We start from the raw sequence: 115300 nt of genomic DNA, 5'->3' as shown, positions 1-115300 counted from the left end.
GTAATGATTCCAAATAAATAAACTTTTCCCGTCAAATAAACTTGATATTTATTTAGTTGTACTTGAGAAAACATGTTCAATAAGCTTAAAATATTAAGTTGAAACAAAAACTCAGTCACATTGGGACTCACATTACAAACAAATGAATTATTTCCTTTCACATTTTCTCAGTTTGACCAGTTCTTCATTTCTTATCTTAATGTGTGTTTGAACTAGGGGCTGCAGTCGCTCCTGTTGGAGACACGTTGTCCCAGCACTGGGCTAAAGACAACATATGAAACTGCTGTGGTGAGTTCTGTAAATTCTAGTCTAAGTCTAAGAGAGTAAAGACTGGATTCAATACCAACCTTCATCATAGTTCACAGTGAATTTTTCATTATTGTGAAGACAAGCAACCATGACTTATCTTAAAATGTATTAGAGACACAGGTTTTCATCACAGTTTCTTTAAACTGTAGCCCCTCTTACACTAAAAAAAACAGTAACACCCACTAACATCTGGCTTTTGTCTTCAGTGGGGAAGGATACAATTGGGTCAAATGACTCTGCAGTAGTCACTGGTATTTATTGGCTCCAGCTACGATTGACAGTGATGGAAATATGACACCCGCATGGATGCTATTTTTGGTCTTTTACGGTGGAGGCAATAATTTTGTCACCTCTTTTCCATACACATGTGCTGTCTGGCTTGCCAGTGGAGTCAGCACCCACTTGAAGGATTATTTTGCTATCTAAAAATTTTTATTATGAAGCAAAACCATCAGAAAAAGGTGCGTTTTCATTAGCAGTATCATAACACGATTCTTATTAGCCGAAAGGGAACATGAGACAGTAAAAAAAAGCAGAAATCTGAAAGTGCAAATCGTGAAGCGGGATAGAAACTAAACTTCAAACCACAGGGATTCAGTTCGAAACTACGAAAATCCCGAGAGCTGAACACACAGAGACTTTTAAATACATCTTTCTCTCTGCTGTCCTACTCAGACATGAGTCGAGTCACGGCTGCAGTGAACATCAGAAAATAAACAGAAAGCCAAACCCATCTACTGGCAGGGGAAAAAGGATAATTCGCCTATTTTTAGCAGGTTTTTCCATGTTAAAAACCTGCATACTCAGTTTGGTATGAAAATGGCGTAAAGCAAGAAAAGGGTCTCAGGACAATTATGATCATAAGTTGTGAAGTGTTCCGAAAAGAAATAGTATAAGTTTTAAGTTAAATTAACCTGAATAAATAAAACTTGCTTATTTTCATTAAATTAAAGACAAAATATTAGTTGATTCTGTGGAATTCCTGTATTTTTATTTATTTATTTTTGTTTTTTTGCAGTGCACAAGCAGCGTGTATCAATGACTTACACCAGGCATAGATTATCACAATGAGGGGAGGAGGTGATGTTATTGTCTACACACTGTTCTTTCTCTGTCACACACACACACACACACACACACGTATACACACACATATATGCAAACATGAACTTGAAAACAAGTTTAGACATATATGCACATGCACACACAGACATGTATCACGTGCACATCCAGATAAACCCAGTACTTTTCACACTCACCTCTCTCTCTCTCTCTCACACACACACACGCACACACACACGCACACACACACACACACACACACACACACACACACACACACTCTCTCTCTCTCTCTCTCTCTCTCTCTCTCTCTCCCTCTCTCTCTCTCTCTCTCTCATACACTTCATAGGTATGTGTAACACCCTCCCTGCTCCTCTCCTGGCTGCACGCTCCACCCTCAGCCCTAGAGGACAGGCGGGTTTGACCCAGGAGGAGGAGGGGACAGTGGGGGAGGGAAGGGGAGGTTAGGAGCAGACGGAGCTCAGATTCATTTCTGCTGGTGGTACTGGAGGGAGGCACAGCACATTACAGGAGCATAACGTGACGCACAAAGAGCCGGGGACTCGCACATGGCTATCAAATGGATTACACTTGACATATTGTGAAGTCCAACGCAGCAGAAACAACACAGTCTGCACACACACACAGGACTTGAAAAGAACCTCCAGAACTCTGCCGTCACATTATTAAAAGAAAAACTAGGTGACATTTTTTTGTGCGTCCTCTCTGATTCATTTAGGAGTCAGCTGATACTACACTAAGTGGAGGAACTTGGATTGACAGGAGAGAAGATGTGAATGTTTTTGGCTTGAATTCTGGCAGCTTCTTATCACACACTGCAGTGGATCATATAGTAGGTAAGAGCATTTTATTTACTCTGTGGTGAATATTTGACTTATTTACTGATAGTGATATTTACACTGATATTAACATAAATACTTCTACTTCTAAATATTCTATAATTCTCCTCTAATCACTGAAAACACCTTACAGAACAGTGGTCTGTTGGAACTCAAACTTGCTCATATCATGAATGGATTTGTTTACTGACCAATCTAGGTCATCTCTGTCTGTGCATTTACAGGATATCATGTACACATGAGACACACGTATGTAACTCAAACTCTGCAATATTTAACTATTTATTTTAATGTCATTTTACATTAATGGTTTAATGGTTACAGTTTATTCTCACACAAATTAATGTTGTCATCACCAGTATAATAATTTTTTTTTTCACTCCTCTATGACAGTCAACTGAATATTTCTGGGTTGTGGACAAAACAAGACATTTGAAGACATCATCTTGGGCTTTGGGAAACACTGATCAACATTTTTTGGCATTTTATAGACCAAACAAGTAATTAATTTGTCAAGAAAATATTCAACAGATCAATTGACGATTTTCATTTTTCATTTCAAGTTTCATTTATTTAAGTTTGACAAGGCAGTACAACAGCACAAAACATAGTTTTAAGCAATAAATCCTGAAATGCGTCAAACATTCAATAACATCATCGCAGAAGCATAACATCAAGTCTAAAATAAGTACATATAAAATCGAGCATATAAACCTTAAAATAAGTGACACAAGTAAAAAAGTTTTTAAGAGCATGAGAATTAAGAAGACATGACGAATAAGACTTACCACTGTTAATATAAGTGAGGTCTTGTTTTTCCTAAAAGAAAATCATAGAAAAACAGGGAAAATCTGTGTCATTTGATATTAATAATATTGAATAAGAGGGAAATCTTTTGTTACTGTGCATATGTTTTGGAAAAAAAGCATAACTTAAGGGCATTAATGTATTGATTACACATCAGATATATTTGACAATAATGTCTCATTCTTTATTAAACAATTATTGATATGAAAAGAAGCTTATATAACATATACATTTATTTTTACACACAAATTCTCTGAATGTTTATTCATGTTCCATCTGTTTATTTCAAATGATTGATTATCACGTTTGACAAAAAAGACACATTATACATAAAGCTTCTGATAAAGTAATGACGTTTACAGTATGTATTTACCATGCCTGCCAGTCCTGACTTCAACACACGTTTATAATAAGCCGATATGTTAACATGTACAGTATGTTCAGTATGCCAGATTGAAATATTTTATGGCAGAGCCTAATTAAAAAATGCATGCAGTCTTCTAAGTTTTTTTTTCGTGGATTAAAAAAGCTCAAGGGAGCTGTCAGCTTGTTAAATGTGATCTGCTCTTGCATGCAATGTTAATGGAGTGTAATGGTGACAGGTCTTAATGCTTTGTCCCAGAGTCACCGAGACGGGAGAGAAAAGCACACCAAGAGAAAAGGACACGCGTGAGAAAGCTTACCATGCACTGACAACAAGGTGAGAGACGACAAAAGGCAGATATACACTCACCTTGGGGTGCTCTTCTTTTATGTGCTCTTTTGCATGTTCTTCTTTTACGTTTGTGTGTCTTTGTCAGTGTATTTGTGAGTGTGTGCATGTGTGCGTGCGTGTGTGTGTGTCTGAGTCCTGCCCGTATTTTATAAGGCAAATCAAAGGTCTTTACAAGTAGATGAAAAAGGATATTTGTGGCTGTGTGTTTATGGTGCAAACACATCTTCAAAGTTGATTGATTTATGACAGATATTTGTACAACAGAGAAAGTAATTAATTGAAAGGTGTGTCCAGTTTTCTTTGTTTTTTGGAGGTTTTTATTTCATTCTGTGGTTTTCCAGTAGCGTTCCTTTGGTGCTGAAACGGAACATTGAAATCAAAATACATGTGTTGCGCCAAAAGCCTGTTTTCCAGAGCCTTTCTAAGAGCATATACAACATGACCTGATGTAGCTTTCTGCAAATAAAACTAAATAGGTTAGAGTCTAAAGGTCCAGTGTGTAAGATGTAGTGGGATTTATTGGCAGAAAATTGCAGAAATGGAATATAATTATCATTAGAAGTAGATGATGTGTTAATTTTTGGACATGGTTTGTTATGTTGAACCATGAGTATTAAATCAACTCATGAAGGACTATTCTGTATTTTATAAGAAAAAATGGACAGAAGGACGCGAAAAGTCACAGTTCCAAACCCATCTGTTACTTCTTATCAAATACACAGCACATTTCTGGGCCATATTCTAACATGCACAAACCTCTGTTATATAAAGGATCAATGAGTCAGGTGGAATCAGCTAATATGTTAAATTGAACAACCCCTCTGCCCCTGCAGAAAATAAGAATGTTCTTGTTACCTTAGAATGAGCCCTTTATATCTACAGAGGACACATGTCCTCTTCCATAGACTCTGTCATGTTGAACCGTCCTGTTTCTGCAGTAGTCCAGAATGGATCTACAGAGTTCTCCTACACGGTTTGACGGCGAGTGTGAGATGAGATTGTTGCATCTGCAAGCTCACCGCTTGATGCCACTAAATCCTACACACTGGTCTTTGAAGGAGGAGAGGGGAAGGCGTCAGCGCTCTAACCAACGTCACCGCTTTCTGATAACAGCTGAGTGAGTGTTTCCATTCAGAAAACCTAGAAAGGAATCCAGATGGATTCAAGTTTCTCTTCACAGTGAAGAAACAATCACAGCAAAATCACAAACTTTCATTCTCAGTGAAACCCTGTATCTCCACCATCACTGCAGTTTGTCTTGTTAGTTTCCACTACACTCTTAGAAACAAAGAACTGGAACTAGAACCATAAGGGGTTTTTCAGCTTGTCTCCATAATAGGACCTTTTATAAAAGTTTGACTTGGAATACTTTCAGAGTTCTACCTAGAACCCAACATAGAGGGTTATACATAGAACCATCTGTAAAGGGTTTCACCCATTACCAAAGATGTTCTAAAGAAGAACCCTTCTATGGTGCAATGGTTCCACCCAGAACCATGTCTAGGGTTTTTATTCAGAATCGTTCCACCTTCTAAACATGCTGACAAGAACCTTCCCAGGGGGTTCCACCAAGAACCCTTTAATATTCCAAGTGTTTTATCTAGAACCCAACCAGGGTTTTTTTTTATTGAGAACCCCTTTATATTATGGTACAAAGAACCATTGATGAATGATTTCTTTAAGGAAATCACCAACACTTCCTGGGATTCTGTCCAGAATCTTTCCACCTTCTGAGGGTGCCCAAAAGAACACATCCAGGAGGTTCTACTGAGAAGTATTTTAGCTACAACCCACACAACGAGAGAACCTTCTTATATTCCAAGGGTTTTAACTAGTACCCACCCAGGAGGTTCTACTGAGAAACCTTTTATATTCCAAGAGTTTTATCTAGAAACTACACAGGGGGTTCTATGGAGAACATTTTTACACTCCATGAGTTTTAGCTAGAACCTAGCCAGGAAGTTCTCCTAAGAAGCCTTTTATATTCCAAGTTTTTGATGAAAAACCACACAGGAGGTTCTACTAAGAACTCTTTCAGATTATGGAACCCTTAGCAAAAGTGTTTCATCCAAAAAGGGTTCTTTGGATGAAAAGCTTTCTTAGTGAAACCATTAGTCTTGGAACCTTGAATGATGAATTATTTATTCAAAAAATAGGGGGTCCTTCAGAAGCAAACGTTAAGAACCTTGGCCCTTCAAGAGGAACCCTTTGGAACCCGTATTTCTAAGAGTGTAGCGTAATCTCAATTAAACTATTGTATCGGTTGGATCAATGAATCACTGCTTGGTAGGATCATTGTTTTTAGATTTAGGGTTTTTCCAGTAATCACACACTTTCCTTCTTTTTTTTTTAAACACGTGTGTGTGTTTGGCACAATCTGTAATATGCACAAAATGACTTCTTTGATTGTAAGACACCATCAGGAAAAATCATCATCATCACCAATGCTATTATTTTCATGGTCAATTTGGTTTGGTCTGTAACAGGGAATCATTTCATCGTGTTCATTTCATCATATGGCACAGATCTGTTCATATCAAATACGAACCTCCAGGCCAGTTTTAGCTGATGCGGTAACACTGCGGCCCACTTTCCACTCTTCAGATGGAATACTCAGAATTTTATTTTGAGTTGTGTGACATTTTGTTTAGGGCACATGCATGTTGGCAGTACACTGGTTAATGATACATAACAAGAAAAACAGTCAGTGGTCTTATGAACGGGTTTTATCAGTGCTGATAAGGGGACTTGGACCTTCTTCAACACCAAACCAAGTATGTTCTGTCCGCTGGCTGGTCTATTATGGAAATAAACTCATTGTGATGTTTGTGAATACAAAACTCAAGGAGTGCGACACCACACACACACACACAAATGAAATGTGGGCGAGTAATGACTGTATCAGTGTATTCAATGAGGTGTGGTCCCACATGATTAACATTTAATGGGTTGTTTGGGCATGAGAGTAAAACATAAGTGTTTGCTTTACAGCTCACATGGGCTGCAGTCTGCGGCGGAGACTTGCACCTGAGTGGCATGAAAGAGTGGAATACATCACGGCTACAGAGATCTGGTTTTTAATAAGGACGGCAGGTGCCTCAACGAACTGAAATGCATAAATATATGCAGAATATCCATCTGTCATATGAATCAACTCATTCACATGGGTAATTCATGCCACGTGAGAGGTCCACTTGGGACTAATTTATGATATGTGGGGTTTAAAGCAGAAAGCGTGGTCATACCTGCTTTATCATGCAGATGAAGTGCTGCACAGCCCGAGTGTGGCACCTCATGACTCATCCAAACCTTTATTGTGTAAGAATCTATTGATCGGTATGTAAATAAAGTCTCTCGCTATACTGAGAAAAGCAGCATAGAATACCAAAGCTAAAGTATATCACATGGTGTGATCTAAGGCTTGATTATTTACAGCAGAGATGGGCAGTATTTCAATAAAATGTGCTGAAGGTTTATATTTAGTTACTTTTGAGTATTTTGTCATTTGTATTTTGCTGGGCAGAAAAAAAGATGTAATTCATAGCAAAATACTTCAAATACTTACTTACTTTTTTCTTACTTTTGATACTTGAAATACTTAAAATGCTCACATTCTTTGGCTGAACGCAAGTGAATCACATGACATATCCTGTCAGGTCCAACAACACACTTATTGTGAACTACTGTGTAGTTTGAGAACAGAAGCTGCTTTGATGTTTGGTGCAAATTTCCTCACAGATAAAGGTATGTTATAAAAAAAAAAAATATGATCAGATATTGCATGCTGAGGCGAGTTTCCTGAATGACACTAAAATACAACAGAAGAAAAGCAAACACATTTGCTCTTGAACTGGAAAATATATTGACGAGCTGGAAACCACCAAAATCAAAAACACATATTTTCCTCCTGGCCCATAGCGCCGTTTATCCATCTAGATAGTTCTGGTGTGAGTTGTAGCGCTTTGGAGATATCAGCCATAGAAATGTCTGCCTTCTCTTCAATATAAATGGGACTCTGCTGCATGCTTGTGATGCTCAATGTAGGGGATTAAAGGTGAGACCCATACAGAGGCTACCTAAAATGTGATTATATAAGTTTGTATTTAAATACATTTGATGAGAAAGTATTTGTAATTTGTAACAGGATACTTTTTGATGCATTTGCGCCCATCTCTGCTTTTCAGTCAGTTTAGATGCCAATGGGGTGACACCATTTTACTCCTGTTTCCTGCTGTCATAATCTATTGATGAGGATGATAATTCAAACCAAACAAAAATAACAGGCGTGTCAGACAGAGTTTCCTCTGCAGTTTTGATCCTTAACAACAGCAGATGGTGGATTGGTCAGGGTGGAAGGACAGATATAGACTGGATGGATGAATGAAAAAATAGAGCAAAAACAGGTGACGGGAATAAACAGAGGAGGAAGAAGAACAAATTAGCAACAGGTTGTTTGAGTCTACACTGAGCTGCCTAATGAGGAGGAAGAGGTCCTCATTAATGAGACTGGGTCAACCATGGTCAAAGGGAACTAATCAAGGGACTGATATGCACACACAAGACAGGCGGGGAGGTGATGGATCTTTCATTATGTCTGGATTATTGCGCCTTCACCTAAGTACCTGTCTGTCTGCCACCACTGCCACCATCGTTTCTTGTTAGCTACTGATTAGCTTTAAATCCACCAACCAGGTTCATCCACGCTCTTTAAATGCAAATAAGAGGCTCTGTCTGTGCATGAAAGAGTGAGAGACGAGCATTTACCTGACATGCAAGAAGAAGAGCTTGAGGCAGACAATGTTATGATGTCAAAAAGTCGAAAGTAAGGAAGGTCCACTGTCCACATCATGTTTTCCACTAGTATTCAAATTTCAGTTTCTTAAAAAGTAGTGTCTTATTTGACTCAGAGGACCATAACAGTGGATTTACATGTGGGACACGAGGCCCATGTACTAAATTTGAATGTTTTCCACTCCAGATGTCCACTGTATTCCATTAATTTCAACACAATATTTAACTCTATTAGCAGCTCTAAGAACTTGAGTTATGTAAACCTTTACAGGCCAGATTAAGTTCACACTGATTTGTCACATTACCTAAGTCGTCATTATTGTGAAGTGCAGACCTCAAATCGATCTGTGCTCAGACTGCATTAGCAGTCAGCAATAATGCAACGCGGACAAATATTAAATCAGGTTTGATTTTTACACATGGCAGGTTATGCCAGTGATTTTCAAACTGGGGTCCGGGGTCCAAGAGGGGTCTTTGAGTATGTTGTTGGGGGTCCCTAGACTAGAATAATTAAACTTTTATTGCATTTTTTGAAAGTTGGTATAACAAGGGAAGAAATAATGCTGGCCATTGTGTTTTATCGTAATTTATAGTGATCCTAGTTTGATCATTGAATGTTTTCGCAGACCTTATTATCCTCAAATAAATAAATAAAAATTAGGGGATTCCTGAAGACAAAATCCTGTTAAATGTGGGGGTCTGTGGTCTAATGTGCATCTATTGTAGGGGTGCTTGACAGGAAAGAGTTTGGGAACCCCTGGATTATGCAACGCAGGATTTACTTATTACCATATGGAAGAGATACAGATTAATTTTACTAAATGTTTATATCTGTTTATCTGAAACTTCTAAGTAATATATATGACAGTCAAATAAGATACAAGAGCCTTACTAAATGTGTATAATATAAAACTTGATTTGTGAACTTTTAAAGTGTTATATGTGACAGTCAGTCCACATGTGTCATATCAATGACTTGTGTAATCATTTCTTAATCCGGAAACTTTTGCTAGAATATTGAAAAATGTAATGTCACATATGAGACATATGAGCAAAAAATAAAACAAAAAATGCACTCACCTGGTAGGGCGTGCACACCATGTACCAAGGGTTCTTACCACTTAATTCTTATAATCATATCATAAGTCCTCTGTGCTGAAACCTCCTACACAGAGGAGACTTGTCATTACAGAGAGCAAGATTTAGCATTCACTGTATCAGACACTGCCAGTTACAAGCTATCAAGCTAAGAAACGTCAGATAAAATATGCTAACTACAATTACCATTCAGACACATCGCTAGTCACCAGTTTTGGTGCCCAACAGACTCCTCGTCTGAGTCTGAGTCTGCCTGAAGCTCAAACATGTATGGCTGAATCTCTCTGATGGTTTCTTTAATGCTAGCCATCCTGATGCTCGCTGATCTGTCACCAGTCAACCCGTGGAAGTAGGAATGGTAACTGGATACAGCATCATCCCTTTGGCGGAGTGGCTAAATTCAGATTTTGCTCTCGGCTAACTTGAATAAGATAACATTATTTAACCATGCGGCTTTTGTAGACTTTCCAAATTTTTTTGCATCGAATGGATCATATTCTGATAATGACCAGAGCCATTTCCCGGGGGGTTGTGATGCTCAAAAAATGTATCCACCGTCTTAAAGTCACTTCTGTCACAATGTAAGTCTGTGTGAAGTCTTTTGGGGCTGCAGTGCATCATGTGGCATTGTCAGTACACAGTTAAGCCACTATGTTGAATTAGCTTCAAAGCCTGGCACTCTTCCTGGGGGCTTGGGTCAATTTAGCAGAAGCAGAGATGGTTGGTGAGGTGCGAGGCTCGATCTTGACTTTCTAAGTGAGGGAGGAAGAGTATGCTTCCAGCCCATTCTCAGAGTTTTTAAAAAACTTTTAATGTGAGAAAAATGTTAAACAAAATATTAATCATAGCAAAATATTTCTACTAGAATTTAGAACTTTAAATCTAGTCCAAAGGAATCTCATTATACTGTATGTGCTTATATCACATCAGATTTATGAACAAATTAACCTCTAAGATTGGATTATTTAGAATATTTGTTATTTTGACAAAATAACACAGTAGTGATCTCATGCATAAAATGTGTCTCTTGAAGACATCTGGTACTTAACATACGTTAAGATGGTTTATGAGAACTTTGACACAAACAGATCTGAAAATAGCTGAAACATGACGTAGTTTGTCAAATGAAATGACCAAATAATGTGTGAACAGCCTGAACACAGGCAGAGATGTTGAAAGCTATGAATGGTTAGTAGCTAAAATGTTTTCTTGCATGCTTTAACTACCTGTTTCTGTCCTCCCTGAGGCACCGTAGACCTGAGTGCTGAGAAAGTGGTAGAGGATGGGGAGGACATGAAAATGGATGGTTGCACACCCGTTTGCATCGAGGGAGGAAAGCAGGAGAGGAATCGACTCCACCATTAATCATGGTGAAAGCTTCAAAGTAAAGAGAGGAAGCAATGTACTGCACTAACTACTAAAAGCAGTGTCTACAGTCCATCCAGAGATGGAATAATTTGTGCTTAACATTAAGTCGATCAGACAGACGGGAATGCCGCGCTGTGCTTGTGTTATTAAAGAGAGAGCAAATCAGAATACATTTTCAGAGACAGCAGGGTATGTAAAGGAATACGTTAAACTGCGGAGTTATGCAGACACTATTCACTTTCTCTGTGTACCCTCTGCTGAAGGACTTTCCTCTGAGGACAGGAGATATCGGTGCCAAAAGTTTTAAGCAATGCGTGGGTCTCCTGCAGTTCAGCCATTGAGCAATTTTAAGACAATCCATCTTGATTTCTTGGATGCACAAGTCATGCAAATGAGAAATGAGCAGATCTGGAGAAAATACTTTGAGTCCTTCAGGATTTCAGAAAAACAGGGGCTATTTCAGAATTAATAAGAGATGGAGCAACCGTTTGTTTAGAAGGAAATGCCTCACACACTTTCAGAAGACTCTACCAACCAGTTATTATTTCTTTTATTGAATACTTAAAATGGAGATATTAGTTTGGCTTCAATACCGTGGATTAATTTCATATAGGCCACACCGGTATTATAGCACCCTCCTAAGTCATTACACCTTATCTTCACAGAGGCATACTTGAAAAGGGGTCAGAAATTAGTCACTTGGGCAAATATACATAATGAGATTATATGAGGGTACAAAGGAGTGCAGCGGCACAAAGAATCCTCTTATGAGTTATGCTGTAATTATAGAGAGGAGCACGAGGCTCCTCACATCCTGACAACGAGAGGCCAGGAGGTTCCTTGATGAAAAAAGACCTCGTTGTCTAGACCCCTAATTAAAAAAAAAACTTGAAAGGGAGAAAAATAGTAAACAGATAATATGACAGAATATTACATTCTTTGATCGAAAGGACCTTTGACAGGGCCTTTGTTTGAAGACATTTCTAAAAACTCACTAAACCAATGCAGATTTAGAGGAATGTGCAACTGTAAACCCCAATTCACTCACTCGGCTTACAAATTTATTGGAAACAGCTTTCACACACACAAAACTTTTAATGTACCCTGTGGGCAATTTTGAGCGTTTTCATCTTTATTAGTTAACTGAACTGAACTGAATAATTAGTATTATTTAAGTTTTGTAATACCAATTGAGTTAAGTCAACAAGATAATTTAATTGAACCAACAACTCTTCCATTACACTGACACACAGTGCAAACAAATTTGGTAAATTTGATTTCCTCAGTTTCAAAAGCTCTTTTTTTTTTTATCTCACAAAGAACTTACTTTGTTTGAGTGTTGGCACAGAGATGTGAAACGGCTCCCAGTGAATTTATTAAATTTTAAGTGTAACTGGGTAAGGACTGAACTCAGTAAAACCTTAGACATGGTTCACAGTGTTGTCATTACTGGGAAAACAAACAACAGTGCCTTAAAAAATTATTACAGACACAGCAAGTTTTTCATCATGTATGGTTTCATCAAAGTGTAAAAAAGAAGGGCTGAGCGCACAATGCATGCTGGCAAGTCTGCTAATATGCTGCAAATAAATGTTGCTTTGACTCGTTCTTACTTGTCTCCTGCTTGTCTCCTGCTAATAATGTCTTTTTGTTTTGTTGAGCAAGAAATTGGCTGTATGTCATATGAACATACAAACATTTTTTTTTTTTTTTTACAACCATTCCTTTTAGGACTTTCAAATATTGAAATATATGCAAAGTGCATAATGCATGCCTTGTTAACTGGTCTTGAAGTAATTAGGTTATATCCAAGGGCACAGATCTCATTACAATTTGTGAGGAGGACAATGCTGAAATTCCATCCTGGACTTATGTCTTCGGAGCAGATGGGTGGAGCAGAGTGCAGAGCAGACCTGAACTGCTGTCTCTATGTTGATTGCAGTTCATGCATATTATGTGATCTTTAATTACAAGTAAAGAGGCAGGGAGAGAGAGAGAGAGAGAGAGAGAGAGAGAGAGAGAGAGAGAGAGAGAACAGGTTGTTTTAGTACCATTTCCTACGATACTGTATCCTGTTTACAAGGTTCATTATTAGAACACTGGTCAGCTCAATTTACAAGAATTATTCACATGAAAATACAATGTGTTCCCAGCAGTCGTTCAAGCGGACAGACTGTTAAACCAAACTCCAGTCTAAAAGTTGGTGAACCAAAAAGGTTCAAAGCTCACTGTGACCAATTATTGAAATCCATTTTTTTTTTGAGTTTCTTAAACTTTCAAGTTTATCTAAAAAAAAAAGAAAAGTAAATTATCTCAACTAAAGACAATAGAGCAGCAAAACCTTTTCCTGTTTGTTTGTTTTAGCTTATTTCAAAACTTAAGAGTTTGATTCAGAACTCAGAAATCTAGTGAAGGCGGTTGCCTTGAAATTATGAGTTATCTCAACTTTTTTTTTCAACAGTGAATGCAGATTTAGAGGAACATATACACTGTCATTCAACTTTTATTGGAAACAGCTTGCCCCACCCTTCTGAAATGAACTCAAAGCTCAAAACTTCTTGATATTACGTTACGGGGCGGCACGGTGGTGCAGTGGTTAGCACTGCCGCCTCACAGCAAGAAGGTCCTGAGTTTGATCCCTGGCTTGCTCGGGCAGAGCCTTTCTGTGCGGAGTTTGCATGTTCTCCCCGTGTCTGCGTGGGTTCTCTCTGGGTTCTCCGGCTTCCTCCCACAGTCCAAAGACATGCATGCTAGGTTAATTGGTGACTCTAAATTGCCCGTAGGTGTGAATGTGAGTGTGAGTGGTTGTCTGTCTATGTGTCAGCCCTGCGATGAACTGGTGACTTGTCCAGGGTGAACCCCGCCTCTTGCCCAGTGTCAGCTGGGATAGGCTCCAGCAGTCTGCGACCCTTACAGAATAAGCGGTTACAAAAATTGAATGAATGAATGAAATTACATTACGCTCACAAGAGATGAGTGTTTGCATCAAGTCATTTTGACAGTCCTGAATGTTTGTGTGGACTTTACAATAAAATGTTGTGTCATGAGTGGACTGGGATTTAAGGCGTAATAAAATGCCATTTATGGCAGTGTTGTGGTCGCCTGTTGTGGCAGCAGGGATTCACTCTAATCAAAAAGTCGCTGTCTGACTTACGAGGACTGGTTCCGCTCAGATTCTCCTGTCACCCATGGCTCTACCTTCACGCTGGGCTTAAAGGTTCAGCTGGCCTGGCCTGTCATGGGTTCATCTTATACATTCCTTTGGCAAAGCCAGCATGTAAACGCCTGACAATATGTTCAGCTGTGTTGTCTCACACATCCAGCAGTGAGTATGCAATTACGAGCAAGTTGGCCATTAGGTCTCAGTGGAGTAGTGAAAACAGCCTTGTAATGTCTTGTTAGTCACATGTAATTGCACAATACTCACACTGTAGTATTTTTAGAAGTGGAAAATTTCCAAGCACCTATTCAGTATGTATACCAAACCACGCCTTGCACATTAGTCAAAATAAGACATCACTATGGTGTCAATCAACTCACACTGATAAGTAACAGCACATAGCCCTCTTTAGAGTTATACCTGTCTTTCTCTTTCCTCATCTTATCATGAAGTAAGGAGGCTTACTTTAAAAATGTATTCCAACAGTCACTTATTACCTGCTACTAAATGTAGTCAGTAACCTAATTCAAGTATCAAAAACTGCAAAGTGATTATTTCCATCACTTATGGATAACCAAAAACTAAAGTAAATATAGCGAAATTTTACATCTTTCGTCAGGTTTATAAATTCTTTGTTCAGCTATTCCCTCTTTTGTTACGTGTGAATTCACATTTAGATTGACAGCGGCAATTATAAACATTTTAAATGTACTTTTTTAAGGAACTGGCAGAAACTTGGGTTTATGTTTTTACCCGGTCACCAGCATCACCACCTACAGTCCAAAAGCTTTTTCAGTACTAGAAACAGCAGGAGTACTTGTAATAGTAGTAGGGTTGACATGTTAGCTAATGAGCTGCATTTCTGTGTAGATAACATAAGTTGTTGTTGTAATTTTATCGGTTGTTCTGTCTAACTGACCTTACTGGTTGGTCTGTGTGGCTAACATTAGCAGTTGGTGTGTGCAGCTAATATTAGCAGTCGGTGTGTGTAGCTAACATTAGCAGTTGGTGTGTGTAGCTAATGTTGGTAGTTGGTCTGTGTAGTTAACATTAGCAGTTGGTGTGTGTTGCTAACATTAGCAGATGGGCTGTACAGCTAATATTAGCGGTTGGTGTGTGTAGCTAATGTTAGCCGCTGGTCTGTATAGTTGACATTAAAAGTTGGTGTGTGTAGCTAACATTAGCCATAAACAGCCATGAGCAATGACGCTGTGTCCGTGCTGCCGCTGCAAGAGGACAGAGAGCTTGGTGGTTCACTTCCAGCACTTAAGCAGAGCAGTTGTACTGCTGTGTTAGGCTGTGTTAGGAGATATACTTGCTTTTAACTATGCATTTGCATATGCACCCCTTTATGCATCATGGTTGCCTTGCATATGCTGCGTCCATTTTGAGCAGTGGCTGTGTACATCCTCAGAAATTAAAGCTACATGCAGATGAATGCAAACGTGGTAAAACAGCAAGTTTGCGGGACTCTTGTGAGATTGTACATGTTTTCAGTCAGAGGTCCCTATCTTATGCTGATCTAAAGCGTGAGGTGTAATGGATTTAATTTATTCAAGGTGTGTCCAAATTCACCTTTGCCGTCTTGCGCCAGGGGTGCAGGGGTATCCTGCCCTCTCCCGCCTCTTGCATTAGCAGTGCACAGTGGGATACACCTATCAGCTGCACCCATGTACCTTCATTAATTCACAGGTGAGTTTAGGCCAAGCATGCAATAAAACACTCAGAAGTTGATTCTTATCACCTTTAAGAACCGGTGTGCCAGGAGCACAAGTGATGGCAGCATGACAATGAATTTACAAGGAGGGAACAAAGAGAAAATATTTTTAAAGTGACGAGACAAATCTCCTGGTTGAAGAAGTTAAGGCGCGAGAGTGCACAGCAGCTTCATTTTACATGAACACCTGCTAAAAGTAATACAATAAATGAACCATTACAGCCATGGGAATATGTAATTGGTTATGTTTTAGACTAAAGCACCTTGAAATTATATTCTATAATTCATTATTATCATAATCATTATTATGCAGATCTGCTGGCTGAAGTACCTGAAGAAGGAGCCAATGGGCAGGTGTGGGGGAGATGAGTGAGGAGCAGGGGAGAGGAGAGTCTGACCGCGAAGCTGCACCTCAACATGGCTGAACACCCACCTGAGCCGGACTGAGGTGCAGCTTCAACCTGTGCACAAAATTCCACATAGATTATTCACCCAGCATCAGGCTCTGACAGAAGAGCACATACCATTTTCTCCCTGGGTCGGACTGGTCTCGTGGTCAGATATAATGACATAATAATATAATTGTTCAAACCTTGTTTTTCTGGATCCCAAAATACATGCAGACACAAATACCACAGCTGTTCCAGCTGTCTTTTAACTGATCTGTTGATGATCTGATAGCTGTGATCCCATGCTGTGTGGAGATTTATTGGGCTTTATGATTATAATAATGATTCCTGATTCCTTATTAGTCAAAATTATTTTACACACTTGCACGCACATGCTGTTTAACATTAATGAAAGGTGTTTTCTGATTGTGGGGACGTGTGTGCGTCCCTCTGCCAAGTTCGAGACACACACACCTGCACACTTTTAACTTATATATTATTTACACTTTATTGCTGACATAAAATGTGTTCAAAGGACACTTTACTAACCCACACTGTGTGGGGAAAAAATTTACATAAATGAAGGTATTTTGTTATTGTGGAGACCCGCCTTTGTTTTGCCTTCATTTTTAGATCCCCTGCCCATGGCTGCGCAGACCAGGCGCAAGTACATTTGCTATCTTGCAGATGTGGTAAAAATGGCAGTTCCACTGGTGTAAGACATTAAAGCCACCTGCGCCACCAGCGCAACAGCTGTGCGCCAGTTGTAAGGCAGAGCACAATGTGTTCACTCTCGCAAGATCTTGTGGGTCTGGGGTTCCCTTCTTGACACTGCTAATCCTGCTAATAATCCCCATTTTTACGAAATCTGTCTGTAATATGATTGATTGATTATCATGGAATACAGTTACTTTTTTGTGTCCTAATTACATAATCATGTTCATGTAATCTGCCTGCTTATCATCCTCTTTCTATGACTCTATTCTTTTACCTTTTCTGGGCTGTTTTTTTTCTTCTCCCGCCCTCCATCACCCTTCTTTCATCCTCCTTCATTTTCCCTCCCAGACTCTACGTGCAGTTTATTTGTCCAAGGATGCCCCCTGCATCCCACGACTCTTGTTTCTGAAACTGTCATCTCATTCCTTTCCACTTTATGTTCTTTTGAGTCATTTATGTATAAGCAAAGAAAAATAAACGTATAAATTAATTGAGATAAAGAGAGAGCGAGACTGGGGGATGAGTGAAGAATGCCTGGCTTTATGAGAGAAAGTTATAGAGAGGAGGGGGAGGAACAAAAACAGGGGAAAACAGGAATGTATGGGGGTAAGCATGGGATGAGAGCGATTATGAGAGCAGAAGGTGAAGGAATAAGAGTGGTGGTGGTGGGATAGAGGGGAATGCTGTCAAATCAATCTTGAGAAAATATGAGAAAGAAAATAAACCATGTTGGACTTGCGTCAAACAGAACTTGAAGCTTTGAGGGATGGATAAACAGAAACACTGAAGAGATATTAAAAAAAACTGGAGACAGCACCAAAAACAGAACAATATTGACATGACAGCAGGATCGGCACATTGCCTGGCTTATATTATTCTTAGGCAGATTTTATGAAATTGCATGAAAGAAGCTATTTATAGTGTGAGATGCACCAAAAACAAAGAATGTGATTAATCTCTGCATCAACATCTTAAGCAAAAGGCCTGAGGGTTTTTATTTGGAATTACTGCCGTAAGATGAGGGAAAGTACAAAATATCTCAGCTGACAAATTTGTGGGTAGTTTGAGAAAATCTAGTAAAGAGGCCAGGCATTTTGAGAAAAAACAACAAGTAAATTGTTTGTTGATCAAATCTGCTGTTAAATCTTGTGACCCTGCACAAGTTTAGCTCCTGATGACTATCCTGGTGCAGAGGGCATTATTAAAATCTGATAATAAAACAACCAAAAACAACAACAGAAGTGATAAATTTTTCTACATTAATGCGTTGTTTGTCTTTCAGGAATGGAAAGCATCAGTGTGGAAACTAACTGGGATGGGTTAGCCCCCTCCTCTCTGGTCACCACAGGAAGGAACAACTTCTCTTCCTCGTCTTCCTCGTTTGTCTCCGAACTGAACTCCTTAAATAGCTCTCACAGCGGGGGCTCCTTCTTCGGGATCTTCCCTGAGAATGGCTCCACCACCACGCCGTACACTCTGCCCCAGCCCCGGGTGAGGGACCTGGGCCTGGCCCGGGCAGAGATCACGGTGCTCGCGTTGGTGCTGGCTCTCACCACCCTGGGGAATAGCTTTGTGCTGTGGGTGCTGCTGAGGAGGAGGAAGCACAATGCGCCGATGCACGTGTTCATGGTCAACCTGTGTGTGGCTGACCTGGTGGTGGCACTCTTTCAGGTCAGTTCACGAGTTATTCGAGACTGTGACAGGAATGTGAACAGTGAGAGAGTGAACAGACAAACTTCTAGTTTGCCTTGTCAGTTTGTTTATGTGGTCAGATTCTTCTTTTATTCACATTTGTTTTATAACAATGGAATAATATATGGATAGTGTGGCAAAAACACAACTCATAAAAAATGTGTTGTGGTGTTGAATGTGTCTTCTATCTCACTGGTGGGGAAAGGGTCCAACTGAGCATGTGCAGCACGATTGTCATCACACTAGCATGCTGCTGACAGGAGAAATAAGTCTTGTTGCAACTGTTCACTGATGCAACAAAAACAGATGTCCCACTCAAGGAACTATGCCACATCTCCTGATGAAATGTTCATTCCAATGTTCATTCATTCCCTCATCTCATGTACACAGACTGGCAATAAGTACATGACATCTATGTACATTTAGAAACCATGCTTGAAAAGAGAGGGAGTGTCTAGTTAGTCTTTTTTGAAGGATTCATCTTATGAAAAATGTCAGGGACTCCTCTGGTGCTTTCAGAAATGTCTGTTTAAGATGACACGTGTTTCAAAGTGTTCTTTAATTTATAGTTGGACTTTGTAGCTGCCTTTATAAATGTGATTTAAAGAATTCATGTTGGTGGTATACTGCCTGCATTGCTTAATTACGTGCTACTGTACTGGACTATTCCACTCACACCTGTATGTGACAGATCGTGTCCATTCTAAAAAATATAAAATTACATTTTTCTATTTCTATCTATATTTTTCTTATGGTCAGCCAGTGAAGAGACCAAAACCAACAACGTGTTAGTCCATCTCTCAATACTTTGTAGTCTCATGATACAAGATGATCAGAGATCTCACTGTCTACTGATCATGTGGGGATTTCTAAATGAAAAAGAATAGTTGCTGAAACGGCAGTGAGAAAAGCCGCTAACAAACCTACGCCCCTTACATTCTTTCAAGGTCATGATGCTTTCGCCCCATTCTCCTCAGTGATAGGCACACACCTAATATGAAGGGTCACCCTGAAGACTTTGGATAGGTTCTGCGGTGCAGGATTTTTTTAACTCTCTGTGGAGCTCTGCTGTGTCATTTTAAAAATAATTGTGGTTGCTATTGCTACCTCGTTTGTGCAGGACATCCTGTGTCATGCAACCAATCAGTGGTCTGCAGTGTTTTCATGTCACTGTTAAGTATTGGCTCAGCTTGCCTGGAACCTCGGCAATACAAAAAAAGTACCAGGCACCATCCATAATGGAAAGTAAAAAAAGAGAGTAGGTTGAGTCAAGTCAAGCCATACCATCCAGTGGAAATGCATCTTAATTATCTCAGTTTTAGCAATGCAAGCTGGGAGTTTTTACTCAGCAAAGCATTTAGAGATTGACTTGTGAGTCTAAATACTGTGTGACTCTTTCCGACCCACGCCCACTAGTTGCTGGTGAAGATGTAAATATTTACTAACACCTCACAAACATGTAGTTTCATTCTTTTTTTCAAGGGCTCTGTCATTTCCTAAAACAGCTGTGCACCCAATTTTCAGCAGTTTTCAGTGCATTTGTTGGGGACTATTTTCATCTGTGGATTAACACACCATTGGTGGTCTAGAAAGTCTTTATAGCAGCAGCAGCAGCAGCTGTTGTATGCAGGCCTGAGTCAAAATAAACAGTGCTCATGTTCATGGTAATTAAGAAGCAGGTCACTCAGTGCAACAGTGTGGCTCATTGATGTTTTTTTTTTTTAAGATTTTCTGGACAGCGATGAAGGAAAGATAAGCTGTATCAGACTTGAAGTAATAAACTGATAATTCATTGTTGGTTTTAGTCTTTTCATGGGATCTGTTGATAAAAAGAACAAAGATAAGACACAATTAGATATGACAAAACAAGACACGACAAAGTACAGTATGCTGTGCTACAGTACAATATGGTACAGTACAATACAACATAGAGAGTAAAGTAAGGTGAGGTACTTTATTGATATGATACAATATGATACAATACGATACGATACGATAAGATAAGATAAGATAAGATATACAACAAGACGGCTTGGCAAGAGATGGGCAGGGACAAAACAAGACACAACAAGATATGGTATGATATCATACAAGACAATAAAACAAGTTAAGATATAAGATACAGTAAGATAGGTAAGATATGATGTGATGCATTGTGTTGTGTTATGATAAGCTATGATACGATACGATACGATACGATACGATACGATACGATATGATACAAAACAATATGAATGATATACAACAAGACGGGATAAGGTAGTAAGGGACAAGAAGGGATGGAACAGGACAAGACAAAGGTACGATATCATACAATGTGATAAAATAATGTAAGTTAAGCCGCAAAGTGAAGTGAAGCGTTCCATTGCGTTACATTACACTATGATAAAATAAGATAAGGTCATAAGAAATATAGAATATCACTTGTCCTTTAGTCCTCATCTACATTTCCCTGAGCTGAACTAGAAAAAACACTCTAATATGCAAGGAGACAGTTTTATTTAAATAAAAATGAATAATCTTTCTTTAATCTGTGTGTCCAGGTTCTTCCCCAGCTGATATGGGACATCACAGAGAGGTTTCAGGGGCCTGACCTGCTCTGCCGGTCCATCAAGTACTTGCAGATTGTGGGCATGTTTGCCTCCTCTTACATGATCGTTGCCATGACAGTAGACCGGCATCATGCCATCTGCTGCCCATTGCAGGCCTACCGTGGTGGAGCAATGTCCCGCTGGAACACCCCTGTCATGATGGCGTGGGGCTTGGCGTTAGTCCTCAGCATACCACAGGTAGGGAGGGGCAAACACACTGCAAACAATGTCTCACGCACACTTACAGTACACAAACACACACAAAAACACATGGTGAAATGGGAAATGAGAGCTCAGCAGGCGTTCACACCCTGATTTCTACAGTAGAACTCAAGATGTTGGTCTATTTTTGGCTCGATGAGGTCACTTCAGTCCAGCTAATGGAAGAGGAAACTGACAGTATGTCTGTGGGAGTGCTGACCACCTGCTTGTGTCCGGTCTGTCAGGTGTTCATCTTCTCCCGCTCAGAAGTGGCTCCTGGAGAGTTCGAGTGCTGGGGCCACTTCACTGAGCCGTGGGGGCTGAAGGCCTACGTCACCTGGATGACCGTGGCAGTCTTCCTCCTGCCGGCCCTCATCATAACCATCTGTCAGGTAATACTGGTTGTACTGGCTGGACTCACTACAACCACTGTACTGTCCACAGTTCACAAGGATTACATGCTTGAGGCAACATTATCCAATAATGAAGCGTGTGGCATGAATGAAATTCTGTTTTGTTTGCACGGAGGGCGCATTTGGCAGGCATTGTTTGATAACCCACAGGGGACTGTTGGTGTTCTCTCGCATCCCACAGCAGATTGGCATTCTGGGCTGCCTCACATCAGCCCCGCTGCTCTATTTAGGGAAAGATATTTCCAGGGTCCAGCTATTTTCCCTAATTAACACAGCACTTGAAGGACCACTGCTGAGACGGCTGCTCAGAAAATCTGCCCACTCTGAGAACCTCCTGCCAGAAAGTGGAATGTACCAGATCTCAGCCAAACATAGAATCACTGACCTTTTTTCACTATCAGATTTCAGATTGAGAGAGAGGCAGTTTTAGACACTTTTTCAGAAGTATGATGTAATTTCTGCAGAAAGATGCACAGTAATTCTGAAAGTTTCAATGACTCAGCTCATTAAGGCGATAGATCAGGTTATTTGAAGTGGGGCTGTATTGATAGTCCTGCTATAGGAAGTTAAGCAGCGTACTGCAGTGGAGAAAGTCCGCAGCAAAACATTTTAGCCATCTAAAAAAATCAATAGCACTTTAGCACAATACATATTTTAACATGACATTTACACTGCTTTACGCTGCCATCAGACAGCCTTTTCCAACTGAAAACAGCAGCCCTCGCTCAACCAAACTTGCACTCATTAGCGAAATCTGTAATTTTATGTTTGCTGTTCGAGTTGCTGCTCGACTGCTGCATTCATCTGTCAGTTTGTTTATGCTGTTGTGCAACTTCTGTTAAATTCACCAGAGTCACACAATAATACAAACTAACGAACAGGTTGAAGCAGTTGAAGACCAGCATCTCCTGTGTTCTGTTTTCACTGGAGTCTGGTTGAGCTGGAGAGAGTGATATTTAGCTTATATAACAGCGATTTCCCTTCAGAAAAAGTTGTCTGATGGCGAGGTAAAATGTTCAAAATTATAAAGAAATATAGCGTACGCTTAAACTGATATAGGACTTTTAGTATGCCTATTTTTAAGTAGCTATAATGCATTTTGCTGCTGACCCTGCCCAAAGCAGGATATTGCTTAGTACTTAGTACTTGTTGTTGTTGTCTGCTGTTGTCTCTGCCTTTGCCTGGGGTGTTTCGACTGGCATCCACTGTAGGTAATATAATGAATATGGACAAGTACCTTTTACAGCCTCAAATAATTCAAACTGCTCCTTTAAATACATGTTATATATGGGATGTACACTATATTCGAGTGCAGTATCTAAAACCATGCCCTCATAAAGCTGTTTGTAAAAGTAAAAGGGTTCAGAGGAGCAACAGTTGGCAGTAAAAAGTAAAAATAAAGCAAAAATAGCAACAGGTATGAATCACTTATTATTACTTTATTTCAAAAGACTGTTTTGGTTTCTCGGCAGAGCATGAAGAATCATTTTGCTGCAGTAAAATTTTATGGTAGCTTTTCTGATTCTAATAGAGTGCAAGAATAGCAGCACTGAATAAAAATGTCTGAAAGTGGTTTACGGCTGATGGTGAAGGCCAACACACACTCAGTTTCTTTTCAAATTTCCTGTCACTGTTGCAGTAGAAATGCAAACAAGATAAGCATCTGAATCTGGCACGTGCCAGTCATAAAACTTAATCCTCAGGCTCTTTAGGCCTTTGATGGAATGTGAATATCCTCTTTCCCTCATATAAAACTCTTCCAACTCTTGAAAAATGTCCCTACTTTACAGATAAGAATCTTCAGAGAGATTCACAATAACATCTACCTGAAGTCAGAAAGGATGGTGATGGCAGAGCTGAAGAAGAATCAAATCCTCTTTAGCTTCCACAGCTTCAAGAAAGAAGATGAGCGGGCCAGGGAGAGGGGGAGACGGGCGTCGGCAGGAGGGGGCAGGGACATGAGAGGAGGACATCTCTTAAATTGTGTGAATAACAACCATCACCATAACAGCCAAGTACCATCCGTTATTCAGTACAGTAGTTGTCGTGGCGAACACGTGACAACAACAACGTTGCCTGCACAGCAGCAAACACTGACCAGCTCAGATTGTCAGTCCTACGAGCTGGGTTCAGGCTCACCCCGCTGCTCCCTTGACTATGCCCCCCCTCCCCGACCAGCCACTCCACCTCCAAGCATCACTAAAGCCATGTCCAAGACGGTGAGGATGACTCTGGTCATCGTGCTGGTGTATACGATCTGTTGGTCACCCTTCTTCATCGTCCAGCTGTGGGCAGCCTGGGACCCCAACCCGCCAAGCCAAGGTCAGTCACATATATGCTTTATAGAGATGAATATTCACTGGCAGTGTTGTTGTTGTTGTTGTTGTGCAGTTGTCGTGCCTTCAAGGCATCACGTTGATTTAATATTGGCATTTAATTTATTATGTAATATATTTGTGCATCCTCAAACCGCACTTTCTCTCCATTTCTCTATTTTTATTTATTTATTTTTTTAATTCCAACTAAGTTTTATGAACTGTCTGAACCCCACTACCCCCACTCCTTTAACTGTGGGGCATTGAACAATAAGAAACTGAAAAAAATGTTGTATAAATGGAAATACTCAGTTTTGCTTGGAAATAGAAACTTTTTACAGTAAAGGTATATAGAAAAATATACTTAGGTTGAAGGGAATAATCCTTTAATTGCAGTGAATTACAAAGATGTTGCATTTATGTTTCTTGATGTGTTAATCTTATTGTAGTTTACTATTACGTATTATTAATATTAAAATTAAGTTAAAAAAAAGTGAAAAGTAGTACTCTTAATGTTACATTATACTTTGGAAAAATAATTTCCACTCTTGTGTAGTAATGCTGCATCACCACACAACACCAACTAAAATGGCAGCTAGTTATCTCCCGCCTAACAAACTATTTACAAATCAGAGGTTTTAGCAGTGCCTTAACAACAAGGTTGTTTTAAATAGAAATCTAATACAGATGATTTTGGAGTGAAGCTGCTAAATGATAATATTGTGTTCAATATCGACCACAATAAGCATTCATTGTTTTTTTCCAGACAACCGTATTCTGGTGTGGAATTAATGACTACTCTTCAAGATTTTACACTTTGCGAAGTCGTCCAGTGGGACGGATTTGACCCCTCAGCAGGCTAGTTCAGCTGCACGGGCCGTATGTTTTACACTCCTTGTTTACAGGCTTTTAGGCACTGCTTAACCATCATACCGGCCTGTTTTCAACATTCATGTGTGTGCAATTCACCCTAAAAAAAGCAACAAAAACAAACATCTGGGTTGTAACCATTAACAGTGAATCACTTAAGTTGTTTTTTTCTCAGCTGGATTGATACTTCTTTAGCCCAGTTTATCCATTTAATTGCCCTAAATGCTCAAAGGCTATCTGTTTTGCATTATAGGCAGCCAAAACAAAAGCAAAACAATCAGGCCTGGCTCTTAACAGCAACATCTGATCAATGCTGTTGTTCGTCTCAGTGAGTGTAAACACAATCTCTTACTCATTACTCCAAGGACACCTCACTACAGCTCAGATGTGGTAACAGTGAGTGAAATATGAGGTCAAAAACAATGTTTGTTTTGACCCACAACCAGAAACCCCTGGATTACAGCTCTGGCCTCTATGCATTCTGGCTCAGAAACAGCATCTGTTGATGTCTTTACTGGCAGCCAGTGATGGAGCAAGCAGGGCCAGTATCACCTTAACTTGTGGTTAATGGTATAGTGTGGTATAAGTGTGTGTCCTCAGATGATCTGAAGCTGAAGACTAACATCAGAGGCCAGTAAATAACCTGTTTATTTCCCCTGCTGATTTGGCCACACCACCAGATGTTAGCATTTCATCTACAACTTTAACCTGCCAGCAGCTCACACACAGTCTAAATCACAAGCAGATACACACAGCAAGACACATAAGCTGCACGAATACACACACGAGCACACATGCATATTAAAGCGTACTCACATGCAGAGTAGGTGTGCATGCACATGAATGAGTCCTTACTGGCAGCCAGCTCCTATCCCCACCATACACAAACACACACATGCACACACAACTGACTATTTATCAGATTTGTGTTCTAAAATCAGTTTGTCATCATCATTGTCCTCAGCTGGCCACAGTGAAATAAACACGTTTTACTTATTACATAAAGACTTATTATTAGCAGTGAAAAAAAAAACTGAAAAAGGACGCACGTAGGACTTTGTTCCTCTGGGATATTTACAGTCCTGCCACTATTCCTGAGGGAAATGAAATGAGAAACAATCATCATGAACAGTTTATAGTCAAACTGAATAGCTTTGTATATGTTTGTTTGTTTCTGTGGAGACAAGCGAACAATGTGATTTACAGTGTGATCCCCAGTTAGAAGAATGGTCTAACTGACAGACTGTACATGAGAAAATGTCACTTTTATGCCTGTATATGTAATTGTCCCTAGGGGTGGAAATAACTAATTACAATTACTCAGATTACTGTATTTAAGTCTTTTGGGGGGCGGTATTTGTACTTTTATGAGTATTCTTTCAAGTCTGCAATTTAACTTTTACTTGAGTATGCATTACACTCATAGTTTGAAATACGGGAGGTGTCCAAAACCCCTTGACTAATACTTGAGACCTCTTAAAAGCCTCAACAGCAAAATCTGGGGGGTCTCTGTAAAAATCTTCAAAAAATTATTTGTCTCTGAAAATGTGTTGCTATGTACAGCATTAACTATTCAAATTGCAAAACAATTATTCAAAAATATGAATGCAGAAAAATATGGTGCTTCCCCTTACATTGTCATTGAATATTCGGTTGTTTGTGGGGACTAAGGACTTCTTCTTCCATGGCAGTTGCACTGTTGCAAATGGTCTGCAATCCACATGTCAAGTCAGGAAAATATGTCAAAGAGAAAGCAAAGTTCATTTCTAGCTAACTTTGGATTAACACCTAAAAAAGCTGAATCCGAATAATAATGAAAACATAGAGGAGACACACAAAGCTAATGCTGCTGCCTCTGCAGCTACGAGCACATGCACAAGTGAGTTGAGGGCTCCTCTCTTGCCAGTCACTCCTCAGAACAAGTTCAAGTTATACTATAGCTGAGCTGAGGGCCTTGGCTTGCATCCATGAAACCTTGTTGCATGTTGAGTTCGTGTACGACATCAGCGTAACACTAGAGCAGTCATTCCCAGACACTGGGCCATGACCTGCAGGTGGGTCACAGGAAAGTTGATTTGAGTTACCAAGTAAATAAAAGTTGTTTGTTTGTTTACTTCTCATTCATAAACTATTTAACATGTCTATACGTTTTCAGTAACATGCGTCAAGATTATGTAAAGTGATGTGGAAATGGCAGTAAAAATGGTCAGGAAAGTTTATACACAAATGAACTCTTCTCAAGATTTTGCACACTGTTTGTAATGTGTGTTTACGTGTGTGTGTTTCCTCTGCAGGTGTGGCCTTCACTATCCTGATGCTGCTGGCCAGTCTGAACTCGTGCACCAACCCGTGGATCTACACGGCGTTCTCCAGCAGCGTGTCCAGAGAGCTGCAGAACCTGCTGCAGTGTCGGTCAGGACTTGGACGCCGGGGCTCTCTGCACGACGACTCCACCGCCACCCACACCTCCACCACCAAGGACAGCCTGTACTGACTGAGACAGATAAGACGGAAACAGACGCACAGAGACACGTTTGAAGAGACATGCGTGAGCGCACACACACCACACTACAAGGACATGCTGTTGCACACAACTCCGGCACAACCACCACCTCCTGCGGCGCAGCCTGAGGACAGAGAGCGCTGACCTCTACCAGATGTTTCCAACAACAGAGGACAGCTGTACTGTCAACAGGGCCCCTATCTGTAATCACCTGTCGTCTCCACCGCAGCAGTAAGGAAGGGTGTCATTGAAAATGTCAACACCAGTTTATGAGTGGAATATTTTGTACTGTGGTGGTCAGTGACAGCATATGCAATGCAAAGTGGCCTTGAAAGTGAATTTTCAACTCAGTTGTGGATGAATGTGCTCCTGTGCATTGATTTACTATGAGAAAACCTTCAGACGTTCAGACGGAGCAGAGCCGCAGGAATGCAAGGGGTGGATCTTTGCATTAATGGCCTTACGGCATGCCTAATGTACAAAACAGCAGACAAAAGCCATTGGTGTAGAGAAAACAAAGCAGAAGGCTGTGAGACACATAGAGACAGACAGAGAGACTGAGAACAGACAGGGGATGACATGGATGTTACAGCTGCAGGAGCTGTCCTGAGAAGGCTTTAGTTGAAATCTAATAATGTGAACGAACTTTGTTAAATCAAAGAGAGTGGATTACAGACACATGCTCTGGGCTGAATTCATATTCGCTCAGGAGGAATCCAGCTCTAAAGAACAATAGTGATTTGTTAGCAGGATGGACGGAGATTCACTCATGAGGACAGCGGTGCAGTAGAGTCCAGACTCTGCCCCACCACAAGAAAGTGGAGTAAAGTGGGTTAACGCAAACAGGAGGAGGGAAAGGCCGCCCTCGGAGAATACAAATGAACAAACCAGGTTTCCTCAACCAACTGGGAAACAATTATGTGATTGTATTTTGTACAAACACACCATATGAGGTACGGACAATTACCTTCCTGTTCCGGTCGTGCTCCCTGGAAAGTAACACGAACATGATTATTAAGCAGGAGACACAGGAAGGAAGCAAACAACACCATTCCATGTACAGTGATGTAAAAAAACAAAGTAAAATGTATTTATTGAAAATGTAAGGCACATTAGATATTATTACATTTTGTGTAAGAGTAATGTTGAATGTAAATCATACAATGATAATGGTCCGATATTTGTGTGCAGTAGAAAACAAGGAGATGTCAAACCAAAGATTTTTTTTATAGCTCGACTGTAGAACCAATTCAGGTCTTAGAGGGATTAAATGTTGTTAAATGTTTTTTTTTTTTTGGATTGGGGTTGTATGAGGTGCTTATCCACAGTCAAGGGCTATTTACCATTGGGCAAAGGTTTGCAATTGCCTCGGGCCCCAAGCTACCAAGAGCCCAAAATGACTAAATCCACCCCGTCTACAGTCAGTGTATTTCCTACAGTAAATGGCAGTCGGCCCACTGACAATTTGGGAAAGCAGAGAGGAGTCAGGACAGGGTCCAGTTTAAGTGTTCGCTATATTTAGAATATTTAAAATGCTTTTCTGATTGGCAAGTGTTGTTATAGGAGCTACATATCAATCTCTCCAAAGCAACCAGACTCCACTGACAAAATCAGAACACAGGATTTGTTGGTCTACCACTGCCTTGATTTGTTTGTGTTATTGTGTGGCCTTGGTGAATCAGAACTATCCCTTTGTATAGCAGTGGTTTCCCATCGGAAGAGGCTGACTGACAGCAACCTAACGCTGTGAAAAATATTCTAAATATAGTTTACACTGAAAAAAATATATATATTTGGTGTTCTTGTTTGTTTTCCTAAACTGGTGCTGTGCCGACTGCCATCTACTGTGGGTAATACACTAACTATACATAAGTGTAGCATAAGTACCACATACAACCTCACTTGAAAAAAATCTGATGTGTCCCTTAAATGGTAGAGATATTTCAAAGCTTCAACATGTTAAGTGAAAGATACTCCCAGTCAAACCAAGTGCCTGTAATGTCAGTAGACGTTTGTAGAGGGGCCTTCCTCACTGGATTAATCTCTGAATGATGTCAGCCATGTTATTCTTAGACAGAGATACCACCAGAGCAGGAATCGTTGGTTATATCACACCATGAGCCATGTGTTCTTTTATCTTTATATTTATTGTTGTATAAATGAAAATATACATATATATGTCTGCCTTATGTTCATGTACAGTTTTTATATCATATTTTACACTGTGTAAAGAGTAATATTATGCCCCTCAACTGCATGACAGACTTAAAATAGTAATGTTATGCTTTTTTTTTATTATGAAAGTATGATTATATAAGCTACTGTGGAGACAGTAGACGTGATAACTTTCTGTGTGTATAAAATAAGATTAGACTTTACTATATGTGGTCAAACTATTCATTTCAGACTAAATGGTCCTGAATATAACAGTGTTTTTTTTTTTATGCCGCTGACTCATTTTGAGCCAGTTCAGCACATCCTTTTTCATGAGTCTGCAGGACAATACTGGGATGCTTTCAAGGTGTCTCGGGAGTACATGTCTGGTTTGAAGGAGAAGCCTCACCTTTTCCTCTGTGCGGCCAGGGTGTTTGCTCTTTCAGCACGCCACTGTGAATTCGTTCCCTGGACACACGCCTCCACTTTGATCCTCTGCCAAATCAAAGGCTAGAGCAACAACGTCCTATGTCTCACTTTGTTATATCAGGAAATAAATGTACTTCTCCTAAACCCGCAGGGTGTTCATGTATTTTCCTCTTCCTGTCAGGAAGTTGAGAGGTTAGAGGATGATTCTTCTTGGCCGAAGGGGATAGGCCTAACACGCTTTATACTGTCAGTAAAGCCATTAGTGACCATTATAACAGCTAAATAATTGATGTTCGTCAATAAATGGAGAATTTACTGACACAACCACCCACTAAAATTAGACCCATCATTGCACAGAGTTTCTCTGTGGCTGGGTTGCAACAACAATAGTCTGATGCATGGGATGCACAGTGAAGGTATAAGCCTGCCATTGGTTGCTTGGTTTTAGGCGGTATTTTGGCATCAGCTGTCTAAGTTTTTGAAGTTCCTGGGAAACAACAACAGCCTCTGAGCTGCAACCTACATGTTGAATCACGAAGTAGCACCCTGGACACTAATGTTACGAATATGAACAAGCTAGCTGCTTTAAACCGCTTAACTCTAAACCAAGATGAAATTTACTTTGCTGAGCCATCATGACTAGGCTAACTAGGCTAACAAACTTTTTAGCTAGTTAGCAAACAGTGTAACATTTTGTTAACTTTTTAGCAAACTGGCAAATAGTCAGTGTCTCAATTCACGTACTTCTGTACTTACACTCAGTAAGTGCATAAGTGCATTCACATTGGCATTTATGGCAAAACGAAGTGCACTGCGTGTGCTCAGATGCTGGATACTCGCTCCCAACGGTCGCCACCTTGTCTATATAGAGGAAGAAGTGGGGCTACCAAAATGTTTCAGTACCACAAATCAAATATAAATCAACATATTGGTGTGTTTTCAGGCAGTATGAGGCGGAAGGGCTGACCAGCCATCAACAGAGATTATGGTGTATTTTTAGCCTCCAGAGAAACAGAGGGCAAACTAAAGAAAATAAAATTAAAAGTATGTTCATGTTGGACCAAGTGAAATTTAGCGCAAATAAATAAACAAGCCTTTAGATGTTTTGGCAGGTGGCATTAAAGCTCCGCCCTGCTTCAGCTCACCCACGAAGACGAAGCAGCTGCGATCAGCATTTCCAGTAAGAGCACAATGGACGTCCTCGATTTGCAACAGCACTGCCCTGTCTAAATTTGTGCACTATGCAAGTGAGTATAGTGTGCAAAATGTATCCAAATTGAGACACGGCAAACATATTGTTTTGTTTTTTTTTCATGCCAACAGCACTCACATTCTTTCTTTTATGTTCTTATTTTAACTTGTGTAAGCAGGTAAGCAAACATCTTTATACTGATTAAATTCTATTTAGTTTTTGATTACATTACTAAACTTTGATTTTCTAAACTGAGATTAGTATTTAATGGCTCTACTTAATTTTCAATCTGGATTTAGTCATTTTTGACCTAGTTTTGCTAAACTCTGATTAAAACTAATCTCAGATTAAATTAATCTTTCTTGGTGCAGCCCAGTATGTGCCTCTGGCTTGTTTCTGGAGGACAGGAGACTTGACAGAGGCCGTTTACCGCCGTCACCCCCTCCTTGTCAGAGTATATGATAGATGGTCTGTATGGTAGGTTACTGCATTTTTGTAATCCTGGGTGGGTGTGTTTATGCTGAATATCCTGATGCTTATGGTTTCCAGGCTGAAGCAAGGTTGATGTCTAAACTCAAGGTCACTTCTTCATTACAGGCCTATGGCTGCTATGGGTTCTAAGGGAAATAAATGAGCTCTCTGTATGGCTGTCACAAGGGCAGGAAAATAGGTGAACTTCCTGCTTCAAATCAATTTAGGGTCAGCCAAGGAGTGCATCCAGTGGCTCTGAAGAATGACAGAGCCCCCTCAGCCTTGACCAAAGTCGGCATAAATCAGACCTGGAGCCAGGAGCTTTACTACACTGAGCAATGTGTCTGCATTGCTTTACTCAAGACTCCCTCCATAGACCTGATGACAGTGCCGCGGCTGCTACGGAGCTCATTCCAAGACACCGCGAGGCATATATGTTCTCAACTTACACAACCAGTGTCTGTGTTAGCCGAGACCACTGGAGCATCTTACTTTATAAACACAGGAGGCAAAAGAAAAGCAAGCCAGACAATTTATCATGCCCTTTCAAAACACAAAATTCTTTTCTTTGCCTCGCTTTTCTCTCTGTCTTTCCATCCACCACGATTTTTTTTTACATACTTTCAAGCAGCTGGGAGTTTATTTTGGGAAAGATATTTTCCTCACATAAAAGGTATCCACACCCATTGCCTTTTGTTTACAACAACCGTTTTACTGCAACTGTTTTCAAATTGATTTTTGCCAAATATATTCACGCTTTTATTTTCATTGGAAGCAATTATGATTCTACAAAAAATTAATGTGTCGTATGGTCGTAGAAATAAAGGTGCTAACCAGAACCATAAAAGGTTTTATGGCTTGTCCCCATGAGAGAACCCCTTTTGGTTCCTGGTACTCTTTTAGAGAGTTCAATCTAGAACCGAACATAAAGGGTTATACCTAAAACCATCTCTAAGAGATTTCACCCAGATCCCCCTAGAGAACCTAGAGAGGTTCTTGAGAGAACCCTTCTATGATGTAATGGTTCTACTCTCTTAAGCCGTAGTGTGCCTGGTGCACAACAAAAATGATGTTGTATCCTATGCTGGCTAGATAGGTTTTTGTGTCGCTTGGTCATGCACCTCTGCGTTGTTGTAAGTTGGCATGAGCAGCACCTCTCAGTTCAAGACAGAGGCAGACTGGGCGAGCAAGATTGCAAGTACAAACATTTTATGTTAAGGCTATTGTGTAATGATTGAACAGTATCTGACAGCTACAGAAAGATTTACACTCTTATACACAGTGTTAAAACTGCATGTGCTCAAACAGGATGGATTACATAACACCTGTAATATACTGTATATTAAATTCCCCTCATTATTATGATGAAATGCTGCTCTTTTGTATGTATTTAGTTCACATTTATATATTTCAGTGGTGTAATATATATTTCAGTGATGTAATAGTTCTATCCAGAACCTTTTAAGGATGCAAATAAGAACCTTGTTAAGAACCTGTTTATATTCCAAAGGTTTTATTCAGAACCCGCCTGGGGGTTTTTACTTAGAATCTATTAATTTCCATAGGATTCTACTGTGAACCCTTTCTTTGAGCATTTGAAAAATAACTTGCTCTTTCAAATAAGGGATGACAAGTGTTCTTAATGGAACCCTGAAGCTTACAAATCACCCTTGAAAAACTCTCACTTCAAACAAGGGTTCTCCAGAAGCAAAGGGTTCTGCGGAGAACATCAGCCCTTCAGATAGAACCCTTTAGAAACCCTTATTTCTCTGAGTGTTCGTGTGAGAGCCAGGGGGATCAAGGTTGGCTTTTATCGCTCAAGCCCACCTTGTTTTCATTACTTAAAGCGTGGTTGTTTTCACACCTCAACAAGACCCTGTAATTTTTTCTCTTCATTGTAAAAAAAGGCATGTGGACGGCCTCTGATAAAATCCATTTTATGGGAGCTCATTCAACGGGCTTTTGCAGGATTTATGTGCAGAGAAACAGTTTGTTGTGATGTGTCTGCTCCTGTTTAACCTATAGTATTTCACGGGCCCCCGGCCAGCTATGAGCAGCGCATGTAAATTAAAAAAAAATGCTCTCTATACCGTGGTTGACCTTTACGTGTGAAATATGAAGGGGATGTCTAATATGATGGAGAGACAGACATTTTCAAACAAGAAAAGGAGAAAGAGAAAAGGGCATTTCCCCTTATATGGCTGCTTCTTGACTGGCAGCTCCATCGACAGGCAAAGCGGATTAGAGGATGCCCGAACAGCACAGGAAGAGGGAGATAACACAGAGGAAAGCACAAAAGCTCAAAAGTGACAGTCAGTTTATTCACTCCAAACAAAGCCAAGCTGTTGTGGTCAAAGCAGCTGCATATATAACATACCTCACTGTACATACACATCCATGAAACAGCCGCAACAATAACTGTTATTGTAGAGTAAAGAAGGGGAAGCCAGCGTGAAAAGATACAGTCTGTTTTCTGAGTATTGAGTTTAGCCTGCAGTTTGTTGACCTTGTTCTGCTTTGCAAAAAAAGTGTGGTGGAGAACGAGCAGTAAAAACAACGTGTACGGCAGCAGAGACAGTAAGTGTGACTTCATGTGAGAGTAGTTTGCGCGACGCCAGTTTCCACATTGCTGAATCTCACTAAGCCCATCGGTGTCTGCCCCTGGAGCTGGTGCTTTACACACCTCTGTCAGAGCGGCTTTTGTCTGCCTCACAGCACACACACACACACAGACACACACACGCACACGCACACACACACACACACACACACACACACAGATTCCTCTACAGTGGTAAAAGCAGTAGTCAAGTGCTGTATAACAGAAATTTCCTATCTTAAGTCTTCAGAAGACTCTTAAGAAGAGTCTAAGATAAGATTTTTCCCAATTTAGTTTTACATAAGCTAATGCAAATCCAATTAACTTTATCTATCTTATCTTACTTCTGCCTCCTTATCTCAGGTAAATAGCTAATCAATCCAGCAGGTCCTAGTTACAATGTTTATGAAACACCTGAGATATGATCTGCAAGTTACAAAGTTTCTGAAGTACTGCCCCCCGTAAAAGGGATGAATTTAAACCCTTACTTAAGTAAAAGTATTAGCAGGAAATTTTACTTAAAATATCAAGATTAAAAGTATTCGCTGGGTAGTAAAAATCAGTGTCATTGTTTTACTATTATATAGTACTGCTGCATTTTAAAGACGTATATGCTGATTTAACTACTTTATGTTGTGTCGTTAATCTACAGCCATGTATCATATTCTATAAGATCACTGTATGTTTGTAGCGTCGCAATCTGAGAAAGTCAACTTTTAGAACAACAGCCCTGTTTTCAGCTTTGGGATGGTGCTTTTCCAGTTAATCAATAAGTGTTTTGAAATGGTTTATTTAGTTTAAAGAAATAGGGAACACTTCCCATAAGGGAACACATACAGGAACACTTAATCGTGCAGTTTATCAGAATTATTCCAACTCAACACTGACAAATTTGGAGATAATTTCACTGAACAGGAACAGTATTGTTATCTAAAAAAAAACAATTAGTAACTAAAGCTGTCAGTCAAATGTAGTGGAGTAAAAATACAATAAAAGTACAATATTTGCCTCTGAGAAGTAGTAAAGAATAAGTATTTGCATAAAATGGAAAGACACATGTAAAATACAAGTACCTCAAATTTGAACTTACAGTAATTGAATAAATGCACGTTGTTAAATTCCACCAGTGCCCTTCAGTAATTCCTGTTTCATAGAAAAGATGTTTTGTCTTATGTAACAAACCTATGATAAGCACTGAATGTCTCTGATACAGAGTTGAAAAGTACTTTGTGTCTGAAAATCAAGATCAAAAACCACGTGTTGTGAAATTATATAAAAAATAAATGTGATTCAGATTTATCTGTTTACTTGATCTTGTCAGTTAGTGACTGACATAGGAAAAACAAATGTCCAAATAAACAATTCACCGTTGGAAGAATAAATCGTGACTTCCTGCGAGTGCATTCACTCCGAAACAGCCACAGTCTCAAAATATTTCATTCTACATCCGCAGCTCTCTGGTCCGATGTGTGGCTTGGAGATGTGCACTTTAAACTCCGTCACACAACAAAGACGAGGATGAGGCTTATGTCAGCAGCGACTGCTCGGTGGCCCTCCTTCACTGTTTGTTTGTTCATTCCATTTATATCCCACCATCAGACTGTTCCCCCACTTCCCACAGCCAATTCAGGGAGTGTCTGGATGCTCTCCAGCTCATGTCTTCTCTCAATTACCAACATTGTGATGTCTCTATTGTCTCTTTGCCAAGGTGACGGGGGACAAAAGCCGTGATGTGCTTACACCATGAGAGTGTGTTTGTGTGTGTGTGTTTGTGCTGACAAAGCCACAGAAAAGCAGCCATATGAGAAACTTCTTGTGGACTCTGTACACCATGCATTGTTTATGTGTGTGGATTATGTTACTCATATACAGAGTTTACATTAGTCTCCAGGGAGTCAGTGAGAAGTTGCAGTTGTGCTGCTGCTCCCTGTGTGCACTGATTTGAGCCAGATACAGAAATAGACATAGTAAGTTTAAATTTCTCTAACAAACTAGACCACATAAGCATGAGGCTGCCCTAAGTACCTGTAAATGTGACAACTAGAGTGAAGCAGATGTGAAACAGAACAGGGGCTCAGAGTGCGTTATGCAGTGTGTTACGTTACATTAGCAACAGCTGATACTGAAACACTAATCTGTCTGTGAGGTAATAGGTTGGCCACCAACTGAGGCTTTATAAAGCAGCACAGAGCTGCCACTGTGTGTTCAACATGTGACACTGCACTAGACAATCAGGTAACACGAGTAGCTCCAATGTCTCTTAATTGATTTACCACCTGAATACGATGTTTAATGTGGGTGTACGTTGAGAGGAAACAGGACATGAGCTGCTGGAGTGCTGCTGTGTCCGAACACCTCTCTCTCCTTGGCTATCTAGGAATGCCAGGGGGACAGTGATGCCTCTTCTCTGCAGACAAAAATAGCCCTAATTTCCACTGACAGTTCAGCCACAACCTTTAAGCTCAACATATTTACTGCAACAACAAGGTTGTTCTTCATGGTTTTGTTAATTACTGGTGTTGTAGTTTATTTGTATTGTTTGGTCGGTCCTTTTGGTATATTCTGTCATTGCAAAATTGAAAACTGTTTGAGAGATGATGTTTGGTTCATACAAAAAGTACAACTTAATTTACACATAAATAGATCAAATGTAATGGAGATGTGCAAAAAACCCTCAAAGGGAACAGGGCAAATATTGAATGAATGAAACAGAAAAGTTAAAGAATAAAGACTTCACACAAGTCTTCTCTTACAAATGAGTTCACACTTTTTTTTCTTTTTTTTTTTACAGTAATTCAACAGTGTATCTATGAAACAGTGCAATGCAGCAGCAGTGTTATCTCTATAAAGTCCTCCTTTGAGAAAAGAATACTAATTCATGCTGTGACATGCTTTCTTTCTTATTGTGTTACTATAACTATGAAATGTATCAACAAATGGCACAAGCAGATAAATGAGTTTTCCTCAATTACTAAGACAAACTTAATGAAACTGGGATCTTCATCATCACCTTATCTGCACAGCAGAATTCTTGTCTTGCAAATATTTCACACATTTTTCACACCTTTTTTTCAAAAGTTAGCACATCTCGTAAAATTACCCCTATAACTGTATCTGGATTTAAAAAAAAAAAAAATAAATATCAGATTAACAGATGATAGAAATTACTTGCATAGTAATGGATCTCTAATGCACCTGTGAGAAAATGAATTGCCCAACTTATCAATCAGCTATTTGCAAGCATGAATCAAAGAGGCCATGGCAGAGGGACCCAAGGAAGAGGAGGTCACGCTGTTGCAGCCCCGCCAAGAAGACTGACCTGGAAAAATCGGATGCAGTAAAATGGGAACAAATTTTAGTTTGGAGTATTTCTGAGTACGGGTTAAGTTCTTTATTGGTTCTTTGGTGAAAAACAAATACAGTACGAGAGCTGTACCATGATGAATGTCTGAATTTACATGTCAAAGATAGTTCATGAGCACATCACGACCTACACACAAGAACACTGTAAAGAAATTTTAATCTAGTATTTTCAACTTAATGTAAATATACATATTTATTTATTCAAGTTAGTTAAAATTAAAAATTCTAGTATTTATTTTCAGAACACTTAAGAACTTAAAATAAGTCTTTTTACGTGAAACAATAAGTGTGAATGAATGAATCAACTCATTAAATTAAGTTTATAATAAAACATGATCAGCATTTTAACACACTTCCCAGCGTGCATTGTGTGGGTGCTTTGCACATATTTAATGTTTTGTGAGTGTTAAGAGTATTTTGCAAACAAAATGAGTCATTTTGGACAGCGACTTTCAGCGTGGGTCTGTGTGAATGGATGGATAAATGTGTCAAAACAAATCAGAACAACTGCAAATAACTATTAAAATGTGAACAAAATTAATTCTCTATGAATTTTATCAATGAAAGGATCTTGTATCAGTACAGTGGGTATAAATCTTTCCTTGTGGAAATTCATGCTAACTGTTTATCAAATCACGTATCTTTCATCCCTCTGGTAAAAAGAGCATAAAGGCTACATTTGCTTGGAGTCAGTTAAGGTCTGATCATCCAGACTTCTCCAAATTACTACTGGCAACTGAAAAAAAAAATGGAGACAAAAACTCCACAGCTGACATATGTTGTTATGGAACAAGAGACCATGAACCTTCCAGTCAGTCTTGGAGACAAAGGAATTTACAGACGAGGCGGACGGTCACTGGACTATCACATGAACCCACACACACACTGGAAGAAAAACAAGCCATTTATTCAGTTTACTGGAAGAGACACATACGGCACAGTCAAATTATTGACATTTCATCTGTATAGAGGCTTTGCCGTCTCTGTTGGTGTTCAGCACATCTGTACAAGTCCCACTCTGACCAGTGTATCCACACAGAAGGACAAAGGATCATCTGGTCTGCATGTAGCAACATCTTTTAAGCAGGGCTGGTTACTGTAAATGATCTTAATTTTGTTTATGTGGTCCAGATTTACAGTTTGGTTTTATCAAAAAAGTACAAAATTCCCTCCATATTGACAAAACAAACTCACTACGAACTTCATCTGTAAATTGATAAGACTGATGGCATACAGACACAGTCTGAATAAAAAAAAATACAAAGACTGCTACTCTTGCTCCTCGTCCCAAAGCAGACCAGGTGGCAAAATCCTAGTGGCTCGCCACAACACTGAATGATGGATTGTTGGTTGAGTGCCACCAGAATTCAGTCTTTAACAATCCAGTGGTTAAATAGTGATTGTGAATCCATTTATGCTTGGATGGTGCTCTTAGCACTGAAGGCCATGTAGTAGACCAGGATACCGATGAGGGCAGCCACCACCTCAGTGGACACCCATGGGCCGCTCCATGCACCCTGTAGGGAGATTAAAAAAAGAAAAAACAGAAGGTTATCACAGGAGGACAAGTAAACAAATGATCACCTACTACACATTCCAGCTTCACCTGACACACATGGCTCAGATTGCACCTCATATCACAATGTACTCAATGACCAGTTATTTTTTAAAGTGGTATTCTTAAAGGAGCCCTCCAACCTTATTTTTTTAATCAATACAATTGATTACAAAAGAACAGCAGTGTGTGGAGGAAACATTTCTTAATAAGCAATCGTAAAATATTTTTTGAAAATGCCATACAATAAAATCCTGTTGTACTGAGGACAGGAATCCCACAGAAATTACTCTAAAACTGAAACATTTATTGATGCAAAATGCTTAATCTAACTGGACTGTGTCTGACAAAATGATGCCTTAAATCCATTACATGTTTTTTTTTTTTTTCTTTTCAGGTCTTTGAGGAATAACACTAACCTGCAACACCTGAGTTTTTGGCCTCTTGGGGGCAGGAGAAAAAAAGCTATAAACACAGCACTGATGGATTACCAGTTTTTAAGTTTCTATAGCAAACTTATTAGCAGAACACAATTTACTATTTACATGGCTTGGGCAATTGAACATATTGGCTATCATGTGTTGGCTTTGGCTTCCCTTTTTTTGGGGTGATTGCTTTCTGTTTTTTTGTCATTTTATTTTGTCGACTTAATGCTCTGCCTCCAAAGAATGAGTCGGAGTCGCTGCTCAGCGACAGGAGGAGAAACACACACCTTTGCAAACATCTTGGCAATCATCGCTTGCTGGTCTGACAGTGGCCGGTTGGAAATTCCAATGCACACATTCAGCAGATATGGAGCAACACTAGTATTCATTAGAAATCATGTTTCTAGGTGCCTAGTAAAGTCCAATATTCACTACTTCTGTTTTTGGTCTCTGCTATATCATGGAGGAAATATCTGCTAAATGCACCACTATGTTCACCAACTAGTGACTAACTTTGTCCGTTTACTGTTCTGTGTAGGTAGTGTACAACGCCTTTTTAGAGCTGTCTGTTAATGAGACCGATAAGACTGAACCAAAATAGCAAAGCTGTGGGCTGTAAAATCCAAACAACAAGCTGACAGATGCTGCAAAGCTCTGTAAATCTGAGGGGAGCTGCAGAGTCGGGCGATAATTACCTGCTGGTTTAGCACTTCAAGGACTCCTTTCACACACAAGTATTCACATGATTCAATGTTAATATAAAAATACCGGTTGTAGCTGCTTTAATTTGAGTGTTCATTCAATTTTACAAGCCTAATAGCACCCCGATTGATCATGTGTTCAATCTGAGGGTCTATGAGTAACTCACCCTGTGGTCAATGTTGACAGAGAAGAGAGGCTCAATGGCATTTACATCTTCATTGTTTCTCTGGGCCTAGAACAGAGGAGATTCACACACAACTCAAATTAAACAACTGTGCCTTAAAAAGACAACACATTACAAAAGAAGTGGAGCTCACTGGCAGTAAACTGTGATAGACTTAAGTATGCATCAAACCCTGACCTTGCGCAGGGCACTGTAGGACTCCTCATCGAAGAATTTGACCTGATATGTTCCAGAGCTGGCCTGTTTGTGAGGAAGACTCCAGGACACCTGAAAGGAAGAAGTCACACATTGAGAAATCAGTTCAGGGCAAAGAGACTTTTGGATGGTCCCTCCTCAAAGGCAATCACAGGGTTGCACTTGTTTGTACACACAAAGGGTGACAGAAATAGTTGTGTACAGAATGAAAAAGACTGTGAGAGAGAAGTTCAATCCTGCCTAATCTCACACCTCTGCACAAATAATCTCTGACTCCATCGGCTATCGTCTGATGACAATTTAGCCTCAGGGGGCAACGATCAATGTTTAGGGGCTTCCTGTGTAGTCAGAAAATATCCAGAGAATGAATAACTGATAAATTCTGAAAAAAAACATTACTTGTTTTCAGGCGGAAGCTGATGGGTTCTGAGATCTTGTCAGATGACAGTTTAATTTATACGTCACAAAGATATTGTGGGGTGTTTCAGTTGCTGTTTAACCATCAGACAGTCGGAAAGTGTGACTTTACAATAATTTTTGTTCTTTGATAAGCTCAAAGTTTTAAGAGATTGTTTATCTGTAGAGGGACAGCAAACTTTGACACTTATTGACAAGTTTTAAGTTAAATGACCAAATGGTTGAAAGCATTCTATGACTATTAATCAACAGGAGTTGTCTTTATTTGAGGACAAGCTCTGGGCATCAAATGTGTTTTCTGTAGTTAAGGATAAGTTCAGGGTGGTCTGAAATAAGAACAGGAGAACTCACTGTTTAGCTCATTGTGGCTATGTGATCAGCTTTCTTCAGAGACATTATCTTGTGTTATCTATAGGGCTGGGCATCAGTATGTAACACAACGTGTGATTGGCTCACTATTACAGCAGCTACAACCCATAAAGTATATGGTGTGGTAAAGTTGAGCGCAGTGTATTTGACGGAGCTGGCAGTTCAGGAAGCCAAGATGCCACCAAAACATCGTCTGGCTATACTACATGCCTGTGATATGGATAAAATGTGAAACAGTTATTTCAGGAACACTCCCAATTACATGATGTGTATGAAATGAGGTTAAAAAAAGTACTCTCTTGGTATCAGTATCACTTAAAGGGTAGTGATATTGGAACCAGTATTTCACTATTGTAAATGATAACGAACCCTAGTCGGATAATTAATTATTCATCGCCTAAGCAACTATCAAAACCACTAGTCAACACTGTGCAAAGTTGTAGACTAGTCGTTCACATGTAGTTATGGGAAATTTTAAGGTATTCAGAGAAGGAAAGTATCCCGCTTTTTAAAGAGAGTTTATCATTGTTATTCGGTGAAACAATATAATATATCACCCACGACTAGTTGTCTATATTTTTGGGAACAGTCGATGATTACTGGAATGCAGTAGTTGTGAATGCGCTTATAAATATGAGGACACTATCATACCTGGTACTTGCCAACATCCTGTCCTCTGGTCACAGGGAACTGTCTTCCATTGACATCAGCATACAGAGTCACACTCTGGAGAGAACAGAAGTGATAATCGGTGATCAATAACATGAACATATAATCAGAATGTCTGTTGGAGGTGTTGGAGGTGGACTCTTTCTTACCTGTGCTCCGTTGGCGCAGGCCAGGCTCAGTTCAACGATGAAGACAGACTCAGAGGAGATGACTGCATCAGAGGTGGTGTAGGCCGACGGAGTGATCACTGGGTCTGTGCAGCTCTCTCCTGTCACCACACAGAGCAGAGACGAGGTTAGCACAAACCTCTGACACCACTGCATCATCTCCACGGTGTTAATCATTAATAAAAATTAAGCACAACATTATATTCAGTCTAACTCAGAGGATGAATGGACGTGATCTGATGAACCAGTTAGCTACTCGCTAAGTCTGATTAGCATTACAGGCTAATTAACACCGACAAATCTCTCCACCGGACCCCCGCTGGACTCACCCGAGCAGGCGACCACCAGCAGAGCGAGGAAGGCGGCTATCCGGATCATGGTGTTGTCTGACAGGCTGTCTGTAGGTTTATTCGTGTTGTTCCTGAGGTCCAGCTGCTGAACTGTCTCGCTCCTTTCACAGTAACTGAAGGAAAGAAGTCCACCTCAGCTCACCGCTCCGACACCGCTGCGCCTGCGCACCAATGACGTGGACCGTTGCTGCGTGAAGCATGCTGGGAAACTACTCTGTAGACACGTCATCTGAATCAAAACAGAGGATAGCCCTTGAATTTTCCTTTCTGCTGTTTGTTGTGCATTTTTAATTTCTTTTTATTATGTGTTTATATTATGTGGGATATTTACAACGTTTACAACAGAAGGCTGGACTATGAATAACTCCATGTAATGAGTATGTTTTCTCAATAAAGTTGAAAGGGAAAAAAGTCATTGAATTCAATAAGGATGAAATGTCCTTTTTATTTTCATAACTTTGATACCTTGCACAGCACCTGACTTGCCCAAAAATATTTAAATGTGACATATTTTATAAATAAGCACTAAGAACATACAGGTCCACTTAAGTATTGTATGTAAAAATATATATTTTCAGGTAGTATTATTCATAGTATTTCCATTTTATGCTGCTTTATAGTTTAAAAATTATTATATGTTCCTTTATACATCCTCAACACATCTGAATCAAAACAGAGCATATTCTTTAAATTCATTATTAAAATTAAATACATCATTTAGATTTGATTATTGCACCACACTGTATTTGCCTAAAATTATTTAAAAGTGTGATATCTTGTTTTTGGTGTAATATTAATCAGAATTAGATTAATTGCTCAGTAGATTGGAACAGTACATTGGAATTAATCAAGAATTTGCCTAGACGTTTTAGCGTATAACAATAAAGTAAGTAGAAGAATATAATAAGAAAGATAAAAGGCAAGTACTGCAAGTCAAGAGGCAAGCTAAATAGAAAATTAGAAAAATATTTGGCTGATAAAAATGTGTACAATATGTTATATAAATGAAACAGCCGAACAGATGTGCAGAATCATGCCCTCTCTCATTAAATTACATATTGTTCAATAATTTTTATTTATTTATTTTTTTTCATCCAGTTTCGGAATAATCTAAATTTACATTTAAGTACAGAGCTTAAAAACAACTTTTAGACAATGTTACTCTTGGCCTAATTTACATCTGTTTCCATGTTTTTTTTAAAAATATTATTTTATAGTTTGACTCAATTTTACATTGAAATAATAATCATTTCATAACATATGACACACAGCCCAAAGACAATTAAAATCAGCTCACCTCAATCAGATAAAACATTAATATGCTTATTGAAAATTTATGCATAAACCTGCATAATAACATGATAGTGACAGGAGGAAAGTTGCTTAATGAGTATTTTTAGTTTTATATTTAAAAAGCATTTTGCTGGTAATTCTTCAGTTCTTTCATTGAAGCAAGGTTTTGAATGAAGGATTTTTATTTGTGATTGAGTAAGTGACCTGAATACTTCCTCCAGCAGTGAATTTATTACATCTGTATGGTTGAAAGATTTACTGTTTGAAACTTGATAGTTTTATGAAAAGCTTACATTGGCAATCTGATACTAGTAGCATAAGACAGGAAGATCTCACATTTAAATGTGAATTTAGCAATAGCTTTCAATTTAGTCTTAATCATACCCAGAAAGCATTTTTACCTCAAGCAACGCAAAAACATTCAAACATGTGGGTCTATTTATCTCTTTCTTTCCTCTCTCTCTAGGTTTTGGCATTTTCCTGATATGTCACCATTAAAATAATAATGATCATAAATACTCGTACAATTTTAGTGTCACATTTTGTAAATCTTTAGTTATTGGCTGAGAGTCTCTGTGAAAACTGTCAGGTGTTACTCATAAGATCAATAACTGCTTTCTATTCAATTCCATTTACCAGTTCAAAGCAGGATCCTGATATTGTGCGTGTTGTTTCATTTTAAGGACACACTTAAACAGAATAAAGCTGTCATCAGAAGTAATTAGCTAAATTAGTTAATTGGAAGTTTCTTGACTTTGACCTGTTTTCTTCTCTCATGGTCCTTTTTGATTTTTGTTCTGTTTTGTTTTGCTGTTTTTGTTTTTTGTGATACAATCTGTGATTTGAATCATTTTATTCTGTTAACATATTTATAAAAAGCTGTTGGTTTATTTCACTATTCAAATAAGTAAAAATCATAATCAATATATATTTAAATACTAAAATATTCTACAAAACCCAATTCCAAAAAAGTTGCTACTTTGTTTAAAACATAAAAAACATCAAACAAACAAAAAGAATACAATGATTTGCAAACATTTTTCAACCTATATGAAATTCAGTACAGTACAAGGACTAGATAATTGATGTTCAAACTAACAAACCTTATTATTGTTTGAAGTATACGGTCATTCTTCATTTGTTGTTCATGGGAAACTCGTGGAATGCTGAAAAAACATGTTTGGAACATTTGACTGACAGACAGCTAAACCGGTAACAGGTGATAGCATCGTGATTGGGTCCTCAAGGGGCGTCTTCAAAAGGCTCGCTCACAAACAAGGACTGGGCGAGGTTCACCATTTAGTGAAAACCTGCATGGGCAAACAGTCCAGCAGTTTAAGAACAACTTTTGTCATGACAAAACTGCAAGGATTTCAGGGATTTTACCATCTACAATCCAAAATATCATTAAAAGATTCAGAAAATCAAGAGAAATCTCTGCATGTTAGGGCAGGGCCAAAAACTATTACTGAATACCCATGACCTTTGACACCTCAGGCTGCACTGCATTAAAAACCCAATTGTTTAACTGTGTAAAGGACATTGCATGGGCTTGGGAACACCTGAGAAAAAAAAAAAAAACATTGTCAGTAAATACAGTTTGTTGCTGCATCTGCAAATGCAAATTTAGACTCTACCATGCAAAGTGGGAGATGTATATCAGCAATGTCCAGAAAAGCTTCTCTGGGCTCGAGCTCATCTGAGATGGACTGATGCAAAGTCCACATTTCAGATTGTTTTTAGAAATTCAGGCTAAAGAGGGGAACCATCAAGACCGTCACCAGCACAAACATCAAAAACCAGCATCTGTATGTGGGTGTTAGTGTCCATATGATCATAGATAACGGTTCTATCTGTGAAGGCCTCATTAATGCTGAAAGGTACAAACAGGTTTTGGAGCAACATACAGTGCCATTCAGATGATGTCCTTTTCAGGGACATCTCTGATTATTTCATCAAGATATTAAAAAAACATATTGTAGGCATCAAATTCTGTGTTTTAAGTGCATATTAAAAAAAAAGTTTCTCTATGTGAGCATTAAATGTTGTGTCTTTGTGTATTGTGTTAAAATTGGATGTAGTTGGAAAAGTATTTGCAAATCATTGCATAATGTTTTTATTCACATTTTGGAAATGGGTTTGTATTTAAACTTTTAAATGTACTCATAACCAAGGATTGAAGTAAAATAAATGAAAGTTTTACATTCACAGATTTAAGACAAAAAAGCAGTTGGAAGAGACAAAATATTTATTTGACATGTAGCCTAGATATACAGAAAAAACAGAAAATGTTGTCCAAATACAAATAATTAATATGTACAAATTCCTTACAGCTACAGTATTCACAGTTTTTTTTTTTAAATCAACTATGTCACTCATCTCATTTTGGCAAACTGACACTTGATGAATAATGTATGCATTGCTTGCATGTCAATGTGTGCGTACAGACTGAATATCAATGAGAAAAACTGTCTTAAAGTGGAACCAGTTGAATATCAACACCTGCACAGATGCATATAGTTGCATAACCAGATTTAGCTGGATAGAAAATCATCTGTGCATTTCAAGTAACACACAGTTTCCATATTGTACTGCAGCTCTGCAGTCACAGCAGACCTCTGCTGTACAGAACATGAATGAATGGACTTCTGGGTAGGGAGCCACCCAGTGGAAAGAAGCCCAAATCAACAGGGAGCTCGGAGAAGTGAATATGGGTCAGTGATCTGAGTTTTCTAGAAATAGATGTGCTGAAAGCTGCTGTCAGATCACATCACCCTACACCTCTGTTTTCATTTGTATCATCTCTCATGTCATCTACTGGTGCCAGCGCTCTCAGTCCAGATCTGCAACTTTGAAGAGGCCTACTCCTCTCCCCCTGCGTCCATCCCGCCTCCCTTTCCTTTGGGCAGCTGGGGCAGAGGGAGAGGAGGCGGTGGAGGAGGGATCCTGCACCGATTGCCGCAGGAGGAGCTCCTTGAAGACCGAGTCCATCTGGCGACAGACATCCTGCAAGATGAAATAAACAATGGTGATGAGAGAGAAGAAAGAGACAAAACTTTCTTTGTTCTCTGCACTCTCTTCTGCTCAAAAGCTTCTGATCTGGTTTGACAGAAAAGCCATAATACACTATCATCATTAAATCATTTGTAATTTGGTACTTCAGTGAGACACTTTAAAGGATTTGTAAGTTATAACCAATCACTTTATAATGGTGAATAATTTAGTAGTGGTCTAAAGGTCACTTAAGCCATTAAATACATTAACTTTGAGTTGCCAGGTTGTGTAAAATCTTTGGCTGGTGTTATCCAACTCAAGTATCAAACTTTATTTGTCTTTTAAGCTCTTTCCCACCAGCTGCCTGCTGCTTTTGCTTTTAGCTCTTAGCTTTTTTAGAGGTTTATCAGGAAAATCTCATCAGAGGATCATTCAACCTTTGGAAAAGTGCTGCAGAACATCTGGACCAAAATCTGTTTGTTAAATTACAACATTTACAACTGCAGACTTTATTGATCGTTGTTGAAAACCCTTCAAAGGACTTAAAATTACATTTATAGCTGCAGATGAACTATTAGAAAATTATAGTCCCATTACTTTTTATTTATATCAAAGCAGTAGAGAATGATTAACTGTAATTAAAATAATTTCAGTCAGAAAACTCATGTTTAATTATGTTCTGCTGCTGCAATAAACATTCTTAGAGTTTGGCGTCTAGGCTCCGACCTCATCGCTCCTCACAGATTATGTTTACATAGAGATATTGAGGAGTGATGAACACACATCTTGGACTTCCTTTCGGAGCCTACAGGTGGAGCCTGGGGGTGGGGATGGGGGGGGGGCTGAAAGAACAGACAGTGATGCTGATGCAAGGCGGTGTGTAAAACACTGACACACTCTCTGTGCTGTGCTTATACAGCCCAGCTCTTTGACTGTGAGTCCATCTGCAGATGCCTTGGTAAACCTTACAGAAAGAAGTTTATGACTCCATGCTTTATTCAACAGAAATTGCCACCACAGCAGCAATGGCATTAACAGGCAGATAGGAGGTTTTAGCAGTTTTAATAGTTCGATATGTACTACAGAGTGTGAGGCGTGTCACGTGTGACTGCAGTGCAGCTTGAGTTGATTGCTTCAACTAGCTTGCAGGCGTTGCAACATTAGTTACAATGCCAAGGAGCGCTTCGAAGGAGTGTGCATAAGTCATAATAACTGTCATTACCATGTCATGTCATGTCATGTACCATTACCAGTGTTGTTTGCTTACTGATGTCATTTTTAATGTTGGACCAGGACTGAGCATGGCCTCCGAGACCGATGGTGGTTTCATGACAGGAAATACACTACTGGTTTTCTTCTGCGTTTGGCTGGGGCTGAGTCATCTAGTTCCATGGCTACCTGAGCTAACCAGCTAATGCTAGCAACAAATAACAGCAGATAGTGATTAGCCTGCAAGTAAACTAGCTAACCACCGTCTGTCCATCGGGTAACTCTTGAAGCTAAATCACCTTGGTGCTGTACTCTTCATCAAACTGGCCTCATAACATTTAATGGCATCTTTATAACGAGTCCAAATGGTACCACTTTAGTTGAAGTCCAGGAAATTATTCATGAGACCATACAAAAGCATTTGACAGTGTAATGACTCTTAAAGATATTTCTATGACAAGTCCAAAATGTACCACTTCACTTGAAGTCAAGAAAAATAAAATTTATGATACGCTTATAACGGTCTTATGACGGCTGCAATGTAAAGTTAAAACATAAATCTAAACAGTTTCTTTAAGTCTGATAATGTCAAATTGTCATGACAAAGACAATGACAGGTTAGGTTGTCTGGCTTAATGTCAAGTTATCATAACAAAGAAATTTTTGCCTTTGTTAATGTCAAGTTGTCATAATAAAAACATCAGATAGACAAAAAAAGTCAACTTTGCAAATGACACTTACTGACAGTCAAACATTTATAAAGACGTGTTCATGAAAGGTGTAGTTATGACAGTCTCACACTCAAATCAAGTGTTACTTTTACACCTTACAAATCCTGTAAAAAGAGTAAAATTAAAGGATGCCTTGTCACACAGTGGAGCCAGTAATTGAAAACCAAATGAGAAACAGACAGACCTTGTCTACTTGAACAGGAATATCCTCAGAAGATGAGTGTTCCTGAAATCTGAATGCAGAAAAAAGATCAGAAAATTCATTTACCACACAAACATAATGAGTCAGTTGTAATGCTGCAACACTCAGTGGTACTCAGTGGTACTCACTCTCTGCGTATGTTGCCTGGTGAGTGGACCCGCCGAGGCTTGCACTGTCCCCCGACAGGAATCTGGAGCATCAACTTCCCACTTGGACCGATGCCTCCCCCTGCTGGTCCACCTGTCAACCTACTTTGGTCGATTGAACCGCTGCTGTTGGCTCTGGGACGTTCTGTTTTTCTCTGTATGGGTGCTGCAAACGAGCTGGTGCTGTTATCAGCGAAGAATCCAGTTTCAAATTCTGTAAAAACATTGTGATACATTCTTTTATTCTGTTCAGATACACCATAATGGATCATAAGAAGTGATAAACTAAGGTAGTTACCATCTTTGCTATGGGTGTACTCTGCTTCTACATCTCCCTCTTCAATGATAGGTTCACTGTGAAGGAAGACAAACACCTTCATATGATCGTTCCACCTCACACTGTATCCATGTTGCATGTACGAACATCTTTTTTGACTTTTACCAGTCATCCAGTGTCATGCACTTCTCATACACCGGTCCCTGTAATTCACTCTGGCTGGGGAAGATGCTTTCGTGCTGGAGGATGAGGTCCTTCACCAGGGCGTTGATCTGAGGCTGCAGGGTGACGACATCATCATCGTTAGCCCCCCTTACCAGGCTGGGGCCAAAACACACAGCCAGGTTGTAGGGCTGCATCATGTTCTCATCACTGTACTGAGACACACTGGAGGCAGAGAGAGGTGAGAAGCACAGTGAAACACAGCTAAATTAAATTTCCGTGATGCCTTTATTTTGCCTTCTTACATTTATCCAATACACATACATGTGTTTACAATAATATCAAAACTACCTCAGCACACCCCATACATAAATCATTTCCCTTAAAATGTTTTGATATTCCCACTACACCAATTTAAATTATAATGCAATGGTTTGTTTTCCCCCCTTAGTTTTTCCTTTGGTTTGTGTCTGTTTTGATGTAATGCACACCCAGTATTTTGTGTGTAAACCTTAGTCATTTCTTATTTTTGTATGTGTGTTATCTGTCTCTCTTGTCTGTCAAGTCACTATTATTAAATCTTTCGTCATCTTGATGTATCCATTTTGTGGGGAAAAAAAAAAATTAAAGTCATCAATCTTGTTGTTTTGTGTAAAACCGTCAAATCAAATCACCTTACTGTGCCTCAAAGGTAATATTAGAGGCTCCCTTTAGAAATGACTTGATTGTGTACAGTGTTTCAAAGTAACATGTTCACAGTACTCAGATTGTTGTAATGCGCAGTGTTGGGCAGTACTCAGTAATATATTACTGTAATATAATTACCTTTCGAGTAATGAGTCGAGTAAGGGATTACAATTTCTAAAAAGGAAGTAATTACAGTTACTGTGGCGACGCCTGCGAGCTAGTTCAGGCAGACAACTCGAGCTGCACTGCCAATCACACGTGACATACCTCACTCTAGATAGTACAAACCAAATGCACCCTTCCAATCTGGTGGTCTATTTAAACTGCTAAACCTCACATTTCCCCCCTCTACCTGCATGCATCTTCTTTACCCCACCTCCACCTGTAGGCTGCGACGGGGGTTTCAAGAATTTGCTCATCACTCCCCTTATATCTCTATGTAACCTAACCTGCAGGGAGTGATGAAGTCTGAGCCTAGACGCCAAACTTAAGTCACGTTCTGCTGCTGAATAAACTTTCTAAAGCGTGAGTTGTCTGACTGAACTATTCCAAGTGACTCAGTTACCAAGTTTCTTCTTGACCTAAGAAGGCTGTCTCACGATGATGTGTATGCGTGGCAGGTCAGGGCAGGTCACATCAGCTGCTAGTCAAAAAACTAAATGCAGGATATAGGATGAGGGAGAGGAGGAGAAGCATACTTTCCACAGGTGAAAGTATTGTCATTATTTTGTTTCCACCACAGCCGACACCTGGACAGCAACAAAAAAAGCTTTCTGGGTTTTAACGGTTCACTGGATCTGCTATTCGATTTTGGAGCACAACAAGGCCACCAAAAAGGTATAAAAGTAGTATAGTGAAGTAATGGAACTAATTACTTTTGATACCAAGCGATAAGCAAAGTAATATTACCTTTTAAAGGAGCAATAAGTAAAAAGGAAGTTATTATAGTTCCTGAATAACTCTAGTAGTGAGTAACTTAGTTGTGCAATGTAAGTGCTGAGTTTTTTAAGTTATGTTTTCAACAAAGTAATCCATTACTGTTAAAAGATGCTATTTGCTGTCCAGTGCTGTGCTCTCCCTGCTGGGGAATCACTGCAAGAACCAGCGCTGCCTGTCACCTGTCTGTACGGTTCGTGGTCAGATCGTTAGCAGCTACAAGGCTGAACAGGAGCGTCTGTCAGGCACCCTCTGTTTCTTTTTGCTTTCATGTACTAACAATAAATCTACTGTTTTCACTGCAGTTCAACTGCAAAAGAAAGTGCATGGTGTGTGAACCTGTCAATCTGTGAGCATTGAGAGCTACAGATTATGAGCCACAGACAAAGCTGTGCAGTGATGAACACTTTCAAAGGTAGAAGGCTGATGTAACACGTACACCGAAATGCAAGGTGGTTTTCATTTTTGGTAATGCGAAAGTCTTCCGATTTCTGTCTTCTTACTTGTCTCAGGAGTCAATAGTGTCATGTAACAAGAAACTTTTAAAAGTAACATTCCAACACATTTGGCTCTGATAAATACCTAATGTGAAGAAAGAAAAAAAAACCTGATCCACCATACTGCTGTCAGATCTAATCAGACATCATCTAACTGGCTAACTTCCTATAAAGAAACACTTTGGTTTCCTGTGAATGACTGATTCTTTTTGTTGATTCACATCCTGAACAGTGATGACTGAGTTAAAATACTCACTGATGAAGGAATGCAAAGAGGTATCTCATGACAATGATGATAGGCTCGGGGTATGAAGAGATGACTGCTTTGAGCTGAGCTGCTCTCTCTGCCTCGTTCTTTATTTCTGAGGAAAGGGTGATGAAAGAAAGATAAGCCCCCGCTGTACGCTCTCAACCACACTCAGCTGACATTTCAACACAGTACGCCCACACCCACACACTCACGGGCATGCTCCAGCAGTTGGCTGGTGCTGTCGATGGGGAAGAGCGGATTCTCCAGACCTCTGAAGTAGAGCTTCAGCACGCCAGCGACAGAGTCCAGGTCACACCTCCGCTCAACCAGGGGGTCCTCTCCTGCAGGGGAAGCCCACAGCACACTGCCCCACATTATTAATGCTCCACAGGGAGGGAGGGAGGGCGCTACTCTATAACAATACATACATGTCATGCAAACACACAAAATACACACAGGCCTACCTCGCTCAAATGCATCCCTCAGGTTGTTGACCTCCACCTGAGGCCCCGGCACTCGAAATATCCCCTCATGGTGGAGACCTGATGGACAGATTATTACAGTTCTTTACTGCTCTAACCTAGCTGATAACTTTTAATAACTTTCAATACAAAAATATATTTAAATGCACAATGTGTAGAACTTTTTAGGGCTGCAACTTGAAAGTATCAGTGGGAGACCTCTCAGTCACCGACTGGGATTCTTCAAGTCAAGCAGTTTTTTTTTTTTTTTGTCTGTTTGTTTTGATTGTCAGTGTGCATGACAGGATAAAATAGACACATGCTTACAAAAACGTACAGGAAGAACAATTATCAGAAATAATAGTCTCATATTAGTTGCCACACTTAAAAAAAATGTGAAAATCCTCATAAGGATAGGGGAAACAAGTTAATGAGTGGTTGGCTTATAGATTTCTGCTCTTGGTTTTTAACCACTGTAAAGAGAGCAATGCAACCACATGGCAGTAAACTTTACAAACCGAGTCCTTAAATCACCAAAAAACTACTATGGAAGCAGAGAAAAAGGATAGAAATTGAGAACAGGTGTTGTGCTGTCAGTGCTCAGTGCACTGTGGAGTGTACAGGACAGGTGACACGCTGTAGCGGCTCAGCAGTGCAATTTTATATCTGAACTGTAAGCAGGAGGACGCACACACATCTTTACTTTCTCTGTGTGGAAATCTGATGCTTTGACATCACAGATGATGACAAAAAGGCATTATGCCTTACTGGTAAAACTGCCATACTCATGAAGGCTTATACAGGAGCTTAATATGGTGCTGAACTGAAAAAATAAAAGGGACAAAAGTCAAATATTCGTATTGGACAGCCAAATCTGATACAACTAACAAAATTCTGAGTTGGGTGCAGACCTAGTTTTTTCCTATTTCTTGTCAGCTCATTTTCTACTGTATCCCTACCAGTTCCATACCGGGGCTTTACAAGTTCCAGCGAGCCTCACATGGTTCCCAACCCATGTCCCGCATTATAGCTAACTTTGGTGCATATTCGTGCACATCCAGGACGAACTCCAGCAGATTAATCCAGCACAGGACACACACAAGCTTGAAAATATATTTATATAACTATAGGCACAAACTGTAGAATTGTGATGCCATTGACACATTCTTAAAATCATACTTAGACTGTAACTGTCCCTTTATACAAACAAAGACATATGAATGAGTGTTGCTTTCAACCTATTTGTGTCTGTGTTGTACAGACATCTCAGTGGCAGGCAGACACAGTTGTCTGCCACAGCAGCTTTTTAATAAGACCATTGGGGAGCGCTAAAGCTCTGAATTTTCAAATTCTACATAGTGGCTTTAAGTCTTACTTACTTTTTAAAAACTCAATAAGATTTAATATATTTTTTCATTTGAGCTTCAACTGTGCAGCACCAGTTTTACTGCTCCTTACGTCTTGATTACTTACCATTGAGGTTTATGAAGCAAATGCAACTTTGCACAACAATTGGAATCTGTTGTCCTGATGCCTAAAGAAAAGAAATGAAGTGAAATTAATTTCACAAACAGAGAGTCTAATACATTACTGCTAACTGAAAAGAAAAGAGAAAGTAGATACACAGTGAGAGAAATGTGACAAGGGGAAATGGTGAGATGGTGCAATCATGGTGGTAGCTACCTGTATGAAAGACAACATGTCTCCATTGAAAAGTTTGTGGTTGTGCATCAAATTGGCACTTGAGTGATTCTTCCTGACACGCATAGACTTTGCATTGTTTCTGCAGAGACAGAGATCATAAGTAATAAACTTCATTTGTTACAACTGGAGAATAAAAAATGCAACATTGTGCACAGTTAAACCAAGAACACAACGAATCTATAAGAGCTTTGAAACATTCATGTGTACCTCGGCTGATGTCCATTTGATGCCTCAGCTATGAGGAACAAAAGCACAAAAAGAAAGAGAACCAGCTTAAATGAGAACCAGCCAGTCAGGAGAAATGAGAAATACATTAGAATAAACAAAGATTTAAAACTTTTCTTTGGCTGTGGGTAAAAACGGAACAAGAGTGTATGGGAAAATAAACTCCACAATACACCAGCTGTTAGCAAATTACATTTTGGGTCAGCAGTTTGGGATTGTTCTGTGAGAAATGCAGAAGTGATACCTTTTTCCACAGCCACTTTAAGCTGGTCATGTTTGGCCTGCAGTTTAGATACCAGTGAGCTGCCTAAAAGATACTCTTTGACTCTCTGTAAGACAAAGCATGATAATGACCTTTATTACATTTGATGTCACCATCACTAACACTGTGGTTCATCATCAACCAAAACCAAACAATAAAACCAAAAGAACAACACATATCTGCATATCCATCAATGGTGAAGCCAGCTTGCTGCTACTCTGGTTCATTGCTTTAAAAAGAAAAAGTGACTCACAGTAATGTAGAGGTTTTCTATTTCCTGCAGGTTGGCCCTGCGGCGGGCCACACTCGGTTTCACTGTCAGGTTCTCAGTGCTCCCCTCTTGAGATGAACCGCTGCAGGTGTCCAGATCATCATCACTGATATTCTCCAGCAGGGAATTCTGGGCTACCAACATGCTCTTATTGGCCTGTATGACATTGGGAGAGAAGACAACTGAATGCTTGCATGGCAATGTTGCATTCAATTATGGTCATTCAAATTACATAAATACAAATTTCATTCAGTCTTTATTTTACCTTGGAAACACATTGAGGTAGAGACCTAATTTACAATACAGCCATGAAAAAAATAAAAGCTCCAAGACATAAAAATACAAACTCTGATTGTTGATAAAAAGTACTAAAAAGTGATACTAGTAAAATAATAAAGCCTTAAGAATAAATAAAGCTATTAAAAGTTAAAGCAAATGAATCAACTAAGACAAGAACAGCTGGAAGCAAAATTAGATGAAATTAAATTAAATTGCCCAAAGGATATAAATGAGGTAAGCTTTAGATTGTTCTGCATGTTATTTCAGGCTGCAGGTGCAGAGTGAAGAAAAAAAAAGGATTTTCCGAGTTCTGTAAGAACAGCTAGGCACCTGCAGCATTATCCAAAATCTAAATTTCATCTTATTTAACCTCCAGCTGTTCTTGAGCGTGTTTGATGAGTGTCCACATCAAAAGATTGCATCGAAGTAATGTAAGGGAGTAAAAGCTCATAATGATGACTATTATAATTATCACTGGTATTAAATCTTAGAACAGCGGCATAAACGGCCTCCAAGAGTCACAGCTGAAGCATGCGTGCATAAAATTTTGTCATAATGAAAGACTGATAGTTGCTTTAATAAGCATTCCTCTACCATGCAAATTACCATAATGGTGACAGTGTGGAAAATATGAGACAGTGTAAATGCAGTTATGTTGCATTCAACTGCCTGTTGGAAAGGTCAAACTTACAATTATGTGAATACTGCTAACAAGGGAGTATATGACTGGCATTGTCAGTCTTGATTTGAACTTGAGATGTTAAAGTCAACACAAAAATTAGGGGACAGTTCAACCCAAAATCAAAATACATATTTTTGATCTGTGCAATTTTCTGTAGGAATCATTTCCTTCTCACCATCAACTGACTGAATCACCACTTAGAAGGAAGCGTGCATCTACTCATGGATGAGAGACTTGTGCTCATGACAGCGCAGGATGCAAACATCAATGACGTTCTCCTTGGCTAGCTGTAACCTCTCATCCATGAGTAGATGCATGCTTCCTTCCATGCAGTTCGATAGTAAGAAGAAGAGTTTGACATGAAACTGCTCACAACAAGGTTTGTGAATTATCTTCAGTAAAAGAGACATTGGAGAGATCTGAAAAGAGACATTGCGGTTGAGTTTTTGAAATGTTTTTCTGGGACTTTTGAGCACCACAAGCCAAGTACTATCTAGTCACATTATATGTGAGAGAGACCTCCAAAGCTCAGTGACTCACACCAAAACAATCTAGATGGATAAATAACACTACAACTAGGAGGAGGAAAATTGTGAATTTTTCAATTTCCAGGAGAACTGTCCCTTTAAGTTCTTTGTTGATTTTTCACCTCGCGTTTGCAAGCTCACACATATTTATGCAAGATTCGGATTTGGACTGTAAAACTCTTGCTGCAGATGTGATGAATAACAGTGGTGGATACAGTAGACCCACAAAAAGGTGATAATGAGGTGTTCAAGGTTGTCTGTCGCACTTTACCTCCTCCGTTTCCTGGGTAACAGCTTTCAGCCTGGTCTGTATCTGTTTGAATCTGGTCTCCAACTCGCATCTCATCTCACATTCTGCACTGACCTCAGACACCTGGCAGACACAAGAGAGTCTAGAGTTGATGCAAGAACTCTGATGCAGCTGAATAAACACACGCACACACACACACACACACACACACAAAATACAGACCTGGTCTCCGTCATGGGGCTGATAGGAGAAGCGCAGCGGCATACAGAAGGTGTTATAGTGGTCCTGCAGGAGGGCGTCTCTGTCCTGGATCTGGTCCAGTCCGGACACAGTGGTTTCGAGCTGCTGCAGCCCCGTGCCCAGGTTCTGCTGGGTCCTCCACCGGCTAGACAGGTAGGCCTCCATCACCCGGCCCACAGACAGGTGGTACCCTGCATCTGCACACTGAGGGAAACAATTCAGACAAATATCACCTTTATCATTTAGCTGCTGTCGGATCATGAAGACTTCAATATGTGGCCATATTATGCTGATTTCTGAACTCATTTTATTTTGGGTTTCTTCTAGAAGAGGATTACATGTTTTCATGTTTAAAAAAAAGCATTTCTTTCATAGCGGCCACAGCTGCAGTGCAACATGGGTTTGTTTTGCATCATTGAAAATAGTGACATCACGAAGGACATGATGCCATTCAAGACTTGGTGAAATGATTTCAGTGTGTACTTAACAGCACTTTCTGAAAAATGTAAACGATACCATGATAAGACTGATAACCGTGAAAATTTTAGAAGTCTGTGGGGAAAAGTTGCAGCAGGGTGAACAGGCATGTCTCAAGACAGCTGATGGTGTTGCCTACAACTCAGCTTGTCAAGTTGGTTGGATTTACAATGTAAGGCACATCGCCCGTTTCTACAGCCAATCAGCTTGCAGCAAAGTCAGCTGATCAAGTCCGCTCCAAACTGTCAGTAATGGCAGCATTTTGGATAAAGGAAAGAGAAGATCACCTCATTAATTTGTTTGAGGAACAGTCATGTCTGTATGACTGATAAACAACTTCTCTGCTCTTCTGCTCTGCTTGCATTCAGCGTCAGTCTCTGTTGCTCTCTCTCCCTGCACACACAGCTTTTATGTGTTTGCCATACCATCGATACTAAAAATACAACTGTGGAAAGTACCTCACTATCATTGTGCTCTTTAAGATGCTACAAATTATATCCAGCTCCAGGTATTGCTATGGTCTCGTCTAGTCGCAGTGATGTAACCAAGCATGTTTTCAGAACGTTGCAGAACGGCGTATTGCAAGTAGTTTCAAAATAGCTGCACATAATGCAAATAAGTTACACCGTGATGTCACCAAGAAACAGAAAAAAGGCTGGATTATAAACGCAGCATTTCAAGCAGAGGGGAGCAACTTTGGCATGGAATTTGGTCTTTTAATGATACATTTTATTTATAGAGTGGTTTTCAGGGTACTCAAAGATGCTTTACAAGCTCAGAGCAAAACAACACACACAAAACAGTCATGAACAGAGCGGGACCAGAGAGTCTGAAAGCAAGATGCTCAAAAGTGTGAACAGCAGGTGGGTGTTTTAATGTCCTGAGAGAAATCTGGAAAATTGTCACTTTCAACATGATATTTTAAGTGCCATCTCTTATCTAACTTCAAAACTTTAACTTTAAAATTCATCATGTGGTCTGAATGTCCCCAGAGGTGGGGGATCATAACCAGTGTTTGGTTTGGTTCAAAGAAAAAGAAAGCGAACACACAAGAATTTGAACTGATGCACTCACGTCTATGAGAGTGGAGATGTCTTGGAGGTAGTACTTATTCATGGAGGAATTGGCTGCAGCCAGGTTCAAGAGGTAATCATTTCGGGCCTTGCTGCACTTCAGGTAGATGTCTTGGACCTTACCTTGCCTCTGTGGTGCATAAAGCATATGAGTTTCAGGTGAAATACACACATATACACATACATGCCATAATAATACATAAAAAAATATTTATTTACTTTTTCTATCAACCTCTCCAGTTTTTTACCAGCACCCTGCTTCTGTTTTTCTTCCTGTTTCTCTGCCTCCTTCAGCTTCCCCTCTGCACTCACATAGTCTGAGTGGTACTGGTAGTAAGTCCGCCATGCCTGCACACATACAGACACATACAGCCATGCTTTCCTTTTGTTTGTTTGTTAAACGGAAAATGTTTTGGGCGGTTGGTTTCTCACTTACTGTCTGCAGCTCTGTGGTAACCTTGAGTAGCCCATCTTGCAGCTGAGAGCAGATGTCTTTACTCTGGAGACAGAGACAAAATACCACAGAGTGAAATGGCATAACACGGAAGGAACATTGTGAACCACAAAATACAGTTTAATGTCAATAGTTCAAAAGAAATACAGGGGCAAAGATAGAAAAGGAAAGAAATAGTTTAACTAGAGTCAGGTAGACTGCACTGTACAGGAGCAGACTTGTCCTAAATGCTTTTGTTTGGTGCCAGTGCTCATTATCAGTACCTTCTTGGCAAGGCGTTGTGTGTACTCCAGGCAGTGTGTGAGGGGCTGGATAAGGAAGTTGCTGCAGGTCTCACTTAGTCCACTGTGGTCTTTACTTTCTTGGCGGGTCTGGGACAGCAGAGCCAGCCAGACCTGAGCCACTGAGTGACTACTGGGCTCCTTCCTGAGCACATGCAAAGAAGGAAAGTCAGAAACAGGGGCAGTAAAAGTGTAAGATACAGTCAGAAACAGCATCCTCAGATGAACTGCTGGTTAATTCTGGTACACTGCATGCGCAGTCAAACGCAAGATTGCCTTCACCTCTTTATCCTGGAGGTGAATCTTTCAGCCAGTTTTTCAAGGGAGCGGGCGTACTCGCTTTCTATCTCGCCCCGTCGTCGAAGGTAGTCTGTCAGGTCCTGTAGCTGTTGGCTCTTCTGCTCGAGCTGCAAGTCCAACACCTTCAGCTGGTCTACAAGCTGGGAACGCACCTCTGAGAAAGAAGAAACAAACACACGCAGAGAAGATGAGTCATTCTGAAACTCTTATGGTAGTTGAGAAACGGATTTTACAATGTTTTTTTTACAGCAAAGATTATTAACGAGTAGGGCTGAATGATATGAAGACAAATATTTGCTTATTTTAACGGATATCAGGATTGCAATATGAGTCATAATTTTAGTTAGATTTCTAATTTTTGCATTTCATTTTTTTTTTTTTTTTGCAATTCAACCTTTTTTAATAAGTTTCCCCATTTTTTTTAAACGGCATAATACAAAATTACAGGAAGTCAATAAAGAACAATTGACAAAGCAAACATAACAAAACAAAACTGATCTTGGCATTCGACAGTCCAAAAGATAAGGGGAAAAAAAGGATACAAAGAACAACATACAATGTAAATGAAGTAGCATAATTAAGACAGTAAGAATGTTTCTCCTACCTTTTTTTTTTACCATTACATTAAAAAATTAGACCAGACCTCATGGACCTATTGCATTTCATTTTTACTGAAAAAAAAAACAAAACAACCTTCTAAAAATGATGACGTGATATTTGCTGGGGTCTGTACCAAGCAAGCATGTTTCCTTATTTCTGGAGAACATGGTTTGTAGGTCACAGCATCTCTGTAGCACCACAGCGCCTCATTTATAGTGCTACATAGTGACACATTTACCTTAATCAAAAAACGCTGTCTATTTGTACCCAGCTGAAAATAGTCACATGATAGCTATTCTGCTATTTACAACCAGCCCCCAAGTTTTCTATAAAGAGCAACAAAGTCATTGTTGAGGGGATGAATGGGTTAAACACTGAACTCTGGGCCTCCTGGAGGTTGGAGTCTGATATGAAGCTAGAAGTTAATGTCGATTAGAATTTTTAATCCCAACAGACTCATTATTTTCAGTTGCGATAATTTAATTTTTTCAGTTTTCATTCATTGTTAGGATAGTTTTTGGCAACAAAACTACGTGGTTAGATTTAGGAAAAGACCCTGATTTGTGTGCACCATGCCTCGGGTGTAAATAGTCAGCGTCCAGCTGCAAATTGTTGGCCAAGGACACCCTGGGTGCTAATACCATCTATCTGCCATCAAAAACTGCAGCCCCTGTGGTTGGGACACTGCGCTTGGCCATCCTGCGATTTTGATAATATTTTTGATTGACTGTTCAGCACTAATAAAGAGGGTGAGGTTCTTAGAATGATGAATGATTTTACCTTTGATTTGTGTGTCATAGTCCACCACACCAACCCTCTCCTTCCGGAGTTTCACGTGGGACGTCATTGTTGCTCCAACTGGGTGGAATTCTGGATAAAGTAGTGGAGACCAGTCATATTTTGATAAAGAAACACACATATGTGCACTAATTGATAATGCACTTGATATATTTTCACTAACAAGGACAAGACTATAATATCAAAATTTAATGCCAGAGGTCAGAGTGTTGTAACACTAAAAAAAGAAATCATATTAATGCTATGTATCTCAAATGAAAGCATACCTCAAAGTAATCACATTACTGCTGTAGTATCTAATAATGTTATTTAAGTGTTTTCTATATAGTTCAAATTCTTTTAGATGTCAGGCAACATATTCATTTAAAGCAAATGTCTGTTTCTATTTTTGAAACAAAATTGAGTTAAAGGTAATTTGACAATTAAATTTAGTGAAATATGGTCATTTTCTGAAAAAATGTCAAGACAGATCCTATAGAGCATGTGCAGAGTAAGTGTCATCACTCAAGCTTGTTTCTGATTGGAGGAAATGTGTTACAAATGTCTGCTGTCACAAATGTCTGCTGTCACAACTGCCCGAGGTCTCTCGTAAGTAAATATTTTGTGTAGTATGTTGTATAAAATATCAGCTGCTCTTTTCCTCTTACATCTCTTTCAGAGTTGGTGTGTTTTATGTGCATGCAGGCTATTCTAATCCTCTTGACTGGACAAACTCTAGTAAAAGTCATGGCCTGTGCCCCACTGCTGCACGTAAGCATGCCTCTCCACTCTACAAACTTTCACACTCTGAAACACCCCTTCCCCTTCACAGACCATGCTGACTTCCTCCTGCCACAGAAAGAGCAAAAAGAGCATGTTCATCTTACTGTAACACATGTCCTCAAACTGGTCACCCTCTGCTGAACGGCAGACAACTAGAAAACCAGCTGGCATGTGCTGCCTGCCTGCTTCACCAGTCGGTCACACTGCAGACTTGCGCGAGGTGCAAATATAGCTCCAGCAACATCGCAGCTGCCCTAAAAATAGGGCGACCCACAGGGCCTACAACTGTGTGTGGAGGTGTTTGTTCTGAAGACTACAGGTGGTTTCACCAAAGAGACTCAAGTTTACTGATGCACTACTCACAGATATTCTGTACTTTTGAAGAATAAAACTGTGAAACCAGCTGCTTTTTTGCTTTGTATTCAAATCTAGATAACTGAGAATCTTTTATAGAAAGTTACTCCAGTTTAGGTTCATGTTTATCTGACTGAAACTAGGCTTTAGACATATCGAACCTCAAAATTAACAGTCATCACTCACTTAAGTTTTGGTTTCTTTTCCATTTTTATCAAGTTGTATGACAGCAACTAACAGCCCTTATCCTGTTCTCAGCAGAGTATAGATGAAATGGTGCAGAAGAGAATAAGACAGTAGCATTTCAATACATGTGGAACTGCAACGATTAGTCAATTAATTAATTAATTAGTTGTCAACAATGAAATTAACCACCAACTATTTGATAAGTGACTATTTTTTAAGAAAAAAAAGAATTAATTTTGTTTTTCTCTTGTTTTTTTACTCCTCTATGGTAGTAAACTGAGAACATCATCTTGGCTTTTGGAAAACATTTTACGAACTAAACTACTAAACTGAGGAAACAATGGAGAGACTTATTGATCATGAAAATAAATGCTAACTGCAGCCCTATTCCTGTTTAGGCTTAAATAAATCTGACTGATAATGGGGTTTAGACAAATCAAACATCATATTTTGGTTTTGTTTTGTTTTTCTCCTTCTTTTGATTTCCAGTTTTTATCAAGTTACATGACCGCAGCTGACACTCCTCTATAATATCCTGTCCTGTTCTCAGCAGAATATCATTTCAGTGCATAACAGTCATTTAAACACATGAGAATTGACAACTTAGCCACTAATATTTGCAAGATATCACTTATTATGACATTTGGTGCACACCAGAAAGAGGAAGAGTGGGGTGTTTGCTGGATCATAACCCTTTGTACACAATCATCACACTCTCATTCTCCCTCTTTCTCCTTTAACTTCCCCTTTTTTGAAAGCCAAACACCACTCATCAGCATTCTCTCAAGTTGAGACTTTTACCAACTGACCTGCTAAAAATGAGCCTGCTGCCGCATTACAGCAAACACAAAACTCCCTGTAGAAAGCACGGAGTGTCTCAATTTTCCAGCCCTATGTCACCCTTTTCCATTAGCCCCTTTCATTCTTTCTCTGTGTGATCAGCAATGAATCACCATCTCCTTTCGTCACAAAAATGGTGTAATATTGTATTAAAAGCTAGTCTTAACCTTATTGCACTTGGTTTCTCATTTGCTATAATGGCACTTCTGTGTGTTTCACTATGGGTTTTCACAAGTACAAACACATACATGCTGCCTGAGCTATGAAACGTTAATGACCTGAGGGCTGTGTCTGGAGCCAACAGTAACATAACTGAAATAATCAAGCTTGCCAGGCTTACTTGACAACACAAAAACATGTTTATTAGACCTAAACTGACTCATCTGAGACAAGTCTGCAAATGAAAATCAAGAAAAGTTTAATTCATCCAAAAAGAGGAGTCCTACCTGATGAGGAGCAGTCTTGACTAGTGTCTTCTCCAGTCTGAGGCAACTCAATAATGCTAGTTAATAGCACAGTAAGCTCTCAACTGTTTCACCTCCCCCTCACGTTGGACACGGATGGATGTGGGTGGAGTGGAACTCATCTCTCTCTCTCGCTCTCTCTCTCTCTGTGTGTGTGTGTGTGTGTGTGTGTGTGTGTGTGTGTGTCACACACTCACACTCACTGCTCTCTCTTTCTCACCCCTCGTCTCACTCACACATTCAGTTTGAGCCATCATCATCATCAGTGTGCAACTGTGCAAGTGAAACCCTTTTTCGAGTCCCTCTTTCATTTCATTGCTGCCTCTTGAACTCCTCAGAAGGTTTTCAGCCCAATCAAACACCAGCTGTTTCCCCTGATTAGTCCCTCTGCTCTGGTTATTCACAGGATACTCAAGTGAAATCAGCTGCTGTCATGTTCAGTTGGAGCAAAAAACACCTTGAATACTCTGGGGTATTCTTTGCACAACACAGAGAGCCACTTTAATCTGCAGTACACCTGTTTCACAGCAGCATTTTTGAAAAAGTGGGGTAAACACAGGTGTTATCAATGATACTAATTAAGTTTCTGATCCATTCAGATCAAACAGATTCAGGATGCTGCTACTGGCTCGTTAGAAAGGCTCAGCTACACTAAATGGACTTGGGCCATATTACTGAAACATCCTCACTTAAGTCTTAAAATAGGAAGAATCTAATCTAAGATTTTTCCCAATTTGGTATTTCAGAAGCAAATTCTAACTAACTTTAGGAATTCAATGTTATCTTACTTCATCCTATCTTATTTAATGTTAGGAAATCTTACTTAACTTACTGAAACATAAATTGAAACATACAGAAATGGAGCAAATCCAACGATCCTAGACTTTAATCAATATGGAGATGTTTTTGGCTGCTCTGTTTTGCAAAACGCCATGTTTTTTGCGAGGTAATGTTGGCAAGAAAAGTGACCAAAATGTTAGCTAATGTTACCTAAAAAGTTAACAAAACAGCTTACTCATTATGGTTCAGCAGAGAACCTCTAGCAACTTTTATGTCTGTTACCCAGCTTCTATACTGAAGCGTGCAAAAAAAAAAAAAAAAATAGGAAGTAAACACAATGATGCTGGAGTTTAATATATACATGAATATGCAGATGCTGTTGGTTGCTCTGTATTGCAAAATGTCAAATGTTGTATATGTATCATGTTAGCTACAAAGTGAACAAAATGTAAATGTAGGAGAGTTTTTTTTAGGGTTTCGGGAAGTTAGGATGCTTGTGTAATACACATTTCCTATCTTCAGTTGGGGTAGGAACATTTACATAGGCACTGTTCATCTGGAATGGCTTTCTTCTTAAATCAGGTCTTAATTAATTAAGATGTTTACCAAACAGCTGAGATGGGACCTGCGAGTTAAAACCCCACTATTTTAAGACAAAATGGCCATCAGAAGGTCTATTTAACTCCACCACCGACTTGTTGTGAACAGCAGCAGTGTTGCTGTCTTTTCTCACCTCTAACTGCAAAGTGTTAGATGGCACTGATGTTAGATGGTGTGAAATGGAGGTATTTCATATTTGCGACAAAGCCAGTTGTCTGAAGGTCAGTGTGAATCATTTGCTGTCATCTGTCATGTACTACTTCTCTCTAAAAACAGCTAGTATGACACATGACACTGTTGATGGAAGTAAGCCACAACTAAATCTTAATGTACAGTATTGTCCATGGGTTGATGGTTAACTTTGGATGTTCTATATTTGTAGAGAAATGCAATAAACCTGGTCAAAACTGGTTCAATCTGTTGCGTTCAGATCATTCATCAGCATTCAAGGGTCAGATGATCCATTGTGGTTAACAGCCTGCCACATTGTCTTGTGATATTCCACCACTAGGGGTCACCAAAGTTGGAAATTGTGACTGTATGAGCTTTTCCAGCATCAATGGGAACCTTTATTAAGGATCTTGTGTAGCTCATATGATTGCGTACAACAGAATATTTGTGACAGTGTGAATTCTACAGTAAAGTCTTCACTGTCTGTGTGGATGGTACACAGTGATAAGAAATGCTGATGGACTGGGACTGTGCATAATCTCCAAGATGTATGTAAGCGGCTGGAGACATGGAGAGTGGACCTACAGGAAGACGTCACCATTGAAGATTGGGAGTCATATACCAAACCACAATAACAAACACATGCCTTAAATTATTGCAGTGTAAATGGTTGATGCAAATATGGAACTCCAGCAAAGCGCAATAAATACCTGATACATGTATGAAGGGTGAAGAGAAAAAAACTTTGCAGTGTACTCAGATAAAAAAGTAATGGGAGTAAGAAACAACAAGTATCCAGGACCTATTATCCATACAAATACAGTTATGCTCAGAAGTTTATTTTTTTTGGCCATTTTTCAGAGAATATGAATGATAAGAGAAAAACTTTTTTTTCACTCATGGTTAGTGGTCGGGTGAAGCCATTTATTGTCCAACTGTTTACTCTTTTTAAACCACAGTGACATCAGAAACTACCCAAATGACCCTGATCAAAAGTTTACATACCCCAGTTCCCTTTCCTGTTTTATACAGTTCAATTACCTTTTCCCACAGATCCTTTGACAAATCTTTTGCTTTCCCCATGACTCAGAATCTCAGAAACGTCAGTGCAGCACTGGATGAAAGATGCAAGGGTCTGTCAGGAGCCCAGAAACTCACTGACCTTTTATACACACACTGATTACAAGCAAACAGATCAGAGGTGAGGATGGTTACCTGTAGCAGCCATTCAAACCCATTTGTGTCAACTTGTGTGCATGTTATCAGGCCAAAATCTCCAGGGTATGTAAACGTTTTGAAATAACTAATAATTACTGAAATAAATGCAATAACAAAAATATTATTTGAAAGATTTATTTGCAGGAATTCTGTTAAATAAAGAAGAGACCAGATTGTTTTCAATTCTGTAAATCTCACAGAACCTTGAGCCACTTTTGATGATGACAACAGCAATCCAATAAAAACATTGAGACCAGTTGTTCTTTTCGGTCTGATTTAGTTAACATCCAGATTCATGTCATTATACACAACGTTTTGTTCAACACTGCAGTGAAAAGCAAGACTTGAGAAAACCCAGTGATGGGAAGGTGTGAACTGTTTTGACGCACAGATAGTCACAGTTTGTAGAGTCAGAGATATTGTCAAATTGAGATAAAAAGTGGAAGTGAGGGATGAATTTAAAAATGTCTAAGCCTGCAGCGTCATTGTGAATCAGAGGAAGAATCTTTAACGTCTGTGCTTTCTGTTGCCTCGCTGACTTCGCTCAGCTCTTTGCTCTCTCCTCCGCTGTCTCTCTCGCTCTCTCTCTCCTGGTCGCCAGACCCAGACGGGCTCTGACCAGACTGCACCTCCTGGCCTGACACGCGCACTCCAGGCTTTCTCAGCTGTGGGACACAGACAAAAATGTGACACATTCACAGTCAGAATCTGCTCATCTCAGTTCAGTGGTATTACACACCCCCTGAGGTAACAAGACGCAAGTCAGCGCAGCGCCAACATGTGTTGTCATAAATGCAGAGCGGATAAACTAGTGGATAAGAATTAAGTTACCTCATCAGCCATGTGGGCCAGGTCTCTCTTCATGGCGTAGGCATCCTCCCCATCTGCATAGTATTTAGGCTCCACCTCACTTATCCTGAGGAACAACAACATAAAATCTCAGTTATAGTCATAACAAATATTTAATACCCCTCTTTTGCATACACATGTGCTGGGCTGGCTTGATTCAGTTTGACTTGGTCTGTCAGCCCAGTGCAACAGGACTACTCTCTTGAAGGTGTGTCTTTAACTGAAGATGAGCAGCTTAGCTCAAGTCGAGCAGCTGGAAAATGGCAAAAATACTGAACTTCCTAGATATTCTTCACAATAAAAGTCCTGTGATGTTGTGTTATTCAAACGTTTTTATTATGAAACAGCATAACCAGGTTTTTTTTGGTTTTCATCGGTGGCAACTTGATACAACTTTAATACGGCTCATGGCGAACATTGCTGTAAAACAGAGAAGCTAACTGAACGTAAAAACAGTGACGCAGGAGAGAAACTAAACTTTAAACCACAGAGATTAGCTGGTTAAGAACTGAGAGCTGATCACACAGTCACAGACACTTTTAGAAAGGTGTTTCTCTCTACTCTTCTGCACAGCCGAGCTGAATATCACAACACATGCTTGTTTGAGGGGAAAAAAGGAGGGTTAGCTTCGGTTGGGTGTCACCGCGGCATGTTTGGAGGCAGGTTGGCATACTTTGGCCCAAGTCCATCTCCTGTGTGATTTGGCACAGCTTGGCTTGATAAAAGTGGAGGTGGAAAGGCCAATCAGTGCAGCACTTTTTTTTTTTTGACTTGCCGCTGGCAAAAGTGCCAGTGGAAAGCCCCACAAAAGTCAGGGCTGTAGTTTCCATTGAGAACATTGAGGTCATATCGTTCCTATCTTTATAATGGTAATTTGTGTGTTTTAGCGATCTGGGAATAATTCACACAGACTATGTCCAAATTTTACTAATTTTAGGCCAAACAAGTAAATGAATGAAGGCTGAAGATCCCGCAACTGACATTGCAGAGAAGGCTTTGAAACCACCACTGATATATACGAAATCTGAACAGAACTGGCACATTTTTTGTTTAAAAAAACCAATGGGCCCACAAAGATTGAGACACTGGAGTTGTCATAATACCAGAATTTTAAACTTTGATTCCATACTAGTAAAATAAATTAACAAATAAATCAAAGATACTCAATACCTCTTTTGATACCTTGGACATTAACAATCTGCACACCATGCTAGTACAGACAAAGTTATTGAACACCGTCAGACAGGAGAATAAAGACTGAACTGAGGTCTTGAATTAGTATATTTTTTCAATAGCTTTCATATTTTCAATACTATCATTAGTGGATATTGTATCGTTTTATTTATGTTGAATTAGTAGGCCTACAGCAAAACACTTTCACTTTCGAGCACTGTGCAACACTATTTCTTTTTTATCATTCATTTTTTTTATTAGATGCAACACTATTTCTAAATGAACTCAAAGATACAGGCAAGAAAGAAAAGCTTTGCACATGGTGCATACTTCACAACTGATGTACTGGCAGCTACAAGCTGGAACATGTGGTCAGAAAGAAATACGTATTGAGCTGATGAAGCACTGAGCAAAAACACCTTGATCTTATCGGTGTTAATAAAAGATCATGCGTTTCTACAGGCCAGGCGTGCTTTCACTACCACAAACTCTTATGACTTCATTATTTTTTCTGACCTCAATGATATGTTTGGCATTCTGTGCTGCAATTTCTCGTTACTAATTGGTCAATGTACCAAATATACACTGATACAAATATATCTGCAATAAGCTAATGTTAGTCAGTATACCAGTCCAGCCAAATTATTTGTCTAGCAGCATTCATGACCTCAGTATTTTTATACACAAGGAGAACTTGCATAGCAATAAAAATACTGTAATAATATTGGTACATAAATAGACTTACTGGAATTTAAGTGTGTTTGAATACAGGTGCAGGGCTGCTCGGTTGCTGCAGAGGGGAGAAAAAAAAATTGTTAGCTTGCTGAAAAGAGTAGCACTAACCACTGACATATAGAGAAATAGACAACATGACAGCTCCCAAAAAGTGAAGCCAACACATCCTGAATGTCCCCCGGTGACTGGCTGCAGTATGGGTCAAAAATCCAGCTCCTTCTATTTCAATAAATAGGACATGAGCCAGACTAAAGAATCAAAATATTAAATATTTTTTCCTCTAACTTGTTTTCTGACAATTCAGATTATCACACTGATGTATGTCCAACTGCTGAGTTCAGTTTTAATTAGTTACTTGAAGCTGTAAAAACAGGGTTTCACATCATGATTGACAGCTGAGCCCTCCTCACAATTGAGTCTGGCTGGGTGTATGGGCAGGACCTCACTCAATACAGCGGCTCCAACCCTGATCACTACTACACAGACTGACTCCAAATGACATCACCAGCACAAGATGGCAGTACTCATATCTGGGATATTTGGCTTCATTTTTGTACAGTGGGAGGAAGTGGAGATGTGTCGTCCATATTTATTTATGTCAGTGGCACAAACACACATAGTCAGAGCCTGAACACATTTTGTAAAAAGGGAACCATCCAATAATGTATTAGAAGAAAACACGAGACAGACCAAGCTCATGGCCAACAGTGCACACTACCTTTTGCGAACATGAAGTGAGACATATTTAGCATTGAAGTTTTCTATCATGGCCCGGCTGGCCTGGTCCATCAGCTTCTGAGCCAGACCAAGACGTCTGTGGGAGCGCTTCACTGCCTGGAAAACACAGATGATGGTTTTTGTTGCCCAACACAAACCAGCCAAATACCCCAGTAATATAAAAGGAGGTATTTCTTGTTGAGACTCACCAGGGATGTGATATGTCCATGGGGCACATCATCTGGGTCCTCCTCCCTAATAAAGGTTCACAACAGATATTTTAGAACACAGCTTCACTGTTCTGGAGAATAATGAAAAAAATCTATTCTGATAATGAAATAATAGATTATAACAGTATCTGAACTGACAGCTTATGATAAAGCATTTAAATGGAATTCTTCATAAAAATCCTCTATCAAGGCAAAAATATGTTTGTGAAGCTATTTGATGAAATTTACTGCATAAAATAAACAAATATTTCAAAAGTTAGAAATGCTCTTTGTTTTTTGATGGAAGAGAAATGACTGGTTGCTCTGTATACTCAACTGTAAATGAACAATGTGTCAAGTGCTGTTGGAAAATGAAGAAAAAAAAGGGTAATCAAGGAAAGGTAATTCAGGCACTTCAAAAAATAAACGGTAGCGACAAGAAAGAAAAAAGTAAAAAGCCTTTATTATAATGGCTAAAAATCATTTAGAACACCAATATGATTCAATCACTACATGTCTTCATCACGGCTTTAAATGGTGATGTAGTGGTTGAAACATGTTGGCATTTAACCACTATAATCAAAGCTTTAAATTTTTTTTCCCTCTTCATCATTACCATTTTTTGGAGTGCCTGGATTGCCTTTCTTCGCTTATCCTTTTGTTTGTTGTAGTAGTGATGGCAGACTTGGTTAGATCAAAGATATGGACTATATTAGCCTTTCTTACCTTAAGGTGTGCATAAACTACATGTTGTATTAACTTTTTAAAATACAAAAATGTGATATAATCAGTTGTCATATTGGAATTGGCCATGAGAAGCAAGTAATTATCGGTTAGCTGGTATTGGCTGAAAGAAAAAAAAAGAAAATCCACAGCGTGCATCCCTAAATACAATTTAATCACAGATACTCACATCTTTGCCAGTACATATCCCACAATTTTGCCATTTTCGTCCTCTGCAATGTATGACAGCTGAAACGATGCAGACATACAATTAGTGTCAATTAAACAAACTGTGAGGATTTAGTTAATATGGGCAGTGGTGTTAGTAGAAACAGTAAAAACTGAATCACCTGAGGCCAGGACAATCCGTGGTAGAAATAGTATTTCATCTGGTAGTTTTCTGGTAGACACAGCAGGTTACAGTGCTGCATGTTCATAAGGTCCTCCGGCTGAAAAAAAAAGCATAAATCTCATGTTAGAAAGGTGCATGACACAATGCCTGCGCTTTAATCAGAGATATCTGGTCAGCTAACGAGTCGGCTACAGCAACTAGCTTAGCTACAAGTTAGTAGAAACAGCATGGCTGTCGGGAGGTTTTCCGCACACTTACCCTCGCGTTTCGTATGTTCATTTTGTTAGTTTGTTTATTATCCGGACTCAAGAAACAAAAATCAAATATACTACGTTGCACTGATCAATCAATTCATAATAATTACACTATAAGGTTTAAAGACCTTCTCTCACTAGCTAGCTAGTTCGCCTTGCTAGCAAAGGGACGAGGGAAGAGGGGAAGGAGCGTGCCACAATAACGGCAGGCATTTCCGGTCAAAGTGTGGGCTGGAACTTCACAATAAAAGTTCTGAACCTGTAGTTGAGGCATGAAAAATTGCATAATTCACTTTTATTCTGAAGAACGCTTCAAGTCGATAAGAACCCGGATGTTTTTTTGTGGACTATTGTCGCAATCTTCATACACCTACAGGAAGTTAAAGTAGAACTGGATTATCAACCAGGCAATTTTTGTGTCATTAGCAGATAAAAAAATTGAATCTGATGATCAATATTTTACTTATTTTAGACTTTTTTATTCACAGGGCTAAATTTATTAAAACTCCACTCATCTTCAGTGGTTACTATAATGAAATTCAACTTTCTGTCAAGTCCCTTAAATTAATAAATTCCAAATATGCAAAAGACCTCTAGAGTAAATGGAAATGAATGACTGCTTTAAAAAATAATTGCTTAATCAGTTATTATATTATTCGTTAATGAGGCTTAATTTGTGGTTAGTTTATATTTTATTGTGCTTAACTGATCTTATTTTTTATTTTAACTTTTAGTTTTTTTTATTTTGTACCTGTTGTCTATGTATTCTGTATCTCTTGTGCTGTCTCTTCACTTCATCCTGGAGGATAAGTCTGCCTTATCTTGTGCCTTTGTGAAGACCTTGTGTTTATATCTAGTTATAGTACAGGACGAATTATGAGGCAGTGAACCTATGAGCACTGAAAGCCCCCCACCTTATGGGACCAAGATAAAGAGAATTAAAGATATGATGTGTTTTATAATTTTGCATAATTTTGCTAAAAGTCTAATCATGAAATACATGCAGGCTATAATGAATCCTTAGGTAAATTATTTAGAGAATAAATAAAATGCACAAATACAAAAAGATTATTACTTTTATATATCATGATAATTTAAATAAATTAATGTGAAAACTTATACAGTTAGTTACACAAAGTTAGTAAAGTTAGACACTTAATAATTCACACTGATGAAGTTCTCTCATAACTAAGTTTGCTAATACTTAATGTAAATGTCTGTTGTCCAATCAGCAGAGCAACATGCAAATACAGCAGGTGTGAGCAGGGAGGAGCTGCGGAGAAGACAGATATTTTTAGAATAACAGCCTGTGTGCCAAGCGGTGTCTTCAGCATTTCACAGGAACAATGGCCTAAAAGTGTCCTCAGAAAGGATCTTCAGGTTCAGTTAGAGGAGGATGACAACTTTCTCACATCAGATAAGGACTCTGGTGGGTTGTTGACTGATGACGAGATCAGATTACCGACTTGCTGCTGCTGTACTTTCTCAGTGATGTCAGTGGTTATGGCTGTTAGATGTGATCATACAATAAGTTTTGTGAGAATCGGGAAAGAGCGACGTTGTGGCTGAAGCGCTTGTTGTCCAGATGGAGACAGACCTGCGGCTGGAGTCCAGTCTGTGGGTCGGGAATAAGAGATACCGAGCGGTCCTGACAGGCTGGCACTTCAACTGGACCGAGGTAGATAAGAAGAACCGCGACAAGAAAACAAGTAGGTGGCTCTTAACTCTCCAAAACATCTGTGATATCGCGATATAACCTACTTTTTTTCCCACAGTCACGCTGTTCTGTATTTGTTTAAAGCCACAACCTGTTTGCTATCTGTACTGATCAGGTATAAATAGGACTGATGTCAAATAAGACAGTGTTCATGTTTTTTTACAAGTAGTCCTGGAAACACCATAAACAAAAGCTCCTGTACACCTTACATGTCATGTTGGACAGTTACAGGGAGGAGACGCTTCAATTAAGCCTATAGCTGCTGTCAGAAAACGTGAAGAACAAGTTAAACAGCACGGACATGAAACACAACCTCCTGAGACAGTTTACTGAAAACACAGAGCTCACACACCTTCTGGCACATTGTGTTAACATAGGGCTCGTCCTTCAACTACCAAACTTTATTTCTTAACATCAAAATGCCTCAGCCTCCCTCTCTGTCCCTCCCCTACACACACATGAACACAGAGAGGAGGAAGGGATTTTAATGTGAACAGAGAAAGTGTTTCCTGGAATGTATGTTATTAGATTTTTAAAGGTACATTTTATTTTGAGGCTTTTAAAGCAATGAGAATAAAGGACAAAACAGACAAGTACAAGGGAAATTCAGATGTGTACAGGCAAAGAAGGATTGAAAAAAGTAATAAAATAAAAATTAAAGGCTGCCTGTTGCTTAGGCGTGCTTTGTTTTAGGTCTCAGACAAAGACTATGAGAAATTAGCTTAATCATCGTGCCCCTGCCTCATCGAGGTAACAACAACTGATCCCAAATAGCTGACTCTTTTTTTTTTTTTTTGATTGCGTTGGTTCACAAGAACATTTTTTTTTTTAAATCTGTATGACTGAAATCAAGTCAACCAACCATCTCTGGAAGGAAGGGGGAGAGAAGGGTGACTTCCATTCCCTCAAAATGAGTCTTTGGGCAGCGATCATCCCTGTCTGTTGTCAGATGTTTTAACCTTAATTGTAATGACTATAGTACCCACAGACCCCCGAGGTACTTTATGTCATATCACACAAGTACTTTATTCTATTATTCCAGTTATTCATGAGTTTGTCGATCAGTTTGTTCCCAATAACTTCATAACATTGTTATCTGTTTTCATTAGTGCTTTGAAAAATGTTGTATAGTACCAATTCCCAATTCCTCCAGTGTAGTTTTAATAGATATAACTGTTTATTGAGTTCATGTTGTCCATGGATACCACTTGAGAGTATCGGGGATAGTCACATTATGCCCTGAACGTAGCATGAGTCAGTTGTGTCCTATAACTGCCTGTAGCATGTGGTGTTCATAACCATGTAAACGGAATTAATTATTTTCATTATTCATTCACATTATGTTCAAAGTGAATCATTTAAATTTGAATTTCAACCTTTATTTGACAGGGATCACACTGAGGCCAAGGTCTCAAAAGACAAATCAAATAAAAAAATAAAAAATTGTTTAAAGTTTGAATGACTGTGAGTTCATTTTATATTGGGTCATTGCATGTCAAAATGCCCCCAGTTGGGTTCATCATATAAATATAACATAAATAATTTTGAAATTACTATAACATTCCTAAAATAATTCTGTTTTTTTTTTCCAGGTGACATTAATTATATAACTAATAATGTTTTGAGAGGAAATCAACATTTTTCAATCATAGTTGTTCCTAAGTGTATTCTTCAGCAGTCAGTAGTCTGTATGTTAAATATGATGGTAAGATGACAGACAAAGACGTGTGTTTCTTTAAGACAACACACGCTTGTGATTCTTTTATAAAACAACATAATGATGATAATGTTTAACACGAGTCAGTTGTATTCATATTGTCTAATCCAATATTACAAATAACAAATTTGCATATGACATCCTCTATGCTTTGGGCCCTTGGTTTGGATGAGGAGAAACTCTCCAAAAAAGCAACAAATATGGGATTGGACAAACAAGTAATAAATGTCAGAAATAGACCATTATAGTAAAAGTACAGCCTGGAAACTCAAGATGACATGACAGAAGTGTAGATAGATTGTAGCCACATATATTTATAATATACAGTATGTTGTCATTGATATGTATCGAAACTAAGGCTGTTACTACATGATTATTGTGGCTAAAAGAATTCACATGAATGATATTATCCCGATATCTGTAGAAAGTAAAAAAAAAAAAAACTTTAACTTGTGCATTTTGTTTCTACTCTACAAAAGCAAAAACAGTACAATTATACAAAGCAAGAATGGAAAGAAACATTATTATATTAGCATGATATTGATATTTCATTTTTTAACTGTCACGGTAATCATCAATACTATCTTGCAAGACCCCTAATAGAAACAATAAAATACTGACCCAAAGAAGATGCAATGATTTTACAATGTTTGTAATCTCTCCCAGGAAGTGGGAGTAAAACCTAGCCTCCAAACAGTCATAAATACACCTTTAAGGCAGACATTTTCACTCATCATTAACAAGTTTATCTAGTAATAATATCAGTTTTCTATTGAAGTGTCCCAGGACAGTGTGACAGTAAGTCAGTACTGAAGCAGCTAGGTGGAATTTAGACATTGTCATTGTTATGAGCAACAGCGGTGCTTTTTCTAGTGAGATACGTCAAACCTCCACATTGGAACTGTTAACTGTGATGCAGCCAATATTCATTTTATTAGTGACATTTAAGTCATGGCTGTGACAAGTAAAAATATCTGCTGTAGGACTGGTGGGAGAAATATTTCATTGTATGCAAAAAAAAAAGCATGTTGACGGAGGTTTTCACTGTGTGTGTTTGTCTGTTTGATTAAAGTTTCAGTACCTGTCTCAGAGGTAGTTGGAGTGGAAGAGGGCCGGGTGGAGGTACTGCCCCAGAAGTCAGTCGAGGACACAGACAAAGACTTCACAGGTGGGTTCTCCTGGGAGACTCTCAGATATCACAAACCCAAGCCACAGTCAACACTCAAGTGAATAGTAATAACACAGTCTGAAACGTTGTACATCTTCTGCCGTTGAGATTAAAATGAGATGAGATGTGTGAATAATTTATGTACAAGTGCACACCACACCAGCTTTATAGTGTAGTCAAATGCGTGCCTGTAAACCTCTACGCTCTAACAGTTGATATTGTGGTTTTATATCATGGTTTTATGGTCTGCTATCTTTCATCCACCTCCAGTTTTCTACGTGAAGCGCTGCAGCAGTGGGACCTCTCATGGGTTACTATGGAGACTGGGCCGGACCCAGTTCAGCTGCCCCAGTCGGGTCCTCAGGGACCAGTGGACTAAACACCTAAAAACTGCTGTGAAAACCCACAGTAAGGATGGATAATGACACAAAAATCATATTATGGCTCTTGGCAGACTTGTTTTTTAATTGTTTGTTGTTGTTGAGTAATTTGTAAAGGAAAAAAACAGCCAAAAGTCTCTGATTATAGCCTCTTAAATGTGATTAATTTCTATTTTCTTCAACCCTCTATGACAGTAAACTGAATATCTTTAGTTTGGGACAATACAGGGCAGTTTAGGATGTCATGTTGGTCTTTGGGAAACACTGATCAACATATTTCACATCTTTCAACATCTGTCTAATGACATCTGTCTCTCTAATCGTTAGTTGCAGCCTTATGCCAGACATGTCTGCTAGTTATTTGCTTTATTTATTGTTATAATTGATGTTATTATCATATATTCTATATCGTTTTAACCCATATGAATGTGAATCTTTCAGGCCCGTTACGCCCACACAGGCTGTTGGTGTTTATCAATCCATTTGGAGGGAAGAAGAAAGGAAGAAAGATCTACCACTCTCTGGTTGCCCCTCTGTTTGAGCTGGCTGGTATCAGCTCTCATGTAATAGGTGAGAGACAACAAATTCTTTCCAGTCTGAGAAAATTTTGATTTGTTTAAAATAATTAATTAAATAGTTTGCAGCCTGTATGTAATCATAACATTTATTGTTTAGTGACAGAGCGGGCAAACCAGGCCAGAGACCACCTCCTGAAGAAAGACCTGACAGGCTTTGATGGGTAAGAGAGCTGTCAGCACTGCAGTGCAAACACTGTGGTATGAAGGCATTGTACAGCTAAGCTCTCTGGGAGGTGCTTTCCTAACAGAAACTCTTGTGTTTGTTTATAACAGTGTGGTGTGTGTGGGTGGGGATGGCATGTTCAGCGAAATACTTCATGGTTTGATTGGGCGGACACAACAAGAGGCAAGCCTTTGTGAGAATGATCCCGCTGTCACTTTACAGCCTTGTCCGCTTCATATTGGCATCATCCCTGCAGGTAATGACACTGTTATTAAGAATTCATAAAGTGACGGAGTTAGAGTCAGGGCAGTGACAGCACACATCCTGTTGCATTGTGTCTGTTGTAGGTTCGACAGACTGTGTGTGTTATGCCACAGTGGGAGTGATCGACCCTGTTACTTCGGCTTTGCACATTATCATTGGTAAGGAAAGACTTTCATTATTTTGATCACTTTTTAAAAAAAAAATATCCTGAACATTAGAGTGCTGCAGTGATGACTTAAATCCATAGGTCACAAGGAAGTTCACTCTGGTCCCTCCACAAAAATCAAGTTGGGTTTTGGATTAGTACAGAAATTAAGCTCTGTGGCAAACAAAAGTTTACTTACGCATTTTGCCCAACAAAATAATCTTCATAAATTAACACCACTTTTATGATTTTTGAGGTGTAAATTAAATTGCCAGAAGTAACAAACTAACGTTAGGCTATAAATGAACGACGACACAGTTGTGTGACTCAACGTCAGCAGCTGAAGATATGGCAAGAAAGGGGGAGAATGAGAGTGAGAGAATGACATGTAGCAAAGGGCCGTAGGCAGGAGGTGAACTCACTTCAGGTGCAGGCAAATAATGAAAAACCCATTAAAAAAACCCACTGAGTTCGAGGGAACTGGAAGTGTTGATATGGGAGCTCATTCCTGGATTTTAAGTCCCATTCCTGCAGCACTCTGTTTTGTCAATTCTGACCTCCATTCACCATAACAAAGCGGCCATTTTCCTCTGATGTCACACTCAAAGTGGGATGTTCAAATGTCGTACTGCTGTGTTCCAGGTTGCAAGTCAAAAAAACATTGGGAAACTGATAAATGGTTATCATTTTGCTGCTTCCTGACTGATCAGCAAACTGAAAAGACAATGGATAGTGAAAATCCAGAGGGACATTGGGCCGTATTTCAAGCTAAAGTAACATATTTGACGACCCATTAGTCACCATGAAAGAGCAGCTAACATTAGCATTGAACCACTTCCCAGCAAACATGTCTAAAATTGTTACACAGTGTAAATTAATTCTGAAATATCATTGCACATCTTAGGCAAATGTATGTAAAGCTTTAACATTTATGCATTAAAATGTCTAAAAATGCTAGACATATATTTGTTTGAGTTGTGTACTTACATTATCCTGAATATGTCCCACAATGTTTCAATGCAGAGAAATCTAAAAAATAAGGTAATGGCGTATTTCCCAATAGCCTTTGCTAGCTAGCGCCTAAGCTATAACTTCTGGGAAAACACAGGATATGTTGGAAACGTCAGAGAGCGAAGGAAGGAAATCGGATTGTAACTTGAATAAAACACATATTTCTATCGTTCATACAGATGACACCTAACCAAAAAGTGTTACAATGAGGAAAAACAAAGTCAGATGTTAATTTTAGCTGCTTAGCTTAAATACTTGGACAAGAGACAGCAAGACAGCTAATGTTAACGTTAGCTTACAATACAGGCTTGATTACATCCAGTGCATTTTACTTCCAGACTTAACTAAAATGTGCCCAAGATTTGTGTTGGTATTTCAGAATTAACATTTAAGCCTCCCACCCTGAGTGTAACGTCAGAGGAAAATGGCTGCCGTGCCGTCATTATTTTAGACTATATGGTCCTCCTTGTTTCCCACAATGCCTTGCAGGAGACTCTCAGCCTTTGGATGTATGTTCAGTGCATCAAGCCTCTGCTCTGGTGCGCTACTCAGTGTCTCTGTTGGGCTATGGCTTCTATGGTGACGTGCTGGCTGAGAGTGAGAAACACCGCTGGATGGGACCTTTGCGATATGACTATTCAGGTACAGGCTGATGAGTAATTTACAGAACAGAAATGACTGCATGCTGGGTTACATTCAGTGATGTTAGATTCTCTGTACTTATTTTTAGCTGAAAGGTAAAAATTCATCCTGAAACTGTCACTCGCAGCGCTATGACCAAGATGAAAAGACTTGATGTGACACATATGACGCATTTTATGAAACAAAACCACATTTCTTGCGTATGTTCTCCTTTAAAATGTTGTGCGTACATCTAGCGTTCTGCATTTTCAGTCGACCTAATTGTTCTGCTTTGTCTACAGGCACAATGGTGTACCTGAGCAACAGAAGCTATGCAGGCATAGTTCAGTATCTCCCAGCAGACCCGGTCCTCTCCAGCCCGAGAGACAGAACACGCTGCCTCTCAGGGTAAAACACCAACCACTGCTGAGACATGATGTAAACAAGGGTGCATACACACTGCCATTAATAACAAACACAAAACAGAATTTCAGAAAAGAAAGAGAGGATCACAGGGTGCATACCAGATCATTATAATGTTTAAAAGGACACGTTAAATGTAACTGGGAGCATTATCTACTGTGCAGACTCACTTCTCTATTTTAATGTTATTTTCTACTTGCACAATGTAGTGTGACATATATCCATTTTACAAGCTGCACGTCTGTTTACTTCTTTTCAGCTGTCTAGAAATGTTTTCTTTGTCTTCAGTTTTAATTTAGTTTCACTAAATTGGTACATTAGCCTCAGTGTCTTGAAAATAAACCCTGATCAGAAATAAGAAAGGCAGTGTGGAGATGTAATGAGATGTAGTGAGGCTTTATTAAGACCTAACCAAAGTTGGTGATTTTTAGAACAGTGGAAAGATGAGCCAAAATGTTTTTGGTGAGGTTTTTTTTTGTTTGTTACTGTTCAGCCTAAATGAAGATGAGGATACTAGTTTGCTGGTAAAAATTGCTAACGGTTATCTAAGTATTACATTACCATTTCGAGCTGTTTTAGATTCCAAGACAGTGGTTCTGAACCTTTTTGAGTCATGACCCCCCAGAATTATCAGGTTTTTGATGCCCCTTGTATTGAATGTATTTTATGGGCTGATGTCTGAGAGCTGCTTCCTGGCTTTCATTCCACGCTGCTTGCCACAATATTTTATTTTGTCCTGCACAACCTTCTCATGACTCCCACAAATTATCTTGCAACCCCCAGGTTGAGAACAACTGATGGTTAACAGCGAGGTGATATAAAATGCTCATTAAGGTTGGAGGTGTAGGTTATGTTACTATAACGTCGACAGAAAGTAAACAGATGTGCAGTTTGTAAAACGGACACATTACATCATGCAAGTACTGAATTTGTCAAATGCACTGTATTTACTGTTTGCATCTGATTTTTTTACTGTACTTTCCTTGTGCCACAGAGGTGAATTTATTCATGAATTGAGAATCACTGTTCATTCATTTATTTTCCAGTGCTGTGTGACTTTGACCCCTCTACGTAAGGGGAAACAAGCTTCACATAAAGAACACCACCACAATGATGTTTTATGTGGCCTCGCTCCATGAGTCCGAGTTGTTTAAGGCCACTGGAACTTTTCTAAGCAGAAGAAAACATGGGTATAATGTGGCAGTGTTTGAATAAGCTCATAGTAACATTATGAACTTATTCAAATGATGAAAACCTGTTTCACTCTTTGGCGACTAATCTTACTGCCACTTTTCTGTGAGTCCTCGTCCTTATCTTGGCTGTCTACAGAAGAGGGCCGTTTAACCTTGTGTTTTAACAGAAAAGAGAGAAAGTGTCCTTGAGAGTAGCACCATTATTATTCAAGCATTGAAATGGTTCAAATTCACTGTTTGAGACACCGTAACTGCTACCACCTACTGTAGGGACTCAGGTGTTGGGTGCACCTTAAGGAGGGTTGCTGCCACGTCAAGAGGAACTTGATCTAGATGAAAGCTGAGCCGTGGCCTCCTGTTAGAAAGTACAATGCCTCTGTCTTTGTCTGAGGCAGCTGCCTCTGGCTGTCAGAATAGTGGTTTGTGATGTTCTTATGAATGCGTGTCAAGGTCGAGGAGCTTGTTATTTCACAGGCTTCCAACCAGAATGAAAATTCTTTGTCTTGCATGTGTGTGTGTGTGTGTGTGTGTGTGTGTTTAGGTGCAGTGTGTGCTCCAGAAGTACAGAAAGACTCTTCACTCACTCTTCAGATTCAGGCTCCCTGTACAGCTCCAACTACAGCCAGTTCAGTAGTGACTCAGAAGGTAATAACATTAACACGCACAAAAGGTGTTTATGTTTTGTACCGTTTAGCCTATTTAACAAAAACCACGTATACTTTAAAGAGATAGTTCAAATTATTTGAAGTGGGGTTGTGTGGGGTACGTATTGATACTCAGAGTACCAGGACAGAAGCTAAGCAATGCACTAGTGTAGACATGGTCAGCGGCAAAATGTAACCTTAAAATTCATTCTCTGTAATCGCTTATTCCGTAAGGGTCGTGGGCTGCTGGAACCTATCCCAGCTGACAGGCGGGGTTCACCCTGGACAAGTCGCCAGTTCATCGCAGGGCTGCCACATTGACAACCACTCACACTCACATTCACACCTACGGGCAATTTAGAGTCACCAATTAACCTAGCATGCATGTCTTTGGACTGGGGGAGGAAGCCAGAGAACCCGGAGAGAACCCACGCAGACACGGAGAGAACATGCAAACTCCGCACAGAAAGGCCCTGACCCAGCCGGGGAGCTGGGGAATCAAACTCAGGCCCTTCTTGCTGTGAGGCAGCAGTGCTAACCACTGCACCACCGTGCCGCCCTCTTTAAAGTTCCACATGTAAAAAAAATAATATCATTTTAAGTGTACGCTATATTTAGAGTATTTTCACTATTTTACCTTGCTGTCAGAAAGCCCTTTGCAATGGGAAAAATCTGTTATACAAGACAAATATTGTTCTTTCTTGAACCAGATTCCATTTGGCGAAATCAATAATTTTACTTTGTAGAACACAGGAATTACAAGTCTGCCTTGATCGGTTTGTGTGACTGTGTGTCTTCAGTGAATCTGAACCTTTTAAGCACCAGCCTTTTAAAACACCAAATTCACACACTAATACAAACAAACAGATCCAGGCAGCAATAGACCAACAACTCTGGTGTTCTGTGAGGTAAAATTACCCACTTATGCCAATGGAGTCTGATTGAATGTGAGAGAGTGATATTTGGCTTTTATACCAGCAGTTTCCTACAGCAAAAGCTGTATGACAGAAAGGTACAATAGTGAAAATAGTCTAAATATAGCATACAGTTAAGCTGATATAATTATTTTTTAGGTGGCCCTCTTTTAAGTGGCTAAAATACACATTGCTGCTGACACAGCATCTACTGTAGGTAGAACACTATCATACAACCCCACTTCAAATCTGAACTATCCCTTCAAAGCAGCCTATTTCTCTTGTGACCCTTTAAAATTAAGCTAAGTCTGATGGCAAGCCATCGCAAGGTTGCACAGTTTCAATTTTAATAGATTTATAGAGTTGACAAAGCAAACAAAGAGTAGACAAAGCAGAGCAATTAGGTCCCATTATCCAGTGCTTCACAAGAAAAAAAGACAGCAAGTGACAAGTGAAACATGTTTTTTCTGCACCCCTGTTCTGTTAATCATCTCGCGACCCCTCAGATTTATCTTTGGTAAAGCAAATATCTCTAACTTTCTTTAGACATTTACAGAAATGCAAAGTCAAAGCAATGCCCATCTGGAATGTAAAGAGCACAATAAGAAATCCAAACAAGCGTAGTCTGTTTTAGAAAATGGGGACACTAAAGTCGTCCACTAAGGATCATCAGTGATGTTAAGTAGGAGTTTTTTAAATGTAGCATCATGTCTCGCCTTCTCTTGTCTCTCTAGGTGAGTGGGTGACTGTAGAGGGCAGGTTCAGGTGTGTATCTCTCACTTGTATGTCCAGCTCATGTCCCAGGAGTCCTCTGGGTCTCTCTCCCTCTGCTCACCTGGCAGACGGAACAGGAGACCTCATCCTTGTGTGGGACACTCATCCGCTGGGATTCCTCAAGTTCCTCTACAGGCATACGAGCACGCAGGACCAGGTACAGGTACTTTCACATTGAAACAAAGCTGGACTAGTAACTTTAACGGTGCTTTATCCAACCAATCTCCTGTTTGTCTTAGTTTGACCTGCCGTTTGTTGAGGTCCACCGCGTGAAGGCCGTCCGGTTCTCCCTCTCCTCTGGCAAGGATGCAGAAGTATATGAAGAGATCGGAGGGACGAACGGTGGGATAGATGAAGATGAGGAGAGAGGCTACATTGAGACAGTGAGCAGGAATGGATCTCAGCAGTACCTGGCAGAGAGAGGCATGAGGCGAGAAATGACCAACGAGCAGAAAACAGCGAGCCCCTTCCTGTGCTGTCTGTGCTGCAGCAAAGCTCCTGCTGTGTCAGTGTGGAACTGTGACGGAGAGATACTGCCTTCCACTGAGATCCTCTGCAGGTAAGAGCGTGCACCCATCCATGTTGTGCTTTGAGTGTATTATCCTCCTACTGTTGTCGTACATCAGGGTTATCTTAGGGCACTTTTTAAATAGAGCAGGTCTAGATTATACTATATATAAACACCAGTTGTTCCCACCAAGGAGGTGAATTTGGCGAGGAGGCAGAAACCTCATGTGGATCCAGGCTCTCTATTAAGGGTGACGGCCGTCCACTGGAACCAGAAGAACCCCATACTAGAAAAGTTAGGATGCTGTGCAAAACTTAAATAAAAACAGAATGCAATGATCTGCAAGTACTTCTTGACCTATATTCAGATGAATACAGTACAAAGACAAGATGTTTAATATTCAGACTAATTAATATTTTTGTAAATCTACACTTATTCTGAATTTGAGTCCTGCAACATGTTTCAAAAAAATTGGGACCGGAGCAACAAAAGACTGAGAAAGTTGTGGAACGTTCAAAAAGCACCTGTTTGGAACATTCAGAAGGTAAACAGGTTAACTGGTTACCTTTGGTTGTATGATGATTGGGTATTAAAGGGCCATCTTTGAAAGGCTCAGTTGTCCATAAGCGTTGTGGAAATATGTGTGCAAGGAATTTAGGAATTTTATCATCTACAATCTATAATATTAAAATATTCAGAGAATCCAGAGAAATCTCAAGGCAAAGCTTAAAACCAACATTGAATGCCCACGTCTGTTATCGCTGCATCTACAAAGGATTCTACCTCACAAAGTGAACACCTAATATCAACAACATCTAGATAAACTGCTGACATCTTGTACTCGTCTGAGATGGACTGACACAAAATGGAAAAATGTGCTGTGATCAGATGAGTCCACAGTCCCACAGAGGCAGATATTTTAGGTTTAGGTTTTGGAGCAACACATGCTGCCTTCCAGACAACGTTTTTTTTTTTTTTCAGCAAGACAACACCAAGACACATGTTACAACAGTGTGGTTTGATAGTTAAAGAGTTGAGATATTAGACTGTCCTGTCTGCAGTCCACACCTGTCTCCCATTGAAAATGTGTGGTGCATTATGAAGCACAAAACACAGAGCCCCCGGACTGTTGAGCACCTGAAGTCGAATATCAAACCAGAATGAGAAAGAATTACACTTTTAAAACTTCAATTAGTGTCCTCAGTTTCCAAACACTCAGTGAATTTATTAAAGAGAAAGATCATGCATCACAGTGGTAAATATGCCCCTGAAACAGGCATCAGATTCAGGTTAATCAGTTTGAACATTAAATATCTTGTCATTGTAATGTATTCAACTGAATATAAATTAAAACGGATTTGCAAAACATTGCATTATATTTTTATTTACATTTTACACAACGACCCAACTTTTTTTTTTTTTTGAAATTGGGGTTTGTAATTGTAATGCTCCTGTGTCTTATAACAACAGAAACAGAAATACTGCACAGGTGGGAAAGGATGACTGTCTCTGAGCAGCACAGTTTTTAATTGTGTTCACTTTTTCTCTCAGGATTCATGGCCAGTTGGTGCGTCTTTATGCCCGGGGCATCGAGGACGGAGCTGCTGTGCACAACTGCAGCGAGGAAAATGACAAGTGTGAAAGGACATCCTACACAAATAGTTTCACATAAATTTTGGACGATGAGAGAAAAGAGACAATGGGAATGTTTGTAAGTCAAGGCTCATTTGTCCACTTTCAGTCTTGCCATCTGTCATGGCCAAAGAGTTCCTAATATTTCAGGTACTTTTTCATAGCAATAATTTAAAAAAGCTATTTATTCCTAAATGAGTGTGTTTGTTGAATACCTCTTCTTAAAAACACTGCTAAATGATACACTTATCTGTAGCACAGGTTTTTCTGGACAAAAAACTTGTATACAGTGTCTGTATGTAGTTTCTGGTCTGCAAATTTTATTTATTTTTACTTGAGCTTCCAAAGAATAAAATCATGGTAAATGTCAACAGAAGTAAAAAGACAAAAAGACTGACCTTTATTTTATTATTGTCATCAACATTAGGTCAGCAGTGCAGTGTACCTTAGGAACTGATCGAGCAGCAACAGTTTCCTTTTTGTTGTCTATAAACAAATGTACAAAGGGACCTGTTTTTTTCCAGCGTGGTTCAAACTAAATTGTGTTATGACTTGTTCTCAAACTTTTTCTGGCATACTTCACTTCAGAGGGAAGTTCATACACCACACCCAGCAATTAGTTTTTTAATCAATTATTGTGACAACGACAGGGGTAACAACTAATTTAAAAATTCAAAGTTGTTGTTCATTTTTATTTTCTTTTTGTTTTATTTGCCCTCCTTAAATCATATTCATGCAACTTTCACTCCGTATTTTTCCCCTGGTCATCCACGGCCCACCTGCACAAATGAGAACTACTGGTTTATGAGATTATGACATTTTAAACTAGAAGACAGTAGACTGCTGATCTCCACCACACTATCCAAAAAGAATATTCAGATATAACCCCTTTTTAATCCCCAACATTTTGATTAGTAAGTGTAATATCTATAATATCATTACATGTATTAATCATGTTACTAGTTACTTCCCAACACTGCTAGTAGGTAAGCCTTGTTTTTAGGCTTACGCCTGGCAGAGGTAATAAAATATCCTTATTACTTTCAGTGTCAACATATAATCCTAAACTAACAGACTATTATATTATTATTGCACACTGTAAATGTTAAACAAATGAATCAAGTAACAACATTAAAGAACAAATTCAATGTGTTCCAGAGGAGAAGTTCTTTAAACACATGTTCGCCTTTGCTGCACTTCCCACGGTCCTCCAAGTACTGGCAGGCTCACCAGATGGTCTGTTATTAGTCAGAGTGTGTGTAAATTTGTTTGTGTGTGTGTGTTTGTGTGTGTGTGTGTATCAATGGGAGGCCCCCAGCTCGACCACGCACCTGGTAGAGACAGACACAAATGACAAATGACAGCATCAATCTGCTGCAGGCAGCTAAAAGAAATCAAATTTAAAAGTAATTGGAGATTATAAGGTTAAAACTCACTCATGCATTGTGGGAGATTAAGTGTTAACAAATGTTCTTAACAATTATTTACAGTTTTTATTTGAATATAGCTTAAAACACCCACCTGGAAGTCATTCTTACCTGAAACAAGACATTAAAACGTGTCTCCTTTGTTAGTTAGAGAGTGAACTGTTCTTACAAACCAGACCAACAAGCCCCCTCAGTGTAGTATAAATATTATGTGGTGTTGCTTTGCATGCATCACGCTCAGTGTCATCATGGTTCAGTGATGACCGTAAACACACACAGGTCTGGTGACAGCAGAGAAAAGGCGAATATTCTCAACGTTCAGACAATCACAAACGAAGAGATTTTCTTGCTCTACAAGTCTCTCATAGGTGTTAGCTTTAGCTAAAGCTGTTAAAAAAGGGAAAAAAAAGGGCAGGTGAAAGGGTGAACAATGATTTATTTAAAAATTTACAGGTGAACACTCAAATCAGGCTACTACAGATATTTTTTTTATCTCAACATTCATTCCTGAATGATTAGGGATAAAAAAAAAAACCTTCTACATGCAGACACAATCACACCATGGTACAGCAGTGAAAGATTGCAGTAAACTTTATTGTTTGTAAACTTGACTACAGTGGTGTGTGTGAGTGTGTGTGAGTTATGTGTGCATGTGTGTGACAGACGGCATCATGTTGTGTGGGGCTGCACCCACTTGTATGTTCCCTCATAGCGGAATCCCACCCTCTTCACCAGATCATCCGCCTCGTTTGGACCGCGACTGTGGACGACAACAAAGAAAAGACAGGAGGACGAGAAATGAAAGGGGAAAAGGAAAACGTGCATCATGTTTTTATTCTAGCATCAGCTTGTCTCACAGTCAAATCTAGCAGAAGTACAACTGTAAATTAATGGACGTGGAAAATTAACCTTTAAAATCAAAGACATATAAAATTAAAAATGGTTTTGGTAAAATGTCTCATTATATTAATATAGTCCAAGATTTGCAATAATTAGACACTTATCCCCAATCCCAATGCCCCCCTTTCTTATCCTTTCTTATCCCCTTATATCCTACCCTTTTTTCTTTTTTTTTAGTACAAAAAAAATCTAAAAATTTGCAATAAACCCATAAAATCATTTTAACCACTGCAATAAAGTAATAAAAAAAGGTTTTATTTCTGTCTCATAAAGCAGACAATGTTACCTTCCATATGTGTAAGGGATAGGTCGTGTCTTCTCAGCCTCTATCTGGTGGAGGAGAGGCGTAAAGACCCTCCAGGCCTCCCGCAACTCATCACTGGGACAGAAAGAGGAAGAACTCAGGTCACAGAATAGCACATTAGCACATTAAAACAAAACTATCTCAATAATGAACTATGACTGCGAAATATTATTGCCAACCTGCGGACAAAATGCATCTGATTTCCGCAGAAGACGTCCAGTATCAACCTCTCATAGGCATCTGGGAGCTTCACATTCTAGAAGAAGATGGCAGCTGTTAATATACTTGAAATACGATGATATGGGATTATATTCTGTTATAGGATATTAGATAAGAGAATAAAACAGAAGATATCTTTATTGTCCTCAGCAGTCACTTCAAGTCAAGAACATTGATCGCACATAGGATGAAGGATGTCTTAAATACATTTTGAGCTGCCAGAGGGGTTATATATCCTCTATATCACCCTGCGGAGCTCAAAGGCTCAAACTGACTGATGAGAGGATGAAAGCTATCTCCCAGGATACTCCTCATCTTCTTCCTCACCCTTTCTGTAAAAAGTTGAATCAATGGCTTTTAGGGTTTGTCAGTTATTTTGCTTGTCATTGATGCAATCCTAAAAAAACATGTATTTTTAGATCTACAGTTTAGGCAGGAATGTAAAAAGTTAAAGTGCTCTCAACAGTAAAAGATAACTGCTGACTAACACTGAGGTTGCTGAGCTTCCTAAAAAGATAAAGTTGCTGTGAGAAATTTACTCTGTATATTCAGAGAACTCAAGAGCTGTACCAAGATATTTAAAGTTTTCTACAGTTTCAACTTGCTGGCTATCAAATGAAATCATCTGTTTTCAGATCTTGTTTAAGTGATTCTTTTGTCTTGGTCACAATGATTTCTAGCTGGCTAATGTGACACTCATGTTTAAAGGCTCTTAGTGTGGGCCAGACAGGCAGCTGCACCTGAAGGATCTGCTTTCTGTCAGAGGCCAACTAAAGCCAACAATGTTCAACTAGTAGGTGGCCAACTTTAGGCCATAGTTCAGGCAGGCCACAGAGTCGCAATCCTAGCTACATCAGCTGAAGGCTCAGGTGATTCCCTTTGAAGCATTAATTGGAAAATAAAGGTTTCTGTGCAGAAAGCGGTCCTGATTTAACTGTTGGAACCTTACTTGGTGGCATCTTTACACCTCCACCCTATATTTAAACAACTCCATCAACTTCTATTACTGTGAGACATTGAATATCAATCAAATATCATCAAATGTCACCTCAAAATCAGTAGACTTTCTGACATAACATATTATAGTATGTTGAAGAATAAAGCTATTAAAATAAACCAAATATAACAGACTTATCTCACGAATCAAGTGACACTATCTCAACACAAAAAGATTTACATTGATTAAAGAAAATACTTGACACAAGTAAAACTTCTGAAGATAACACGCTGACAGGACAAGAAAATAATATTCTTAAAGTTGGACTTGAATGATAGATCATAATGGATAAAGTGAGCGTGCAGCACCTTATATCTGCTCCTGTAGGTGAGGTCCAGCTCCGTCTCCTCTGGGCTGAAGTGAACTCCCGGCCTCTTCGTCATAATCTTCAGGTAAATAGCTTCATCTGGTTGCACCCGTACCACCAGCTCGTTTCTCTGACAGCGTTCGCCAAAGATGTCTCCCGGCACGTCGGTGAACTGCAGACGCACCTCTGCTTTCCGCTCATTCAGAGCTTTACCACAGCGGAGGATGAAGGGAACCCCTGGTGAACATGAGGGGAGAAAATTAGAGAGGAGGCCATACATGAAGATAAAGACAAGTGAGGAAAAAGTAGAAGTTTTGCCTCACCATCCCATCTTTCATTCTGGACATAGAGCACTGCAGTGGCAAAGGTTGGTGTGCAAGAGCCTTCTGGTACAGTGGGGTCATCAAGGTAACCCAGTTTGGACTGGCCCTCCCCCTCAGGGTCCCCGATGTACTGGCCGAGCACCACATTTGACACAGTGGCAGGGGCTATACACTTCAACACCTTCACCTATAGCATGTCAGTGATTACAAGACCACAGTATTACAACAACATGGACAGAAAATATGCACAAATATACACAATGTGGATCAAAGCTGGCAAAGTCTACTGAAATACAAGGTAGGTGGAAGTGGAAGTGGTGACAGTAAATTTTACAGTCAGTGTTTCTTGGAGAGGAAATGTAACAATAAAACATCAACTGACTGTGATGTGATTAATATCAAAAAGACCATTTACTACATAATCAAACTGTTGACTTGTGTTTGAAATTTGTCCTTCCAATCTGGCATTTTTTTTCCATAATAAAATGAAAATAACAAGGGTAATTCCACTTTTGAAAAATGGTGACAAACAGTTTAAATAACTACAGACCAGTACCACTGCTGTCTCAGTTTTCTAAAGTGATTAAAAAAACATTTGTACAAAGGTTAGATAATTCTATAGAAAAGAATAGAATGAGTCAGAATCACTAGAACAAATAGAGTTACATCTTTAGCATTAATTTGATTAATAGAAGAAATAACAGCAGCCAAGGCAAAAAGAAATATATGGTATGGGTATTTTCTGGACAAGGCGTGTGGAATTAGGAGGACCGTTCACAAGTGATCAAGAAGTATTCACACAAAGTCATTGCAGGAACCTAAATGCAACGTCATGTTTGCAACATGTGACGTTGCAGAAACCTACCAGGTGAAATTCCTGAGTGTTGTTACCAGCACGTCATTTTGGAGATGATGTTTTAGCAACATCATTATATAAAAATACAGGAAACGTCATGCAGAGGACATTTAACAGACGTTGCAAAAATACAATAAAATACCTGTTATGGTGTAATGTTTCAACAATGTAGCAACAACGTAACTAATGGAAACGTTGTAACTGTACAGTTGTTACAATGTTTTGGGAAAAGGATTAATGAGATCTGTGAAGTGTTGAAAACATGTCAGCATCTCCTGTTCACATATAATATAAATATTTTTTGTTCTTGTTATGCTTAAAAGACAGTTACAGATAGAATAATCTCTGAAATGGTCAAAATTAAGAGGGTTTGATTAAAATAAACTGTCTTTGAATTGGAAAAAAGCTAAATTTATGGATGTGTCTTGTTCCTGCCCTTGTTTAGATCATAGATTGTGTATAAGACATTTGTGTTAGAGTACAATCTGCTTTTGTAACGTGTAATTATCTGTAAATACACTCTGAAGTGAGCAAAATAAACTAAACTATTTCTAACCATCCAATCATTGGTGTTACCTTCTCATCCCTCACGTCATCTGGGCTGGTGGAAACAGGTTTCTCCATGGCGACCAAACAGAGCATTTGGAGGAGATGGTTCTGCATGACATCCCTACATCAAAGAAACAACAACAGCAGTCAGGGCAAGGAGGCTTTAGTGTAACAATGACCTGGTATTGAGTGTTTTCACTTTTATCCAAGTGTAACGTTTCTCACCTAATGATACCAAAGTCATCAAAGTATCCTCCACGGCCCTGAGTGCCAAAAGGCTCTTTGAAGGTGAGGACCACGCAGGCCACGTTGTCCCTGTTCCAGATGGGTCCAAAGATGCGATTTCCAAACCTGGAAGTGAGAGAATAAAACACTCCTGAAATAAAAGCCTCAGTGCCAGCAAAATCTTATCTGTGATGTGTAGTTTTATACCAGTGGTTAAGCGCCTGTAAATGTGTGTATGGAGCTTGTTACCTGAGCACCATGAGGTTCTGCACCATCTCTTTGCCCAGGTAGTGGTCTATACGGTAGATCTGGTCTTCAGTGAACAGGGATGACAGGTGGGCCGACAGCTCCTGTGAGCTCTGCAGGTCACGACCAAACGGCTTCTCAACAATCACCCTGTTCCAGCCTCTGTTTAACAAACACAGCTGATTAGAATAACGTGATCATATAAACGTAATAAATTTTATTTGTATTGCACCGTTCAAAACATGATTGCAAAGTGCCTCACTTTGTAAAATAAATAAATGAATTAATAAATAACTTAAAAACCAACAATCCAATAAGAGGTGCAGCAGAGAATGATGATATTTTTAAAAGCAAACTCAAGACCTAACTTTTAAGTCTGGCTTTTAATTAAACTTTATTTGTTTATTGTCAATTTATTCATACATTTTTGCCTGTTTCACTAGTTGGTACATCATTTTATCTATTTATTATTAACTTATTTATCTTTCATTTCCTTTTAACACCTTAACCTCTCTTAACCTTTCATTACTTTTTATCTATAGTTTGGCATTTTTATTTATTGATTCATTTTTATTTATTTACCTCATCTTTCTAATTTGAGATAATATCCTGCCTCTGGAATTTCCAAACTTAAGATAGCACTTCCTTAGTTCCTATTTTTAATGAATGTCGGTCTTATTTTAGTGCTTTATTAATTCCAAGTCATCGTTTTTGCTGCTGTGCTGTGTGTTACATTTGTTTGTATGAAAAGTCTTATACAAATAGATTCTGATTGATTGATAAAATAACAATAAAATAATGAATAAATAATTAATTAATTAATTAATAATAATAATAATAATAATTATTATTATTATTATTATTATTATTATTATTGTTATTATTATTATTTAATTATTAAATAAGCTAAAGTATACAACAAGATATTAAAAACAATAGAACAGATTATTAGACATATAGAGCAGAGAAAGAATTAATAATGTAAAAGCACATTTTAAAAAGTCTGTTTCTAGAAAGAAGATATTAAAAGAGAACAAAGATGTGGCTTCATCATCTCTGACAGGTCTTTCCAGAGTGACAGGTCCTGACAGCAAAGGCCCAGTTGACCCTGGTTTTATATCTTTTATATCTCAATAATTGACCTGCTGGAGGATCATGGGGATTAAGAAGTCAGTGATATTCCCAGGGGTCAGTCCTATCCAGGCCTTAAGAGGGACGATTAAAATCTTAAAACTGAGTGTAAAACACACAGGTTGCCAGTTTAGTGAAGCGGAAATTGGGGTACTCCTTTGTCAGAATTGGTGAGGAATCTAGCGGCTGCATTTTGAATGAACTAATTTGCTATTGCAGAGTATAAGAGACACTGACTTGCTGCTCATGCAGTGGGCTCTGATGTTGGTGCTGACATGGTGGTAGACGGTGGGCGGCAGAGCCAGGTAGAACAGTCTGTTGGCGTCAGCTCCCCCGGGCAGAGACGACAGATGAGCTTCGAGTTGAACGAAGGAGCTGTCGTCATCGTACCTGCCTCTGAGGTAGGAGTTCTTACTGAAGAAGGCTGAGAGACTCTCACTCTCTTCATCAGTGACCTGGGGGAAAACATCCGAACAATGACTCCTGGAAACATCCCTCATCTCATCTCAGACTGCCAACAAGAATCCTTAGATAAACTACCTTCATATGAGGCAGACATGCTGTCTTGATGTCCTCCACGGTCAGGTTGGACCGGGCAAAACCCACAAAGTAGGTGTCATTTGGGAGCAGGCCATCCCTGAATAACCACCTACAGGAGGAACAGAGTCAGTCAAAATCAGTGAGGCAGAACACCGTCCAACGGTCAAACTCCTCATGATACAAAGTGACCAAACAACTTTTAGTCTGGGTCACACCAGCAAAGATTCATTTGTTGTTCTAATCAGAGTTTAAAGCTAAACTAGGTTTAAAATGAGTAAATCCAGATGTTTAAAAAAAATCTCAGTTGAGTAAATATAAGTTTAATGAATTAGTGAAGAATAAGCTTCATTAATAGAGATGCTTGCTTACCAAAATTAAAATAAATACATACAAAACAATGTTACATTGTTTGCTATCTGGCTAAAGAAACCAAGAATGTTATATTGTTTGCTAGCTAACATTAGCTAAATATCTGACAAAAAACCTTATATTGCTTGCTACTAAACATTAACTAAAAAAATTAATAAAATACTACATTGTTTGCGAGCTTTAGCTGAAAAAATGGCAAAACAATTTGCTAGCTAACATTAGTTAGAGAGTTAACATAACGTGACATTATTTTGAAGCTACCTAAAAAGTTAGTTAGCCTAGTTGGCCAACTTATGACGGCAGACAAGCTCTAATTTCTCCTCCTTTGAGAAAAACTTGCTGACCTGATTTATGGAGCAACTTGATTATTCTTCTCAATCCATCTCAAAAATGCAGTCATTTTAAAAGTTAAAAGTTTAAAATCAATACTGGGAAACAGTTTAAATTTATGTTTAAAGTTTTGGGACAACATAATTCAATTTAATCTAAGTTGAGAGTAAAAAAGTAAACTGTGATTTAAGGAGAAGTTTAAATTTAATATCTCTTAAATTGAAGTTACTTTAAAAGTTGGGTGCAACATTACTTAAAGTTCAACCATCAGTTTATAAAGTTATCCTTATTGGTGCAACCCAGACTTAAAGCAACACATTTTGGGAGTGTATCAAAAACCAGATGATCTTGTTTGATATAGAACAATGGTTATTGGGAGATATTTGGTGTAGAACTGAATTATAATCCATTAGTTTGTGTATTTAAAATATGTCATACAACACAGTGAGGTATCCGAGATGGATTATTCTTTTTTCTTTAGTTTTATTAAAGAAACTTATTGAAATTGGCAATTGAAAAAGAACAAATTAATTCTAATTGAACTCATAAGAAAAACATTACAAGCATGGATTACATAAAAAATGCTCTATGTACTTGAGGCCTTGTTTTGTGTGAGACAAGTGCAAAATAACGGACATAACCATTAAGGGGTCACAATCTAAAAGATCATTTTGTTGTGGAAGAGCTGCACTTAAGATCTCTATATGTGCAGCGTTTCTTTACTCACCATAAAGTTGGATAGATCTTCTTTTTAGCAAGATCCCCCTGTGCAAATAATACAGAAAGAGATCCAATCATGAACTTCTACTGATAATCACTGTGGCTGAAAAGAATCAATCAAAGTCCAAAGAGCAGGTAAACTTTAGATATAATTGGTCACAGTCCAGTGGAACGAGTGGATCTATTGAGTAATGTACCAACTATGAACACACCCTCTTTGCAGGCCCTCCTGTAAAATTTAAATAGATTACTAACTTTGATGGCAGAGAAAAGAGAATAAAAACGACTACATTTCAGAACTTGTGCCAAAAACAGTTGAACAAATGTTCTCCCCGATTTCAAAGCCGGACAAAGGAAAAAGTAGATGCAGCACATTTCAGTAAACATGCTCATTCCCTGGCTTTCATATTCTGATTACCACACTGCAAATATTCCCCAGTTAATTGTTCTCCTGATCAGCAAGGCTTTGTGTCAACTCAGTTGGGCCTCTGTCCCTTTAAAATCTCTTTTTAAACTTCTTTTTCACTGTTTGCAGTTTAATGTAGATAAAAATCAGCAAATAAGACAGTTGTAGACTTGACTACTGAAACAAAACTAATCATTTCTGCAGATCTGTGTTAAAGGGAAATTGCGAGTGCATCAGTTTTTAGAATAGAGGAAACAGTGGTTATGTTGTAAGAAGTTCAGTTTGTACTCACAGAGGCTCCCAGGATAATGAATATGTGAGTGGGGGAGTGAGTGGACTGCTTCTCTCCATAGAGCTCCTTCCTGAGCTGTCCAAACACCTCAGAGCGAGTCAAAGGCTCAGTGCTCATCTTCTGACCCATCTGCTGGTCTCAGTCTGCCCCTACTGTGGTTGCTCGTTTCCCCATGGCCACATGACACACACAGACTATGGTGAAATTTCAATAGTCATCCTCACCTTGCAGAAAAACTCAGCAAGTTAATGCTGCCACCTGTTGTTGTAAAGAAATAATACCTCAATGTCACTGCTTCCTCAAGCTCTCTAACATGTATAATCCTCTCCACTCCTGCAGTCAGGAAGGCTGAAGCTTGAAATTAAACCAGGAAAACCTGGTAACCAGGAAGAAGTGCTGCCCATTCTCTTTAAGTCACATTTCAGGTCTATTCAGACGAGGCTGAAAACAATGGCCAGGAATGTTTACTGCTCCTACACCACTCCTTGGACAAATGTTGCGCAAACATGAACAGCTGCCTCTGAAAGAGAAAGTCTTACGGCCGTGTGACAGAAAGACTTCTTATCAGCACGTAACCTCTGGCATACTTACAGGATTATAAATGAGTCCAGAATCCTGTTTCCACGCAGGCCAGTACCTCCAATAAAAAGCACTAATACAAAATTAGGAGATAACGAGAACTAAAATTACTACTATTTATAGGAAGTAGTACAATTAGTCAAGACAGATCAAAATGGTTGGCTACAACTCAAATGTATTTCATTGTTTAACGGAAAAATATGTAAGACACAAACGGAGAGATTCCCAAACGTGTGGGTATCATTTGCTCTGCATTGCCATATATCCACATCCAAATATATAGGGAAATAAAGGGTCGTGTGTTGATCACAGTTGTGTTTAAAGGTTAGGGTGAGCCACAGAAGATATTCAGACTTCAAATTGGGCAGCGGCATTCTTAAATTTGGGAATGGCTGGCCTAGTGTTTAAAAAGAAGACTGCTGTCCAAGTAGGAAGTTGGAACCTTAGATGGTAAATTAAATAGGTTGAAGCTTAGGAAGTTTGCCTGCAGGCTGCAGGGACACTGAACCTACTTGTGGAGGAATGACACACAGCAAAGGGCCGCAGACAGGAGTCAAACCCACGGCTGCTGCAGAGGACTGAGTATACAGGGCACATGTTCAACCAACTGAGCCACCAGGCCACCTCCATCATTTTGCGTTTCAACTTAGCAAGTTTCTCTAATCTCTGATGACAGATCATGGTCATTGATTGCTTTATTACAGTAAATATATTTCCACATATTCAAACACATTTCCCTTTGAACTGTAAAACCTTCTGAAGTGCTTTTTCAGATATACTGTATATGGTGTTAAAAATGTTTGTCTGACACAACAAAGTAGAACTTTTTATTTAAAAAAACAGAAATCTCTTATTCTTTAATAAAAGTTGTGTATATTCCAACATTTGTACATTCACTGTCAGACAAAAAAGTCACTATATAGTGATTTTCCAAACTGGAGTATAAATTCACTGAATTAAGATCGCTGTAGTTGACAGCGACTGCCTCACAGTCGAGCTGCCACTCCTGAAAACAAAGTCCACACTCTGTTTGATTATCCCCAGCCACCTTCAGATCCGGAGTTTCCATCATAAATAAATCTAAAGCAACCCAAGCGTCTTCAACAGATGTGCCTGTCTTTACTCCATCTCCTCCATCTTTAACTGTCAACTCAGTTTGGCCAAATGCCCTGAGCTCCACAGCATGAGGCCCTTCTGGATCAATGTTGAGTTGGCTCCTCGGAGCGGAGTCTGAGGAGGGGGCACAAGGTGCCAGAGATCACCTGACAGGGACTGGGAGGTCAGCTGAAGGCCCAGTACTGGTAGCGGTCAGCAGTGTTACAGTGGTCCATATGAATCTGGCTACCTTTCAGCTGTAAACATAGTCCACTGCTGGGATTCTTCAGAAGATTTTCCTGGAGAGTCACATCAGAGAAAAGCAGAGTCAATACAGAGGCCTAAATAAATAAATAAATAAACATATAACACTTGAGCTGTTCCCTTAACCACTCCAAACTCAATTTCACATTTCAATTACTTACTTATTGCCAAGAGTTGGATATTTAGTAAATATAAGGGCACAGCTAGCAGCTGCGTAGCTTAGCTTAGCATAAAGACTGGAAGCAGGGGGAAATAGCTAGCCTGACTCTGTCTGAAGGTAAAATAAATAAATAAATAAATAAATAAATAAAAAATCCACCAACCAGCTCCTCTGAAACTATATCTAATTTGTAAAATCCATACAAAAATCAAAGTGTAAAGATGTCAAATTGTGGTTTTATGAAGTGCTAATGCTGCATTCCAGACAACTCTGAACTTGAAAATTTCTGACCAAGAGACTAGAATTTCTGACCTAGAGAAATTACAACGAAACACCACTCAAAGTTGAGAGTTCCTTCTTGTGAACTCAGCTGAAACCCATCTACGCCAACTTCATGAAGAAGCAGTTGTCTGACGTCACACGACAATGGCAGCACCCATTAAAGCGCCCATTTTAAACTGGTAAACCATCAGTTAAAAGACAATGTCAATTATATTTGCCTATATTTAATTAAAATGATAAATATGCATATAAATTGATTTGAAAATATATTGCTTATGTTATCAGTTAGCTTGTTGAGGTTTCACCCTTTGTTTCATTTGTCTGTGCATTTTTACTTGCTGAATTGCAGTGAAAAATTCCCCTGTGGCCCAAAAAGAATTTTCCCTCCATAAGCCACCAGGAAGTAAAAACCAGAAACTAGAAAACTCACCCAACTCTCAGAAAGAAAGCAAATAGGCACATTCCCCAGAATGCCCCAAATGACATCCTTTTCCTTTAGTGCTCCTCACCTCTGTAAAGATCCACTCCTGCTGTGGCGCCAAACTGGTGCCCTTCCCTTTCCGCTGACAGAGCTCGATCTTCACCTGCTCTGAAGGGGGTGTAGCATGAAGACACAGCTGCTTTCCAATGTTATGACGCAGCTCCTTATGTGACGAATATTCAAAGTACTAGAAAAGACAAAAATCAGCCAATCAGAGACCAAACTGTGCCAAAGAACATGACATTATCTCCAATTATTAATTTTTAATTTGTGTGAGTGAGTCTTTGTACCTGGTTGCCTCCCATATTGTGACACTGGTACATGATGACAGGTTTATCTCCCTGGTTGTTCTCTCCAACATCCAGACAGGTTTGAGATCCTGCGTTTCTAAGCTAAGCGCAAACACAGACAAAAAAATAACGGTAAGATACAGCCACTGTTGCAAAACATGTGCAGTGTGCGTTACATTCTTGATAAAGGGAAACGTGACTCACTGCTCCAAACTTTTCTGGGGATAAGTCTGGAACAAAGGCCTCTGGGTAGACTGTGTTCAAATACCAGGTGAAGTTCTTACACTGAAGCCTCTCTCTCAATTTCAGACGGTCAGAGATGTCCCCATACTTATTCTATAAAAGTGAAGGGGCTGTATTTAAAATTCTGAGAAACAATCAAAACAACTGCTCACAATTACAGTATCATATGAACTTGTTGCAGCAGGGAGAAAACAGCATTGCATCTATGTGTGTTTCACATTTGAACACACATTCCTGTCAGCAGGTCACACTGACCTCTCTGGCCATAACTTCAGCATTGTTGTTGCGGCGATAGTAGATCTTCTTGTAGTCGTCCATCCAGACCTCAGCCAGTCGTACCTGGTTGCGAGTGATGACCTCTGTGCCCTTGGGGAAAGTGTGGGGGCTCTTTGTACGGAAGACATGGCCAACCACAGAACAAGGGATGATCTCTAGCTGACCCCCACACTGCCACACCTGTGAATCACATTTGACACAAGCAGAAATTCAGACTAACGTCGTGTTGCTCAAAAAAGGATTCAGTTTTAAATTTGATTAAATCATGGTTTAACTTTAAATCCTGTTGCACCAAAACTTTTAACTCAATTTAAAATGCGATCCAGTAGTAATTTTAAATGTACACTTGAGGGTTGTTAACTATGACTGCCTTTTTGAGACAGATCAAGCAGTTCTTCAAATAAAGTTAAGGGACAGACTCAACCAAATTGACTTTTATTTAATGTCTCCTCTTTCGTTCACTCCAGTTGATAATTTGGCCAGCAAGGTTCCCTCAAAGGACGAGACATAAGAGTTTTGCAAGCAAACAGTGTAACATTTTGTTAATTTTTTAGCGAGCTAGAAAACAATGCAATGCTAAGCAATACAAAGCAACTGAAAGTTAACCGTTCCCATCCCTTTTTATATTTATATATATATATATATATATATATATATATATATATATATATATATATGTATATATATATATAAGCTTACACCACTAAACTGAGATTGTTTTTTAATTGTGCAACAGAACTCTGCTTCATTTTAAATCTGGATCAGCTCATTTTAAAACTGATAATGACAGGATGACTTCTTAAGGGATATGTGGAACTGTGGGAACAAAGATAAAGAGACTGACCCTGAAAGACATCTCCACATTCTCACCGCCCCAGATCTCCATCTTGTCATCATATGTTCCGATGTGCTCAAAGTACGACTTCAAAATTGAGAAGAGACCTCCGGCAAAGGTAGGTGTTCTGAAATTTTCATGGGAAGACACAAAAGCTTTAGATACTTAAATTATTCAGGATGCTCGAAGAGGTGAAATCAGCACGATCTGTCTTACTTTACAGGGTAGGTTTCATCCTTGCGCAGCTTCTTTGCATCTTCTGGGATCGCCTCCCAGCCGAAAGTCAGGCTCCAGTCAAAGTTGCCTCGGTTGAAAGCGCGGTTGGTGGCGACGGGCTTGTTGAAAGCAAAGGTATTGAGGTCAATGGTCGTGATCTCTGGACTAACCACAGCAGTGGGTTCCTCAACAATGCGGGCCAACAGGGGCTCCAGCCAACCATGGAAACACTCACCTAGACAGAGGAGAGAGAGATGACTTTATATCTGCTTCTTAATCTCACCTAAGAAATTATTTACTGCCACCATCAGTTCTTGTGTAGAGAGTCATGATGGGAGCCTGGCTTCATGAACATGCTGGTACTACATTTAGTGCTGTACCGAATAGTCCAAAGCTTTGTCCTTCATGTTGACATTCGAATTCCAAATCAACATTTGAATACTGGGCAGCTGGTTTTGTTTTTTTTGCATGTCCACTCATTCTGTTAAAATCTGGTATTTCTGCACAGTTAAGATAAGATAAGCTTATCTTAACTGTGCAGACACACCGGATTTAACAGAATTTCTCACAGTTGCTGATAAAGATTAAGCTACACTAATATTATTATGCCTCTGCCCGCTGAAGGTGCCGGACAGGAGGCATACTGTTCTCTGGTTGTCCGGCTGTACGTGAGTCAGTGCGTCCATCCTTCCGTCCGTCACAGATTTTTGTTTGCGTGATAACTTTTGAATGGGTGGATGGATTTGCACCAAATCTTGTGTGCTAAGACTCTATCATAGGAATATGAACTGATTAAATTTTGGAGACCAACGCTTTCAAGATGGCCGACTTTTTGTTTGCGCGATAACTTTTGAACGGGTGGACGGATTTGCACCAAATGTGTGCTAACACTCTATAACAGGTACATGAACTGATTATTGACTTTGATATATTTTTGAATAACTATGTTGGATACTATAAGGCAATAAAGGTAATAGCTCTTTCCTTGCAATCTTTTCTCATTAACTGTATACAGTATCAATAGAGCCATAATTCTCAAACTTGGGACACTTGCAAATAGAATTTATAATGAATCAATGGTTTCAATCAGGTGTAGGGAACACAAAAAGTCACAGTTGTATGAAACTGTTGCAGGCGGAGGCATCAGAATCGATGCTTTAGCGTCGACTTCTACCCGTTTTCATTAGAACTATAACTATTTGTAGATTCCAGCGGTGGAGTTTTCTGACTCGGCTAATCCAAACTCTTCCAACAACTCCAGAGATAGAAGAAGTATTTTTCTTCAATCTGAATTTGTTGGTGTTTTGGCTTTCAAAAACAACATTTTGAATGCTGTTTGAAATCTGTTTGCTCTCCTGCTTGCCACACAAAGGGAGGCATGCTCCTGTTTTAACAGGGAGGTCTAGCAGCCATCTAACAGCACCGTAAATTACACTTACGTTAATGAAACTGACAGGTTATATTCATTAAAGAAAGCTGATTTTACTAGTGGCCCTGTCCAAAGTGGCAATTATTTCGTACATTTTTGGCATCATTATCTCCAATGATGTGCGACATCAACAAAGTCATAATATGTCGAAGTTGCCCTAACTGTTGTGGTAGATATAACTCTCTAACTATCTAAAACATGCAGGTTAATACAAATGAAAAGTAAGCAGGCATTGCCAATGGCAGGTGGCTAAAGACTGAAGGAGATGTGTTCAGGCTGCAATTATTTTAAAATGATGTTGTGTTGCACAATTAACCATGTGCCAATCACAATAATGACTTTGCTTCCTCAAATAAATTGGTCAGGTGCCAAGTACTTTCTTTGTGACTCAAATCAAGCACTCTTTTATCACAGGTACGTATTCTGACCAAACACACACATTTGTTTCAACCATGCTGTAATTAAGGTCGCTCTACTACAAATATATTTAAAATTATATTGATTTAATAATTTATATGTCTACTGAAAGTTTTACTGAAAATGAAGCTTTAAATTGTCCCAAGACGACAGATAAATCATGGATGGATGAATCTTAATATTAGACAAAACAATCATGATCTTCATTTCATATAAATCGTGCCATAATACAGTGCAAACAAACCTATAAACTTGCAGTAGTGTGAACATTTTTAGTAATGATGGAAAACAGCACACACACAGCTGCTTAAAACGGCCATTGTGGCCTGTGTAATGTTGTGATTCTGTGTGTGTGTTCTCACAGTGTGCGTCCAAGAAGGTGAGCACTTCGCCCGTAGCGATACTGGCACCCAGCAGCCTGGCAGTGATGAGACCCTTCCTCTCTGGCTGCCTCACTACACGGACAATCTTCAGCTGACGTATGTATTCTTCTAGTTGGCTCTTCAGGTGCTCTGAAGGAATAAAAACAACATTATCATGTTTCTTTCACCTTGTCTTCATGCAAGGGAGCATGCTTTGAACCACACAGACTTATTTTCATCCTGGTTTAATAAAGCAGCTTGCTGCCTCAGAAAAGAAATAGAAAATCATACAACCATATTTACATCTGTGAGACCACTTCCAGAAGAAATAGCAGCGAAGTGGAAACCTTGCTGGTAAAACTGGGTCACACTTCCCTTCTATGAACAGTTATGACCACAATGCATGCTGCACATTTGTCATAAGTTTCAGACTAAGTAAATCCACCAACCACATGTGTAAACGTTATGACAGAGAGCTACTGCTCTGACAGAAAAAAGGGAAGTTTGGGTATAGTAACAAACGTGCAGATGCAGCTGAGGGTAACAGCACATTAGTTTATGACTGACAGAGCTCAGTGAACATTAATAGACACTACATGCTTAAGAACAATACATATAGCAGTGTGAATGACTCAAGTCATTTTTAGACCTGCTTTACTCTGCAGGGTGGTCTGGCTAGTGTTAACAATGGAGTGTGTATTTAAGGTGTTAAAACGGCTTGCAAAACTGACCTGATAAATGAACATCAAGACAGTAGAAGAAAGTTATTTTTCTGTTCAGAAACTGTCAAAAATTGTTAATTATATCTGTGGTGAATTATTATTTTCTTTCAGTACAAGAACTGAAATGATGACACCTAAAATATCAGGTGTCAGCACTACAGGTGTTGCTTGAAACACTACAGAAACCCTGATTTGCGTTTTACATGAGATTAGATTCAGCTCTACAGTCATGGCACACAAAATGAGTTCTATATTGTCAAAAGTATTGATACTTCAGTACTTTTTCATTGCCACATGTTTAAAACCATAAAATATCAGTTAATTGAGGTAATAAGAAGACATTTCCTGTTTGCTGTCATTAATAACTGTGACTGGTACGGCTACACGGTGTGAGACCAGTGATGTGACTGGCTGAGAGAGTATTTAATAATCACCACACCCACATGTCACAGAGTGTCAAGATGCACATGGAGACACACAGTCCATGCAACCTGAATATTCTCTTGAAGGGATGAATACACAGACAGATGTGGACAGATGCACAACCTAACTTGCGCTTAGTATTTTTGCTGTGGTACTGTATGACAGTGTTTGCACAGTTAAGCCATAACCCTTAACATGTTAGATTTTTTTTCCCTATGCAAACATTTTACAAAGCTGCACTTGGACATCAACGATAGGTTTCTTTTATCATAACTGTCACTTTGGCCAGCTCTCCCTGAGGAGGCGGTCCCCTTGCAGAGTCTGCCGACAACTTCATGCTCACCACTGTTATTTGCATTTCGCCAGAGCATAGCCTTGTGGATGTAGTAAGGTACACAGTCATTTATGACTGTTAACTGTTGTTTCATGTTTCATGTTAAACTTCTGTCTCTTCTGCTGTTACTGTGTGTGCATGCCATTAGAAAGCATCAAGATCATTCTGGGTTGTCTTATCAAAGCTCATGGTTTACAGTGACTGGAATGGTGCTCTTAACACTCTGAAGGTCAACTTAACTGATAAATTACTTATACATTTTCCATGTTTGTATCTTATAGGGCTTCCTGGTGATTTTCTATCATGTTGTTTAAAAATGTCTCTTCACTGTTGCTCACTGTGCTGTGAAACATACGCAGTGAGTTCAAGTGTCAGTTTTATCTTCACATCATTGAAGGGTGGGTTTTCTTTTCACCATTAAATCTATTTAAAACACAATTTGGTGCTGTACTTTCATTTCTTCTAATCCTGCTTATGTCTGGTGCATTTGTGAGTCAGTACATGCCTATGTTCAGAATATGTGCATGTTTATTTTTATTCATTCATTTTATGACTTCTTCAGTTTCTGTTTTTATTAATTGCCACTACAACAGGTTATGTTTCAATTAATATGTCATATATGTCTTTACTATTTCACTTGTATATTTAAATTGATGTTGATGAATTTTATTACAGGTATCTTTTTATTACAGGTATATTTGTGTGTAGCTGTGTATCTTTCCTTTTCCTTTCTTTTAAATTGGTTTTCATACGTGACTGGAAGTGCTGATATATTTTATGTATGCAAATGAACTGTAAGGTGAGTGTCTTTCAAGAAACATATCCTTACATAACAAAACTGTAGTTTCAGCCAGCCATCAAACATATTTTCCCGTCAGAGAGTTTTTAACCATATTTTGTCATTGTGTGTGTTCACATTTTTCACACCTGCAACACTGGCGTCATCTACCAGGATGATCTCTTTAAGCAGGATGGCAGGCGACGTGTGCAGGACGCTGTAGACCGTCCTGAGGAGGGTGGACCAAGCCTCATTGTGGAAGACAATAATAACACTGGTGGTAGGCAGAGGAGGACAGCGGCGAAACTTCCTCTCCACGCACCTGAGCGAGGAGAGTCACGTCAAACCACAGACACAAAGATAAAGGAGTGTGCAAAAGTGAGAGGCGTATCTGATAAAATGACTGTCACAGCAGTGCCACGTATAACAGAGCATTGTTTGCAGATATTCAAGGTCTGCCCACTAACACTAAAACAGCACCATGTGCAAACAGCCATAAATAATCAGTTCATTTAAAAAGCCACTTGAAAACGCAAACAACTCAAGGGCTTTCAAGCTTGTGATATGTTCAGAAGTCTACCACACATATAATCAGTCTCATTTATTCAGAATACTACTGACATTAGGGATGGGGGTGGGGTGGGGAATAGATTCTTAGATGCATCTTGATTCTTTAAAGATTATGGTTAACTGCAGAAAAGTCAATAATTGGAAATTTAAAACCCATCTCCTGACATTATGATCGCCTGTAAGACCTGTCTGTATGTTCCTTATAACTGATTCAATAAGATGGTGAGATGTACTGACCATAAACAAACGTGTTTTTGTTCTACACTAGGCTACTTCTTGAGTTTTGATGACGATGGCTGAGCATGAGCACCCACTGACTTAAAAGCAAACCTATGGAAGCATTTTGGCTTCTATGAAGTTTAGGGCAGCAGCTACCAATTATTTTCATTATTGATTAATCTGACAATTACTTTCCACGATTAACTTGATCAATCATCTAGTCTATAAAATGCTTCTTTTGTCCAACCAACAGTCCAAAACTCAAAGTCTCTTCAGTTACTACCATAAATGACAAAGAAAAGCAACAAATCCTCACATTTAAGAATCTGGACCCAGCAAATGTCTGACATTAAAAGATAATGGAAGTAAATAAAACGTTTTATTTCAGTTGTAATGTTAATGGACTGTCACAAATACACTATGTTTTAAAAGCAGCATGTAGTTACACATTTGGAAAAAATAAATTATGTATAGAATTTTTGATGCAGCAAAATCCATCAAATCATGAGTAGGGGTGCAATGATCTGGATCGATATATCGATTCAATGTTCAATAATCCAGTATCTTTAAGATGTGCCTTTATTTTGAAATTCCCACATCATGTCCGTGTCAGAAATGCCTGAAAGAGTTCAGTCATAAAATTGCTGTATCAAAATTTAGTTGTATTTTGTGAGATAAGATAAATATAACTGAATGGGCATGATATTGATCGCAGGCCCTGAATTGAAACAAAATCAATATTGTGACAGACTTTGTGATATCAGAAAATATCATACTGTTATCGTAATCAATATAATATCATATTGTAATAAAACTTGTGATTTACACCCATAATCGAGAGGTGTCCACAACTCAACAGTACAGATTGCCCATTTGCCTTTGGCAAATAAAATGCAAAGTTGGAGGAAAATACTGTTTTCAGCCTCTCAAACATGTAGATTTCCTGGTTTTATCAGTTTATCTTATTAAACTGAATATCTTTGGGTTTTGGACTGACATATGATCACCTTGGACTTTGAGAAACTGATTTTTCACTATTTTCTAACATTTGCAGCCCTCGATTAAACATGACAAGTAACTTTAGTCTTTGTTGTTATTTCATAACCGGCTAATAAATAAAACAGTTTGTACAGGGGGCAAGTAAAAATTTTCTGACAAGACGATTTCTGGCCCACTTCCTGACAAAGCAAATGAAAAAAAAGAAAGAAAATACACTAACATTGAACCCTAACATCTTCCAACCACTAACTGACAGGTGCACGCTGCTTTGCGACACTCAGTTGCTGTATAGTGATTTTGCAGGATAATAGAGAGCTCAATATGAAAATTCATGTAAATAATTCACTGCTCTGAGCGTGACCCCAGCTGGGTATTATCTGGCCTGCTGTGTACATGTCAGCACACTGGTTGGAAAACCAGTGATTAAGTCCAAACTATCTGAGTTTATTTTGAGAACATGTTCTTACTCTGGAGGCCTCGTGTCATCCCCAAGACTACGGCTAAGCGAGATGCGGTCGCTGGCAAACTGGTTGAAACAGTGCCGCGTCATACCCTCCTCCTTCTCCTTCTCCTCTTCTGGGCTCATGTGGTCATTCTGAAATGCCCTCCCATCAGCCCCGGGGCCATTTGGGTCCTGAGGTGGTCTCTCCAGGTGAGGTTTGAGCTCAGCTTGAGTGTAGAATCCAGCGGGGCACTTCACGTCCTGGGTGGGCTGCTCCTGTGCCGGTGGCGGCTCTGGAGCTCCGATCTGGAAGCCTCTGACGGCGTCACGCACCATGACCATCACCTTGTCTTTCCTGTCCACCAGCTCCTGAAACCAGGGGTCACCAACAGGCGAGGATCCAACGTCCCGCTGGAGAATGACAAGAGCCACAAGGAAGAGGGTCCCCCCGAGCATCGCCAGCTTTAGAGGGGACATACGGCGGCGCAGGAACAGACGCATGTTTCAGATTGGATGTCCTAAATGCTGTTAAAAGTAGAAAAAACAAAAAACAAAAAATAAATCCCAGGAGGCAGGCTATAAAATGTCTGTGCATACTATGTGAGCGTTTCAACAAGGGCTGTGACTAATGATTAAAGGGACAGTTCACCCCAAAATCAAAAACACATACCTCTGGCCTGTGATTCTATTTAATAGGGCTGCAAAGTTTGTGCATGTTACTTAACCATTAGTTGAACACTACAAACTGATTAATCATTAGTAATTATTCTTATTTTTCTGGATGTCTTCTCATGTTTTCCTCATTTTGTTTAATTTAAGTTTTCATATTTAACAAACAAATCAGTGAGAAATGAGGTGCAGTTACTACCATTTCTAGACTCGATTAATATATTTTTAAATTCTAGTGATTAATCAAATACTGATTAATCATTAACATCCCCACTATTTTTTATGATTGGGCAATGTCTACTGAATTGGCAAATGACAATGGCCAAAATCAAACATCACAATGGACGATGATATGGTTATTTGCTGGGGGAGAGGGGGCTATACAAAGTTAGCCAGCTAGCTGGGCTAAGGAAGCTAAGCTAACAAAACAATAGTGCAATAACAACGGCATAAATGAAAGAAACACACTAATAGCAGCCTGCAGAAAAGAACCATCACTGTCACTAATGTAACTGAACGTCTTAATAAGAAAATAATACAAGGATGTACTGCAATGACCAGCAGTAACTACTTCCTTTTATTTTCTCTACCACAACAACTCCTGGCTTACAGCAACCTCAAATACAGAAGAGTTTTAGATCATGATCTTACAGTGGGGCTCAGTAGTTGATAACTGGTTAGCCATAGTTTTGGTGTAAGTTACAGAGATTTGGAGATATCAGCCACATATGTGTCTCTTCTCTCAAATATAATGGAGCTAGATAGCACTTGACTTGTGCTACTCAAAGCATCAAAAATCAACAAAAAACAAAAAACATTTTAACACCAGTGTCTCTTTCTGGAAATTGTGACTCTAGATAAGACACTCACAGACACTCTTGGGAGCAGTTTCATATTGGAACTATTTTCTTTCTAGCGCAAAGAAAGTAGTTCCGGTAGAATCTGTCATGGAAAGAAAGTAGTTCCAACATAAAGCTGCTCACAGCAAGGTCTGCGAATTAACTTGAGTAACGAGGCCATATTTTTTTAAGAGACAATGGTTTTCAAATGTATTTTTTTGGGGCTTTGAGCACCAGAGACCGAGTGCCATTTGTCCCATTAAACTGGAGAGAAAGCAGACATGTCTCATATCTCTGAAACTCACACCAAAACAATCTAGAGAGATTAACAGCACTAGAGATAAGAATATGCATTTTTTGTCCCAAAACCCAAAGATGTTAAATTCAGTGTCAGAGTGGAGTAAAGAAACCATAAAATATTCACATTTCAGATGCTGAAATCAAAGAATTTTGATTTTTTTCTTGGAAAATTAATTTAATAGTTGACAACTAATTGATTAATCATTACAGCCTTAGTTTCAGCTGGTCCCTGAAAAACACTTCATTCAAAAGCCACCCTTCGTCAACCCTTACCTTCTTAAACTCACCAAACAATCAGCGAATTATTCCTGTAGCAAAAAAGACGACAAGCACAATGGAAATGCTTTAAACTGGTTTGTGCCTCTGTGTAAGAGTCATAGCAGCAGGAAATCTAACCAACCTTGCTCCTCCCTCCCTGTCTCTTTGGGGAACAGTCCCACTGGGCGGGTGGAAAGAGAACAGGGAGGCGCAAATAAACATACCACACCTCTCAGTAAACACCTGAATTCACCTGCTAAGGCCTCAGTCCTCCTGGACCCACGTGGCAGCAGGTGGGCTGCAACACTGCTGGCTCACCTTGCAGCTCCCACACTGGTTAATGAGTGACGCACCACACCTTGCTCGCTTAGACACCTGCTCCAAGGGCACATCACCAGTAATGATCATCCGTCAGCCGCTACAGGAAATACAGTTTGCTACATGGCGCGTGACAGTACCATAACATCACAGAGCCTTGGCACAGTAAGAGGCTGTTTCCTGCCATGTGAAACAGGATATCGTCGCAATGTAGGACATCTGCACATGCTTAGGTGATCACTGTTCAGTTAGAGACTCACTCTTACTTGGTCATAATTAATTTACTCTATTCTCAAGCCAGCCTCCTTCATAATTCATTCAAGAGGACACTCTTTTTATGCGTTCCAGAAAAGGGAACCAGCCACAGTCCACTGTGCATTTGTCTCTGACAGGTAACCAGTTAATCCAGTTTACTATCACTCACTACAGTTGTGTAAAAGGAGGAGGAGGAATGAAAAGTATCTGGTCAGACAACCTTAAAAATGAGACCATTACGTATTTGATGGATAGTGCTTCTTTGTATTAAATTATTGGCACTATCCTATTCTGGATTTCTGGGGATGAAAGCAAATCCTGATATTGATATAAGAGACTATATTCTTTATTAATATATTGTCGCTGTTCAATGAAAAATGTTTTCAGGGGCTAAAAAACCAGCCATGTTTTTAGCTTTGCATTTTTCAGATGATCCATTGTCTTTGCGAATGGTTTGTTCAGCTTAAAAAAATAAGAGAAGTGTCTCAACTGATAAAGGAGTACTCCCTCCTTCAGTTTTGGCAGAAAATTCAAAATCACAAAATTTGGGGATAAGTGGTTTTTACAGGGCAGTGACATATAAAATCACATCAAGGCAATGAAACTGAGAAACTAAACTTTCACTGGTAGCTTTAATAATTGTATCCGTATGTGTGTAATGTATATGTACATATATATATCAGACAACACATAGGCTAATATTGATATAGACAGATACAGCTGATAATATGAGATATGAGATGAAGTATCTGTCTGGCTCTGCAGATGATCGAATCAGGTTGATATATACTTGATAAATAGGACTTCTTTGCATTTTGTAAGGAATTAATTGAAGTCATATATACATTTTTACAGTTTTGTATCTCCTGCTCTCGTGAGATAAATACTTTGAAAATCAATAACATATATTTAGAAAATAATAAATAAAGTTAAATAATTCATTCAGTATTAGGGCTGGGGAATATGGACAAACACAAATATCCCAATATTTTTGCCCAAATACCTTAATACCAATATTAATGATAAGAATATAAAGGCAAATAATAGAACAGCTAGAAGAGTTTGACGAGTTCATAAAATTACTGTAATGCAGCCTGACCAGGAAAAGACAACACTTAGGCAATATCTAGTCTGAAATCAGAATACTGATATATTGACCAGCCCATTATGAGAGCCTGTAAATCTGGACTGACTGCCAAACTGATATCAAGTTTTGCCCCAACGAGCCAACTGTCTGTATTATGATGAAGAGAGGTGTTAGAAATATTTTGCATATAAAACAAATCAACTCCACACTTCCTTACAGCTGAGAGCAACTTGAAGCACAAGCAGACAAACAGGATTTTCAATAAAAGATGCTGAGCACTCACAAAAGTCATTCAACTCAGCGACGCACTAAAGCGAAATGAGGAAGAGTTAATTGAAACTATTCTGCTTCTGCAGGCCCACTGAAGGCTCTTAACAACACGTTTTTATCTCTTTTAGCGGCTCTAAAAATCATATATTTGACAGACCAACGAGACCTGGCAGTCAGTGACACAAATGACACCGAGACGCTGCTGAAAGTTCAATATTAAATGTTTCTGTCTCTTTAAAATATCGCCACTTACCATCAGACAGACGAGCAGTTGTCGCCTTCACCTGTTCCGCTCGATGACAGATTTCTGTGTTTGCGTGAAAACTTGACAAATGCGCAGGCTGCTGCGGTCTGTCTGGTTTTTTGACGTTGTCAGACGGGAGTTTTGACCTAACCAGGATACAGCGGCAGCAGTTCCGTGGTGGCCTCCCGGCTTTTCCTTTAAAACGAACAGGTGCCATTTGTTGAAATGATTAGCTGGAGTGAGTCCCCTGCTGGACGCGCGCGTCTTACACCGCGTCTTACAGGGCTTCCAATGAAAACACAGCACAGGCCCCATGCAGAAAATAACCAAAAATACAATTAAAAAAACAACTACGGAGTAAATAAAAAGTAAAACACAAAACAAACAAGCAAACACAAACAAACACAAACAAAAAGTGCGTCAAATTTAAGATATTGTGCACATATCATGCGGCTACTAGAGGTAAAAATGTTCATATGATACAAAAATCAAGTAAAAAAAACTAAAAAAAAAAAAAAACGTGGAAAAACAAAAACAAATAAACCTAAATAAATAAGAACAAATTTGTCAAAACAAACCAGAGGTAAAAATATTTGATACAAAAATCAAAAAGATACAAAAAAAAACCCCACCACAGAATTAAAAAAACACAAAATTATTTAAAAAAAACCCCCCAAAAACAACTAAATAAATAAATGAGCAAAAAATGAAAGAAATCAAAGAAAGGCAAAAATTCAAAAAAGAAACAACAAAATTCCAATAAAATTTCAAATAGCCTATTGTGCAGATATCACGCAGCTACTAGAGAAAAAATATTTTTGAATATTGATGATACAAAAATCACAGTATAAAAAAAAATCAAAAAACAAACAAAAAACCTACTTAACTATATCTCACAATTCCTTTGAGGGTCAGGACCCCCAAGGGAATTGTGGGATAATTTTCAAGGAGTCATGAAATGGTTATGAAGACTTTAGACTGGGGAGTGGTTTTTACATGACATCACATGTACCAGTGATGTAATTTGCCTTCAGATAGATTTAATTTACTCTGTCTGAGAGAGTTCAAGTGTGTGTACACAGTTATGATTGGACACACAAACTCTTTTTTATTTTGCCACTTTTGTGCCTCATGTTAACCAAAGAGATATATCCAGTTTTGCTCATTATCAAAAAATTGATTTATTGTGGAGGTCACAAACACCAGCCTGATTACTCTGAAGGGCCATGACTCTAAAAGGCTGAGAACCACTGTACTGGTTTATATTACAGACACATTACAAGTCCCTGTATCATCAGCCTATTATACTACACATTAGTGCTTTTTTCATCAGGGATTACGAGGAATTTATGTTGCTTAATTAATGTTCAGCATAGAGTGCTGTAAGTGAACATCGCCATTACCTCAACAGAAATTCATTATTCATGTGCAAGCAATTAAATACTCTCTCCTGTATCACCCTCTTGAAACTGTAGACTGATTTATTCAGAAAATGAGAAGGAGGCGTCTCTCAGGTTACTGTCACAGGGAGAAATCTTGATTGCAGGCTGCTGATTGACATGAGAGCTAAATTAAAGCCAAACAAACAGAGCACTTCTAACCAGGATAAACAGTTCTGAAATGAACTGCTGGGGAGGTTGTGTTTATTTGATTTTTCATCCATTGTTGTGGATTAAGTGTTCGATGTCTGAAATATTGACTGGCATTTTCTGAAACAATAATAATCATATATTTATTTTCTTTTTTTAAATTATTATTATTTATTCTTGTCAACACGGCTAGATGGGAAATTTCATGCTATATTCAATACATAATTATAACAGAACAGGGTTAGGGTTAGGGTTTTTTTTTTTAGGCTATTTTATGCCTTTAGTTGTTTTTAAATGTGTGTTTTCACTAATACAGGATGAGGATGTTTAGGATCTGTGAATATAACTTGTGTTCAGGTCTTCACCATGTCCTTATCCTGAGATTTTTAAAAATATCTTACATAATAAGATGAACTTTAAAAAGAACATTTTACTTTATTTTTCCTCACAGAATTGAATGAAATGCTGAGATACAGGCCTGTACACCCCTAAAAGAAAGAAGACCTCATGACCCCGGTGAGGCTTTGGCGACCTCTAGTGGGGGTTGGGACCTCTAGGTTTGGAACCAGTGCCATTGATCACTGTTGTCTCTACTGTACAGTAGAGATCCAAGGGCATCAGTAGAAACAATGAATCCAATAAACACATTCAATGCAAAAAACAGCCTTTTATTGATTTCTATCCAAGGGGGAAATTAATCAAATCAATCATTGCACTATTTCTTAAACGCTGCCACTTTTTAAAGGAAAAATGCAACAGTGTTTAGTTGACCTTTCATTTAAAGGATAGAGAGGGATAAGCAAAAGTGAGGATCATTTTTGTGGCCTATGGAGGCAACATCTTTAGGCTCAGACAGAAAAGTGAGCATATCAACACCAGGTGTAAAGGGCCTCGAGTACAATGATTAAGTTCCTTCCTTCAATACCCAAGGCAATGTAAAGAGTGGTTGTTTTCTTCAGTAGTAGTTTCAATGTGGAAAAAAATATCCATTATTACATACATTCATATCGTTATTGTTTTGAACAATTATTTCATCATATTCAAACGGTGGACATTTTCCTCTGGCATCATGCTCAGACTGGGAATCTCAAACGTCGTACTGCTGTGTTCCAGGTTACAAGATGTACAAACATAGAGAATCTGATTTTTTTTTTTATTGTTTCACCACTTTCTGAATTATCAGCAACTGTAAAGACAATGGATAGTGAAAATTGGCAGGGACATTGGGCATATTTCAAAATAAAACAACATATCTGATAATGGTAGGGCAACTAATGTTAGCATTCAACCACTTCCTAGCTAACGTTACAATTTGCCAGTGTTACATGAGAGAAGATAAATTTGATAAATTAATTCTAAAATATCAACACACATCTTGGAAACATTTATTTATAGCTGGAAGTAAAACAGACTGGATGTCATCAAGCTTGCAGTGTAGATTAACGTAAATGTTAACTGTCTTGTTGTCTCAGTATTATGAGTATGTTGGGTTAGAACAGTCTGATTTTACACTTTTCCTTATAAAACTTTTGTGTTTGATGTAATATGTAGGAACGCTGCACAGTCTGTTCCAGTGAGCATAACGTCGCACAAAGTTACTGACTTAAAAATAACACTTCTGAGGTCAGCTAAAGAGACAGCAAGACAGCGAACATTAACATTAGCTCACATTACAAGTTTGATTAGCATTTTACTTCCAGGCTTAAACAGATGTGTCCAAAATGTGCATTGATATTTTAGAATTGATTTCTGCCTTTCCTATTGTATCGTGTAAAACTATCAAATGCTAATGTTAGCTAGGAGGTGGCTGAATGGGTTATCAAATATGCTGTTTATGCTGTACAAGGTTTACAACCTGGAACACAGCAGTACGATTTCACAGCATCCCACCCTGAGTGTAACATTTGGGGAAAATGGCGTTTGAAATTGTTGAATTTTGGGGGGTTTCAAGCCTCCATGTGCCAAGTAAAACCAGCCTGGGTCAAATACTGTTGTGTAAAGTTGTGAATATTGGCCCATGAAGTACATGGACCTGGGAACTGAATAATCTCAAGGCAATATTTGTGATCAGATAATCCTGAAACTGTCAGGAAACCAGTTTATGTTCACATGATGGAACACAATCCAAAATATATATGTTTCATAGGCTTTGTCTTATTTAAGTTGGAATGAAATCAGTCAAAATCACAGTCCAGTAAAAGGCGCTGTTGACATAATTCTCTTCAAAGGATCATTTGACACAAGAAATCAGGAATGGGCACACAACTCTGAAGGATAATATAAAACATGCCTTGCAGCAACCAGTTTGGCAAGAAAGCATTGTCATACAGTATCATAAAAACCTCACAGTGAAAAGTTACAGTATGCCCCTTTATAGATAAAGATCAGCATTGAGCTACGTGTGCTCACATCCGTACATACACACACACCCACACATGCATGCATACGACACACACACACACACACACACACACACAAACACGCATACATACGGCACACACACACACACACACACCCAAACATGCATACATACGGCACACACACACACACACACACACACACACACACACACACACACACACACACAC

The 115300-nt window shown here is 39.1% G+C and overlaps 7 protein-coding genes across 9 annotated transcripts; 2 read left to right on the top strand and 5 right to left on the bottom strand.

Annotated features, from left to right (window-relative positions):
* The first annotated feature begins 1882 nt into the window (after window positions 1–1882).
* LOC146325331 (vasopressin V2 receptor-like) lies at window positions 1883–28862 on the top strand. Its single transcript, XM_084721271.1, has 7 exons — window positions 1883–2228; window positions 3661–3738; window positions 18276–18664; window positions 21229–21474; window positions 21723–21869; window positions 23681–24212; window positions 27370–28862. The coding sequence occupies exons 3-7, from the start codon at window positions 18278–18280 to the stop codon at window positions 27567–27569; spliced, it is 1512 nt and encodes a 503-aa protein (XP_084577397.1). The 5' UTR covers window positions 1883–2228; window positions 3661–3738; window positions 18276–18277; the 3' UTR covers window positions 27570–28862.
* A 9810-nt stretch (window positions 28863–38672) lies between these two features.
* On the bottom strand, window positions 38673–42978 carry ssr4 (signal sequence receptor, delta). The gene is made up of 6 exons (XM_084721270.1): window positions 42799–42978; window positions 42452–42570; window positions 42285–42359; window positions 40830–40919; window positions 40635–40700; window positions 38673–39303 (listed from the first exon to the last, which is right to left on the bottom strand). The coding sequence occupies exons 1-6, from the start codon at window positions 42845–42847 to the stop codon at window positions 39199–39201; spliced, it is 504 nt and encodes a 167-aa protein (XP_084577396.1). The 5' UTR covers window positions 42848–42978; the 3' UTR covers window positions 38673–39198.
* Window positions 42979–46342: 3364 nt separating this feature from the next.
* On the bottom strand, window positions 46343–63827 carry LOC146325329 (rho GTPase-activating protein 4-like). 3 transcript variants are annotated; one of them, XM_084721268.1, is made up of 22 exons: window positions 63676–63827; window positions 61070–61159; window positions 59672–59843; window positions 59372–59534; window positions 59091–59153; window positions 58874–59002; window positions 58656–58784; window positions 57087–57308; window positions 56886–56987; window positions 55109–55282; window positions 54838–54922; window positions 54576–54603; window positions 54348–54447; window positions 54138–54198; window positions 52668–52745; window positions 52416–52544; window positions 52210–52315; window positions 49837–50058; window positions 49693–49748; window positions 49377–49608; window positions 49231–49279; window positions 46343–47118 (listed from the first exon to the last, which is right to left on the bottom strand). In XM_084721268.1, the coding sequence occupies exons 2-22, from the start codon at window positions 61134–61136 to the stop codon at window positions 46945–46947; spliced, it is 2541 nt and encodes an 846-aa protein (XP_084577394.1). In that variant the 5' UTR covers window positions 61137–61159; window positions 63676–63827; the 3' UTR covers window positions 46343–46944. The 3 variants fall into 3 exon arrangements, with proteins under 3 accessions (XP_084577394.1, XP_084577395.1, XP_084577393.1); XM_084721269.1 differs by lacking the exon at window positions 63676–63827 and adding an exon at window positions 63199–63247; XM_084721267.1 differs by lacking the exon at window positions 63676–63827 and adding an exon at window positions 61954–62045.
* A 2754-nt stretch (window positions 63828–66581) lies between these two features.
* naa10 (N-alpha-acetyltransferase 10, NatA catalytic subuni) lies at window positions 66582–71674 on the bottom strand. The gene is made up of 8 exons (XM_084721266.1): window positions 71479–71674; window positions 71219–71317; window positions 71059–71117; window positions 70146–70191; window positions 69938–70053; window positions 69230–69274; window positions 67294–67378; window positions 66582–67127 (listed from the first exon to the last, which is right to left on the bottom strand). Exons 1-8 carry the CDS (start codon window positions 71497–71499, stop codon window positions 66945–66947), a joined length of 654 nt encoding a protein of 217 aa, XP_084577392.1. The 5' UTR covers window positions 71500–71674; the 3' UTR covers window positions 66582–66944.
* Window positions 71675–72887: 1213 nt separating this feature from the next.
* On the top strand, window positions 72888–86481 carry LOC146325327 (ceramide kinase). Its single transcript, XM_084721264.1, has 13 exons — window positions 72888–73183; window positions 75981–76076; window positions 76347–76484; window positions 76898–77026; window positions 77132–77195; window positions 77308–77453; window positions 77545–77619; window positions 79107–79259; window positions 79541–79646; window positions 81396–81499; window positions 83147–83343; window positions 83426–83745; window positions 85246–86481. The coding sequence occupies exons 1-13, from the start codon at window positions 73060–73062 to the stop codon at window positions 85364–85366; spliced, it is 1773 nt and encodes a 590-aa protein (XP_084577390.1). The 5' UTR covers window positions 72888–73059; the 3' UTR covers window positions 85367–86481.
* Window positions 86482–87169: 688 nt separating this feature from the next.
* Window positions 87170–95960, bottom strand: LOC146325326 (glucose-6-phosphate 1-dehydrogenase-like). The gene is made up of 12 exons (XM_084721265.1): window positions 95468–95960; window positions 94777–94814; window positions 93351–93459; window positions 93048–93265; window positions 91683–91841; window positions 91434–91559; window positions 91236–91329; window positions 89804–89990; window positions 89482–89717; window positions 88137–88213; window positions 87940–88032; window positions 87170–87513 (listed from the first exon to the last, which is right to left on the bottom strand). Exons 1-12 carry the CDS (start codon window positions 95594–95596, stop codon window positions 87423–87425), a joined length of 1557 nt encoding a protein of 518 aa, XP_084577391.1. The 5' UTR covers window positions 95597–95960; the 3' UTR covers window positions 87170–87422.
* Window positions 95961–96845: 885 nt separating this feature from the next.
* Window positions 96846–111332, bottom strand: galnt6 (UDP-N-acetyl-alpha-D-galactosamine:polypeptide N-acetylgalactosaminyltransferase 6 (GalNAc-T6)). Its single transcript, XM_084721263.1, has 11 exons — window positions 111133–111332; window positions 106909–107408; window positions 104803–104975; window positions 102397–102546; window positions 100189–100423; window positions 99982–100099; window positions 99117–99317; window positions 98823–98954; window positions 98619–98720; window positions 98357–98515; window positions 96846–97440 (listed from the first exon to the last, which is right to left on the bottom strand). Exons 2-11 carry the CDS (start codon window positions 107382–107384, stop codon window positions 97327–97329), a joined length of 1860 nt encoding a protein of 619 aa, XP_084577389.1. The 5' UTR covers window positions 107385–107408; window positions 111133–111332; the 3' UTR covers window positions 96846–97326.
* Window positions 111333–115300: the final 3968 nt, after the last annotated feature.

Source organism: Lutjanus erythropterus, chromosome 6 (assembly GCF_056507025.1).
Source record: "Lutjanus erythropterus isolate fLutEry1 chromosome 6, fLutEry1.hap2, whole genome shotgun sequence".
NCBI lineage: Eukaryota > Metazoa > Chordata > Actinopteri > Lutjaniformes > Lutjanidae > Lutjanus > Lutjanus erythropterus.
This window is presented reverse-complemented; position numbering and strand designations above follow the sequence as displayed.

Bases quoted from the DNA above. Each gene is read 5' to 3' on its own strand.
- naa10 (XM_084721266.1), bottom strand. From the start codon at position 71,499: ATGAACATACGAAACGCGAGG. The intron at 70,192-71,058 runs GTGAGTATCTGT...AACCTTTATTAG, and splicing joins GGATATGTACTGGCAAAGAT to GGAGGAGGACCCAGATGATG. The intron at 70,054-70,145 runs GTGAGTCTCAAC...TGTGTTTTCCAG, and splicing joins ATGGACATATCACATCCCTG to GCAGTGAAGCGCTCCCACAG.
- galnt6 (XM_084721263.1), bottom strand. From the start codon at position 107,384: ATGCGTCTGTTCCTGCGCCGCCGTATGTCCCCTCTAAAGCTGGCGATG. The intron at 104,976-106,908 runs GTAAGAACATGT...CTCCTCGCTCAG, and splicing joins GATGACACGAGGCCTCCAGA to GTGCGTGGAGAGGAAGTTTC. The intron at 100,100-100,188 runs GTAAGACAGATC...TGAAAATTTCAG, and splicing joins GATGAAACCTACCCTGTAAA to AACACCTACCTTTGCCGGAG.
- ssr4 (XM_084721270.1), bottom strand. From the start codon at position 42,847: ATGATCCGGATAGCCGCCTTCCTCGCTCTGCTGGTGGTCGCCTGCTCG. The intron at 40,920-42,284 runs GTATGATAGTGT...TCTTCCTTTCAG, and splicing joins AGGATGTTGGCAAGTACCAG to GTGTCCTGGAGTCTTCCTCA. The intron at 39,304-40,634 runs GTGAGTTACTCA...ATCTCCCTACAG, and splicing joins CTGTCAACATTGACCACAGG to GGTGCATGGAGCGGCCCATG.
- LOC146325327 (XM_084721264.1), top strand. From the start codon at position 73,060: ATGGAGACAGACCTGCGGCTGGAGTCCAGTCTGTGGGTCGGGAATAAG. The intron at 76,485-76,897 runs GTAAGGATGGAT...TGAATCTTTCAG, and splicing joins AACTGCTGTGAAAACCCACA to GCCCGTTACGCCCACACAGG. The intron at 83,344-83,425 runs GTACAGGTACTT...TGTTTGTCTTAG, and splicing joins ATACGAGCACGCAGGACCAG to TTTGACCTGCCGTTTGTTGA.
- LOC146325329 (XM_084721267.1), bottom strand. From the start codon at position 62,020: ATGCCAGCTGGTTTTCTAGTTGTCTGCCGTTCAGCAGAGGGTGACCAG. The intron at 59,003-59,090 runs GTAAGTGAGAAA...GTATGTGTGCAG, and splicing joins TTACCACAGAGCTGCAGACA to GCATGGCGGACTTACTACCA. The intron at 49,609-49,692 runs GTAACTACCTTA...ATGTTTTTACAG, and splicing joins GTACACCCATAGCAAAGATG to AATTTGAAACTGGATTCTTC.
- LOC146325331 (XM_084721271.1), top strand. From the start codon at position 18,278: ATGGAAAGCATCAGTGTGGAAACTAACTGGGATGGGTTAGCCCCCTCC. The intron at 21,475-21,722 runs GTAGGGAGGGGC...CCGGTCTGTCAG, and splicing joins TAGTCCTCAGCATACCACAG to GTGTTCATCTTCTCCCGCTC. The intron at 21,870-23,680 runs GTAATACTGGTT...CCTACTTTACAG, and splicing joins TCATCATAACCATCTGTCAG to ATAAGAATCTTCAGAGAGAT.
- LOC146325326 (XM_084721265.1), bottom strand. From the start codon at position 95,596: ATGGGTCAGAAGATGAGCACTGAGCCTTTGACTCGCTCTGAGGTGTTT. The intron at 93,266-93,350 runs GTAGTTTATCTA...GTTTTCCCCCAG, and splicing joins CATGTCTGCCTCATATGAAG to GTCACTGATGAAGAGAGTGA. The intron at 89,991-91,235 runs GTAACACCAATG...GACATGCTATAG, and splicing joins ATGACGTGAGGGATGAGAAG to GTGAAGGTGTTGAAGTGTAT.